The 115,773-nt window shown below is 46.9% G+C and overlaps 3 protein-coding genes across 8 annotated transcripts; 2 read left to right on the forward strand and 1 right to left on the reverse strand.

Moving 5' to 3' along the window:
* Positions 1–592: 592 nt before the first annotated feature.
* On the reverse strand, positions 593–18,908 carry clip3 (CAP-GLY domain containing linker protein 3). 3 transcript variants are annotated; one of them, XM_061680899.1, is made up of 15 exons: positions 18,519–18,908; positions 17,898–18,026; positions 11,593–11,978; positions 10,807–10,946; positions 8,588–8,681; positions 8,351–8,512; positions 8,159–8,277; positions 6,451–6,687; positions 4,726–4,861; positions 4,493–4,636; positions 3,900–4,031; positions 2,773–2,896; positions 2,632–2,702; positions 2,477–2,549; positions 593–2,385 (listed from the first exon to the last, which is right to left on the reverse strand). In XM_061680899.1, exons 3-15 carry the CDS (start codon positions 11,966–11,968, stop codon positions 2,331–2,333), a joined length of 1,863 nt encoding a protein of 620 aa, XP_061536883.1. In that variant the 5' UTR covers positions 11,969–11,978; positions 17,898–18,026; positions 18,519–18,908; the 3' UTR covers positions 593–2,330. The 3 variants fall into 3 exon arrangements, with proteins under 3 accessions (XP_061536883.1, XP_061536882.1, XP_061536884.1); XM_061680898.1 differs by having other exon boundaries at positions 11,593–11,981; positions 18,519–18,907; XM_061680900.1 differs by lacking the exons at positions 10,807–10,946; positions 11,593–11,978; positions 17,898–18,026; positions 18,519–18,908 and adding an exon at positions 9,325–9,582.
* Positions 18,415–51,990, forward strand: timm50 (translocase of inner mitochondrial membrane 50 homolog (S. cerevisiae)). 2 transcript variants are annotated; one of them, XM_061680901.1, is made up of 11 exons: positions 18,418–18,889; positions 20,044–20,206; positions 23,949–23,980; positions 30,276–30,297; positions 35,446–35,504; positions 35,581–35,700; positions 40,836–40,940; positions 43,679–43,777; positions 49,749–49,905; positions 51,187–51,293; positions 51,447–51,990. In XM_061680901.1, the coding sequence occupies exons 1-11, from the start codon at positions 18,698–18,700 to the stop codon at positions 51,543–51,545; spliced, it is 1,155 nt and encodes a 384-aa protein (XP_061536885.1). In that variant the 5' UTR covers positions 18,418–18,697; the 3' UTR covers positions 51,546–51,990. The 2 variants fall into 2 exon arrangements, with proteins under 2 accessions (XP_061536886.1, XP_061536885.1); XM_061680902.1 differs by lacking the exons at positions 23,949–23,980; positions 30,276–30,297 and having other exon boundaries at positions 18,415–18,889.
* A 6,816-nt stretch (positions 51,991–58,806) lies between these two features.
* On the forward strand, positions 58,807–108,319 carry dlc (deltaC). Of its 3 annotated transcripts, XM_061681042.1 has the most exons (10): positions 58,807–58,917; positions 59,682–59,930; positions 60,009–60,069; positions 60,893–61,150; positions 63,209–63,400; positions 63,477–63,646; positions 70,174–70,393; positions 101,608–102,277; positions 106,571–106,685; positions 107,743–107,826. In XM_061681042.1, exons 1-10 carry the CDS (start codon positions 58,870–58,872, stop codon positions 107,746–107,748), a joined length of 1,989 nt encoding a protein of 662 aa, XP_061537026.1. In that variant the 5' UTR covers positions 58,807–58,869; the 3' UTR covers positions 107,749–107,826. The 3 variants fall into 3 exon arrangements, with proteins under 3 accessions (XP_061537026.1, XP_061537024.1, XP_061537027.1); XM_061681040.1 differs by lacking the exon at positions 107,743–107,826 and having other exon boundaries at positions 106,571–107,736; XM_061681043.1 differs by lacking the exons at positions 58,807–58,917; positions 59,682–59,930; positions 60,009–60,069; positions 60,893–61,150; positions 106,571–106,685 and adding an exon at positions 61,199–62,809 and having other exon boundaries at positions 107,743–108,319.
* The last annotated feature ends 7,454 nt before the right edge of the window (positions 108,320–115,773 follow it).

A 115,773-nucleotide genomic window follows, 5' to 3' on the forward strand; every position in this document is an offset into this window, starting at 1 on the left:
ATCGCCGCGCACGCAGGAAACGCCAGTGCGGCAGTTCAAAGGTCAAACCGGCAGCAGAGAACAAAGCCTTCAGCGCACTCCTCTGACGCCCCGTAACGCATCATCCTCATGGCGAACGTGGCTGAAGATGCATTCAGGTCCAGCCGAGACACGTCGAAATTCGCAGTGCATGAAACGGGATCCGATCGTGTTGTCGGACTGCTTTTTATGTTCAGGGTGTCTCAGCTGACTTTTGGTTGAGCGAAGCGGGATACACCCTGCATCGCTCGCCAGCCAACCACAGACGCGCCAACCGCGTTGTCCCGCATGAAACACGTGTCGGCCTATACTCTCCGTCATGTTTTAACTTATTTTATTTAACGGTCTGCATAATGATAACTTTGGGAATGTTTGTAACTATTTAGCCAACTAAAGGTTCCTTTTGACTCAAATTCACTTGTTGCTCTTTTATTCTTGTTCCTGAAGGAAAACATTTCTGACATTGGTGTCTATCAAGCAAATAGGAGTCTTCTTCTTACTGTTGCATCATTAGGCACAATTGTCGCATCGTCCCGCACTACAGCGCTGAAATAACAAAAACAATGGCAGGTCATTAAAAAAAACAGTGAATCTTTTATTTTATAGAATATTGACAGAATTACAACAGCTGTTAATATCATTGGATGCATTTCCATGCTAATGCCAACATGAGAGGATGAGGAGATATGCACAATTACAGTACACAGCATGCAGTGAACACACACACACACACACACACACACACACACACACACACTGGATGGAAAGAACAAAACACACTGAAAAAAAAAACTAAGAACCAAAAGTCCACTTGGTGAGGTAATAAAACAATATATATATACACTGTTGTTGTTCTTGTTTTTAGCTTAGTGGGACAAAACCCGTCATTATTAACCACTTATGTGTTTAGTCATCATACAGGTCATTCACACTAGGAGTAATAATAATGACAGCACGCTAAATTAACAAGACAAATTTTGTTGTTGTTGTTGTTGTGAAACTAATGACTTTGTACCAAATACAGAAATGACACTAGATTTGTTTGTTTTTTTTTACTTGAAATGAAGTACTACATCAGTGGCCTTGTGGCCCTTCAACAGGAGAGTTGTGTACAAGATATATATTTTTATATATATATATACTGCATGTCTCACAATATAGAACTAACGACAAACTAGTGACTCACTGGTGGCACCTAGTGGCCCAAGCAGATGAAGCTGAAAGCTGTATAATGTTGAATTCCAAGCAGATCCATTATCAGCGAAGAGCAGCTTATTTGTGAAGTTCTTTCGGGACTTTTCTGATGGTCCAAATGAGCGTGAAACCGATGCTCAAATGGCATTTTCGATCTAATACTTCATTTAACACCATCTTACACGACTTCGTTAATAACGTTAATAAGGCTGCAGACTTCAGAAACATGCCGATTCTTTAAGATGACCTAAAGACGTCTACTGGAAGCTTCTCTTGACGAAAAGTTGCTATTATCCTGAGCAAAATATTGAAACTTCTTTCAAAGAAAGGAAGCAACGCAGAAACACTTTTGTAATTGTCATCATGCAGAAAGATTTTGGCTCGCTTAGCAGTTTTGGTCGACAGGTCGGTGAAAAACCAGATTTCAATCAAGTCTACAATAGTCTCGTCTAGTCTAACTGGTTCGTTCGAGATCAAGTCGCTCTTCATACTTCCATTCTGGACTTTAGTTATCCAATGGACGGACGGAGTCGCGTAGCTGCTAGCTTTAGCTACGGAGGTTGGGAGAACTGGGACGTTCTTGTTCTCTTACGAGCAACCGGCAAACAAAAATGATCCTGTAGCAAGGCTTCCTTCGCTTTTCACGTCGCAAAAGAAGCAACGGCGGTGGCGCTGTAAGCGAATGATTAACGCTGCAGCTTCATGAGATGGCCGAAAAAAACTAAACAACAACGGATGAACACAAAGCATCGATCTAAAAAAGAGTGGCTGCTTTTGTACATCCAACCCAACTCACTGGAGTATGTGGAGCAGTAAAATCAAAACAGGTAGCGGCCAAAAAAAAAAAACCAGCCAGCTAGGCGGTGAGATGCTAACTATAGAGGAGCTTGTGGGTGAGGGCGGTGGTGTGGGTTATGTTAGCAGGAACGCAGAACATTTGATCAACATTTCAACAAGGCACTAAAGATTTCCAACGGCTAAGAGAGAAGAACGCGAGAGTGTGAGGAAACACCCGAGAAGAAATGCGGGCCGAGAGCAGGGGACAGGAAGTTTCACCGGGTTTGACAACGACAGCGATAGGCAGCGAGAAGATTTGCTGGGAGAGGAGAAGGACGTGGTTAGGACTGCATCTCAGCCCGCAGCATCCACGGAAACCAACAGCAGAAGAGCAACCTGAAGCAGACCGAGACGAGGGAATAGGGTGACGTTCCCACAAGGTTCGGTACCTCAGGTTGTGACAAATGATCCTGCCGGCTGCTCTTACCTGGATATGGAGCTCTCGGAGGTCAGATCTTTAGGAGAACGAACTTTGTTGAAGTTACGCTTGGGCTGAGACACTGCACCAAAACACCAAACATGTCAATCAAATCGGATCCGAGACAAGGTGCAGCTGTCAGTCGGTTCTTCGGGGATACTCACTGGTGACCTGGTGGACTTTCTTCACCAGAGAGTTCTGCTCGTTCTGTGAGCTCTCTTTAGGTCCTCCAATCCTGCAAGAACAACACCAACCATAAAAAGCTGATGTGCGACTTCACTTCAGCAGACAGGAAGCCCCCTTACCTCTGGACCCGGGAGGGCGGGGCAAACACGCCGTACTTGGGGAGGCAGCTAAAGTAGCGGACCCCGAACACGGAGCCGTCGTGTTTGCCGGTGGGCTGGTCTAGTTCCACACCGAACCACAAACCTGCGGGAAGTAAATGTGGCAGGTAGCTTGTGGTATCCACTTTAGAGCATCCTTCATCAAAACCTCAGACGTGAAAAACCGAATCTCCCCAATACTACTCGAGTTCTATGAGAGCCTCTTGGGCCAGGATGACGCTGCTGAATTTTTGGTTGCGGTTTGACTGTGCTGCGATAGACACCGACGTATTTGCTTTAGCTAGGAAGCAGTCATGTTGTGAGGACAGATCCTTAAGAAAAGGGACTTCTTCTTCGAGTAATATTGACTTCAATAATATTTAGGTGGGTAAGTGTCCAAATGCTTAATAAGTCAAGAAGTGTGCAGTGGTTGTTCCAAGAATACCTTTCCAAGCGTCTCTTCTTGCCATGGGTGTGCGTTGCGGTTGTTGTCTTCCCCCCGCCTCGTCCGCACCTGCTCCAGAGAGCCTCTCGCCCACCTGTGCCTCGTTCAGCCTAATTACCCCCTCGCATTTCACCTCGCGGCTCCTTCTTTCTGGTCGCCGGTTCGTCGTACCTTGTCGTCGCGTTCCGGCAGTCCTCGTTTCCACGTCGTCGCAGACTCACAGTAAGACTAGATCGACCCTGTTCCGATGATCGACCTGGCCTTTTTGCCTCAGGTTTTCGGATACTGTCGCCTTTTTTGGATTGCCTGCCTGTGTACCGACCTCGCCCGTATATTAAACTTCTCTTTTTGAAACTGTCCATTTGTTTTGGAGTCGTGCATTTTTGGGTCCTCTCCACTGTTCCGTTCTTGACACTTGTATTCATTTGTAAGTGATGCCCAATGATTTTTAATAAACATGTACCGTCTCTAACTGACTACCACTGTTTTGTCTTATCCGAAGAAGATGGCCGTGTCTGACGTTTTCATTCTCTGATCGAATCAAATTGGAACTATTCCCCAACCACAAACATACTCAAGAGTCTCAGGAGTCATGAGTCCGTATGAGGCATGAAGGGCGCGAGACTTAGCATCCCTTCTCGTCTCCTCAACCCGGCAAGCTTACCTGGAGCAAAGTCTGTTTTTCCAAAGAAGCGCACGATGCCATTCTTCTGCCCGGCCACCAAGACTTGATCTCCAACCTCAACGTTCAGTCCTTCTGGATCCAGACTGACCACTGACGACTTCTTCTTAAGGGCTGTCAACACACAGCACGCCCAGTCAGCACTTGCTCTTCTCAGTGGACAGATCTCAAGTCTATAGATCCATCCATCCATTTTGCGTACCGCTTATCTGCGGTCCCTTCTCAAGGTTTCCTTTCTCTCCATATGGGGTTTTGAGTTTTTCCTTGCCCAATTGGGGACCTCATCAATCATTGCCAACTGTGACACCCTTAAGGGCGAAACAAATACACTTCACTTGTCTTATCCTGTTGAGGGTCACGGGGGAGCTGGAGTCTATCCCATCCGACTTTGGGCGAAAGGCGAACTACACTATGAATTGGTTGCAAGTCAATCACAGGATACAGACAAGGACAGACAACTATTCGCACTAACATTCACACGGTCACTGAGTGGCAACTGAACCCACTCTGGCAGGCGAGTGTACCACTCCACCATCAGTGAGCAGAACCGGAAGGACCCGAAACATTTGTCTTGCCTTTCTCCTTCTTTTCTTTCTCTCTCTTATTCTTCCCGGCAATGCGCGAGGCAAGGTCCAGGCGGGGGGTCCTGGGGGTGGAGGTGACGGAGGAGACGGGCTGCTCCGCCGACTTGGCGATCTTTGACACTGGAGCAAAGATCCCTGTAGAACAGAAGAGACAAGAACACTGAGACCTTCTGCATCGCTATTCTTCACGGCAGAGGTAAAGCAGCGTGGCGACTAAATGTTACCCAGTTTGGGCGGGCAGATGAAGTAACGAACGCCGCCGACGCTGCCGTCGTTCTTTCCCTCCGGCTCGTCCAGCTCCACGCCAACCCACTGCCCGCTGGCGAACTCTGTGGTACCGCAGAACCTCAGTGTCCCGGTCTGAAAGACAAATACGAGGATGCCTCTCAGAGATGCGACCGGATGGTTCTGTGGAGGCAGGTGATCCGGGATCAGAGTCCACGGAAGACAAGAACGCACAGCGGTGACGTTGTGACATAATGGGAGGCGGTCGAATGACGTTTTGTTGAGGTAGGCGAGGAGAGAGAATTGCAATAGCCAAGAAGTGAGGAGACATTATTACGCGTTTGTAATTAAGACAAATAGCATGTACAACATGTATATCCAGTAGTATTGGTGCGTTTGATATGTGCCTTTAAGGGGCGTGGCCGAAGTGGATGGGCAGCTGCGTCTCTCTCTGGTGCATGACACTACCTTAAGTGCGCCGGTTTTCTTCCACTTCACTCCAGGGCCCACATATCTGAAGCTCGCTTGTAACAAACATTTTGGCCCGCTACTCCGAGCAACCCAAAAAAAAAGACCAAGCGACAGCTCGTAAATCCACAAACTTATAAGTTGAGGCACTCGGAAGTTAAAGTCTTACTGTAATTTTGTGGAAAAAGCAGCAACGGATTACAGGTTTGAGTGTTCCTCAAAAAGCACGGTCTGATCCGATATGACTCCAAGGTAGGGCTGGGCGATTAAATGATCGCGACAAATTTCCGGTCGATCGCGGTGATCAGCTCTGCGCGTAATACCTCAATGAATCCGAGTCGACCGTTTTCCTGCTCCACTTCCGTTTGCAAGTTGTGCGAGTAAGCAGAAAGGCCGCCCCCGCCATAGCGAGACGCCCCGTCCGACTCGGCCGTCCTCCCGCGGAGCCAGTCGCTTCGTCGCCGGCCGGGTGATGGAGCGTGCGAAAAGCGTCAAATGCGCCTGTCACACTTCCGTGCTGCTACATACAGGCTAACGCCACATCGGTGCTATTGCTGTGCAAGTGCTGCTACGTACATGCAAATGCTACGTAGCGATACCAGTTCGGCCGCCGGACGCGAGCAAAGCAGCCATCACTTGCGTCCTCTGTCATGTTGTTTTCAAAAGTGGCCGTGATGAGTGTTGGGAGCGAGACATTTCATCAGAGTCTTCAGTCCTGATATTTTCAAGATTGGTAAATGCTTTGTGTATCGTGCAATATTTTAACTCGAAACCATGTCATCGGTATTATAATTCAAAATGACGCAAATTTGCGAGTAGTGATAATGTTAACACCGTATGTAGCATCATAATCGAAATCAAAATAATAACTTCCCTCCGGAGGGCAAAAAAAACCGTTTGCCTCCTTATTTTGGGTCTCATTCGAGACTGGAAACTCGTGCACCTTGTGCACCCCCCCCCAGTTTCTGTAATTTACTTACATATGTTAATCAATTGTTGAACGACCCTCTCGCTTCTTCCATTTTTAGTAAGATGCTTTAAAACAGGCAGTTTGAAGAAGCTTCAAGACAATATAAAAAAATTGTGACAATAATTGAGATTGGACCATATGAAGAAATAAATCGTGATCTTTCTCAGGCCGGGCCCGGCGCACATTTGTCTTGGTCTTTTTGAGTCTTTCAATTCATCATTTAATGGCGCCATCGAACAGTCGTTCAATGGAGCGCAAAACGCTGCACTGCGTACGTGCTCCTGACCTTCATGTCGTCCAGCACCACGCGGTCGCCCAGCTTCATGCCCAGCGAGGACAGCATCAGGTTCCCGGGAATGTTGTCGTAGTTGGGCAGCGTAGCTCTGGGAAGGTTGCAGCTCAGCGGTACGGCGTCCAGAAGCAGCCGCTTCAGCTCTTTGGCCACCATGGCCGCCTCGGCCTTGTCCAGGCTCATGTCCATCGGGTCGGGGACCACTTCGCCCGGGACTTGGCCGTTTTCATTCTGCAGAGAAGAAGACAATCGTGTCGTGCACTTTTGGATTTGCTCCGCATTGTGTTTTGCTCCGATGAAGTTTTCCCTCCTATTATCTGGAATTTTGTGTCTTGTCAGATCGTTATGTTTTTATTTCACCCTGGTCTCATCCATTTTGCTGCACCTTTATCAGCCAATCAGCTATCTCCATCCACTCGTGTCTTGTCCAGGTGGGCCTCGTTGTTCCGTCAGTCTGTTTGTTTGTTTTAAGTTCCCGGGTTTCATTGACTCAGTTTTGGATCATTGTCGTCCTGTCTTATTGCCCGTCGATTGTCGATTTCAAATTTTTTATTTATTTATTTATTTATTTATTTATTTTAAATTCAAGAATTCTTTGGGTTTAAAAAAATAAGTACAATTAATTTTCAATGCAATTCTAAATGAGATCAATTATCTGCAGATTTTTGCTATTTGCAGTCCGGCGCAATCCCTAACCCCCACAAATAGCGCGGTCCGCTTTTAACAGTGAATCCCGGCCTCTTTGCGGTTCGGCATTGGTGAACTGACCTACGCCCTTCATTTCCAAAGTATTATTTCGGCATCTTGTTGTGAAGAAACTACTGTTGAAGTGAGTTGAGGACTTTTATTTAGACATACAGTAAGTAGTGCTCTGCTTTGCTGCCATCTTGTGGCATCTATAGGCAATTCTAACTTTTTTAGGAGGGGTGTCGATTCCTCATGGATTTTCCCTACCCGAGGCAGGGTTCGGTCCCGATCCCCTGCACCTTGCTTTCCTTTCCGTTGCCGGATTCCGCTCGGGTCCACTTGACTTTTGCTTGAACTCCACCACGACGAAACTCGTTTTGTGAGAAAATAGCACGTTTTCATGGGAATGTTAGCGGCGGGCGGATCGATCCGAAAACGGAGAGTATCGATGCCAAGTCATGATCGTATCGGGTCGATGCCAGCGTAACGAGCTCGATACGGTAGTTTCAGTTTCGCTCCTGCGAAATGCGAAAAGGAGTGCCGTACTTGAAAAATAATTTGTTTTAAATGTTATATATTTGAGGTGAGGTGATCATTTCGAAAAATTGTGCAACGAAGGGGGGATTTTATTGAATTTTTGTATCGCAGTTTCTGAACAGTACCTGAGAAAAAGAATTTGTTTTCATTTGTTTTCCGGTGATCACACTTGTGCACATTGTTTATTTAATGGAAACAAATGACATGACAATGAATGGGGAAAACTTGTTTTGTTATTGTGAATTGCAGTCCTGGGTTGTAATTATTTTAATAATAAAAAGGAAACATAACAAAGCATTTATCGGTCAGGAAAATGTATTGAGATTGAGCATTTCGGTGATGCGTCTACCTTAATTATTGAAAGGTATCGATATCGGGATGGGCGATACTGGCACTTGGCATCGGATCGATACCAAAATACGCAGTATCGCGCACCGCTGGTGTTCGTTTGACAAGCAAGACAAGAAGAAGTTCTGACCCGGACGCTGGGGTTTGCGCCGTGCTCCAGCAGACACTTGACGGCACCCAGGCACAGGTTGGAGGCGGCGATGTGCAGAGCCGTCCCGTAGCGGAAGTCGCTGCACGTGGAGTTCAGAACTGCCACGCGACAAGATGGGAAAAGAGCGTCGCTCGACACCTCGCTTACCCTGATGTTCCGTAGCGTGCCTACCTCTGGGTTTGGCGGCCTTCAGCAGGACTCGGACCAGTTCCGGGACGTCAAAGTAGGCGGCGTAGTGCAGAGCGTTCATGTTCGTCCAGCGACTCCTCAAACTGACGTCTGCGCCCAGAGAAATCAGCCGGCTGCTCAGACGCAACGCCGCCGCCGGGTCGCCTGCGCGCGACCAAAACATCACAATCAGCGCCGCGGGACCTCAACACGGGCCGAGAGTCGGACAGAATGTCTCACCGACGCCGTGGGCGCCCGCCTTGCAGCTGTAGTGAAGAAGCGTCATGTCCGTCAAGCCGTCGCGGTCGTTCACGTGGCAACCGCGTTTGAGAATCTGACACACACACACACGCGCATTAAACATCATTCGCTCGCATCAAAGGTGTCAAATTCAAAGGCCGTGAAAGCAAATCATTCGTCGTCGTCGACTTGAATGATTCTCCCGAAAATCTGCACCAAAATCTCTAATCGTCACATGTAATCAATAATGACATTGAGGAATTGCAAGCACTTTTTGGGGTGGGCGGGGTCAAACCTTTAACAGTAACCCCGTTTAACGTTAAAGGACGCTGCAATCCAACGGCCTACCTCAGCGATATCGTTTGGATTTGACAAACATTTAGCGAGTCGATGTTCCCTAAAGCGGACGTTGCGTCGTACAATGAGACAACAAGAGGTCAAAACATCCATTTTACGCATCATTCACAGTATGTTTCTGCAATTGTTTGTCCTTGCGTCAAGTGCACTCAGCAGCGCCCTCTTTTGACCAGTCGCCACTGAACAGGCGATGAAACATTTCTGCTTAGCAACAGCGTGGATAAATGAGGAGTCCGTTTTGAAGTTCGAATTTTGGGAATGTACAATCAAACATCTTCACTGAGTTGGCGCCTACACGGGCGGTCGCCACGGTAACGCGCTCTCTAGCATTGTCCGTGTTTGTCTTTTTCGTTGGTCTTTGGAGACATTACGTGGCTTACTTGGACTGGGGAAGACTCGCGAAGCATTAAGGCGTCTACTCCGAACCTTCTTTCGCCAACTTTCATGAATCCACAAAGTTTTTTCTCTGCAAACGCTGCAAGGGAGCTCTTATGTTCATGCTGGTTTTGTCTCAGGATCTGTGCGATTCCTCCTTTTGAACTTTTGTTGCTAACGGGAGGTGGATGTTCCGCCATCGCTTCAACAAAGCTCCCGAAGCCCAACGTAGCAGGAGACGGCGAGAGGCCCGCCTGCTGCGAGTGTGCCGTCGCCAGTCACGCCTTCTGTCTCTGATTGGTTCTTTTTCCTTGGGTGTGCTGGTTTAAAAAAAAGAAATAAAAAATCAGGTACAAGATGGGGCCAGTGAGGGCAGATTTGTTTTTCAAAGATAATTGAAGCTGATTTTCTGAAAAGCGCCCGATGAAGCTCCACCGCTCAGAGACAGAAGGTGTGAGCAACGAGGTGCCGCGGCGCCCCCCCCCCCCAGCCCCGCAGCCTGGCGCTGACCTGTTTGCTTGGGCTTCAGGAGCTATGTTGACTCTTTTGGAAAGGAAACCTCTGGGAAAAAGGAAAAAAAACAAGAAACTGACAGCTGACCATAAGGCTGGAAAAGAGAAGCGGCACGAAGGAAAGCTGAGAGGTTTCCGAAGCGACGCCAACTGTTTGCTCAACGGGTACGTTTTTGAGTTTGAATTGATTGTACGTTCCCTTATATACATTTTCAAAGCGATGACATGGAATGTTATGGTCCACTACGAAGAAGTCATGCGTCGCACTTGCCAGTGCTTTCATTTGATCAAAGCAGGACAGCGTTCTCTGTGACTATTTTTCACAACTCCACCTGTAAAGAGTTGCTTACCTGATTCCCGATTTTGGTGCTCAAGTTCAAGCAACGGTGCCCTCTGGTGGCGTTTGTGCCAAGGAACCATTGGAGTGAGTTGAGCAGCTTCATTTAGACAAACGTAGTGCCTTTTTGCCATCTCGGGCTATTCGTGAAGCGAGGCTAAAAAGTGCAAACGACGTCATTTTTGCTTGAATGACAATTCAATTTCTTAAGGGCTAATTGACTGCCGTTCAACCTCACTTTTCTGTCAATTGATCGTCGCTTTATTTTCCACCTCAATTCATTTTCGACTCCGTTCACTTTAATGTCACGTCAACGCGGCGCCGCAGACAACTCGTGGTTCGTCTCATATCGCACCTTCCGTGGCCGGCGAATGCCGTCGAGGTTTGCGTCGTCTGTCTTCGTGGCCCGCTCCGTGCCGGCTTCGTGCCAGAGGTGGGGGCAAGTCATTGCCTTGCGAGTCACAAGTCCGTCTCGAGTCTTTGCACTCGAGTCCCGATTGCCGAGTCCGGTTTCAAAGTCTAGGACTTGCGACTCGAAGTCAAGGCTGCCAAGTCCCGAGTCAAGTCCCAAGTCCGGTTTCCGGGTCCGCCTGAACGACCGCACTCGATGCGCACGTACGCACGGCTGGCGTTCTCACCTCGTCGCCGATGACGTCCACCTTGTGCTGCACCTGGGGAACCCACTGACGCACGATGGCGAACAGCTCCGGGATGGTGGTCCGGGGGTCCGTGAGGATATCCGCACAGGCCGGATCATTGGGGTCGAAGAAGGTGAAGGCTGGAGAGATGCAAAGTCAGCGTTACGGAGACAAACTCACAGAGGGCGGGAAGGGGAAGCCGTGACGGAAGACACGGCGCGCTTCGGTAGGACGCCGGCACGTCACTTGGTTCGGCTGCCGTGACAATGTGGTTTGGAAACAAGGCGCCATGTCAGGCTGCAGACCTCTCTCATGCGGTCAACATTGCCAAACCGTGGCTGCAGAAAACAAAACAGACTCAATCGGAATTCGAAGCTCGTTTTCTGATGACATGTTTGACTTTGGCCCGCCCACATCTCGGCGGAAGACGACGACATTTCCCGACACCGTCGCCTGTTCCCGTCGGTCGGTTCGCAAGTAAGGCTGCGCCGATATTGAAAGTCCGGGTGTGTTTGTTCGACAACGATGAGTGAAAATAGTGCGGTTAGATACATCGAAGTAGGCTTGTTTTGTTCAAATCCATCGCCGAAGGCCGAGTTGGTTTTTTTCACGGTTCGAAACCGGTCCGAATACTACACGAGCAGCAATTTTACACGCTAAATCTATTTGTCAACGGGGGGGATCCGACGGAGGGCGCCGCCCTGCGCGATCGCACGCTCGATCACCCCCGCCGACACGAGCGCCGTCGTCGCAGCATTTTGTATCGGAGACGGTCGTCCGGCGTACCGTAGTCTTTGGGAAGCGGCGCCTGCGCGGAGGGGTGCACCACGGCTCGACGTCGGGTCTCGCGGACCGGACTCGGGAGCGCGGACACGGACGGCGTCTCGCCCTCGGCGGCGCCGTCGCCTTCTCGGCCCGCCGTCGCCTCCTGCCGCTCCCGACGTCGTCCTCCCTCCTCCTCCTCGTCACGCTCCTCGGTCTGCTGGTCCTCGTCTTCCGCCCTCTCCTCCTCCTCCTCGTCTTCCTCATCCCGCTCCTCCTCCTCCTCCTCCTCTTCCTCCGTCAGCTCCTCATCCTCCTCTCGCTGGACCCTGCCCTCCTCCTGTTCCTCGCGGTCGTGCCTCTCCTTCTCCTGCATCTCCAGGTTCTCCTCTTTTGTCATGACTGCGGGCCTGCTGCACAAACAAAAAGTGCCGCACTCATTTTCATTGTGGGCCACGTGGCGCTTCCGATTTCCCTCTAAGGGCCTCTGAAAAACTTTGAAACATACAGTCAACTCATATAAATACATACATATACATATAGATATACATATATATATACATATACATATATATATATATATATATATATATATACATATATATATATATATATATACATATACATATATATATATATATATACATATACATATATACATATATATATATATACATATACATATATATTTATACATATACATTTATACATATACATATATACGTATATATATATATGTATGTATGTATATATGTATGTATATGTACATATGTGTATATATATATATATATATATATATATATATATGTATATGTATATATGTATATGTATATGTATATATATATATATACATATATGTATATGTATATATATATATATATATATATATGTATATGTATATATATATATATATATATATGTATATATATATATATATACACATACATATATGTACATATATATATATATACATATACATATATATATATATACATATACATATATATATACATATACATATATATATATATACATATACATATATGTATATATATATATGTATATATATATATATATATATATATATATACATACATATACATATATATATATGTATATGTATGTGTATATATATATATATATATATATATATATATATATATATATATATATATACACATACATATACATATATATATATATATATATATATATATATATATATATATATATGTACATACATACACATGTATACATATATATATACATATACATATATACATATACATACATATATATACACACACACACACACACACACACAAAAATGAACCAGCGGAGCGGATCTGGCCCTTCGGGCCACGAGTTTGAAACTCGCACCGGCTCATGTGACGATTTCTTTTTGGGGATATTATCCAAGTATAATATAATATAAAGAGGTAAAAATAGAAGAAGAAGAATTGCTCAGTCATGTTTCATTGTGCATCAGACAGTAAGTCAAGGAACCACGACGCTCACGAGGGTGCAGCAGTGGACTGCTTGCTAACAACAGCGGCCAAAAGCCTTCCTCGCCAAACGCTCCCACAAACACGTCCGGATTGAAAGTCACCAGCGCACTTAGCAAATGGACGCCGTGATGAAATTGAAATGCGAGCGGCGGCCGCTCCCTTCCCGGCGCGGACGTGGCATCGTGTCCGTTTGAACACAATCCTGCTCCCGTTTTGCAAGAATGCAAGTTCTTGCTCCTGAAGACACGCTCTTATAATGCAATATCAAAATGCAAATGACAATCGAGTTATTCAAGACAAGATGAGCTTTTCCTCCCCTTCTGGGACTTGCTTTATACGCTTGCATACAGTACGTACCCCCTCACCGAGCCGCAGAGTTTTCTTTTTTAATTTCATTTTCCCCCCCCCATTTTCTTTTGTGTGGAACCAACTAGTTCATCCCCATGTTTTAAATTAAAAAAACATTTGGTTTTTTTTTAATGCAATTCTAATGGGTGTCAGTTATCTGCCGATTTTGGCCATTTGCGGAGCGGCCCGCTCCCTAACCTCCGCCAACGACGGGGGTCCGCCGCATCTCCATGTCACACACAGCCAAACGCAAACCGTTCATTTCCCAAGTATCAACTTTCACAGAAATGATGGAAAGGCCTTTAATACTTTTTTATTGACAGATAACGTGAAAAAAGCTCTTTTGTCCCCTTTGTCATAACATAGGCAAAGACGATCATGTTTCAATTTCACATTTGAAATCGTGTAACGACCTATGAAACTCCACGTCTGGGCTGGTGCGTATTTACCGCATGTTGTTGAAGAGAACGCTCACAGACTTTTCTCACGTCGGGTTGAGGCGAGGCGAGCTAGGCCAAATATTCGCCTCGGAAGCACATACCTCGGGTCAAACATTTCAGACGTGGACAAATGGCAGCTTTTGCAACGTACCGTATAAACCTTCAGCGTCTCTGCAAATGTGGGATTCCTGACACGTGCGCACCAGCCAATTGACTTGTCATCAGCGTGCGGATGTTAGAGGTGCGTTTTTTTCTGGCATCGACATGCTCATATTTTGTATTGTCCAATTCTGAAGAGTTCAATTGAAGACTGGAAGCATGTGAACAGTGGACAAGTGTCTGGCTTTTCATTGGTTATCGTTATGGTTTTTATAAATGACTGTAGTTTCAACGCATGGTCTAAGGAGGTTAATTTTTTGTTTTTATTGTTTGCAGAGTAGCAACATGTTGATGAATCACAGATACGACGACTTTAACACGAATGTGCGCGTGGGTGTCGTTTGTGAGTGCGGCCTGTTGTCCTTAGCGTCTTTGTGATCGCCTTCCTTTTTTTCCTTCATCCACAAAACAATGTGAAAATGATCGCACTCATGTTGCTCGTCGCCTTTTGGAAAAATGGTTGCGAGATGGGTGGGAAAAACGGCTCCGTTGTCAATGCTGACCGTGCTTTCTGTAAAATACCTCCTCTCGTCCGGCCCTACTTGGACCTGCACGGAGAGCGCGGGCAGAACAGAGCTACTACAAAAGCCTGCTAATCACTCACTGCTTTATCTCTGTGGCAGATGAATGAATAAAAACGTGTTGTGATAATAATTATTATTATGAATGAATGAATGGTGCATCGGCGCAGGTGAAAGGAGGCGTCGGAGATGTCGCTACAGTGCAAAGACACACAGCAGTGCTCTTCTTGTTTTTGTTTTGTCTGCCTCCTGAGCTACATGCTATCATGCTACAACAACACCCTTACCGTCCGTTGCAGCATGCATTCGCGTGTATGACCACATTCACTGCCATTGACGGCTTTAGAAGTCAAATATCCATTTTAACTGGGAAGGCTGGCAGTGAATGAGTTAAAAAAAAAAACAACAACAACAACAACAACAAACAAGTGCATTCACAAGCAAAAAACAAGCTCTGCTGACTTTGTCTCCTTGTGTTTGAGCGTCATACAACGGTATCTTTATGGGTCATTTTCATATAATTTGATCAACAACTGTAAAGACAAAAAATATTCAAAATTAGCCATTTTTTTTATGCCGCCTCGGTTTGATCTGGAGTCCTATTTTCAAAAAGTTAGTTATGCTTTCAAATTTGAAGCATTCATAGCAAAGGCAATCCTTATTGACAGAGGAACTGGTGGTGGCCCTTTGAAATACATTTCTTGCATAACGGTAAAGACATCAACAGCTTGATAAAAATGGTGTGAGAAATGTTGTACAAATGATCCCGACTACTCATTCAAGCCGTTACACTCTTGCCTTGATACAATCGTAATCACGGTAGAGACGTGCAATAGTTACCACGCTTTCACAAATAAAAAACAGCATTTATATTGCTGTCTGCTATTCCGTGAATGCAAAATGGCTGGCCCGCCGCAGATCCCTCTGGTGTGCTGCAACCACATCATGAGGCTCTCTGCAGTGAATTAACGCTAAAGACAGCGTGAGTAACGTGTCTAAGAGGAGCAAAAAGGGGAACGCTGCATTTGTGTTAGTTATCGTGGAAAAGGCAAATCAAGCAATAGGAGAAAAATCTATGCAGTCAAAAAGTCATCAGCAACGTCACAAAACAATCAAATGCGGATTTCGCGTTGGCATTCAAAGTTTGAAAAGTATTACTTTATTTTTTCTTCTTAGAAACAATGATGACCTTTTGATAGATAACAACTGCCAATCATTCAAATACTCATAACAGCCAAATCAATTTGAATTTCCAAACTGAAATTCAGTGTGCCATGTCTTTACAGTTCTTGATCAAATGATATGAAAATGAGTCTTATGTGCTTTAGTGTAACGCGCGCGCGACATGGGCCATCTGAACACAACTCGGTTTACGCAACACGAGCGCATGCGTCAGCAAGCGCGCAAATCTCATCAAATACGGAATCATAATCCAAAGAAATTCCCTTTTACGGCGCCCCTGCTCTTCTTAAATCATGCTCGCGTTCGACCGGCTACCACGGCAACCACCTTTTATTTGTTGGAACCTTTCCTTTTCTCTCCGGCAAATCCCCAACAAAATCCAGCCGACGACGTGCAAATTGCAAAGGGAGACAGAAGTTATGTGATTAATATGCGGCGCGTGCGGACGACATTAATATGTGGACCGCCGAGCACGTGCAAATGGGCTGCATCGCACGGACTCCTCCTTCTAATTTGGTCTCCAAATAAGTTCGCTGCAATGATGACAAATGCTGCAACGTGTGCGCACTTAAGCATGTATTTGTCTCGGGGCTGGGTGAAGCAGCATGCGGCTCATTGTCCATGGTTGTTTTCCTATGCTGTGTTCCAAGGCAACAACACTTTATTGTGCTCTGTTTATGATTGTGTTTACTCGGGCTGCGGCCATCGAATATTTTTGTCCGGCCCATCATCCCCGTCCATTATCGGAGCGATGGCATAAAACGATTTTGCCTAACACCAATACAAAGGCTGCGTGTCATTTCTATATTTGGAACTTCAGAGGTCCTAGCTCCTCTGTTTCCACGCTAGCTCCTCCCACCGCAAATTCCATCGAGGATCGAGGCGAGTGAGGCGGGAGGAACGTTCGGGGGGAAATAAGACCCGTCATCCTCGATGACAGCATTTCATGGAGACGTCCACTAAAGATGACATCACGTCATTGACGAGTGTCACAAATGAACCGTCCGCCTGGATAAATGATGACTATCGCCGCAAATGCCCACTTTATGCTTCACGTATCAAGCGGGATTACATTCAAGTCAAACAGAATCAACACTGTTACTCTTTACAACTTTGCAGACGCACAGACGATCGTGACCGCTCAATCCCAGTCGCAGTCTTCAATGACGCCGACGTGCACGTTTTTCGAATGTGCGCACAAGCTCGAATAGCCGGAGAAAAACTGTCCAAATTCGAACCGAACTGAGAGGTTTACGGGTGCTGGGATTGATTTTAGGGGGGCTTCGGCACCCCCCAAAATGGACTACAAACACAGACACGAAACATTCTTGAGTCCATGTATTGTGCTTTTACACTTATTCCAGGTTGTTATCTCTCAAATTGATGGGATCGATTTCAGGGACGCACGCTTCAGCGCCCCTAAAAACGGGCCGGCAAGGCCTACGCAGACCGCTCACACCCACCCAGAAGAAACGTGACATGAAATGACTTCTCTGACGGTGGCACCAAAGGCCAACGTCATCTTTGGGGATTCAAATCTCATTCGATATGGAAGCGGCCAGTGGCAATAGCTTGCCGATTGGGGTTTGCACTAAGTTCTTCTTTTCCACGTCAAATGAACAAAACATCATAGGTAGGCCTACGGATTACAGTACGAATTATGAATCAAGAATGCAAGGAACGTGGATTTAGAAATAAGTGCACATGATTCTGCTATGATCTTTGAACATGCGTACATTCGTACTCATACTGTGCACGTGAGGCTGTGGCGTCCCCCTCCTCCATCTCCTCTCAGCCTCCATTTTACATGTACACGACCACTCACACATGCACAAAACGTCGCATAAATCAAAGTGTGCGCTTCTAACGGCCGAGTTTGCCTTTCTGGAGGCGAACAAAACAACATCATCCAACGCGGCGCTTTGGAGGCCAACGTGCGCAGCAAAAGGAAAACGATCGTAAAGCAGAATACGAAATATTGTTTTGACCAAATGCTTTGTGAAGGTTGAGAGGGAAGAGAAACGCGAGGTTTTTGGGAATGATTATTTCAGGATGCTTTTGTGTTCCTCTTCGTCGTCGTGACCGCGCGCACACGACCAACGCGGACACGAGCGCTCCAAACGCGACCATCAATCGCAAAGTTAATTGTAGGAAAATAAGGATTGTTTTACCTGAAAACAAGCCACTTGCTGCTGAAAGGCGACGATCCGCTCTCCAGACCACACCGACGATGAAGATGAAGATGATGATGATGATGAAAAGGAGGAGGAGGAGGAGGAGGATGGCGGTGAATGGTGATGCTGTTGGTGATGTCTCTCTCTCTCAAAATATACTTTTATTTTATATGATGCAATACTTTTATGTTATGTTGGCAGGAATATAACGAGTGAAAAAAAAAAACTGTTCCTGCTGCTGACGCTTAGAGATTTATTCCGCGCACACGCACTCTCGTGATAACCGGAAGAACTACATTCATATAGTTTATGTATGTATGCATTTACGTAACATTAATCATCTGGTTTAAAGAAGACACCTCTTCTATACACATACACGTTAAATCAGGCTGTCAAGCAAGTAGGCAATCAAGGCACAGTTGATCTTAAATATCAATGTATTGCTGTAATATTATATGAATTAAATTTTAACTGTGCAACCTTTATATTGGTCTCTGTGAGACCAATATTGTTTAGTTTTTTTCTTCCCTAAACCAATATTAGGTCTTACAAGAACTTTGGGGATTTTGCCCTCAACCGACATGGTGGAGTTGCGTCGCATTCGAAGGTCAGACTCACTCTAATTTGTGATTGGCCAGTACAGACAGATCACGCCCACTTCGCCGTCCTTCGGAGGCCTTCTCCCTCGCTGAGAAGTTGTGACGCCTGCCACTCACGAGCTGCAACCAATCGGGTGGTTTTATCCTTTAGCTCGGAGTGGAAGACTTGAAGGCGCTCGCTGGTAACTGCCATCCAAGATGTCGGCTTCGTGTGCGTTCCCCATGTGTGTGCGAGCGAGCCGGGGCCTCCTCAGGCTCCGCAGCGGTGCGGTCGCCGCGGTGGACGGAGTACGTACACTGTCCACGGACAAACCGGTGGCCGGGCACGACGGTGCGACGGGGGGTCTGGCTCAGGCGATTCTCCAGGAGCGGCTCCAACAGCAGAGTCAGGTGAGGCGCCCAGGGTGCGCTCGATGTTGATAGCGAGTCAACATCGGGGGGTGGGAACGAGAGAATGCGGCTGATTTCAAGCGCGACGTTGTTAATCGAGACGTCCCGGTCTGTAAAACAAACCGTTCTACTAGCATGTCCAACTTGTCGTTAGCTTAATTTACTTCCAAAATAAGAATGCAGTCCACACCTCCGGACGATAAACGTCGTATCTAGAGAAGCCACAAGTGTACTATGTCTTCCCGTGTGTCCACCAACGTTTGAATGAAACTCCGACTGTTGGCTACTGTTAGCATGTTAGCACTGAATGAAACTCCCGACTGTTGGCTACTGTTAGCACGTTAGCACCGTCACTAACTGCAATTCGACAATTTCTGTAGGTTTAACCATGGTAAGAGCAAACACTTTGGGGAAATAAACGTTGTGTGTGTGCTTACTACGGATGGCAATTGGCATAAAGTTAGGATGCGTGTGCCATTTAAGTCCCTGTAAAATTACACGCACACACTTCTCTGCTCTGCTGGTGAGTTCAAACGTCATCTGATGTGTGGGAGGCCTCGCATGTGTTGTCTTGGCACCGAAGGTTTGTTTTGCGTGAAGGTTAAGAGCAGAGCCGCCGGTGTCCTCTTTCCTGCACTTTCGCCCACATATCTATCCTATTTTAATTCAAATGGATTTATGTAGCACCAAATCACAGCAAAAGTTGTCTCAGGGCACTTTACACATGGAGCAGGTCTAAGACCACACTCCTCACTTATGAAAAGACAAGACGGAACCCCACACGAGCAAGCACAAGGCAATGGCCACAACTGACTGACTAACCGTTAGCCATTTAACAGTCAGCCAACTTGACACTCTCATTCGCTGACTCCCTTGTCACTCACCAGGCCGGGCCCCACTTTTTAAAGCCACACACATTCAAAGTCACAGATACTAATTACACTGTCAAACGTGACAATGGTGACCCCAAGTCGACAATAGCAATATCTGCACCTCACATGCATATTTTGTATTGGCATCATGCATAATGCTTTTTTTTTTGTTTTTGTTTTCAACCAACTTATTATTTGATGCTAAATTCATGGATGTGTTATAAATGCCAAAGCTAAAATATTTTCAGTGAGTTTGTGCGCTTGTGATATGTTGCGTTGCAGGGCCAGCCTCCTGCAGAGGGCGTGGAAGCTGCGCGCGGCGGAGGCGAGCAGGCAGGCGGCGACAAGAAGCAGAAGGAGAACACTGCCTACGCCAAGAAGATGGTGCTCAGGTTGGCGGGCCTCATGGGCCTGGGCGGCGCCGTCAGCATCGTCTACATATTTGGTGAGCGCACACGTCGACCGCTTGTTCTCGTTTTTCCGGCCTTGTTCCCAATAGGCCGTAGTCTCCCATGTGCATAGGAGGGGAAAAAACGCACAGTTGCCCCGTCTCTGGCTGCGCATATTCTCCGGGCCTCTTGCGCACCAGATATGTGCTCTGGGTGGAGCAAGCCTAAAAAGTGGGCGTCGGCTGTCAGATTTGGCCTTCCGCTTCTTCTCCCATCGCGCACTTTTCTTTTGCGCTTTGGAGCCTGTAGTAAGTCTAGCTCGCTGGGAAGGTGAAACATCGAATTACACTTGAAATTTGGATGCGCTTACAATTTTATATACATTGACACAAAGACTCAGCTTTCCAGAGAAACCAATCTCCGAGGCCAGTGTTTCCCAACCAGGGGTACGTGGAAACGGGCTTGGACAGATGTCACGGAATACATGTACCGGCATTATGTATTCAGCATTAAAAAAAAAAAATTAAACTGTAGTCCAGTACAGTTGGGAAAATATATTATCAGATTACAGGTACATTTATTAAATAACATTATTTCGCAGGATTACATTCTTAATGCGGGGAGAGAAAGGCAAACTGTGATATGAGCACTATATGCACTATATATATATACACACACACACACACACACACACACACATATATATATATACACACACACACACATATATATATACATATACACACACACGCGCTTACCTCGCTTCTGCTTCCTCCTTCGCCGTTCGTGGTGCGTCCACTGTGGGGGCGATGCAGGAGTGGTGGTCGGAGTTCTTGACTGCAGTTCCATTCTCAATGAGAGTAGACTTTGAACTCCGTAAAAGTAGTTCTGCCTGTGTCGAGCAGCGACCTACGACTGTATCTGTATCAGAGCGCACTTTGTGTGTGAGAGTTAAGTGTTGCGATAAACCCGTATTTTAAGTAGGACTCCTGATATAGTGTTGTTTCGTTCACGAAAGTTTCGTTCAAAAGAACAAATCTTTTCAGTAAACGTCATGAGCTGAATTAATTTATGAAATTATTTCGTTCTTTGAGCTCCGCCGCCGTTAGCCAGGCCGCTCGGAGCGTAAACAGAAGCGTTCGAGCCGGCCGGAAACGGAAGCGTTCTGTGCAGTCTCGACGTGTCAATTGAGACGCGCAGCTGGTGCGGCGGAGAAGATCCGGTCAATTTTCAAAAATAAAACACATTGACACGCAAATTGCAATACAACAGAAATTATATAAATTGGTCATTCTTTCTCTGCGGCCCGGTAACAAATGCCTCGCGGACCGGCGGTTGGGGACGACTGCTCCAAAGAGTCCCTAAGCCCGTTGGCCTAACACAGCGATTGAACAAAAGATATTTTATTGATTTGATCCAAGATGCGCTGCGAGTTGTTTGTGTTTGTGTCTGTTGTGAATACAGTGGTTTATGTAAGATGGGCCATGATTGTGTACATGCCGGCTGCGTCTTTCTTTCTGTGTCGATGCATCTTTCTTTCGGTGTGACCACAGAAAGTGAATCAACCCGAATGGAATACCGTTCTGCTTATTTGGTCCTCTCCGTGTCATTTCTTTATAGGCAATTACAAACCCCTTTTGTGGGCAGGCGTCGTCTATTCTCTGATACTCATGGCAGGGCTCGGTTCACTGTATTAGATTTTTATATGATAGAGTGCTTTTCTTAAAAACAAAGAAATAAGTGATTTAAAAAAAAAAAACATTTATTATTGTTGTTGTTATTATTTTCTAAATGTATTTATTTATTTATTTTATTTTTTCTTGTGGGCTTGGAATGGATTCAGTTCATTTCAAGGGGGAAAGTTTATTTGACGTACGAGCTTGGTCACGGACCAAAATAAACTTGCAAATCAAGGTACCAGTGTATAAGTATTTCTTCTTGAGAAACAATGAACAAGAAGATGATTAAAGTTGACTTTTAGCTGCAGTCGTCATTCAGTCGGTAGAGTCGAGCGGCGGGCGACGCCGGCGTCTTGATTGGTTTTGTGGCCCTCCGCTTTCTGCTCCCACCAGCCCCTTTTGTGGGCGGAGCTCGCAGCTGTCACTCAGAGTGAGCAGCATTGAGAGTTTGACCGTAAGAGATTGTCACCGCTTCTCCCCTTAGTCAACAATGAAGACATTTGACTCATTCGTATTTGAAAGCGGATTGAAGGATTCCAGATGTGCCGCAGTGGCACGCTCATCTGCTGGATTTTGTCTTTGTCAACCCTGGCGAGCAACTTTTTTACAAACGCTAATAGTGTGACGTGCCGCGTTCGAAGGAAACGTTGTGAGGAATGTTCCAGTGTGATGAAGAGCATCAACAGTGAAGGTCTCCACCGACCGACACTCACTCATGGCCGCTTCTCTTTGTCCTCCCACATCCGCCTCGGATTAATTCTCTTGCACTTTTGACTTCTAAATGGAATATATTGAAGTGAATACCCGAACGACGACAGGCGGTTTCCAAAATGGAACTTCAAATGGGTCTATTTTGCTGTGGTAATTATTCTTGGGAATAGCAGAGCGTCATCTTGAAGCTGCTGGATGAATTTTACGCACGTTTGTAGCTTTTGTTGTTGTATCAGGTTTGAATCTTCCTGCCGGTGCAAACCCTTTGTCGTCGGGCCTTCTGTAAGCACTATTGTGCGTTTAGAGAGGCAGGAATGTGTCATGTAAGATTGGAAATTTGTTTAAAATGGCCTTTTTATTGGCACCTCCACAAGTAAAAGTCAGCTGATTTCAGCAAGTTCCAAGAAGCGAGCATAACTCATTTTCTGCTCGGGTGGCACATTGGTGAGGTTTGTGGCAGCAAAAACAATTAGAAAGGATATTACATGACTAGAATCCGGGTTGCAAATTTAGGATTTAAAAAAAAAAATATATATATATATATATTTTTTTACATTTATTTAGTAATCAATTAATCTGTCGCTTATCGATTAATCAGGTAAAATAAATAAATAACAAAATAAAATGCATATGTTTTTATTTTCCATCCCTTTCTTCAAAAACAGGACATTATCTCAAATTGACATTGCAGAAAAAGCACAGACAATGATTATGGTTCAAACCCTGGGTTGGTCCGTAAAATTGGCACAAATGATAAAAGTAAGTACTAAAAGTAAGAGCAGATTTTTGCAAATGTCTTATTTTGAAAAACACATCGATAATCAGTCTGCTTTCATGGATGACTACAGAAAGTTTATGCAGAATATTTGCTGTTGAGAGGCTGAAATTCTGAGGATTTGGACAGTTTTAAGCTAAACAAGGTCTCAAAACGATTAATCGATTATCAAAATGGTTGTCAATTGATTTGATGATCCAATAGTAATCGATTAATTGTTGCACCTCTGGTGCCAGGTAGGATTTATTTTCATCCCAATTTCTAAGAGAAAATAAATATTAAGTTTACATGCACTGTACTTTTTAATGTTAATACAAAACTGTGTTTTTGTTTTGTTTTGTACTCCATATAAGCAAGCGAGTTGCTTGAGATGCTTTATTGCTCAAAAATGTGAAGTGACATACCATCAACGGGCGCTCTTATTTGTGTATTTCGACTTCTTACTGAATCAAGCATTTAAATCAAAATTGAATTGAATTGCAAACCTAAAGAGTCTTAATCGAATCATGAGGTTCTTAACGATACGCAGCCCTACTTGTAATTTGTGAAATTTATCGTAAACCTCAAGAAGTCTACTTCGTGATCCAAAAAATGTTTTAGGTATTCACACTCCTTTTTCCCCTCCATTTTTAGGGACCAATTCAGTAGACGAACAAGGAAACCAGGTAGGGTTCACACACACTCACGTGCACACACACACACACACACACACACACTGAGACCCCTATCTCGCTGGCCTGCCGACTAGTTGGCGACCTGATGGTGACTCGAGTCTGGTTGCGGAGACGTCCCCGTGACGTCTCCTGGAGAATAGCCGGGTCGCCAAAGAGTCAAACGGAAATCGAACGGGGACTTTTTGGAGTCTCCTCTGTACGCTGACTATAGGGAAAAAGCTTTACGCAGCTTAATGTCACAAAACTGCAATCGATCGTCATCGACATTTATGCAGACGTCTCTACTTATGACCATGTCAACCTCTGAAAGTATTAGAACAATCACCCCAATGTTTTGAATTTTATAGATGTTATAAAGCGTTTTCCTATACACTCCACGTTGTCACAAAAGTGCAACGTCATCATCTCTGCCTATGCTGACTTCAATTTGGGAATATATCAGAACGATCGCCACAATGTTTCGGATTATATGGACGTCAAACGTGCTTCGGAACGTTCGGAAACATTGTTGGAGTGTGCCGTTCGGTACAAGCAGAAGTGACGTACCGACGTATCCCTGCCAATGGCAAGACCTCCGCACTGAACCTTTACCAACCTTGTTGTTTGACTCTGTACTTTCAAATAAATTGTTCAACTTTTCATCTGGACTAATCATTGAAGAATCACTCCGACCAGAATAAAAGAACCAGGTAATAGAGGTTCAAACAGTCGCCCGGCTGAACCCGAGACACAACCTTTCTTTGTTCTCCTTTGACCTCTAATAGTATATAGGCCTATATCAGCGACTTGGGGTAAATTGGTTGCGACGTTGTCCGGGGACGTCTGCGAGACGTCTTTCCGGTCGGTGAGAGCGCAAGCAATGTTTTGCTCTCCGGGTCCCGCGGTGGCCGCGATTGATCGGTCTCGGCAGTCTGGGGACGTCTCCGTCGGTGAGATGGGCCCTTAAGCGGGCACACTTCGTCAGTCTGCGGTGAAAGCCTTTCATGTCCGCGGGATCGTCTTCCTGCGCGACGGACACACTTCGCAGACGCCCGCCGCGCACGTAGCACACTTCTCTCACCTTTTGTCCCACGCCACGTGGCCCTGCAGGCTTTTGACAAGTTTGGCGTGAATCTACTTTTATTTCGGCATCTATTGTGTCTGGAACTGTGACTTTGAGGGGGGGGGGGCATCAAAGAACCCCATTATCCCGATGATCCCACTTCCACGCACTTCAAAGGGCACACTTCTCACACCCGCTGCAGCCTTTTGTTGGGCCGGACCGCATGGAGCAACTTCCTGCTTCACTTTGAAGCTTTCACTGTGGGAAACATCGCCACTCAGGTTTTATTATTCAGCATTCTAAAGGTTAATTTCCCGAACACACGCCGTGCTTCCTTTGACGTGAGCAGCCGGCACGCATCGCAACAAGCAGTATTGGTGCTTTTGTTCTTAAAGATTGAGATGTTGTCTCCCAAAAATAAGACGCGGTTCACATAATATTAGGAAAACACAAACAAATTTATCGGAAAATACAACTTAATTCTCGTAATGACTTTTTTTGCCCCAAAACACAAATGTATTCCTTAAAAAACATTTTTTGTTAAAAAATAAGGCTTTATGTTTCCCCGAGTATTGCCGAAGGGACTGGAGGCAGGAGAGTTGTAGAATGGCCACGTCGTGGATGAAAAGATTTGTTCATGCCGTCCGGGGCACCCGCTTTTATACAAAAATGTTTGTTAATTTACGGTCGCTTCTGTGTTCCTCAGGCTGCTCGCTTTCTGATTGGCTACAGGACTCTGCTTTCCCCACCCCCACACATGAAGATTTTTGTTCGTAAATATTGAACACGTTCAATATTTCAGATTGTCAGTCCCGACCCGTTTGGGGCTCTTTTATCGGGACAAATCCTCTCTTAATGCACCTCAAACCAAAGGATCATCTCATAAGACGTAAGACAAGTCTGGCAATTCGGTGTCCTTGATGGAGAAGAGGCAAAATCGGGACAAAAACAGCCGGATTGTTTTTGTGTGCTTCGGGCCTTAAATAAAACTGAAAACTTTTCTGAAATGATTTCAGCCCAAGTGCAGTTGTAATGGTTCCGCGAGGTGGAACTCCTCGTTGGCTCTAGAATGACGGCTTCCGCTGTTTGTCCTGGAGAGGGCAGCAGTGTGCACCAGGCTGTTCCTCGTCCTCCTTGTTCGCAAGCTTTTCACACTCGTGCCGAGTCCTCGATTGTTTCCTGTGCCTCACTTCAAAGTACAGGCACACTTCTTCCACCTTCATCCTCCCCCTCTTCTTCCACAGCTTCATCACTTGTTGGAAGCTTCTTCAGAGGCCTGTGAGGTTCCAACCCTGCACCCGACATGAACAGTGTACACCATTAAGACACTTTTGTTAACATTTTTACACAGTTTGCCTAGTCTCACAATAAATATTTTGTGAATGTTTAGCCTGGGCATGAGACGCAACAAGTCAAAATAAAAATGTAATGTGTATCAACGTTATCAAATCACTATGGATGCAGAAAACAGTGTAACAGTGTGATTTTTGGGGCCGATCAGCGAGTTGAAAAAAACGATAACCGATCACTGATCCCATCACAAGATTGAGGAATGTGTCTATTGAAATGACCTGTTCATTTACTGTATATACTTGTGTACTTAATTGCTAAAAAAAAATACATTTACAATGAATAATGTATCTTTGTTCCTCTATTTATGCCAGTGAGGCATAGTGATAGAACAAATGAATGGTCTTCTATTAGATGGGAGGAAGTAAATACAGTCATTAATGTATCCACTTTTGGTGACATTTTGGTTTGTTGGTATGCTGTGAGATTTTTCAATTGTAAAATATGTTCCTTGGCTCCATAAAGTTTGGAAATCACTGCTCTCGTCAGATCGTGTATTCTAATCAGTCAGGTCAAACCAACATTACAACGTGACAGAAATAATGGGTGCTCACTTACTGTAATTAGATCACTTTATTTTTAATTAAATGACTTCACCCACACCGAAACTTTAGAGCATGATTTGAAAGAACGGCGGCATGTTTACGTCCAACCGTTCGTGCTACCGCTAGCTTGCTAGGCTACATGACGTTTTGTTGCCTGCTTGGGAGCCGTATCGTGTCAAAAGTACGTGAACATACCTCAAGCGAGCCTTAAACCAACGTCCTCTCCTGGCCTGAGCACCGGTGACCACCAACACACATTTTCCCCCATTTTGTCCTTATAATACAGTCGACGCGATCCACTCTTGTTGTCGTGGCCACGGTAACGAGTGTATCCGGTCGCACTTGAGTTGGTGAGATAAAACCCAGTGATCGTAAAAAACGGGATGCGGTGCTATCGGAATAAAAGATTCTATTGCAGTAGTCTGATAGAGCAAATTTGTCTTGTAGTCTGATCCGGGCATTACGTGTTGTCTGTCTCAGACGTGTGTTGTCTGTTCCACACCGCAGACTTTTTTATTTTTTTATTTTTTTTTTTATAAAATAACTTTATTGGCCGTTAGCTATTTACAGTACTACGTCAAAAGACACGCGACAAGGCTAAAAATAAACTAGCTTTTGGATTCAAATATACTGTACATGATGGCAGAGTAAAGGTCTTTTGCGGAACTGATCAAAGACGTCATTGATCGGATGGGCGAATTATGACATTAAAGCCGATCAGCCAATCAGCATAAAATGCTCAATATCGACCGATACCGATCAGGCCGATAAAATCAGTGTAAAGTCTAAAGAAAACATAATTATTATTTTTATTATTATTAACAGCATGCAATGAAATAGCCACAAAAGAGAAAAAGCGAGATTGTAGAATTAGAATAACTAATGGCTGTTCTACTTTCACATTTGAAGGTCATCCACTCACAGCTTCCACAGCCAATCACTTACTCGCAGTGATTGGCGTCTTATCCCAGCATACAGGCCAGGAAAACAACCCTCTCAACAGCATCTTTGACTAATTAGGGAGGTAGCTGCATGGCTTAGATGCTGACATATAAAACTAATGTACTTCAAAAATTAATTAATCTAAACCTTTTCGCAAGTCAAGTACTGTTTGCATATACAAAATAGAAGGGAACATTATACTATTGAGAGAAACTCAAGTCGTAGACAGTCTTAGATTAACCTGACACTTTATTTTGAGCGCACATGCTCCTTTATCTTAACGGCGGATGGATATCTGAAAGGCAGCGCAGGTTGCGGTAAGGTCGCGTTATTTGGATTCCCACATGATTGGCTCCTGCATCGCGGCAAGGACAGGCTACACAGATGTGACGAGATCACCATCCCAAACATGTATTACATTTGTACCAAAGAAAAACAAAGAAGTTTGTTATAGTTAGGTTTAGGGCTAGGGTGGTGCTTAAGACGGTTAAGGTTCGGATTAGGGTGGGTTAGGGTTTGTGGGAAACATGTTAACGCTGCCACACTTAAGTCACATACAGTACTTCTTTTCTCGTCTGGAACCAGTAGGGCGTGTTCTACAAGGATACAACAGCCAATCATAGTGTCCTGGAGCCAGTAATATTGGAGCGGGTCGTGTCCAGCCTAGAAACTGTGTGGGAATCCTAATAATGGTATGAGGTCGATGCTTACGCCAGTGCAAATAAGAGTGAGGGGGCTTGGTGGCAAATTCTGCTTCAGATGTCACCCCGATGCAACTTTCCATTTATATATAAAAAATAAAAAAAGTCATTCGCATATGGTGCGGTGCTGAACTCTTCTCATCGAAGCACAACAAGTTTGAAAATACCATCTCAAAGCAAAATGCACTATTATGTGTAGGGATGTTCCGATGCAACTTTTTCACTTCCGATCTATTGCAGCCTTGAGTTTTGGCCGATACCGGTCCGATCGGATTTCAGCAATAATAATACATAATTCACCTATTTTGTAGTGTGGAATGTTAGAAAAGGCTTGATCAAGTGATATTACTCAAACAGAGATGAATAATCAGTAACAGTAGCTATGAGGAAAAAGTGAGCCATTTATTATTAACCAATGGGTTACATAAAGTAACTGCTGTGCATGTCTTGACCTCTGAGGGGCAGTGTCGTGCACGGAATGTGATCCACACTTGCGGTAACAAAGAAAGTAGAAATCATGATCGACGATTGTTGTTATAACTCTTCACATCATTGGAAAGATATATCCCAGAGAGTGATGTTACATTGTATGTTTGTGTTTTTACGTTTATGTACTGAAATTGATTATTTTGAGAGATATAAGTGCCGAGTTCGATACTAATTTTTATTAGCTCATCAATGGCGTGTTTCATTAATTGTGTTCTAGCTTTGACCTAGTGATTTTTGTGAACAAAAACAAAGAGAGAAACTACAGTGCATCCGTCAAGTATTCACAGCGTTGCACTTTTTCCTCATTTTGTTAGGTTACAGCCACATCCCAAAATGAAATAAAATAATTATTTTCCTCAAAATTCTACACATAACACCCCATAATGACGTGAAAAACGTTTTGGGGAAAATGTGCAAATATTTTAAAAATAAAAAACTAAGACATCACATACATACAGTCCCCTCCAAAAGTATTGGAACGTCAAAGGTCAGTTCCTTTGTTTTTGTTGTGTACTGAAGACATTTGGGTTTCAGATCAAAAGATGAATATGAGACAAAAGTTCAGAATTCCAGCTTTTATTTCATGTTATTTACACCTAGATATTTTAAACAACTCTGCACCTTTTATTTGAAGCCACCCACTTTTTCAAGTGAGCGAAAATATTGCAACATGTGACTGATGGGTGATCAATTTTCCCTCTTCTCTCAGCTTTAAAATGGTTTGCTTGTCTCCCATAGACAGCTCTCTGGTCTTCATGTTTGCTTAACAGCAAATGCAGTTTTCACAGGTGAAAGCCAAAAACAAGCACTATCTAATGTTTAAGCAATCAATCTAAAAGGCAAGACCTGAGCAACTAGAAACACCCATCAGAAATAAAATGAAACGCATGACAGTTTGTTGTACTTTTTCAGTTCACTAATGAGGTGAGAAGAGCGCTGTGATGCAAATGTCGTCACAGCTCATGTGTCGAGATGCAAAGTGTGGGTGCTGGTAGAAGACCGGGTGGGGGTTCGCGAAACACGGCAACCCCGCTCTCACCGAGGCTTCACGCCGAGGCTCCGGTGATCCCTCCCCCGCGGGGGAGAAAAAAAAAGTCAAAATACTTGAAAACACGTCTTTGGCACTGAAAGGGTTGTTACGATTTGGCACACTTGACACTTTTGATTGGCGAGAGTGGACATTTGTCTAATGGTTGTCTGTTTTTGGTGTCCTGCAGATTCCCGATGAGTTCGACAAAGGTGAGTGTGAAGTTACTCTTCTTTTGGTCTGATACGTTGTCGCAAGACACTGCAACTTGAACTTTCATCAAGTAGTTTAAAAAGTAGGAGTGTTGTCGTTACTCATGTGAATAGAGGTGCAACAGTTATCGATTACTCAACAACGAATCGGTTATCAAATCAACTATTTTGATGATCGATTAATCGTTTAGAGACATTGTTGAACTTAAAATTGTACAAATCCTCAAAATTTCACCCTCTCAAGCAGTAAATATACTCCGGTCTTATTTTATTCAATTAATCAAAAAAATAATTGACGGATGAATCGATTATTAAAATAATCGTGAGTTGCAGCCCTAAATGTGAAGTAATCATAATCACGGTTTTCCAAGGGATGTTGTGATGTAATTTTTCTTCTCCTTGTTAAATATCTGCTGCATGCGAGTGTTTTCAAGATTTTATTACATTTCAGTCTGCAGGAAATGCAAATAAGCGGCAGCAGATGCACATTATGAATGTTATTCGTGTGTGTGTGTGTGTGTGTGTGTGTGCGTGCGTGCGCTCTCCATCTTATTGCATGTTTTCATTGCCGTTTTTGGCAGCGGCACATGTGTTTGTGTTGCCGTTTGAATGATGGATGGCACCACAGAGCCTCAGTGGCTCTGCCAACTGCCGTTATGCGTGCGTGCGTGCGTATGTCTGTGATCCATATGCCCATGAGCCATCATTCACCCACCCCCCAAAGTGCCATCTGACCACCTGAAATACGCACGCGCTCACACACACACACACACACACACACACACACTTCCATAGTGACGCTGTGAGAGCTTCCTTCCGTCCATCAGACGCAAGAGGACAGCTAGCGACAGCCTCTTGAAGCAATGACACACCAACTAAAAGAGAAGTTTCACAGAAAGAATATTTGAGCCGGGTGAGTCGTGCTGATGTGCACTGCTTCCACTAACAACATGGGTACAAACAGAGAGGACCTAGCTTACAAAACAGCCACTTTTCCCACCCCTCTTATTGCTATTTTTTGCACAAAAAGCGACCAGTGACTATACTAGCACCAACCCCGAAAACGCTTATAAGCAGTTTATCTCTGCTTCGTCAATCATTTTTTGGGTAATTTATTTTTTTTCTTCATGCAATTATAATGGCCGTTAATTATCCACAGATTTTCAGTATATGTGACCTGGTCCCTATCCCCCGCCCCGCAATGTTTCTCAAACTTTTTACACCACTGCCAGCATTAAAGTACAATAGTTAAGTGTTCATCAATAACAAGGTTTTATTGCTAATATGTATATTTAATATTATTGTAAGCCATTGTAACATTGTGGTTTGAAGATACAGTGGGTACGCCATTTGTTAAAATAATTTAATTTTTCCCCCTCATGAATGTACACACAGCAGCCCATATTGACAGAAAAAAAACATAATTGTTGAAATTGTTTTGCTGATTTATTAAAGAAAAACTGAAATATCACACAGCCATAAGTATTCAGACCCTTTGCTGTGCCACTCATAGATTGAACTCTGGTGCTGTCCATTCCTTCTGATCATCCTTGAGATGGTTCTCCACCTTCATTGGACTCCAGCTGTGTTTGCTTATACTGATTGGACTTGATGAGGAAAGCCACACCCCTGTCTATATAAGACCTTACAGCTCACAGTGCATGTCAGAGGGATTGAGGATCAGGATGTCAAAGGAACTGCCTGAAGAGCTCAGAGACAGAATTGTGGCAAGGCACAGAGCTGGCCAAGGTTACAAAGGAGGCCACTGTGTTCCTAAGAACACCTAAGAACACAGTGGCCTCCGTAATCCTTAAACGGAAGACGTTTGGGACGACCAGAACCCTTCCTAGAGCCGGCCGTCCGGCCAAACGGAGCGATCGGGGGAGAAGAGCCTCGGTGAGAGAGGTCAAGAAAAACCCAAAGATCACTGCGGCCGAACTCCGGAGATGCGGTCGGGAGATGGGAGAAAGTTCTAGAAAGTCAGCCATCGCCGCAGCCCACCGCCCGTCGGGGCTCTATGGCAGAGTGGCCCGACGGAAGCCTCTCGTCGGTGCGAGACGCATGAAAGCCCGCATGGAGTTTGCTAAAAAAAAAAAAAAAAAACATCTGAAGGACTCCAAGAAGGTGAGATATAAGATTCTCTGGTCTGATGAGACCAAGACAAAACTTTTTGGCCATAATTTTAAGCGGCACGTGTGGAGAAAACCGGGCACCGCTCATCAGCTGTCCGATACGGTCCCAACAGTGAAGCACGGCGGTGGCAGCATCACGCCGTGGGGGTGTTTTTCAGCCGCAGGGACAGGGAGACCGGTTGCAATCGAAGGAAAGATGAATGCGGCCAAGTACGGGGATATCCTGGACGAAAACCTTCTCCAGAGCGCTCAGAACCTCAGACAGCTGAAATACCAAAGGAGTGGCTTCAGAACAACTCGGTGACTGTTTTTGAGTGGCCCAGCCAGAGCCCTGACTTGAACCCAATTTAACATCTCATCTCAATTTAGGCATCACATCTCTGGAAATACCTGCAAATGTCTGCCCACCAACATTCACCGTCCAACCTGACAGAACTGGAGAGTATCTGCGAGGAGGAACGGCAGAGGATCCCCAAATCCAGATGTTGCATCAATCCCAAAAAGACTCATGGGTGGGTGCGTCGACTAAATACTGAGCAAAGGGTCTGAATACTTCTAGCTGTGTGATAGTTCAGTTTTTCTTTTTTAATAAATCAGCAAAAATTTCAACAATTCCGTTTTTTCTGTCCGTATGGGGTGCTGTGTCTACATTAATGGGGGAAAATTCACTTCAATGATTTTAACAAATGGCTGCAATATAACAAAGACTGAAAATTTTCCGTACCCACTGTATGCTTATATATCCATCCGTCCATCATGCGTTTTCTGTTCTTAAATTCAAACACGGGCAGACGGACGTTCATCTACCGTTTGTCACGTGTAGTGCTAGTTTAATTTTCGATTTCCATTCATTCCAACCTCAGGGCTTTGAGCGGATGGCAAATGGATTGTTCCGTTTGCCTTAGTTTGCCTTAAACTCAACTATTTCTGCTCCAAGTTGGAGGCACGCCTCACACCACGTGCGGTATCATTACTTGGCATTTGTTCCAACTACTTGTTTGTTGTCCCATGTGTGTCAACGATGCATAAAAAAACACACAGATGTTGTGTAGACATTTAGATGTTTTGGCTCGTTGGGTTGCGTTTAGACGTGTGTTAACATGCGCTCCGAGTTTGTGTTTTATTTGTGCGTGGATGTGTTTACCTTATTGAGAGATTGCACTTAGAGGTAGTGTAGACATTTAAAGTACACGTTGAGATGTTTTTATCCGTTGGAAAGCGTTCACCGTATGCGTGTAGTGTGCGTGTATGTGTGTGTGTGTAGTGTGTATGTGCATGTGTGAGGGAGGGAGGAGGGAGGGTGTGCGTATAGTATGAGAATGTGTGTGAGATCTGAGTGAGTGTGTGTGTAGTGTGAGTCTGTGCGCGTGTGTGAATGCATGTGAGAGAATGTGTGTATAGTGTACACGCGCGTGTTTGCATCAACATGGCCGAGTTGTTGTTCTCTGTCAAAGCTCCAGAACATTCCCGCTGTGTGAGTTCACATGTCAACGTAAAAACAAGGAGGTGCACGCACGCAAGCCGCCGTTTGTCACCCAGGTAGAAAACAAGCCACGGACAAAAGCGGAGTGAGTAGGTGTTGTGCGGCAGATGCCGGGCCTACGTTGGGCGCCCGATAGCGTCCTTGCCCCCTTTGCACTCTTTCCACCGTGTCGTCATCCTTCCCTCCGCTGAGGTCCCCTTCGTCGTCACTTTATATCATCGCCACCTCCTCCCTCATTGCATCCTCTCTCCCTTCGTTCACCTCCTCTCTCTCCCGCTTCCTCACCTTGGCCCCTCCCTCCTTGCATTCCTCAGCCTTTCTTTTCTGTTTATCCTTCATCTTTTCCCTCCTAATTTTTCTCTGCCCACCGTCACGCTCCCCTTGGCTTATTTTGCTCTCTGTATTCTCCCTCCTTCATTTTGTCGGTCTCTCTCTCTCTCTCTCTCTCTCTCTCTCTCTCTCTCTCTCTCTCTCTCTCTCTCTCTCTCTCTCTCTCCTTCCCTCCCTCCCCCTCTCGAGAGATTGTAGTGGGGAAAAAAGGCAACGTTCAACCATTAAAACATGCACTGGCGCAAATGCGACAAGATGACATTTTTAATCGCACAAGCTGAAAAAAAGGTGGCATGTGCAACCAATTTGGCAGTCTCGAGCCCTGAGATGGAGAGCTTGTTGTGACGGGCCCAAAAACACAGTTTGGATTATGAAAGGAGGACCGTTGGCAGAAAGCAGATGAATGGAGAGAAAGCAGCCAAGAAGAGGAGGAGGCCTGTTTCTTCCTCTCCTCTCCTTTCTTCTCTTTCGACACTTGTTTTTCCTCAAAACGAGAGTCATTAAAAAGCAAAGCAATAAAAGTGTTTGGCATACGAATGAGTGAGTGCAAGGGCACACATTCTTACTTTGTGACTTACCCTCACACAAAGTAGTCGGCAGTGCAGCGGTCTAGTGTTTGACACATCTGGCGCACACTTCTTTTCCTGATGAATCTGTTCCATTAAGTCTGACTAAAACACATCCATGCATCCATCCATTTTCTATAACGCTTGCTCTCACCAGGTTTCACTAGGCTATGGTAGGGCCAAATCGTTGGTCGTGGATTGTGTCACACTAAAAGACACAATCGTACCCGATGAAATATATCTGGCCCGATCTGGGAAATTGCCCGCTATAGCAAATCGGGCCAATATCGGGGCTAAAGTCCTGTTGTCTGATCTCAGCATAAGATTAAAAAAAAAACAATAATAATAAAAGATTTTTTTTAATATGTTGCAAATCTGAAGAGCTGTTTAATACATGTGCTTAAAGGCATTTAAAGTTTAGTGTTGGAGTTTGTGTCATTCAAAAGTTTGACAATATTTTCCTTTTTACAGCAAATGAATATCTGCTCCAAATAATCGGTTATTGACCTTGACTACTAATAATCGGTTTCCGTCCTGAAAAAAACCCATTGTTTCATCCTTAACAAAGAACAAACAGATTTTGCCTCAATTTGAGATATTTCCTCTTGGTTAGGTTGACAGATGTTGTCTCTTTCAGAACCTCCAGTGGTCCAGCAACTGAAGAGAACTGTTAAGTACTTCCAGGACTACAGACAGGTGAGTGGACTGCAGCTCTCCAACTTGGACCCGCATGATCCCAAAGATCCTCAGATCTTGTGTTTGATGCTGTCAGATGATCATCGAGCCCACCAGTCCCAAACTGTTGCCAGACCCAGTGAAGGAGCCTTACTACCAACCTCCGTACACACTGGTCCTGGAGCTCACAGATGTCCTGCTGCACCCTGAGTGGTCGGTACGTTTGCACAAACATTTCCTGTCAGATCCTGTCCAGATAGGTGCCGCCCCATCTGATCCTCTCCCATTTGGTCTGTTCTAGTCTGGTTTGGTTCCTCTCTCGTCCAGTTTCATCCTGTCCAATACGGCCCTGTTTGGTCTGGTCTTGTATTCCCCTCTCTGGTCCTTTGTGGTTAGGTGTTATCCTGTCCGGTCAGGCCTATCTTGGAAAGGTTTGGTTCATCTCTGATCCAGTCTTGTCGTGTCCTGTACCGGCCTGTTTGATTTGGTCCGGTCCTGTCTCGTCTTGTCCTATACGGTCCTGTTTGATATGGTCTGGTACTTCCCAGTCCGGTCCTATCCAAATAGGTGTCGTCGTGTCTGGTCCTGTCCTGTCGTATCAATTCTGGTCCAATCCGATCCTCTCCTCTCTGGTCCTATCTTGTACAGTGGGGTCTCGGCTGAGCCAGTACTTTTCGATCCAGTCTGGTCATGTCCGGTCCTCTCTGGTATGACCTGGTCAAATGTGGTCTGGTCATGTCCTGGTCTGGTCCTCTTTGGCATGGTGTGTTATGTTTTTCTACTGTCCTGTTCGGTCCAGTCTGGTTAAGCCCATTCAGATTTGGTCTGGTCTAGTGTGGGCCTCTCCTCTCTGGTCTAAAAAAATCACATTTAATCCAAAAGTGAAGCGCTGTGAATACTTTGCAGAAAGTATTCACAGCGTTTCACTTTTTCCACTCAAGTCTTTAGCTCGGCACACCTATCGTTGTGGGCAGTTTGGATCGCTTCCCCCCCCCCTCGTTCGGCTGTTAGGTCAAGCAGAATGGAAAATCTGTATCCTTATTTGCCGTAACAGTTTTACTGTGTCACAGTGGAGTTTTTAAGCTTCCGCGGTGGTATTATAATTGAGGTTTATTGAGAATCAGACTTGATCAGTCGAATTGAACAAAGTTTCTAGAAGGGAAAGAGAAACAAAGATGAAAGACAAAGCACTAATTGTAAACAGGGTGAGAGAAGTAAATCATTAAATTATCTCCAACAATGAAACATTAATATGAGTGTTGCATGGGGCTGTAGTGCTACACCCTGTGAGGGAAGGACAGGACAGTGAGCCAAGGGGGTGGGGGCAGGGCTGCCAGGCACTACTGCCTAACAGCCAAACCCCCCCTACCCACGACCCACCGTGCCCCAGAGATGGGTGTATGTGGTCCATTCAAACATAGGGAGTGTGTGTGATGCATTTAAAATCCGGGGGGGGGGCAAGCAGGGCGGACAGGCAGGGTGCACGGACCGGGAAACAGCACAGATGTGCTGAAACACAAGTTTTGGCACTTTGGAGTTTTGATGCGCTGCTTGATTGTCAGGTCCACATTGGAGGTGAAAACTCTCTGGTCCATTCCGGTCTGGTCCTATCCTGTCCTGTCCTGGTCTGGTCCTCTATGGTTTGGGGTGTTGTGTTCCTGCACTGTTTGGTCCAGTCTTGTCCCATCCAGTTCAGTCGAATCTGGTCCCATCAGATTTGGTTTGGTCCTATTTTAGGAAGAAACCGTTTTGTTTGTGTTTGTTTTTGTAGACGGGTAACAAGTGTGTCATCTCACCACCTGTCTGCTGGGACCCCACCCAACCCCCTTGTACATACAGACACACACACACACACACACACACACACGCTTGAAGCTGTCGTTATGTTTCTACACCAGACGCACAAACTTAAAAGTAAAAGTCAATCCGAATCAGAATCATCTTGATTTGCCAAGTATGTCCAACAAACACACAAGGAATTTGTCTCCGGTAGTTGAAGCCGCTCTAGCACGACAACAGACAGTCAATTGAAAAAGAACACTTTTGAGACATAAAGACATTGACAAAAAACAGTCACTGAGCAATAAAGGGTTAATGTTCACTTAAATATTTTTTTAATTGTATTCCACCAGGGTGTATGGATCAAATACATTTCTGTGAAAAAGTATTGGCCCCCTTCTCAAATTCTTATATTTTTGCATAGTTTCCCCACTTTGTTTAAGATCATCAAACAAATGTAAATATCAGACAAATATAACCCAAGTGAACTTAAAATGCTGTTTTTAAATGGTGATTTCATTTAGAAGGAAAATAACTATTCAAAGATATTTGGCCCTGTGTGAAAAAGTAATGCCCCCCCCCCCCCCCCCCCCCCCCCATGTCAAATGATGAATTAATTCTAGCTAATCACAATTTTTGGTTAATTTTCACTGATCACACCCAAGCTTGATTATCTCCAGACCTGTTCAATCAAGAACCCGCTTAAACACGATCTGTCCTGACAAAATCAAGTCGGACAAAAGATCTAAAAAAGCTGCAAAAAATGACACGATCCAAACAAATTTAAGAACAGTCGAGAAATAAAGTAATTGACATCTATCAGCCTGGAAAAGGTTACAAAAGCCATTTGTAAAGCTTTAGGATTCCAGTGAACCATAGGGAGAGCCCATTATACTCAAGTGGAGAAAACGTGGAACAGTGGTGAATCTTCCCAGGAGTGACCGTCTTATAAAGATAATCCAAGAGAACAAGAGTGACTCATCCAGGAGTCCACAAAGGAACTCAGGACAACTTGTAAAGAACTGCAGGCCTCCCTTGCCACACTTACGCTCAGTGTTCATTACACAACAATAAGGAAGAGACTGGGCAAAAATGGCATCCATGGCAGAGTTGGCAAAAAGAACTGCTGACCAAAAAGAACATAAAGGCTTGTCTTACTTTTGCGAAAAAAACATCTGAATGTTTCCCAAGATTTTGGGGAGAATATTATATGGACTGGCGAGATGAAAGTTGAGGTTTTTGGAATGTGTGTGTGTCTCTCGTTACATCTTGCGTAACCACCACTAACAGTCAAACATGGTGGTGGTAAGCAAAGCAAAACAAATGTATTTATATAGCGCATTTCATACACAAGGTAACTCAAGGTGCTTTACATGATTAAAAGCATTTAAAAACAAAGGGGAAAAGAAAAAAAAGTGGTAGTGTGATGTTCTTGGGCTGCTTCTCCTTCAGGACCTGGACAACTTGGTGTGATTGATGGAACCATGAATTCTGCTCTTTAACAGAAAATCCCGAAGGAGAATGTTCAGCCATCAGTTTGACCTCAAGCTGAATCTCAAGCTTGGCTTCTGCAGCAGCATAATGATCCAAAACATATTAGCAAGTCAACTTATGAATGGCTGAACAACATAGAATAAAATAAAATAAATAAATAGATGTTTTGGAGTGGACACGTCAAAGTCTGGAATTGCGAAGGCCGTTCATGTTCGCAAGCTACATTTTTGCTGAATTCAAACAATTGTGCAAGGAAGAGTGGGCCAAAGTATCTCCACAGGGATGTGAATGACTCATTGCCATTTCGAGAAAACGCTTGATTTCAGTTGTTGTTGCTGAGGATAATCCAACCAGTTCTTAGGTTGAGAAGGCCATTATTTTTTCACACAGGGCCAGGTAAATTTATTTATTTATTTCCTTATTGAAATCACCATTTAAAAACAGCATTTTAAGTTCACTTGGGTTATATTTGTTTGATGTTCTAAGAATTTGAGAAGGGGGCCAATACGTTTTCACGGCACTGTATTTTGAAATTGGTTGTCTTTTGTGCTACACTTACTGTAAATATAGTATAGCAGAAACAATTGGAGGATGCCCGGTGTGGTCTGACACACATTATACTAGGTAGGGATGTCCCGATCCAAGCTTTTCACTTCCGATCCAATATGGCAGCCTTGAATTTTGGCCCATACCGATATCGGTACGATCCCATTTCAGCAATAATCATACATACTTTACCTATTTTGAAGTAGGGAATGTTAGAAAAGGCTTGATCAAGTGAGATTACTGAAACAGAGAACAGTAATCAGCAACAGTAGGTATGAGGAAAAACTGACCCATTTATTATTTACCAATGGGTTACATCAATTAACTTTGAAAATAAGAAAAACTACCGTTGAATAAAATAAGCTACATTAGGAAATCCTTTTCAAATAACTTCTCTAAAACCAATAACAAAAATAGATATTTAAATTGTAAATAACCACTGCTTAACTTAAACATAAGAAAACCAAATAAAATCATCTAAATTAATATTTAATACAAATTATACTTTTAAAGTGCAAATTAACAAAGTTCATTTTCTTTCTCCACATGTGCGGCAATACTGCTGCAATTGGGGTTTAGTTTTCTTGACAATCGCTGTTCCTGCTGTGCACGTTTTGGCCTCTGAAGGGCAGTGTGATACACGCTATATGATACTCACTCGTCGTAACAAAGAAAGTAGAACTCACGATCGATTATTGTTATTATAACTCGTTTTTCACAGAAATTGAAGAATATATGCCAGAGAGTGTTGTATTGCCTGTTTGAATGTGTTATACAGCGTTTGTGTACCAATACTCATTATTATTGTCATCATGCAAGTTCGACGCTTACCGTTAACTAGCTGGCTGAGTAGAAGCAGATGTTCCCAGCCAGCCAGTGAGGATTTACGTATTATACGACACAGAGACCCGCGCAAAATAGACCACGGCCACGATGCGGCGAGGGATTCTGGTTCAAGTAAGCCATTTCAAACTAAAAAGAAGCATTTTGGCAAAATATTTTTCCAGAGGGAAAAGCGATTGCTGAAACACACCAAAAAACAACTGCAACCAAGACTTAACCAAGAGGCTGTAGATAATTTTCAAATCATCAAATTTGATTTTTCATTTGTAGGACAACGACACGTCTTCATTTTGGATTAATACAAGGCGTAACAATTTGAATGTGATTCGTGAGTCAGTGCGAATAGCAATTGGGGATTTAGACGGTGATTCCAAGCTCTACTACAGTAGTTACAGTATTTATTTCACCAATTATAGACATGCTAACTCTTGGAGCTGGCTGCTGATTGCTCGCACCAACAACTCGCTCGCACTGACGGTAAACACGTTAGCAGTTTTGAAACTGGGACATTTTAAAACTGCGGTATACCTTGAAACCGTTAACCGGCCCATGTCTACACTATACCTATATTTAAACGTGCACCGCACCACGACCAACTAGAATTCTGAATCTCACCTTGGACTTGTTCTTCTCGTTAAACAATTTAGTCGACACCTAAAGTGATCACGTTTGCTTCATCTGCGCCTCCAGCTGGCAACCGGGTGGCGCTTCAAGAAACGTCCCGGCATCGATTACCTGTTCCAGCAGCTGGCGCCGCTCTACGAGATCATCATCTTCACCGCAGAGACCGGCATGGTGAGAAGCATGCGCGCACAGACACACACACACACACACACACACACACACACTTACTTTCCCAAAACAAGGCATCGCTGTCATGCAGATGATAAAGATGATCACTTGTAAACCATTGTTGGAGAAGAACAGCTGTTAAGGTGGTAGGGAGGGGCTACACCAGTGATCACTAACGTGGGCCATTGTGATTTCCTAGGAATGTCGTGGAAGTGATCATTTGAAAATGTAAGCACTTTATATAACTTTTACAGAAATAACGTGTTGCATATTGATGTTGATCTGTTTCTGACTTTGTTCAATTATTATTGATCGTTATTGTGCAAAATCATTACCATTCATCTGCGTCTTCACATAGATGAATATCACAAATTATTAATCACTAGGGCCAGACCGATTCATCGGTCGGCCAACTTTATTGCCCAATTTTAGCCCTTTTCAAAATCATAATAATCGGCCGGAGTTTGGCCAATTAAACGCCAACATATTCTTACTTTCTCATGAAACAGTAAATGCTGTAAGGTGTTGGAGTCACACAGAAGTATGTCCTATCGCTATTTGTCCACTAGATGGAGGGCTGACTCCATTCAATTCAATGCGCATCTGAGACAATGACTTTTTTGCCCCAGTTCTCTCGTGGCCACCGCCACTATTTACAACAACGGCTGGTTAGCGTGTTGCGTAAGTGCTGCCGAAGCTCCTGAGCATGATATTGCTTTTACATAAAGCAAAATCTTCTGCTCTCCTACGACCACTCTCAGGAACAGGTGGGGATGGAGAACCATATATAACACATGCTCTTAAATTCACCGCATATAACAACCAGAAGGGCAACCAGGAGGTTTTGGGGAAGTTTCAGAATTTGCGTGCGGGCACACACTTTTCTTGAGACGATTCTGTGTTGACAGGAAACTTTAAAAACAAATAAATAGTTCGGCTCAAATCCATTTAAGTTGAACTCTCTCTCTCTCTCCTTACATCATATATTTAATATACAACTCTGTCAAAGATGACATCTTTTGACATCTGAGAACGTCGTCTCTGGTTTTGATTTTGAAGTCATCACTTCATGGCAAAGAAAATAATGGAGTAGAAGAAATGTGATTTCATGTTAAAGGGAATCTTGCATAATTTTTTGCCAGTCAGTCTTTATGTTGCTTATATACTGCATACATTTATGACCTAAATCTAAAGAGGAATTCATCAGTTAATTATTTTTGCATGTTTTTGTACTTGAAATCTTCTTTGTTGTAAAGTTAAACAAATAAGGACAAAGTATTGTAAAACAGTCAAATGTTCTGCCTGTCATTCATATCTTTGTTTTTTTAATCGTTAAGGGACCAAATAAATAAGTTATTGTGTTCATATTGTCTTAATTAATCTGGCGATGAAGTGGTTATCAGAAATATTTTTGGGCCATATATCAGAATGGGAATCTGCCTCAAAAAATCTGGATCAGTTGGGCCCTATTAATGAGCTTTAGTTAAAGAAAATGTTTGCAAATTTCTTATTTGAGAAGCATGTTATCAATCTGGAATTATTTCACTTTAATCAGGACTCAAGCAGGAAGTCCCGCTTTAAAAAATTCCTTGTGTTTTCGGACATACTTGGCAAATAAAGGTGATTCTGATTTAAAGAAGGTCACGGACGTGCTGGTCACCAGTTGGAAGAAGAGCAAAATCATGCATGGACAATGCGGGTAATCGCGTCTGACGTGGTGCGAATTATTTTGTTAACGTCGCCTCTTCACATGCTAAATGTGCGCTGAGGCGTCGTGGAGGGGTCTGACGGCACTTTGACATGCATAAAGGGTCGTCACCTTGATGCCGAGTCTGTTTGTGTGTGGCCCTTTTGTCCCACAACACACACAATAGCAGGCTTCTGCAGACGGCCTGCGTTTATATTTAACATTTAAATTATACACACTCTTAAAAACAGTTTAGGTTAATTTTAACCAAATTATTGTGTGTCCCCCACAAAACAAATGGGCTATTCATTTGAGGCCACCTTTTGGGTTGAATGAATCACCCAGCCATTTGGGTCAAAAAAACACCAAAAATGTGGTTATTTGATAACTCAACAATTAATTTGACCCAACAATTTGGTTACTTTCAGAAAATCTGCCCAAGATATTTGACCCAACACACGCAACCTAGGAATTAGGTTAACATATCAGCCGTATGACCCAACAAATGGTTACTTTGACCCAACAATTTGGTTACTCTAAAAAAAAAAAAATTCCATCCATTTTCCGTACCACTTATCCTCACGCAGGTCGCGGGTGTGCTGGAGCCTATCCCAGCTATCTGTGGGCGAGAGGTGGGTACACCCTGAACTGGTCGCCAGCCAATCGCAGGGCACATAGAAACATACAACCATTCGCACCTATGGGCAATTTAGAGTTTTCAATTATCCTACCATGCATGTTTTTGGGATGTGGGAGAAAACCGGAGTACCCGGAGAAAGCCCACTCAGGCATGGGGAGAACATGCAAAGTCCACACAGGCGAGGCCGGATTTGAACCCGCAACCTCAGAACTGTGTAGGCAGATGTGCTAACGAGTCGGTCACCGTTCCACCTCTCAGAAAAATAACCCAGAAATTTGCTTGCGTAACTTTTCTACGGGTACTGCGGCTAACATTTAAATTCCACCCGGAACGGCCGGTTTGGAAGCCTCCAGTCACGTGCCAGTTTGGAAGTCTGCCGCTTACAAATGAAGTGGTGTCTTTTGTGTGTCCCAGACGGCGTACCCTTTGATTGACGGCATCGACCCGCAGGGTTTCGTCCTCTATCGTCTCTTCAGAGACGCCACGCGCTACATGGATGGACATCACGTCAAGGTGTGTGCGTGTGTTAACTACAAGCAACTGTCAATGACCATTCTATCACTGGTCATACTTAGTAACTACCCAATGCTATTAGTGGAGTTTCATTTCGACAAAAGTATTTATCATTTTGATGCCACGGAACTATGTTCAAGTGAGTTGAGGATTTTCATTTTTGGCAAAAAGTAGTGGTTTGGCATCAGCTTGGTGCCAAGGAACTAGGTTGAAGTGAGATGAGGAGTTTCATTTTGACAAAAGTATTGCTTCGGTGTTATTTTCGTGCCAAGGAACTGTCAAAATGGGTACTTTGGAGCCAAGGACTGCAGTGGAACCACCCCCCAACCCCCCTTTCTCTTCGTAGCCTCTCTTTGACCCTGGCCTTCCCCCCTCCTTTCTCCCGTCACTCTTCCTCCGTCCCGCTAATCCCTTGTCCCCCCCGTCGGCCGGCCGCTCCCCGTCCCCCCCCGTCGGCCGGCCGCTCCAACTGTCATGTGCGAGCGTGGCGGAGCGTCCGGTTAACCTACTTCTCCCGCGTCCCGTCTCCAGAACTCGCATCGGCGTCAACAACGCCTCCTGGCGAGCGAGCCGCGTTCCGTATACCGACAGAATCAGAAAATCCGCAATAATGTTGATCGCTGTTTGCCAGTGTAAAAGCAGATGCTTGCAAATGTCTTATTTTGAAAAAAGATCCTCAGTCTTCTTTAATGGAGGACGACAGAAATCGGAGAATATTTACTGAGGGGCTGAAATTCTGAGGATTTTTAAGCTAAACAAGGTCTCTAAACAATTAATCGATTATCATAATAGTTGAATAATTTGATAATCGATGACTTGTCGATTCATCAATTAATTGTTGCATGTCTGATATAAAAGTACGTACAGGACTCGCGCGTCAGTGGACCGGGACACAAACCGATGCGCAGCTGTCGTTTCCACGAGATGGCGCCCTCAGCAGGCCGTCTTCAACGCGGGACGCTGGTTACACAACGAGCGATCCTCGCTCCCGTCAGTGTGAAACCTGCGCGGCATCCTGCTATTGTTTGCGGGCCGCGTCCTGGATCCGATGTCTTATTGTTGGATGAGGAATGACGAGGGTGAGGATGAAGAGGAGCACAACAGTCGGATTAGCAGTCTTCCTCCTCGCGCACGCAAACGGGCTTCTGCCGCTTCCGCTCAAAGCCCAGTGCTCAGCGATTGTTGCAAGGACAACCAAAGCAATTCTAATACCCTAAATCATTTTAATGACGCCTTATCTCATCTCCACAAGGCGTAAAACAATAAGAAACATGCAGCGCAAGCACGCACACTCACACGCACATTTTCATTGTGTTTACTAAAAGTCACGCCAGCTAAAGCAACGTGAGCTCACATATAACAAGGTGTTAATATTTGTCTTTGGTGTTTTCTCTCCATGCAGTTGCACGACGTCATGCCATGTCGTAAAAGGCGCCTCGCGCTCAGCCGCGGCGTGACACGTGCTACACGAGCTCATGTCGGCGCTCCCGAATCGGTCCGGGTACCGCCGTCCGCGACATGACGAAGCGTCGTCAGTACGTGATCTCCCGGTGCGTACGGTAAATGATTGACAAGTTGCTGCTTGCTGACGTCATTATGAACACGAGCCTCAATGGTTACGTTGCACTAGCACAAAGTACAAATACTTCATGACTCTACTTGAAAGGGGAGTTAGGAGTTTAAAAAAAACAGAAAACACTTTTTTGTCATATTTGTTAGAACTGTCTGTACAAACCTGACAGTAGTACAAGAGAAAAATGAGATGGGGAGAAAAATCAGCCCTCTCGACCCCATTAGGAAAGAACCAAAGACAGAAGGAAGGCATAATGGATGACTCACGTCCATATCATGCCAAAGAACTACTGTAATTTCTCGTGTATAATGGGCACCCATTATAATGCGCACCCCCAAAGTTGATCTCAAAATTCTGGAAAACCCTTCTACCTATGTATAATGCATGAGTTTACTTCTACCCATATGATCAAAACATGAAGTATTATCTGTTAGTTTTTTCAAATAATTATGAACTTAAGCACTTTATTTGAACACATAATACCTTACTTTTATTTAGTAAATGAGAAAACACACAGTTGTGCTCATATGTTTGATTACCCAGACAGAATTTGTAAGAAGTGTACAATTCTGTAAAGAAAAACATGAAGGACCAGGCAAAACACGTTTAATTTTATTTTAATGGGATTCAAATTAAACTGTCAAGCATTTCAGAAAATCATTATCATTAAACAAAACATAAGAATAAAGAAATGAATGATGGTTGTTGTTCAGTCATCAGTCGTATTTTAAAAAACAATATTTCACAAATTCTGCCAGGGTATGTAAACGTATGAGCACAACTACATATATGCAGTCATATGTACCACACTTTTTTCATAACCTCTAGATGGTGGTGGCATACTGGAATGAAAGTTTGCAGTTTTTTCATACCCTCTAGATGGCAGCATACATTTATATAATATGAAAGGTTTTTTTCAATTTCCCCTATACTCAGCGCTATTGACTTTTAACAGTTTTTTGGGGGGGTGAAATGTGCATTGTACATGAGAAATTACAGTACTTTTGTCAAAATGAAACTCCGAAGCTCACATCAACATAGTTACTTGGCACCAACGTGATGCCAAAGCACTACTTTTGTGAAAATGGAACTCCTCAACTCACTTCAACATAGTTGTTTGTCACCAAAGCGCCACATTCCAATTGAAATGGAGACGTTTGACAAATTGAAGCCATTCTTCCACGTCACAACGTTTCAAACAGTTCCAACTTACAACTGCTCATCTTATTCAGAACATCCTGAAACATTCAAATGTTCACAATAAAACTAGACTAATTAAAAGGGAGTGGAATAAAATTTGTAGAGTAAAAACACCATGGTTTGGCATTGCCTTGCTGAAATAAGCAGGGGCGTCCATGAAAAAGACGTTGCTTGGGTGGCAGCATATGTTTCTCCAAAACCCGTATGTACCTTTCAGCATGAATGGTGCCTTCACAGATGTGTAAGTGACCCATGCCATTGGGACTAACACAGCCCCATACCGTCACAGATGCTGGCTTCTGAACTTTGCGTCCATAACACTCCGGATGGTTCTTTTCCTCTTTGGCCCGGAGGACACGACGTCCACAATTTCCAAAAACAATTTGAAATGCGGACTCGTCGGACCACAGAACACTTTTCCACATTGCATCGGTCCATCTTAGATGAGCTCTGGCCCAGGGTGTTGTTGATAAATGGCTTTTGCTTTGCATAGTAGAGTTTCAAGTTGTACTTACGGATGTAGCGCCGAACTGTATTTACTGAAGTGGTCCTGTCCTGAGCCCGTGCGGTGTTATCCTTTACACATTGATGTCGGTTTTTGACGCAGTGCCGCCCGAGGGATCGAAGGTCACGGGCATTCAAAGTTAATTTTCGGCCTTGCCACTTCCATGCAGTGATTTCTCCAGATTCTCTGAACCTTTTGATGATGATATGGACCGTAGGTGATTAAATTCCTTGCAATTGTACGTTGAGGAACATTGGAATTGGGGTTGTAGATAGCTAATATAGCCATCCATCTTGTAGACCGCATATCCTCATTACCCTGGATTGGTTGCCAGCCAATCACAGTAGCTAATTATTATTTATTTTTTTTGTGCATCACTTCACATGAGGGCTATTTGATGTTAAAACTTCATTTTTCTTTTTCATTTTTGTACTTGAAAATTAAGTAGTTGAATCAGTATTTTTTTCTTTGAGCTGAATCTTTTTGTAGGAGGTACTTTTGTCACCTCCCGTCAACTCGGACCACAAATCATGCGCCAAGTACCGAGACTGCCTGCAGGTTCGCCAGGAAGCAAACATTAGCGGCTCATCTTTGTGTGTGCGTGCGCGTGTGTGTGTGTGTGTGCGCGCGTGTGTGTGTGTGTGTGTGTGCGCGCGCGCCCTCAGCTGGTGGAAAACCCCTGACTGCAAAAGTGTGTTTACTTGAAAAACTCTGTTGGCAGCGAACGGCGGAGGCCAATGAACTGAAACTGCTTTCCTGTTTTTGTCCATGTTGGTCTTAATCGAAAGCATGACGACGCTCGGCGGCGGCATCTCGCACCTTCGTTAACATTTAGTTTTTTACCAAAAGCTGGCATGCACGTAAAGCTCTTGAACATCTTTAAAGAGAGCCCACACATGAAGTTCCTGCTCTTCTAGTGTAGTGCCAAGGTTGACCTGTGAGAGGTGGCGCAGTGCCACAGGGTATCCAGAAAGAAGTAGAATAGAAGAATTGAATAATAGAAGAATAGAGGAAGAGGAAGAATAGAAAAAGAATAGCTTAGACGAAGAAGACAAAGACAAAGAAAAGCAAGTTCTAAAAGGACTAGTGGGTGTGGTGGTGGTGATTTTTCAGCGACCTTCCTGATAGGTGATATATCAGCGAGCCTCCTGATTGGCTATCATTCTGTTTCAGGTAACAATTACCGAGTCAGCGGCTCAGCCCAGCCGGGTGGTGATTTGTGGCTTTGTGGAGGCAAATATTGAACAGGTTTCACGTTGTGGATTTGTGAGAGGAGCGGCGAGTGAAAATGTCTGAACGCAGCCCACACCACGAGATCCTCACTCCGGATTTCGTCTTCACGCGCATCCGACGATCGGGCCTTTGCTGACTTTGACGGAAGGGAGGGAAAATGGCGTTACGGGAACGTGTAGAAGCGCACTCGAGAGAGTTGTGGGAGTAGCGATAGCGTCCCGTTGTTTCACATCGCACCCACCGCCATCGGGGTGAAGCATCGTCCGATGTCCCGGGCGAGCGCCGGGATGCTTTTGGAGGACCTGCGTTTGCTGGTAGCTGGGCACTTTTTATTCATCCCTTAAGAAGATGATTGAGTGACGTGTCAGCACACACGTGCGCACACGCACACACACAGCAGTATTGTGGGGACGGGGGCTGGGCACCAGATGAGCCTGGTGACCAGACAACGTGCAGCGTCCCTGTCCATCTGCCACGCGCGCACACGCACTAGCTGGGAGAGAAAGTGTGTGCTTTATTGAAGAGACTTTTTGGGGATCGTTAAGATAATCAAGTTCCTTATTTGATGCGGTTGTAAAAAGGTCAACAACACCCGACACATGCTGTGCAGAATATTCCTCTGAAGGTGTGTTGTTCCGGGTATTTGTGTGTAAGTGCGTGTATTTGAGTATTATTGCATTTCTGTGCGTCTTGGTGGGTGTGCTAATATGTGTGTGTGTTAATGTCATTCATTTAGCAGTGTCATAAATGTATCAATAATTGTACAACTACAGCCATCAGAAAGGTTTGAGAATGCTAGCGCCCGCATTTCAAACACACACACGCACGACCAGGTATAATCAGGTCGCACGACCATGTCCGATCAGCCCTTCGCTATCTCTGATTGGTTTAGAGTGAGTGATAGGTTTCATGTGTGTCTGCTTTCAAAGTCGCAGAGATTTTTTTTCTTCCTCAAATGGCTGCACGTATGGGTGCCCAGTCTTTTTTTTTTTCTTTTTTAGCCGCACCGTTTAGAAATTAGGGCACACGTCCGACCAAATTGGTCACAGCCCAGAGCCCTGTAGTAGCGTCGCGGACCCCTGTCATTTTTTACTACCGTACCCGTTTGTGACCCACCCACCATGGGTCTGCGACCCACCGCCAAATGAGAATCGCTGCTTTCGGGGTATCAGATTACAGGGGCTGAATACCAATGCACACCACACTTTTCAGATTTGTATTTGCTTAAATTTTCAAAATCATATATAATTTTCGTTCCACTTTACAATTATGTGATACTTTGTGTTGGTCGATCCAATAAAATCTCAACAAAATACATTCAGGTTTGTGATTGTAAGGTCACAAAATATGAAAAAGTTCAAGGGGTAGGAATATGTTTTCAAGCCACTGTGCTTTTGTCTTAACTCACCTGAAATTCTAGAGCACATTAACTACTAATCTGCGTGTGTGCGCGTTGTCAGGATGTGTCGTGTCTGAACCGCGACAGCAGCAAGGTGATCGTGGTGGACTGCAAGCGCGAAGCGTTCAGTCTGCAGCCGTTCAACGGGATGGCGCTCAAGAAGTGGGACGGAAACTCGGACGACCGCACGCTCTATGACCTCGCCAACTTCCTAAAGAGTAAGAACGCGCATCACGACCGCACTAGAGGCTGACATTTTTCCGGGTTTCCCACCGGGTCCCGCGGGAGTAAATTTCACAAATAATAAATGTGATAGGGCAGGAGCGGGAATGAAAGTCACCAGGAGCGGATGGGAGTGGAAACCCGCCTCCTCCTGGTGACTTTCAAGATGTTAATACCTCAAAATCAATGTATATTATATATATATTTACACACACACATATATATATATATATATATATATACATATATATGTGTATATATGTATATGTATGTATATGTGTATATATATATATATATGTATATATATATATGTGTGTGTATATATATGTATATGTATATATATATATATATATGTATATGTATATATATATGTATATGTATATGTGTATATGTATATATATATGTATATGTATATGTATATATATATATATATATATATATGTATATGTATATGTATATACATATGTATATGTATATACGTAGCTCAGCTCAAATTAACCTGATTGTGCTGGAAAGATGCGGATAAAGGGATCTGTCAGATAACGACACAACCCCATGTATTCTGTTGGTGGTGGTGCATAGCAACTTCCCGGATTCTTGTTGTCCAACAATTTTACGTTGTTCTTTTGGTTTGAACTCAAAGGTGCTGATGACTCCATACATATGGTGGTAGTTAAAAGTTGTTTCATGATCGTGACAGTCGGCACCCGGGGATTCACCTATTCGCAGATGTATGTTTTGTTTTTTTGTTTTTTTTGTGGGCGGGGGTGGGAACCAACCCTGAAAACTCTGATTGATGGTTCATCTTCATGATTTTTTTGCCTTTTAGAAAATAAATAAATATTTTATGCCATATAGTGGCTGTCAATTATCCGCAGAATTTTGATATTTGCAGTATCCACTTTACTATGGCGACTAAGACAGAGGTATGAGCCATGTCCAGCAATTTTTTATTTTTATTTTTAAAGAAGGAGGGGTAATTCTGTCAAATTTGGTCGGGTTTGGTTTGGGAGAGAGCGGGACCCGTGTCAGCCTCTAGTCCACGATGATGACGATGACAATGACGATTATGACGACAACGATCATGATGCCGATGACAACGATCATAATGATGCCGACGATGACAACGATCATAACGGTTATGACTGATGACAATGGTGATGATGACGGCAATGATGACAATGACAACGATCATAACGATGATAATGACGACGGCGACGACGATGTCAATGTCGTGGCACGTGACGTGAGCGGTCGTCCTCATGCTCCTCCGGCAGCCATCGCGCTGAGCGGCGTGGACGACGTGCGCTCGGTGTTGGAGAACTACGCGGCCGAGGACGACCCCGTCGACGCCTTCAAACGCAGGCAGGCCCAGCTGGCACAGGTGGGCGCCGTCCGGCATCGCTCACGGGCGACGGGCACCGGTCCACGAGGGCCGACAAGCCTTGTTGAAGTCGCCAGTCAATGTCGGGGATCTTATTGACATAAAAGCACTCACGCTCTGTGTGTGTGTGTGTGTGTGCGTGTGCGTGTGCAGGAGGAAGAGCAGCGGGTGGGTGAGTGGTCGCAGCAAAAGAACTCTGGTTTGTCTCTGGGCTCCATCGCATCGCGCTTTTGGCGCTCCAAGCAGCAGTGAGCGAGCCAAGAAATGCTGCTTTTCTTGGGGTGACGAGAGCTTTTGCTGGCCCCTCCCCCTCAGAGGAACAGAGCTTCTGATTGGACAAAGGAGAGAAAGGGAGACGGGCTGGCTGTCGCTCTTTAAGATCTGACCCGAGATCTACCGAACTACATCAATGCCGTCCGTCACGGCGACCGCAACAAAGATGGTGGCCGAGTGTGGCTGACGATGTCGTCGCGAGAGGGCGCCGCAGTTGTCTATCATGTGACCACTTCCTGTCATCGCCCTTTTTGTTGTTGTTTTCTATTTATTAACTTAAGTTTCCACGCCAGCTTGACTTTGCGTCTTTGTGCTCTTCAAGGTCTTCCTGTCTTGTTCTTCTCTTGCTTGCGGTCGCTTGTTGCAGATCATGTGATGTGGACGTACGACGACTTCTTCAATTAAAGAAAAAAACAAGCTCCTACTCTTCTTTTATTTTCTTTCTCGAGTTGAAACTCCGTGTCCAAATTCGGTCAATTTCAAGCAGAAACCTAATTTAGTCAGTTTTGGTCAAAACCTCATATCCAAATCAATTTTGACTAAAAACCTCTCACGGCCAAATTTGGTGACGCTGTTTATTTGGTTTACTGCAAAACTGACATGGGATAATAAAATAATAAAATTCAATTTAGCATATTTAAACCAAACCATATAATACCAAAAGTGCACTAACATGGAATGTGAAATAGCATAGTCCTAGTCACATGACTTGGACTGGAGTCCTCAATTGGATGACTTCCGACTCGACTTGAGAACATGTTAAAAGACTTGCAACTCCACTTGGACTTGGACAGCAGTGACTCGTGACTTGACTTGGACCTGGACCTGGACTTGGACTTGGACCTGGACCTGGACCTGAACCCTTTGACCTGAAAAGAGCAAGCAGTGAAAAAGCACATCTCCGTAGCGTTCTCTCGCTCCAACTGCCTCCTCCGCGGCACAACGCCGAAGGTGCGAATGATTGCGCATTAGAGCAAAGTATCTGCGATTCCAAGAAGCGTAACAATAAGCCAAAGAAAGAAATGCATTGCATGCTGGTAAGCGCGCCGCTCGACGTCCGCATGAGCAGCTAGCTTTGTGCAAATGTTTCCAGGGCGGGCCGGCATCTTGTTCATTACAGTCTCATTTAGTCGCTGTAGCGTTCTCCGTATTTCTTTTTGTCTGCACTTTATGTAGCAATTGATCAGCACCGAGGGCGCATCTACGCGACACGAAAGTAAATTTTTCCTGTCCTTTTCTTCGCCTCTTTTTGATGTAATATTTTTACATAGTGCCCTCTAGTGTTCTGAATCGCATACCACAGTTGGATAAAATTGCGCCTTTATGACAAGGTGACAAACTTGTTCCTCTTTTTTTTTAAGTAATGCCATGTGTTTTTGATACAAGAAATGCCAAGTTTCAACTGAAATCTGTTGATATTTGTTTGAAATTGCCTCACTAGAAATGTTTGTCGACAAGAAAATGCAGTTTCCTGCTCTACGCACAATGGGAATTTAAGACAAATACTGTTGATTAGCTGGAAGAGGGAACCAAGTTGGTCTTTCATTCCGAAGTCAAATGTCTCATTTTCTCTTGTGTATTCATAATTGCTCTTTAACCAAGCAAGAATGTATTTTGTCCTTAGGCTTGATTATTCCGATAGAAAACTCGATGACTTCTTGCACCACGAGTGGATGCACATTCTTCTTTGTGACAGGTCTGTTTAATGTCCCTTTAGAAAGAAAGTGAGGGAAGCAGTCATAGCATAGCATTTTCCGAGAAGAAGTGAAAATGTATTCTCGGTTTTGAAGGGGCAATAAACTCGCCCCCCCCCCCCCCCCCTTGACGATTGGCTTTGAAGGAGCAAAAATTGTGATCAGCCCTCAAGTTTTCTTACAAAGCTTCAATGCACTTTTCAAATTTGTTTTGAGAAATAAATGAAAGGGATTTGAAAATATATTCAATATATAAATGCAGTCCACAATATTCCTTCGTTCGGCTTCTCCTCACGCGGGAGCCTAACCCAGCTAACTTCGGGCGAGAGGCGGCGTACACCCCGAACCGGTCGCCAGCCAATCGCAGGGCACATAGAAACAAACAACCGTTCGCGCGCGCGCATCCACACCTAATTTTGGTGCTAAAATGACTCAAAAGCACTTGACACGAAGTGTAGGACTTGGGACTTGACTCGGGACTTGAGACTTATTTGTGACTTGCAAAGTAAAGGACTTGTTCCCACCTCTGGAAATCCGCATCAATGTGAGGGTCATTGTAAGCCATCTCGCGAGGACTACTTTTCTTCTTGCTCTTAATGGCGCTGCATGTCGTGCAGTCGAGCTCAGCGCTGCCCCGGTGTGTTGTGGCGCAACGCGGTACTGCGCCGAAGTACCTGTCCATTTGGACTTGCCTGCAGGGGAAGCGTGTTCGGTTTTCATAACCTCCTGGCGGGAAGCAGGATGCTGAATCCTGGCCAGGAATCTTGTGGGAACGAAATCATGCATCCTGCTTGGTCTTGAGCCTGTAATGTTTTTTTTTTTTTTACTTGCCGCCACAACCGCAATGCTTGGACGGCGCCCTCGGAATTCTGCTTGCGGTTCTTTAACAGGCCTGTAAAGTTTCGTGTGAATACTCGTTAAGGCCTCCAAAAGTGGTTGCAGAGACTAAATGAGTCCAACGCACGATGTTGAACAACTTTGATCATCTTGCGCTTCTTCTGCTCGTAAAATGATGACGTCACGTCTTCGTTTTCTGCTTTGACCGACGTTGAATTAGATCACGTTAAATTTGATTATTCATCCCAAAAGGATCAGAAATCAATTGTCACGAGAGCAAAACTCTAATTGTATGTGTTTTTTATGATTATTGTTTGGTTTTTAACTCAGCGTGAGACCGCACCGATTTATTGTCTTCATTGTCTTGTGTTTGATTTGTATATTATGTCCAGCAGTTTGTGTGCATCAGTGGTTGTTGTTTTAAGTGCTCTTTAGATCAAGTTGAGTTAAGAAGAAACACGACCAAGTACACCGGGGAAAAAAAAGCAGTAGCGTTCAAACAAATGTAAATATCTAAAAAGTGATGATGCCACATGTCGGTATTATGTGCCAATTAAATTTTAAAAAATATAATAATATTTGTAAGGAAAGAGTGGAAAACAGAAAGTGGAATAGGATTTACAAACAGTCTGACAGACACAAATATGTGCAAAATATCTGTTTAGGGTGCAAAATAGTTGTTTTGCAAGTTGAAACTTGAAAGGAATTAACCATATTTAAATCAGGAAATGGAAGTGTTCGTGTTGTGCTCAAGACCACACAATGCGACACCAAGACAAGATCGAGACTTTTGGAGTGGAAACCGAGACGAGACCGAAACTTTTGGAGTGGAAACCGAGACGAGAACGAGATTTTTGGAGTGGAAACCGAGACGGACCGAGACTTTTGGAGTCAAAAACCGAGACGTGACCGAGACTTTTGGAGTCAAAAACCGAGACGAGACCGAGACCATCAAAATCGCTTTGAAAAACCACGAGCTTGAACAGTGAAAGAGCATTGTCTGTTTTCTTTTAATTATCTTTGAAATACGGTGTCTACAATGCAAACCTTGACCATTTTCTTCCACTAAATTCAACTACAAATTAATCCAAAAAAGAAATGCGAGCTACAGCTCGTTTACGAGCGTTGCTAATTGTCCAAACGGTGATTTAAAAAAAATTGCTGACATAGTTGATTTTGCAAACGCGCGTAATGGTGTTAAATGCAGCCAATTGAAGTGGAATTATCATCTCTTTCCAGAAAGACAAAATGAGACTCGCTGGCGTTCCTTTTAGTGAACGTTAGCTTACCTGTGTTTTGTTTTCTTTCGAGATGCCAGCTAAAGTTTGACCTTGAAGAGCGCAGAATTGTTTTCTTTTTCTTTTGCATGTTGTTTTACATATGAAGTCTTAGTGGTTGAGGAAGCCAAATCGAGTTATCGTCGAGTTAGCGAACATCTCCCGTTCTACGTTCTTCTCGCTCGGTTTCGTATTTGCGGGCTGGCGTCGCCATCATTACACACGAATCGAAGCTATTTGTTGTTTTGTCAAGTCCTTTCCGTACGATCGCACGAATGAAGCGGAAGGTGGAAGAATAGCACATTAGTGTTGGTCCCGACCGGTCCGGATGGAAAATCCAGAATCTGGCCGGTCCCAGACAAGACCAAGACCTACCAAATGTGGTCTGGCTCGAGTGTTGCAACACGAGTGAACATTTAGACAATGAGTGTCGAGAAAGTGGGCGGTGCATTTCGGACTCCTATCTCATTGTCACGCTGCGAAATAAAAAGACAATGCGGCGTCACAGCGAGTGAGAAGCATTTTGCCTCGTTGATTCGGTACTCAAGAAAATAAACGGCTTTATCTTCCATTAACAACCGTCAACTCCACCGCAGAACAGCATACTCGCCATTCCGCACCCACGCAGTCACACGTTTGCGCCTTTTTTTGTTTGTTTTTACATTTAAAAAAAAAAACATGTTTTGGGGGGAAGGGAACCACCCCCAAAAACGCTTATTGGCGCTTTATCCCTGCTATTTCAAGAATATTTGGGGTTTGAATTGCAATGGGCCTCAATTATTTGCAGAGCTTCCCAGTCGACGGTCCGGCGCGGTCCGGTCCCCCACGAATAGCGCGCCTCCGCCATACAGCGGTTGCCGATCGTCGTTGATCTCATAACAGAAATCCGAAATCGGCCCGGCCGAGAGCCCAAAATCTGCCGATAATTGATGCGCGATATTGAAAATAAAAGGTGACCATAATTTGAAATCTTGAATAAGTGGGGATGAACCACCAAAAAGCGTTTTGGGGTTGGTACCCCCCCCCCCCATCATCTTTCTTTTTCAAAGAAAGATGAAAAAAAAAAATCCATGGATGGGTGAATCTGTGGCTACAGAACCGCGAGTATATTCCACTTTTGTTTTGTGTGATTTTCCTGCAATTGCACGTGAGCACGCGTGTAACTTCATGACAGGCGTGAGCGTGAACGCGGGAACGCTTTTCTGACCGACGACCATTTGTCGGCCCCCCGCGCCCTCTCGGCGCGCTGACGGCAAACTGCGGCCGCTGAAAAGTAACGCCTCCGCATTTTCACACGTAGCATTTTGTTGAAGGGTTTTGAAATATTCTCTTGGGACTCAGCTAGACTACAAAAGTAGATAATATTGCATACATTTGACGGCTGAGGCTGTGAACAACTGTCATTTTTTGGAGCCGATGACAACGCAATGAAAGGCGAGTTGAAAAAAAGGTGAATAAGCGAATTGGCGACAAACGATTACAGTGCGAACATTTGATGACGTTGAACAGTAGTTGAGTTGCTTGCCGTCTTTTTTCAACTTGACATAAAGCAAGTAGAGCGGAGTCGCGCGTATTCGTGGTTTTGGCGACACAAACAGGAATTTTTGCTTTGGCGTTTTAGCTAAACGGCCGTTGACGCGCTGACTTTGATGATGATGAAGATGACGTAACGCTGCACTCGCTGTTGTCAATGGCCGCTATTCCATTTCCACTGAGCCAAGTTTGTAACATTTGATGAAGAAACTGTTAGGTTTTTTTTTCACAGATCAGAAATATGAACACAAATGTCACAAAAATGTAATTAAGAAAATCGGTTTTAAAAAACAACAACAACTTTGCATTAAAACCTGAACCTGAGTTAGCGAAACGGTGGCCATTTTCCTCTTCAGCCATGCAAAATTGTCCTCAATCATTTAAAAACGTAGACAACTTCCCCCCCCCCCCAAAATTGTTGCTTGTCACATCTTCCAAATATCTGTTGGTTTGTTTCTTTCGTTGTCGGTTTGAAATTGATGACAGTGTCGTCATGTGTGATTTGATTTGCATTCAATTTAGTTTCGTTTCATGTTTATTTATCCATCCCTCCATTTTCCTTCACCGCTTCTCCTCACGCGGGTCGCGGGCGTGCTGGCGCCTATCCCAGCCATCGTCGGGCGAGAGGCGGGGTACGCCCTGAACCGGTCGCCAGCCAAGCCAATTTGAAAGACTGCAGATGCAAACTACGACAATAATCGGACATATTGACAACCAAAGTCCATTAATATGCGCTGCCCCTTTTTAAATATTTTGAATATGAGTTATTTTCACCTTCATCCCATTTTACAGCCACATTTTAATACAGTAAAATTAAGTTTCCATTCAAAATGAAATATTTGCATTGATTATGTAAATAGGAAATGCTCACATCAAATTTAAAAAAAATGTTCAGTGTTTTACGAGAAAGATGAGAACAATTGGATAAGCTTCGTCAGATGATTGACAGGTGAGATGAAGAAAATATTTGTACTTTTGAACACATTTCTTACATCCGTTTGTTGGTCTCGTTGACGCGCATGCGCGTGCAGGTGTCCGTGTTCGCGCCTCAAGTTAACGACTCGTCACGCGTTGTCACACCGCAGCAGACGTTCCCACGACACCCCCCCCCCGCCCCCGCCCCCGCCCCCGCCCCCACACACACCTCAAAGCGACACGAGGCCTTCGCACCCGCCCTGCAGCCCGATTGCCTTTTTTTCACACGACGCGCCCGCGCCATTTGGGCACGCGCGGAACAAAAGGTGTGTGAGTGAGGGCGGGGGTCGTGCGGGGGGCGCGTGGCGCGCACGGGTGCCGGGGTGGCCGTAATGGGGGCGGGGGGGATCCATAAGCAGATGTCCGTTCCAAATCGGAGTGCGCGCGCGACCTCGGGCCCTAAAATCGAGCTCCGTGTAACCCTGTGCGCATGCGTGGGCGCGCGTGTCGCGTTTTTCGCGTATTGCGTCCACGCAGCGTGGCTCGTGCGCGGTGGGCGTGTCTTGCAGCGTGTGAGCCGCGTGCCGTCCTCATTAAGGAGAACACAAGAAAGGCGCTGCTCGGCCGTGACGTCACAACGGCTAGGAGATGACGTCATGACGTCGACCGCGAGTTTAGCACGCGGGCATGGGCAGAAACCTCGCGATGACGGTCGTGCGCGCGCATGCGGTATCGATCGCTGTTCCCGAACGGTCACGTGTCGAGCTGGGTTCTCGCGAACGTGACGTCACATCCGGCCGGCGATCGATCAACGCCGACGAGTTCGAGTGGCAAATATTCGCCCGCAGTTGAGGAGCCGAGCTTTCTTCCAGTGGCGGTGACCCCGCCCCTTCGGCCCCTGAGCCCCGCCCTCCGGGCCCCGCCCCCTTTCCTGCGCCTATAAACGGAGCGGTGGCGGGCTCGCGTTCAGTCAAGTCAAGCTGCCTCGCCGCGGTGCTCGTGCTCGTGACTTTTTGGACTTTTGGCTTTTTGCCCCTCGGAGGCGTCATGCACGCGCGCTGCCTGCTGCTCGCCCTCCTGCTGCGAGCGACCACCGTCAGTAAACGTTTCGCTTTTTCCAAATCTTTCTTTTCCGTCAGTAAACGTTTCGCTTTTTCCAGATCTTTCTTTTCCAACTCGGCTCCTTCGGTCTTTGCGCTGCGCCGCAAATGACAAACGTGTTGAAGGAACTCGTATTAAATGGTTGCTTTGTGTCGGCGGGCATTTGAATGACGCGCAGGTGAGCACGCAGGACTTCATTTGGTCGTCCGGTGTCCACGCGACGGCGCTCGGGCGCTCTTACGCACGAGACGCGAGCGACCTTTCGAGTTTCTACAGTGTGGGGGGGGGGAAAGTGCTTACATTTCGGTTGCTCGTGATTCCAAAGTGCTAAACTGACGTCATTTCCTCTAAAATAATGACAAAATCTGTTTGAAACAAGTGCAACGGATGGACGAGTTGCAATTCAAATTTCGTCTTGATTCTTTTTTTGGAACACGAATTCGTCATGCATTCACTAACTCTGTTCCAAAAAAAGAAGAAGTATACATCTTTGTGTTCATCAGTGAGTTCATCAGCAGAGAAGAAAACGCAAAAGTTCAACGTCCTGACGTGTTTCCCCCCCCGTTCGCTCTCTTCATCGTTGCTCTTATTATGACGACGATGATGATTATTCATTTTCCGTACCGCTCATTCATCGCAAAACATGGCCAGAGCGTCTTTTCGCGCTGTTTATATTTCCCGCCTGCTGGTTTTTGGTTGTTGTCTCTTTGTTTTCTGAGTTTTGTCTTTGCTTTGCCGTCTTAACGGCGAACGCGCAGACGGAGTCGTCGGGCGCGTTCGAGCTGAAGATCGAGTCGTTGACGGGCACGAGTGCGCGCGCGCTCTGCGGGCCGCCGTCGCGCGCGTGCCACCTCTTCTTCCGCGTGTGCCTCAAGCACGCGCAGGACGTCATCGACCCCGAGCCGCCGTGCACGTACGGGACCGCGCTCACCGAGATCCCGGCCGCCGACCCGGACTCCGTCGCCGGGAGCGCGCCCGTCAGGGTGCCCTTCCACTTCAAGTGGCCGGTTCGTGGTCGCCCCCGAGCCGCCCCCGCCCCCCACCTTTCTCCGCCAATGTAAACGTTGCCTCGTGTCCTCCTCCAGGGAACCTTCTCTCTGATCCTGGAGGCCTGGTCCGCCGAGTCGTCCGGACTGGACTCCGCAGGTACGAGCCCGCTAGCTGCGCTGACTCGGCTCGCCCGCCGGGGGGCGCCCTCGCGCCGAGCACTTGCCGACGCCTGCATTTTTGCTTTTGCTTGTCAAGCCCTCCGCCGTCATTCGCTCCCCCCCCCCCCCCCCCCAAAAAAAAGTGAGTTGAGGAGCTTCATTGAAACCGGCCGAGTCCTCGGTCCCCATCTTGTGGCCTCCATTTGTTCAAAGCTTTTTGGAGCTAAAACAAGAGTCGAAGTGGGGGAAAAACTTCAAACTCGTAGGTCTTCCTTGCCAAATGCAAGAAAGCAAAACTTGAAACATTTCGTTCACGGGCGCAACTTCAAATTGCTGTTTTTTTTTTTTTTAATTATAAAGTGAGGCGATCTATTTTTCCTGATTTCACAAAACCCTCAGACCGCTCGGGAGCCCCCTCGTGGCCCCAAGCAGCCGCTCGATTGGCTGACGAGCACGTTTAGTTTTCTTTTATTGGCCGTCCCCCCGTGGTTCAAGCGAGCCCCGCGGTCGGCCGGGAATTTAAATGACGTAATCGCACATCGCGTGCCACGAGATTAAAGACTCGATGAAGCTCCTCCCCTTGCCACAAGATGGCGGCAAAGCGATATTTTGCGAGTAGACGTGGCTTTGGCTTGAACACAAAACAAATTCAGCTTGTCCCCCCCCGAAATTGAGGAAGGCGGAACAGCAAATCTGCAAAGTGCGAGTGTTCCCGGCATGCGCTCCCCGGTTTTTGGGGTCCCCACGCAGCCGCTGAGTTCGCGCGTGCTGAGGTCAAAGTTGACTTTTGGGCTGCTAATTGGGTGTCTGCGCCCCCACAGAGAACCAGAACAACCTGATCAGCCGCCAGGCGACGCGGCGGCAACTGCGCGTGGGCGAGGATTGGTCGCAGGACGTCCACTTCGGCGAGCGCGGCAGCGTGCGTTACTCGTACCGCGCGGTGTGCGACCAGCACTATCACGGCGACGCCTGCGCCGCGTACTGCCGCCCCAGAAACGACACCTTCGGACACTACAGCTGCCAGCGAGACGGGCGACGCCGGTGCCTGGACGGGTGGGCGGGCGACTACTGCGCGCAGCGTGAGTACGCCCACCTCGCCGCGAAAAACAGCGACTTTTTCACATTTTGACAGACCTTACGATCACAAAGTATTTCGTTGAGATTTTACGCACAGAGTAGCTCATCGTCGTCAAAGTGACCCGCTTTCGGAAAAGCATAAATGTGGAAAGTTTTATTCAGCGCCTGTACTGCGATACCCCGAATGCAACCCAGTGCGATCGGTCGCCTAATTGGGAAATATTTCGCACCTTTTCGCAAAAACTTTCTTTTTCTTTTGTTTTGATCTTTTCCAATCCCAAATGTTTCTTGGTGGGTGATCCCTGCTTATTCAATCATTTTTGGGGGGTTAAAAAAAAAAGCAATTGGAATCAAGTCAAGTTGATTTGTTTCACAAAAGAGTCTCGAGGGGCTTCACAGGCCCGCAGTTGGCCCAGATCGAGGCCGATTTCGGCTATTCGCTTTCCGGCGCGGTCCGCGGCCCCCTCGGGGGTCCGCTGTACCGTCCGCCTTCGTGTATTTGTAATTTCGCTATAACTACGCGTGTCCCGCGAAGGCCTCGGCGGTTGCGCTCAAGAACACGAGGGAACGACGGCGTCACGAAGACCGAGGAGCCTCCACCGCGGATCGGCGATCGAGTTGCGGAGAAGTGTAAGAAAACTGCGCCGAGCCCGCCTGGAGTGACCGAGCGAGCGAGCGAGCGCCGGTCAGAGAGATTCAAGTCGCGCGGGCCGCAGGGAAGCCGCTCGCGCTCGACGGACGGAAGGAAGGAAGGAAGGAAGGCGGGCGGCGCTCAACGCAGTTGGGCGATCCTGGAAGGAAAAGGACTCGAGGCCGGGAAGGAGATCGAGCGACGCGCGTCGATGCTTTCCATCAAAGAATATTCGCGCGTCAGAACGGCCCGGTCGAAGTCCAGACCCGAATCCCGCCGAGCGACCGATCTGACCGACTCGGCCAAAGGTGGCGCCGTAGAGCATCGGAAAGAAACGCACACCGCATTTTTGCCGTTTTGCTCGGCTGAAAATTCGGCCTCATTTGTGTTCCGTGCGACTTTGCGTCGCTGCGTCACATCAAATCTCAACAGAAAACAAATATGGAGAAGGTGAAGGGGGGAGACGACTTTCTGGAGGCGCTGCCCCTTGGCGCCCTCGCCCCCTCCCTGTCCCACCTTCTCTTCCTTTCCTTTCCCGCCTCTGCCTCTTTTTCTACCTTTCCCTCCTTTTTGCCAACGTTCCTCGCCGACGCTTGTTTTTGTCCACGAGCCATGAAATTGTCAAGTCAAGCATTCCCGCGCGCGTGCGACGGCCCCTTTTGTTCCGGGCCCGACGATGCCCCCCCAGCGGGCCAGGACACGCGCGGCGCTTAACGTGCGCCGCCGGCCGTGAAAAGAGACGGCATGTGTCGCTTTTGTTCGGGCGGGCCAGCTGCTCGGCTTCACACTTAAGTAGCGCGTGTGCGTGCGGACTTGTTTGTGCATGTCGCGGTGGCGTGTAATTGGGTTGGTGTGTGTGTGTGTGTGTGTGTGCGAGAGTGTGTTGCTTTGGAAAATGCTAACTAGCAAATGGACCGCGGCTTATCGACACCATCGGAGCGCCCGAAGCGCTTTACAAAGCCTCACATTCGCCCGCTTGAAGACAGCGACGGGCGGCGCTGCAGAAACGGAGGCAGCTGTCCAATTAGGGGTCAGTGTCTCGCCCGAGGACGCGTCGCCACGCGGACAGTCAGAGCCGGGATTCGAACCGGTTACCCTTCGGTGACTGGTCGACCCGCTCGACCCACTGGGCCACGGCTGCCCCCTGTGTGTGTGTGTGTGCGCGCATGTCTTGTGCACTAGTGTGTATGGGTGTGCTTGTATTTGTGCAGTTGTGTGTACTCGCGTGCGTGCGTGCTTGTGTGGTGTGTGCGTGTATACCGCCATGTGTTTGTACACGTGTGTCTCTGTGTTCTTGTGTGTGTGTCCCAGCAGTGTTTGGGATGTCGTCGTCGTCGTTGTCGTCGTCGTCGTTGTTGTCGTTGTCATCGTCGCCTCGGGCGCCATCCGCCCCCGCTGACTTCCTGCTGCGTTTCCTTCCATCCCTCAGCCGTCTGCGCTTCGGGCTGCAGCGCCGAGCACGGCTTCTGCGAGGCGCCCGGCGAGTGCGCGTGTCGGCAGGGCTGGCGGGGCGAGCGCTGCGACCGGTGCGCGCGACACCCCGGATGCGTGCACGGAACCTGCCGGCAGCCGTGGCAGTGCGACTGCGAGGAGGGTTGGGGCGGACTCTACTGCGACCAGGGTGAGTGGAAATCCCGGCGCGTCGGCCGCCCGGCGCGGGGCGCCCCCGACTGACGGCCTTTTTTTGGCACCCTCAGACCTTAACTACTGCACCAACCACAAGCCGTGCCAGAACGGGGCTTCGTGCACCAACACGGGCCAGGGCAGCTACACCTGCGCCTGCAGGCCGGGATTCAGCGGAAACGACTGCGAGCGGGAGAACGACCTGTGCGACAGCGCCCCCTGCAGAAACGGAGGCAGCTGTAAGGTGAGCGCGGCCCACGGCCCTCCATCGCCTCGATTGCGCTTAATCTCATCAGGGAGCCCGCTTCGGGCGAGAGGCCGGGTACGTCCCGGACTGATCTCCAGTCGACGGCGGGGCACATGTAGAGAACCGACGCGGCGGTTGGCGCTCCGGTCGTGGCGTCAAGTAGGATTGCAAAAGTGTGCGACTCTTCAGATTTTCTGCCTGCGTGGGGCGACGTCGCCCTTGGCGTGCGGTTAGGTGCATTTGACAGTTTGACAGTCAAAGAGGAGAAGAATACTTGCATTTAAGCGCGCAAGCTAGTTTTGAGTGCCTTCGCTGTCCCTGTTGCTGGAAAGCTGGGACCCGTCAGAATTTGTGACCCCATGGGGCGAATTCACCCATGGTTTGCGTTTGACAGCAAAAGAAAAGAAGAATACAACGAGGTTAATGCAGACATGCAGGCTCCTGGGGTCACAAATTCGCAGATTTTTGCAAACCTACTTAATGCCGTGACGCTAGAAGACGCCGACTCTTTCAAGTACCGTCTCAAAAGAGACCAGACAGGGTGCCGCAGAGATCAATAATCCGATTGACCTCACCCGATCGGACTTGGCCCGATCACCGGCCGGCCGGTCGGCTTGCCGGTCAGCCCGCCGGTAAGCCGCCGCGAGATCTCCCTGAGGACGATCTATTATCCGCACCACCAGGAAAGCTACGTCGCACAGACGTAAGGAAACTAGAAGTCTTCGACGACGACTGCCTCTGGCGTGTCCTTCGCTGCCGTCGCCTTGACCATTTCCCGTCAGCAACTTTGTCCTCCTTCGTCGCTTCCGGTGGTTTGGTGACGCCGCCCGCTGAACCCCTGGCAAACTCATCCGTGAGGTCGTGCCGACGATCCACCTGCAACCCGGCGTACGCGTGCGGGCGGGCAGCTGAAGATGTGGGCGACCGCGCTCAAGGGAGACCCGCAAGGTGTCATCGGCCCCCCAAGTGGTCAGCCTCCACTGCCGCAACAGGAAACGGATGACCGTCGCCTGTGACATGGCGCAAGATCAGCGGGCTTGGACGGCTTCCGTGCGGTACGCCGTCCAGGTCTACGAAGACGCCGGCTCGACCCAGACCGGGTGAACAGCGTTTCGACAACAACTCCGGACAAACAAACAATGGGCTAGTCGCCACTTCATGTCAGGGCGCATACAGTGGATATAAAAAGTCTATATATAGAAAATGAGACCAACCTTTAATTTGACCTATAGAACTCTGTTGTACAACCCTAACTCCAATGAAGTTGGGACGTTGTGATAGAACAGAATACAATGATTTGCAAATCATGTTCGACCTATATTTAGTTGAATACACTACAAAGATATTTTATGTTCAAACTGAATAATTGTATTGTTTTTAGCAAATAATCATGAACTTGGAATTTTATGGCTGCAACACGTTCCCAAAAAGCTGGGACAGGCTCATGTTTACCACTGTGTTACATCACCTTTTCTTTTCACAACATTCAATCAACGTTTGGGAACTGAGGACACGAATTGTTGAAGCGTCGAAGGTGGAATTCTTTCCCTTTCTTGCTTGATGTACAGCTTCAGCTGTTCAACAGTCCGGGGTCTCCATTTTCAATGGGAGACAGGTCTGGACTGCAGACAGGCCAGTCTTTTACGACGAAGCCACGCTGTTGTAACACGTGCAAAATGTGGTTTGGCATTGTCTTGCTGAAATAAGCAGCGGGGTCCGTGAAAAAGACGTCGCTTGGATGGCAGCATATGTTTCTCCAACACCTGAATGTACCTTTCAGCATGAATGGTGCCTTCACAGATTCGTATGTTACCCACGCCATTGGCACTAACACAGCCCCATACCGTCACAGATGCTGGCTTTTGAACTTTGCGTCCATAACAGTCCGGGTGGTTCATTTCCTCTTTGGCCCGGAGGGCACAACGCCCACAATTTCCAAAAGCAATTTGAAATGCGGACTCGTCGGACCACAGAACACTTTTCCACTTTGCGACGGTCCATCTTAGATGAGCTCGGGCCCGGAAAAGCCGGCGGCGTTTCTGGGTGTTGTTGATAAATGGCTTTTGCTTTGCATAGTAGAGTTTCAAGCTGCACTTACGGATGTAGCGCCGAACTGTATTTACTGACATTGGTTTTCTGAAGTGTTCCTGAGCCCACGCGGTGATATCCTTTACACATTGATGTGGGTTTTTGATGCAGCGCCGCCCGAGGGATCGTAGGTCAAGGGCATTCGATGTCGGTTTTCGGCCTTGCCGCTTCCATGCGGTGATTTCTCCAGATTCTCTGAACCTTTTGATGATGTTATGGACCGTAGATGATGAAATTTCTAAATTCCTTGAAATTGTACGTTGAGGAACATCGTCCTTAAACGGTTGGACTATTTTCTCAGGCACTTGTTCGCAAAGAGGTGAACCTCGCCCAATCTTTGCTTGTGAATCAATTCAGGGAAGCAATCATGGCACCCGCCGGTTCACCTGCGGGATGTTGGATGAGCATTCCTCAACTTTCTCACTCTTTTTTGCCACCCGTCCCAACGTGTTGCAGCCATCAAATTCGAAGTTCATGATTATTTGCTAAAAACAATCCAGTTGATCAGTTTGAACATGAAATATTTTGTCTTTGCCGTGTATTCAATTCAATATAAGTTGAACATGATTTCCAAATCACTGCACTCTGTCTGTATTTATGTTTAACACAACGTCCCACCTTGATTGGAATTGGGGTTGCACAAACCTGTACTGCTAAACTGAAAATAAAAAAAGAAATCTTTTTGAGAGGCGAAGTAGAAATAAACATACGACAGAATATGATAGCACAAGTGTGCACACCTGCTCGTGAGCGGGGCCGCGGCTGTGTTGAACTCATGCTGGATGCGAGTCAACGTGCAGAGTATGCATGCTGTCCATGCACGTATGGTAGCAGAAGCCTGAAGGTTGCTATTTGGAAACGCTCATAATTCCCTGCACCTTCACTCAGGCCGCAGTTCCAGCTGAAAAAAAAGAAACATCCCCAGAGCTTGAAAGTTCAGTCTTGTTTTCATCGGACACTCACAAAATGGCGAAATGTGTTTTGGTCCGACAGAACCGAGGTTGAACATTTTGTCCATCATTCCAAAAGATATGTTCGGCGCAAACCGGCGAACCGCACGGTGGTGGCAGCATCACGAACTGCGTCTCAGTCGAGGTGGAGCGAATTATGAACAGTTCTATAGAGCAGGCAGTGTCAGTACAAAACCTTCAGGCTTCTGCTGGAAAGCGAAAACCTGTCGGGAAAAGCCTACTAGAAGATCTGAACTTGATTTCGGGATCAGAGGCCATTTAAAAGGTGGCAGAATTTTGCATCCACTCCTTCCCGACTCACTCATCACCAGAACAGGATTTTACTGGACTTTTTAGCCCACTATGTAGCCCGTTTATAAGAAAATGCCTCAAATGAAATTGGAAAAAAATGGGTTTAGCATGAGGAAAAAGTTTCTAGATTTTTAGTGGCCACTCGAGAAAACGTATATGGAATTTTGAAGCGCATTCAAAAATGCAATGTTTGACTTATTTGGACTCTCTGCATCACAGAACAATCGCCAGCACAGCCGATTCTTCGAGCAGACATTTTTAGAAAGGTTCAAATCAAAACAGGTTCTGACAGACATTCCGGAAGCTAATCGCGGGAGGCTCGTTGCCGCGAGGGGTCCCCGATGTCAAGTAAATCTTCGATGGAGGGGTTGATGGAATGTCTCCACGGGGTGGGGTGGGGCTGCCCAGTCTCCTGCTCCCAAAAAAAAAAGTTTTATATATATATATATATAGCAAATAAATAATGCATTTATTTAGACTGTCTGTGCGAGCCGCAACCGGTCCGCAGCCTGGCGGTTGGGGGCCGCCGCTTTAATTTACCCAGATGGTTTAATCTGTGTCCAAAAGAATTTCAGTTTGCATTGCGGACTGCAAAATTCATGTCAGAGTTTATCAGGGACAGATTGCTCGTGAAGTGTATCACGGACTCCATTCAAGGCGGCAGGCAGCATTACAGGTGCATGTCAATAAATTAGAATGCATATTTTCAAATGTATTGAGATGTAGCTGGATGTGACAGCTGCTGATGAGTGGATGTTTGAACAACACAATTTACTGGTAAAAGTCAATTACTGGCAGGGCCATCCGAGACCCTAATTCTCAAAAATGTCACATAGTCAAGTTTTAAGAAGAAAACATTATTTCTAAGTTGTGTAGCAGCCTGGAATTTATTTTTTTATTGGGGGGGGGCTTGTGTGGTGTGGGAAGTATAAAATATGGTATATTAACCAAGGTATGTTTCATTTTGAGAATCAGTACCTCCAAATCTGAGACCGTGGTCCTCAGTCGGAAAAGGGCGGCGTGCCCTCTCCGGGTCGGGGACGAGGTCCCGCCCCGAGTGGAGGAGTTCGAGCATCTCGGGGTCTCGTTCACGAGCGGGGGAAGAACGGAACGGGAGATCGACAGGCGGATCGGCGCGACGTCTGCGGCGATGCGGACTTTGTATCGGTCCGTTGTGGTGAAGAAGGAGCGAAGCTCTCAATTTACCGGCGGATCTCCGTTCCTCCCCTCACCTGCGGTCACGAGCTGCGGGTCGTGACCGATACGAGCGGCCGAAATGAGTTTCCTCCGCAGGGCGTCCGGGCTCTCCCTTAGAGAGAGGGCGAGAAGCTCGGTCATCCGGGAGGATCTCAGAGTAGAGCCGCCGCTCCTCCGCATCGAGAGGAGCCAGATGAGGCGGCCCGGGGCGTCTGATTGGGATGCCACCCGGACGCCTCCCCGGTGAGGTGTTCCGGGCACGTCCCGCCGGGAGGAGACCCCGGTGGGACGACCCGGGAGACGCCGGAGAGACTACGCCTCTGGATTTTTCCAGCAGTCCTGATTGTCCGTTGCGGCTTGACGGGCCTCCATCCTGGTGGTCTGGCGCCAGTAGTTCAAGGTAAGACCCCAGGCCAGAGCAGCGAGACGGTTGACCCAGTGTCCACTAGGGTCCTGAGAGTCACTTGTAATCACGGGTGACAGTGTCACCCTCCGTCTGAGCTTAAAAACACTTTGGAGGGGGGCAGTAGCGTGCGATGCGCGCTGGTTCCCCGCACCGATGACATCCCCCCATAGACCGCCGGGCGGTCCTCCATCCCCCGCGCTGTCGTAATCGTCGGGGTGCGCCGGTGGCTCGGCAGCCACGCCGTCACCACCTTCACGCTCGCTCTCGTCAACCTTCATTCGGCGGCCTCGGTGTCCCCGACCGGAGGTGTCTTTCTTTTCGGCCAGAATGCGTCAGACGCGCTCGCCTTCGCTCGTCATGCAGGCGAATGCGATCCCTGAGCCAAGGACGAACGCTTGCAGGGCCAATTCCTCTTGAGCCACGGCGTGGAAAGCGCTGCATCCTTCCCGTTCATCAAGTTGGAGATCTGCAGCGTATGCGCCCAAGCCCTCGTCTCTTTTTCCTCGGCGCTCACACAGCTCCTCCCCTGCGTAGTCAGCGTGCCTGCGACGACCGAAACGCTGCTGGAGGTCTAACCCCTAACCCTAACCCAATCGAGCCGCTCTTGCCGTCGGAGGTCCGTGAGGCTCTGTCGAGCTCTGGCTTCCAGGGCAAGGGCGACTTGGGCTGCCGCCCGGCCATTAAGCTGCTCTTGACCTGGACGAGACAAGTCTCCAGAGGTCCTTTTTCGTTATAGCACGGCAACAGCTCGGTTGTTCCCGTGGTCGCGGCAGCCCGATCGTCGCGTTTGGGACAACGGGGTGCCGGGAGGGCCCGTACTGCAATTATCCACGCGGCTCCCGACGGTGGGGGCGAGGCACGCTCGTCGCCTCTTCGCGCCCCCCCCCCCCCGCCTCGTGCCACGATCAGTCTCCAGGCGACTCTCTTGTGGCCGCTCCCAAAGGCGGGCCGAGCTCGCGTCATGACCCTTCTACTTGCGGCCGAGGGTCGCCCGTTCCCGGCCGCAGGGAGTGCACGCAGAGTAATAACGTCATTAAATGGGGGGTAAAGCATCCAATTCATTGTGCTGCTCCTTCTGGTGTGCCCGTCTATCATACAGTCGTTCAGTCAAACGAAGAATAGACTTCTTCTTCTACTGTACTAATACTACTCAGTAAGATGGTGTAATATTCTTCATATTTTGTTGCGACTAAAGAATATATGCCCGAGTATTGTTATATTGTCTTTCTACCTGTGTTGTTCCCCCATATGTGTTCAAATTATCCATTGCTTAAAGGGTTCTAAAATTGCGACAATGGATGCTAATGTTAGCACGTCAATGGTATTTTCCATTGACGTTAGCATAAAGTTAAACCCTCAAACGCCGTTGCTTGTTTTAAATACCAAAAGTGGAAAGTTTTTGACTAAACTTCAGCTGGGAGTGGCATTACCAGCTTGAATCGTCTCTTTGATGAACTGTTCACGACTCGCCAAACTGACGCTGATTGTGAAGTGAGTTTCGTTGATGCCACCAACTTTGTGCTCGCTTGCGTGCGTGTGCGTTAAGAATGTTTTGGCCGCTTTGCTTTCAGAATGTGGCGGACGGCCACGTGTGCGTGTGTCCTCGGGGCTTCTCCGGGCCCGACTGCGGGACCGGCGCCGTCCTGACGTGCGCCGACGAGCCGTGCTTCAACCGCGGCGTGTGCGTGACGGCCGCGGGCGGCGGGTACACGTGCCGATGCCCGTCCGGGTACGCCGGCTCCAACTGCGAGATGAAGGACAACCGATGCAGCGGCGACCCCTGCGCCAACGGTAACCGGCGTGACACCGAGCGAGTGTTGTTGTTCTTGTTGTCGGGCTGCCAAACAAGAAGCAGGCGGACGGAAAAATCAGGAGTCGACACGTCTTATCGGCGTCCATCGGAACGCGCACGTGCACGCGCGTGTGCGCGCGTAATCTCCGTCACATACCATTGCCGTGGAAACAGTCCTGCTCACCGCGATCGGTCGGGTGGGGGAAGGACGGCGGGAATGTAGAGTTGGCAGACATTCCCGTCAGGGCACGCACACACAAACGACGTACGGCTCGCCACTCGGCGTGCACGGCGGGTTCGCGCTATGCCGCCGTTGCCGACGGATCGGCCCGAATAGCCAAAATCCGCCGATAATTGACGCCCATTTGAATTGCATTCAAGACAAAATTTTGGGGACGGAAACTGGATGGATGGATAATTCTGCAATAAGCGGAGATAAACACCACTAAGTGGTTTTGGGGTTGCTTCTCCCCAAAAAAAAGGAAAACAAATCCACGAATCGGTGAATCCGCGCGTACCGATCCCGAGTCTGCGGGTCTCCACTGTGTATATTAATGGTAGACAGAGGTGGGTAGAGTAGCCAAATATTGTACTCGAGTAAGTACAGTTACTTTCGAATAATAGGACTCAAGTAAAAGTCAAAAGTAGTCATCCAAAAATTTACTTGAGTAAGAGTAGGAAACTACTCAATGAAAAAACTACTCAAGAGTAACTTGTAACTTCTGTTTTTTTTTTCTTCAATCAGAGCATGACCATCAAATAAACCATAACAATCAAAAAAAAAATAATAATAATAATATATATATATATGATACATTGGGCGCTACAGAAACATGATTTGCTTTGTTCACTTAAATGACTTCACAAAGAGGCTGTTTGCTGACCAGACTTAGTGATTGCGTGTGCGTGTGTGTGTGCGACACCATAGGAATAGTGCTAATGTTGCCACATCCCCTGCCAAAACAACAATAGAAACATCTGCAACTTACCACACGGTGTTTTCTCAAGTTAGAAGTGGGCTGGAATATCCAAGTTTGGGCAGTCACAGTTGAAAAGCTGCATGATGAAGCTGTTGTTTTTTGCAGTCTGTAAAAGAATCAGTCGCACGGCTGTTTCCGTCCATCCATTTTCTGAGCCGCTTCTCCTCACGCGGGTCGCGGGAGTGCCGGAGCCTATCCCAGGTATCGTCGGGCAGGAGGCGGGGTACACCCCGAACGGGTGGCCAGCCAATCGCAGGGCACATACAAACAAACAACCATTGGCACTCACATTCACACCTAGGGATAATTCAGAGTCTTCAATCAACCTACCGTGCATGTTCTTGGGATGCGGGAGGAAAGCGGAGTGCCCGGAGAAAAGCCACGCGGGCACGGGGAGAACACGCAAACTCCACACAGGCGGGGCCGGGGATTGAACCCCGGTCCTCAGAACTGCGAGGCTGACGCTCTAACCGGTCGCTCACCGTGCCGTTGCCGTTTGTTCCCCCAAAATGAGTCATTTTGATTGGCTCGCGAAGGCTACGTGCGCGGTCATGTGACTGCCTTGTGTCGTCTGATTGGTGAATTGGAGTCAAATGACACGAGTGATCCCGTTTGATTGCCGCAACGGCGCCCTATGCGAAAGTCGAAAATGGAGTCTAAAAATAGACGCGCACACGCAAGAATGAATAAATAAAAGTAGCGAACGGCATGTCGATCATCGTAACGGAGTAAAAGTATCGATCCTTCTTCACATAAATGCTCAAGTAAAAGTACGGTGCATTTAAAGTACTCCTGACAAGTACAGTTGTTGGAAAATGTTACTTGAGTAAATGTAGCGCGTTACTACCCACCTCTAATGATAGATAATTATGAATAATAATGATAACAAAAATAATAATAGATCATGAAAAACAATGAAGTGGTGGCACGTCAATGCGAATGAATGACTGAATTTTATTTGGGTCTGCATTATAAATCATGAGTCAAACATACGCCAAAAGAATGAATAGCTGAGCGAAAAGGTTTATGGCTTACAACTGCAGAAGCCTTGTTTTTGTCCTCTTCAAGTCCGACAAATACTGTCATTTGTCGTGTATAATACACATTTCTTGTCCTAAATATTTCAACAAAAGTCAATAGAGCATATTATACATGGGTATAAGGAATTTTAGTTTTTCAATTCACATTGTATAAAAGGAGTACTTTCATTCCAATATGATATGTAATGTGCAATGTTCCAAATGGACATAAAATAGAAAGTTTTCGCCGCTCACCCAGAATCATGCTTTAGCCATCGCGTCCGTTCGACGGCATCAGATTTAGCGTCTTTGCTAGACGGCGGATTTCTTTCTCGTAGCGAGCGGCGCTTCGCCGACCACGTCCTCCAAGTTGAAACATGTCGAGGAAAAGGGGGCAAGCGCCTCTGCAGCTTTGAAGAGGAACCTGATGACTGTTGCCATCAGAAGGCAATCGTCAAGTAGTTCGACATAAACAAAGCTATTGTGAGATTGTGGAGGAATTGCAAAGAAAAGCTCGTGGCGGGTACGACTGCACGATTTCTACAGTTCTAACAGTTCTATTCCGATGTTACGGTATACGTGCCGCGTCATTGACCACCGGCTTTGTTTTTGCAAATGTGAGAACTCGAGATGAAATGCTCAGTGAGGAAGTGACACCGACGTCAGCGCATGCACACGAGCAGAACATTTCTTTGAAAAACCTCATCAAATACGGATAATACTTCATGTTTTGAGCATATGGATAGCAGCAAATCGATGGTGCGCATTATACATGAGCAGAAGGGAATTCCTGATTTCGGGGGGCTGCGGATTATACTCGAGAGCATATTCCACATGAGAAATGATGGTAATACCTGATCAGTATAACACATACTTGCTATATACCTGAACATGCTACATATACACATGCCTATACAAACATACGCATCTATACACTACCGATACGCACATGCGTACCGTATGTACCTGCATCTCAACCCAATAACATTCAGTATCTTCCGTATTTTTACGAACCATAAGGCGCACTTAAAAGTCTTAAATTTTCTCCAAAATGGACGGGGCGCCTTATAACGCGGCGCGCCTTATGTGTGCACAGACTTTCAAAATCTGGAAATGTTGTTGTGTGACTTCGCTGAGCGCTCCGCTTGATTGACTGGGAGCGTTTCCTGCCGACACGCTGCTTATATAGAGGAAGCCGGATGTGACTGAGGACAGCATGCGGACGTTAAAGGGGGGAGGGTGCGCGTGAAAGAGGACGCTAAAGGCACGCCCCCAGTAGGTATATATTGGCTAAGGACCCCCGAAAATGGCACCTACGAAAAGACAGGCTTACGAAGCACAGTTGAAACTGCATTTACGCGGAGGAACATTGGAATCGAGCAGCCGTGAGAAAATTCAAGATCTACAAATCCACGGTTCGCAAGTGGATGCCTGGGCTAAGGGATCTGCTTTGACTGTTGTCCGAGCTTCCGCGAAAGCCGGCATCGTTGCCGAACACCCCCCCCCCCCCCCCCCCCCCCCCCGCTGACGAGACCGACTCTGACAATGACGAGAGGGAACCCGGCGTGTTTGATGGCGAAATTGCCCAGCTGTTCATTTCGGACACAGAACATGAGGACTTTGATGGATTTGCGGATGAGGATTGATCAAAAAATAACGTGAGTACATTGTTAAATACTTCAATAAAGTACAACCGAACTCAATTTTGCTCCCGGTGACTTTTTAAAAACATATGCTAGCAGCGTATGCATGTGGTAAATACAGAAATAGACCCCGTAACTGAGACTGCGCCTTTGAATACCTTATGGTTGTGAAAATACGGTATATGCATTACTTATGGCTTCTACAAAAACAGAAACAATAAATCTTATAATAGTCTATGGCGGCACAGTGGGCGACTGGTTAGAGCGTCAGCCTCACAGTTGCGAGGACCGGGGTTCAATCCCCGGCCCCGCCTGTGTGGAGTTTGCGTGTTCTCCCCGTGCCTGCGTGGGTTTTCTCCGGGCACTCCGGTTTCCTCCCGCATCCCAAGAACATGCATTCATTGGAGACTCTCAATTGCCCGTAGGCGTGACTGTGAGTGCGAATGGTTGCTTGTTTGTATGTGCCCTGCGATGGGCTGGCGACCAGTTCAGGGTGTATGTACCCCGCCTCCTGCCCGATGATAGCTGGGATTAGGCTCCAGCACGCCCGTGACCCGCGTGAGGAGAAGCGGCTCAGAAAATGGATGGATGGATAATAGTCTATGCTTCTCAAAAAAGTCATTTTAGATTTTTTTTTTTCCAAATGGACAACACTTTCACTCTGGTGCACTATTATGATTATTCCACATTTTCATTCATAACACTGAAATGCACCTACTTGTTAGCGCGCTACGGAAATTTGGTTGTTTAAAATTGCCTCTCACGCTCAGGTTGTGGCCACCCTCTCTGTCCTCCAACATTTTGCGAAGATTTCCTGGAAGGACGTTGTGGCTGGCTTGATACAAAATGTGTGCTATTTTGCAGTCAACCTGATCTTTGAACTTCATCTAAGAAACAAAGCGTTGGCGTAAAACTCATTTCTGTTGCGGGCCACATCGTCGTTTCGGTCTCCCTCGGAGGGCCGTAATGACTGTGAACCCATAGAAATGCATAATCCCCTCATAAAATTACATATACACTAAAAATTGATGGATAACAAGTTTTGAAATCAGAAGGCAGAAGTAATAAGTTGTTAGCTCAACTATTGCGTTTATTTTAAAAGGGGGATTTGTAACAAAAAAAAAGGCTTGTAATATCTCAAAGGTATTAAAGGTGAGGACAATTTTGGTACTTTATGAATGAATGAATAGTTAATTTTTCAGTCATTCTTGAGCAAAAAATATGAAGTCGAGGGGGGAAGTGTCTTCTTTTCCTTCGGGCTTGTCCCATTCGGGGTCGCCCCAGCGCGTCACCCTTTCCCATGTCGGCCTATCTCCCGCATCCTCCTCTCGAGAACCAACGGCCCTCCTGTCTTCCCTCACGACATCCATCCACCTTCTCTTTGCTCTTCCTCTCGCGCTCTTGCCTGGCCGCTCCATCCTCGTCATCCTTCTACCAATAGACTCCCTATTTCTCCTCTGGACGTGTCCAAACCATCCAAGTCTGCTCTCTCTCGAACTTTGTCTCCAAAACGTGGAACCTCAGCCGTCCCTCTGATGAGCTCATTTCTAATTGTATCCAACCCGGTCACTCCGAGCGCGAACCTCAACATCTTCATTTCCGCCACGTCCGGCTCTGCTTCCTGTCGTCTCTTCAGTGCCACCGTCTCTAATCCGTCCATCGTGGCCGGCCTCACCACTGTCTTCTAAACCTTGCACTCTTCTGTCACATAACACACCTGACGCCTTCCTCCACCCGTTCCAACCCGCTCGGACCCGTTTCTTCACTTCCTGACCACACTCGCCATTGCTCTGGACTCTTGACCCCAAGTATTTCAAGTCCTACACCCTCACTATCTCTTCTCCCTGTAGCCTCACTCTTCCCCCACCAGCCCTCTCATTCATGCACATATATTCTGTTTTACTTCGGCTAATCTTCATTCCTCGGCTTTCCAGTGCATGCCTCCATCTTTCTATCTGTTCCTCCACCTGCTCCCTGCTTTCACTGCAGATCACAATGTCATCTGCAAACATCATCGTCCACGGGGATTCCAGTCTAACCTCATCTGTCAACCTATCCATCACCGCTGCAAACAGGAAGGGGCTCAGGGCCGATCCCTGATGCAGTCCCACGTCCACCTTAAATTCGTCTGTCACACCCTACCGCACACCTCACCGCTGTTCTGCTGCCCTCGTACATGTCCTGTATTATTCTCACATACTTCTCTGCCACTCCAGACTTCCGCATGCAGTACCACAGTTCCTCTCTGGGTACTCTGTCATAGGCTTTCTCTAGATCTACAAAGACACAATGTAGCTCCTTCTGACCTTCTCTGTACTTTTCCTTCAACATCCTCAAGGCAAATAATGCATCTGCGGAACTCTTTCTAGGCATGAAACCATACTGTTGCTCGCAAATACTCACTTCTGTCCTGAGTCTAGCCTCCCCTACTCTTTCCCATAACTTCATCCCTCTCTAGTTCCCACAGCTCTGCACATCACCTTTGTTCTTAAAAATGGGCATCAGCACACTTTTCCTCCATTCCTCAGGCATCTTCTCACGCGCTAGAATTCTATTGAACAAGCTGGTCAAAAACTCCACAGCCACCTCTCCTAGATGCTTCCATACCTCCACAGGAATGTCATCAGGACCAACTGCCTTTCCATTTTTCATCCTCTTTAATGTCTTTCTAACTCACTTCCTGGTCCACCACACTTGCCTCTTCTACTCTCCCTTCTCTCTCATTTTCCTCATTCATCAACTCCTCAAAGTATTCTTTCCATCTCGCTAGCACACTGCTGGCACCAGTCAACATATTTCCATCTCTATCCTTAATCACCCTAACCTGCTGCACATCCTTCCCATCTCTATCCCTCTGTCTGGCCAGCCTGTATAGATCCTTTTCTCCTTCATTCGTGTCCAACCTGGCATACATGTCATCATATGCCTCTTGTTTGGCCTTTGCCGCCTCTACCTTTGCCCCACGTCACATCTCAATGTATTCCTTTCGCCTCTCCTCGGTCCTCGCAGTGTCCCACTTCTTCTTAGCTAACCTTTTTCCTTGTATGATTTCCTGTACTGTGAGGGTCCACCACCAAGTCTCCTTCTCTCCTTTCCCGCCAGAAGATACACCAAGTACTCTCCTGCCTGCCTCTCTGATCACCTCGGCTGCAGCGGTCCAGTCTTCTGGAAGCTCTTCCGTCCACCGAGAGGCTGTCTCACCTCTTCCCGAAAAGCTGCACAACACTCGTCCTTTCTCAGCTTCCACCACATGGTTCTCTGCTCTGCCTTTGTCTTAAGGCAAATAATGTAATCTTCCTCCCCACCACCAGTCATCTTACCCACCAGCGTCCTATGCTGTCTAGCCACACTCTCCCCCTACCTTACAGTCGGTAACCTCCTTCAGATTACATCGTCTGCGCAAGATGTGATCCACCTCCGTGCTTCTACCTCCGCTCTTGTAGGTCACCCTGTGTTCCTGTCTCTTCTGGAAAAAAATTTCACTCCAGCCATTTGCATCCTTTTTGCAAAGTCTACCACCATCTGTTCCTCCAAGCTCCTTTCCTGGATGCCGTACTTACCCATCACTTCTTCATCACCCCTATTACCTTCACCAATATGTCCATTACAATCTGCACCAATCACAACTCTCACTCTGTCTGGGATGCTCAGAACTACCGTATTTTCACGACCATACGGCGCATCATATTAAAAGGCGCAGTCTCAGTTACGGGGTCTATTTCTGTATTAAACACATACATAAGGCGCACCGTATTATTGGGCGCCGGCATGGTAAAACATGCCCTCGCTTAAAACATACGGTTGCATGCATGCACGCTAAAACAATGTTTTTAAAAAGGCAGCGGGAGCAAAACTGAGTTCGGTTGTACTTTATTGAAGTATTTAACAATGTACTCACGTTATTTTTTGATCAATCCTCATCCACAAAGCCATCAAAGTCCTCATGTTCTGTATCCGAAATGAACAGCTGGGCAAGTTCTCCATCAAACACGCCGGGTTCCCGCTCGTCATGTCGGAGTCGGTCTCGTTGCCGTGCGGCTCCTCAGAAATGATGCCGGCTTTTACGAAAGCTCGAACAACAGTGGAAGGGGACACGTTAGCCCAAGCATCCGCAATCGATTCACATATGGTGGAGTAACTCGCCCGGCGCCGCCTCCTCGTCTTAGTAAATCTGTGTTCGCCATCTGTCATCCATGGCTCCCACGCCGCTCGCAACTTCACTTTGAACGCCCTGTTTACACCGATGTCGAGCGTTTGGAGTTCTTTCGTCAGGCCTCCCGGAATGATGGCGAGCTCCGAGTTATTGCACTCAGTCGAATGGTGACTGTAGAGACGCTTCTCCCGGCTGTTATTTGCTCCTTAATCCATTGCTCGAGTTGGTCTTCCAACTTCCAACAAGGTGGCCACCTCACCTTGTTTCCGGGTTTTGTTTTTCTTTTTTATTCGCGGAGACTCGGCTTCATCTTCTTGACTTTGCGAAGCTCGTTTTGCTGCTTCCTCCCCTTGCAAATCACGGATTCGTTGATCTTGAATTCTCTCGCGGCTGCTCGATTCCCATGTTCCTCCGCGTAACTGATAGCTTGCAGTTCAAACTGTGCTTCGTATGCGTGTCTCTTCGTAGGTGCCATTTTCGGGTTCCTTCGCCGAACCGATGCACATACCGGAACTATATACCTACTGGGGGCGTTTCTTTAGCATCCTCTGTCACGCGCACCCTTCCCCCTTTAACGTCCGCATGCTGTCCTCAGTCACGTCCGCCTTTCCCCTATATAAGCAGCGTGTCGGCAGGAAACGCTCCCAGTCAGTCAAGAGGAGCGTTCATCAAAGTCACACAACAACATTTAGAGATTTTGGAACTCGGTGCACACATAAGGCGCGCCGCATTATAAGGAGAAAATTTAAGACTTTTAAGTGCGCCTTATGGTCGTGAAAATACGGAAGATACGAATGTTCTTGGGTTCAGATGCAGGTACATACGGTACGCATGTGCGTATCGGTAGTGTATAGATGCGTATGTTTGTATAGGCATACGTATATGTAGCATGTTCAGGTATATACCAAGTATGTATCTGGTCAGGTATTACCGTCATTTCTCATGTAGAATATGCTCTCGAGTATAATCCGCAGCCTCTAAATCGACCCCCCCGAAATAAGGAATTCCCTTCTACTCATGTATAATGCGCACCATCGATTTGCTGCTATCCATATGCTCAAAACATGAAGTATTATCCATATTTGATGAGGTTTTTCAAAGAAATGTTCTGCTCGTGTGCATGCGCTGACGTCGGTGTCACTTCCTCACTGAGCATTTCATCTCGAGTTCTCACATTTGCAAAAACAAAGCCGGTGGTCAATGACGCGGCACGTATACCGTAACATCGGAATAGAACTGTTAGAACTGTAGAAATCGTGCTTTTAAAATAACCCCGACTCCATTTCTCTTCCCATCTACACCATGGTCAAATAATATGAACCCTGCCCCTGAACTTCTAGCCTTACCGCCTTTCCACCTGGTCTCCGGGACACACAATATATCAACCTTTCTCCTAATCATCATGTCAACCAACTCCCGAGATTTTCCTGTCATGATTCTGTAAAAAGTCTGTTAAAAACACACAACATTTGTCTCCGGTAGTTGGACCCATTATAGTATGACAACAAATAGCCACTATGAAAGAATAGGAATTTAGGACATAAAAACACAAGTACGGAGCACCACTGAGCAATGAGAGGGTACCAGTCACGCGGTACTGCTGATACATGTCGGATGATGATGTCTAGCCTTACATAAAATCCCGATTGTGCATGATAGTTTGGACCTGACATATTGAATATGAGGTTTTCAGCTCAAGTTGTGGTCAATGATTACCCCTAAAAATGTATTCTCATAAACTCTTTCTATCTTAACCCAATCCATCATTACCTCAGGCAATGTTTCCAGATTTGTATTCATTTTTTTGAAAATCATTTATTAGTTTTTTGTTGTTTAATGCTAATTTATTTGCCTCAAACTACAACCTCAGCTTCTCCAACTCTCCAGAAACAACCCCGAGAAGCTGCTGAAGGTTCTACCCAGTGCAGAAAATATATTGTAGCATCATCAGCAAAAACAACAACATTAAAAATACTGGAGACATTGCGTATATCATTGATGCACATAATGAATAATTTAGGTCCTAGAATTGACCCTTGCGGTACACCGCATGTAATGTCTGGAAGGGGGGGCTTAGATACACCTAACTGTACAAACGTCTATTTTCAATGTAGCTTTTTAACAAGTTCGACCCTATTCCCCTCATCCCGCGCCACTCTAGTTTGTGGAGTACAATCACATGGTCTATTGAAGTGGTTCTCAACTGTTGTTGCCCTGGGACTCGCATTTCCCTATTGTTGCAAAGTCACAAGGCACATTTATAGGCGTTAAGGACGACAGCGATTGTTTAAAATTGCCTCTGAAAAGACGTACGTTATATTACAGTTCTTTACGCTGTTTCAAATGAGTTTGACGTACTGACGAAAGCATACTACTAGCCATGACATCTGTTAGCCAGAGGCTGAGCTGCACTCTATTTGTTTGCAGAGTGAACTGTAGTACTAGAACGTAAGGCTAATCCGCTTCCTGTTGTTTACCAACACCGTGCGCAGAATTATTAGGCAAGTATTTTGACCGTGTCATCGCGTTTAGGTGTATTTCCTCGCTCCCAGCTGGAGAAACCTGAATGCTTAATTGAATGCAGCATAGCAGGTGCTGGGTATTTGTATAATGAGTCTGGGTGTGGCCTAAGGAGAGCGACACTCTATATAAAGGAGTGAGTAATTAGGAACCGTTCAACGTTTTGTTGCGAATCGTCAACAGGGTCACACAAAATGTGTTGACAGAAAAAGATGCAAATGAACTGTCAAGGATTTGAGAAGACTCAAGCGTGAAGCTATCATCGAGTTCTGTCATATTTCAGGACGGCAAGCTCCCTGAAACACCTCCAAGTACGAGGTGTTCAGAGACAGGGCCAAGGTAAGGTACAAGACACAGAAGCTGAAGCATCTAGACCGGACCGAGAAAGATCTGAAGACAGATTTCTCCAAGGTTTTACGGAGCGATGAAATGAAAGTGACTCTTGACGGACCAGCTGGCGGGATCGCTAACGGGCACGGCGCTCAGACGCCAGAAAAGCGGAGGTGGGAATACTGCCGCGGGCCGCTACTATCAAAGATGAGCCGCTCGAAGACTGGCTCAGAATGAACTCCCGAACATTCTGTCAGTTTTTAGGGGACACTTTCTTCAGGCAGCGGCGCAGGAAGACGTCTGCATCTTTCAACAAGGCAATGGTTTTTATGCAGGAGCACGCTCCATCGCGCGCATCCGAGCACTCGTGTGCGTGGCCGGCCGGCGAAGGCTCGAAAGACGAAAACCCGGCGACGCGGCCCCCTTCCTCTCCTGAGCTGAACTTCTTCAACGGGAGATATAGAGTCAAGGAAAACAGTCCGCCTGCGGGAGGTTGTGGTTTCCGCTGCGCTACAAATCAACAGAATCCACGGCGAGAAGGCTGATCGACACCGTTACTGAAAGGAAGGGTGGCGATATTTACACTTTCGATCCGTTTCGTTGTTTGTTTGTAACTGTCGCTTAAACAAAAAGTGAGATGTGTAGTAATTCTGCACAGCAATTGTTGCCTCATAATTGTCCACATATTGATATTCTCCTAAGAAAGCCTAAACCTCACTTTGACTTTCTTAAACGTTCTTGTTTGAGCTTTATTGACTTTTTGGATGAACCTGAAGCGCTGTGATACAAATAATCCTCAAAAATGAGACTTGCCTCATAATTCTGCAAACGGTGTAAAATAGGAACTTGAGAATACAACTTGAGAATTTTTTTTTTTTTTTAAACTAGCTGTCCACGACCAACACAAAATGGCAGTTGAGAATCACTGATCCTTTGTATGGAAAGCATTTTTGAGATCTGGAAACTCAGCCAGCGCATCCTCGTGCTCCTCACTTGCACTCGTCAATGCTAATCCGGTCGACCCGTTTACTGCAAAACAAAGTGACGCCGCGTGAGCGCCGTGTGTTTATTAACGAAGCTGTCCAACCCAGCGACAAATATTTGTGACAACTCCCAAAGTGATGATGCAGGCCTATCATTTGTGGAAAGATGATCTTCGCTTTGGCCACTTTCAACGGGGCGGGGAAGCCGCCGCACGTCGGAGACGAGTCGCACGTGGTGTCAAAGCGTCCGCGTGGCTCATCCACGCCAACGGTGGCCCGACCGCCGGCCGATGCCGCGCCACGAACGGCGACGCTTCTCTGTTTGCCAGTCGATAGGGAAACAAACGCAAATAATTCACACGCCCCCAAAACGTTTGTCTCGTTGAATACTTTCAACTGTCAATGTCATTTCATTTGAAACTTAAAACACTGACGATTTGAGCTGGTTAAAAATCCAGTCCAAGCTCAATGTACTTTCTTGACACCCGTCACCGCTTTCCGTGGCGTTTTGCCGCATCTGCGAGGGTTACACAAAGAGCGCAAAAAACACGGATAGGTGAGTCGTTCAGCAAGTGGCTTGGGGCAGCTTCCGCGGCGAGAAAATGCAAATAGGTGAGTTTGTGCGAAAAGGCCGACGTTCGCAGCGTGTTCACGCAAAGAATGGACTGGTGCTTGAAGTGCACACATTCAGCTTTCATTCGAGGGTGCACTGGACCCGAACGCGCGGATTCACTTGTCCGTGGATTTTATTGATTGATTGATTTGTTTCCATTTTCTTTTTTGGGGGGTGAAATAAAGCTAAAAACGTTTAGTGGCAGTTCATCCATTCTTATTCAAGAATTTTGGGGGTTTGAAACAAGAAAAACTCATGTTTTTGTTTTCAATTTCCATCCATCAATTCTCCACGGATATTCGCTATCCGCGGTCTGGCCCGGAAGCAGGGACGACAGCAGTTTGTATCTGTGCAATCTCCGACTTTTGAAGGGACTAAAAGTATGAAAAATCATAAATCCAAGTTTTACTAATATTTGCGAGCAAATTCTTTGCAGTCAATCCACAACATGCCGAACGTCACGTGACCAAACCCAGAAAACAGGTTCGCGGGCTTCCTGTGTATGTTTCAATGCTAACAAAAACAACCCGAAAAAACGCAGAGACGAGCAAAGGTGCTCACCAGCAACGACTATTTTGGTTGCGTTTTCACGCCGGACAAGAAAACCTTGTTGAAGCAGTTCGCCGCCAGGCCCGTCGGGAGCAATTTCGGGTTTAGCGTCTCTCACGGGGACAGCGGGAGCCGAGATCTGATCCTACCGGGCGTCTGTGACTCAGCTGGTAGAGCGGGTCAACCGGTGACCGAAGGGTTGGCGGTTTAAGTCCCGGCTCCAACTTTCCCTGCGCGAGACCCCTAAATTGCTCCCAGCGGGCGGGGCGGTCCCTGCTAAAAACAGTATTTGTCGCCGGTCTTGCCGGTGTCACCAGCTTTCTGCCGTTGCCCGCCGCTAGCTGGCGACACCGCTAGATCGGTACGAAAACACAACAAAAACAGACCATATGCTGGTTATGATGGTCAGCACCTTGCTGGTCTATGCTGTTTTTTGTTGTTGTTTTTTTTTGCAGGGCAGCTAATCAACGGGTTGATGACAGGACGGTTTCAATCTGAACTGAAAAAAAAAAAAAATCCTTCTGGCTGGTGTCTTTGGACAGGAGTGAAATACAGTATATGTATGCATTGTTCATTGCAAAATCATTTTTTTGTTTTGTTTATTCATATCATGGCTGCAAATAACCATTTTTGTCATAAATTAAACTGACTATGATGTTTTCCCACAAATTGATTATGATTCAGGGACTGGTTGTGTCAGAAAATCTGTGAAAATGTTGCAAATTTTTTCCCAAAGTAGAAGCAGATGTTTGTAAATGTCCTACTTTGATTAAACACAAAGATAATCGGTCTGTTTTCATGGAGGACTATTTACTGAAATTTCGAGGTTATAGACAATTTTCAGTTAAACAAAGTCTCTAAACGATTACTGTAATTTCTTGTGTATAATACACCCCCCCCCCCCCCCAAAGTTGACAAAACCTTTCTACCTATGTATAATGCATTTTTACAATGCATGATTTTGCTTGTACCCATAGGCTCAAAACATGAAATATGATCTGTATTTTGTTACTTTTCTTAAAGCATTATTTTGAAGTTTAGTAATTTATTTGATCAGAATCAGAATCCTCTTTATTTGCCAAGTATGTCCAAAAAACACAGAAGGAATTTGTCTCCGGTAATTGGAGCCGCTCTTGTACGACAACAGACGGTCAATTGACAGAGAACGCTTTGGAGACAGAAAGACATTGACAAAAAAAGCAATGAAGGGTTGCTCGTTATCTGGTCATGCTGGTACATTTGTTTTTGGACAATTGTGCAAAAGATGCAGAGTCCTCTAGCACTCAGAGCAGTTGGAAAGACTAATATTGCAATAGTCCGGTGCAATGACCGTTGTGCAAAGGGCGCCGAGACTTCAAGTGAGTAGTGCGATAATCTGGGACAATGTCGATTGTGCAAATGTTGCAGATACTCCTCAGTCAGTGTGCAAGTGGTGCAGATGCGACTCTGGCACGAGTGGCCAGTATTGGTCAACGACACGTAATACTTTGATTTACTTGCTCTTATTTTGAAATTCACAGCCCTCATTTATTTAGTAAAGTGTAAAACACACACAGTCGTGCTCATGTTTGATTACCCGGGCAGAATTTGTAAGATGGGTACAATTCTTGAAAGAAAACACGAAGGACCAGTCGAAACACATTGAATTTTATTTTAATGAGATTCAAATTAAACGGTCAAGTATTTCAGAAAAGCATTATCATTCAACAAAACACAACCATAAAGAAATTAATGATGGTTTTTGTTCAGTCATCAGTCGTATTTAAAAAAAAATTAAATAACTAAAAATAAAAATGTCACAAATTCTGCCAGGGTATGTAAACAACTGTACATATATGCACTCGTACGTACCGGTCATATTGGAACGAAAGTGTACGCTACACCTTTTTTATAACCACTAGGTGGCGGTGGCATATTAGAATGAAAGCGGGCCCAGGTCCCAATATTTTGGGAGCCGACTGTAGACAAACAATGCAGATGCTGCATAAAGAAACATCGGACCGGTTGCCGGTCAACGTTCGGGCCGCACAAAACGTTTCAGAGACGTCGGTGCCGAACTGATGTCGGTCTTGTTTGTCTGCTTGTGGTTCAAGCGCTCTATAAATAAAGTTGAGTTGAGTTGACAAAAGTCCACTTTTGTCAAAAGGACTTCCAGCTAAAGTTAAGAAAAGAGCGAGCCAGCTAATCAGGAAGTGACGGCGCCACCGCGGCCCAAAACAAGAAGGAGAAATGGGACCATTATCTCCCCTCGAGCGCGTTCATCTTCTTATCTTCATCTTCAAAACTTTCCAGGCCGATAAACAACGAACAAGAAATGCCGCTCTTGCGACATCCGCAGCACAAACATGGACGCCAGCCAACATTGTATTTATGAGCGCGCGCCAACAGACGCGTCGAGTGGATGTGGGCGCCTTTTCTCGTAAACGCGCGCCACTTCTTGAAATCCCCTTTGCACACTTTTATTGATGTCAGGACTTGTTTCGATTTGATGGTTTTTAGATTTGATTTATTACCGGTTAGACTGGTTAGCACATCCGCCTCACAGTTCAGAGGTCGCGGGTTGAAATCCGGGCTCGGGCCTCCCTGTGTGGAGTTTGCACGTTCCAGAAAGGTGCACGCTAGGTTCAATTGTCCGTAGGTGTGAATGTGTTTGTTTATATGCGCCAGCCAGTTCGGGGCGTACCCCGCCGCCCGTCCAAAAGTCCGCTGGGAGAGGCGCCGGCGCACCTTGAGGCACTGGTGTCAAACTGGTGGCCTCGGGGGCCAGATGTGGCCCGCCGCATCATTTTCCGTGGCCCGCAAAAGTGTGTCGATTTCATGCTTGCTAAGTTAACAAAGGTGCAAATTGTCTTCACTTAACAACATTAAGATAAAGAAAGCCTTGTTTGTTACCAATCCCTAATACTGTCGTTGACAAGCATTTTTCTAATGGCTTCTGATTTCAAAAATAGTTCATCAATTTGTTGCATATGTGTAATTTTATGAGGCGATAATTAATTTACCGGTATGGGTTCACACGCGTAACGGCCCTCCGAGGGAAACCATAACTACGATGCGGCCCACGACAAAATGGAGTTTTTTTAAAACGACCCGAGTGGGGATAAGCAAGTACGGGAAATGGATGGATGGATATGACTTTGTCTTTTTCCAATTTCGAGTCTTCGATGAAGTAACATGTTTTGGAATGTGACACGCGAACAATGGCGGCCGGCCAGCGCAGGGCGCTAGGGCGGCGCTCTGCCGCTCACCTTGAGTAAGACAAAAATGAAGTCATGAAAATGAAATAGATTTTTAAAAAACTGTCCAAATGTATTTCTTTTTAGTTTGAGATAGTATATTTACGAATTAATTAGTGATGAGTACAAATGTTTTGTTATCTCTGTCGCCTCATTTTATGACGTAACTCCCGGTTTGGGCGCCCGACTCGTCAGCCTTTGACTCTCGTTAGTAAGTTTGACATGCGGCGCGCGGTCGCTCCTCCTGCGCTACAAACATTTTCAATTCCGCCGTCGCATCTGGCTATTCCTGATTGGCTTGTTGAACTGCCTTCATGCAGATTTGATTGGATTGCATTCTCTGTTGACCTGTGCGTCAATCGAGGGTCGGCTATTGGCTGTGTGTGCGCGTCGGTTCGCGCGTGCGTGTCGGGCGGCGCCCTCTCCCGTCACGTCGCAACTTCTCTTGTTGAAGGTCCTACATTTGAAATCTTTCCAAAACTGTGAGTCCACCTCACGAGGCTTGCGTCCCAGAACGTTCCGTTGGCTCGTTGTTGCGGTTGGTCAGGTTTCGGTGTGTCGGCGCTCGCTCGCAATGGAGCTTTTTTGCTCACGTCGCAGAATGTGATTTCCGTCGAATTGATCAGCCCCGCAACGTTTACGACAATTATCTGGGTATTATCGATGGATTACTCCTATCTGTCTGTACAATGTCTTCATCTAGAGATATCAGTGTGACTTTTGTGTGTGAAGTATATAAGGAATATCCTGTATGTATTTTTAACCTTTTTTTTGGTTTTTTTTTTACTTCAACTAACTACATTTGAAGAGATATCCTAGCTTTCTGCCACTTAACTGTCAAAACCAGAGGCGGGAAGTCACAAAGTCGTTACTGTACCGAAGTAGACTTTTCAGGGGTGTTTACTTTACTTGAGTGTTTATTTTTCTGACGACTTTTTACTTTTACTCCTTACTTTTGAAACACAAATATCTACTTTCTACTCCTTACGTTTCAAAAAGGAAATGGTCACTTTTAATACCGTCTAACGTTAGCGACGTCAAAAGCAGAACGCCGAAAAACCGGAGTTCGGCGAGTGGAGCGCATTGATCAGACGTCATGGATACTTTTGAGCCGTGCGCCTACGGTGACGCAAAGCTAACGGGGCTAATTGTCGCCACGTTCCATGCGTGTGGACGGCACGGTCGGAAAAACCAAAATAAGAAGAATAGATGAAGAATAAATTGTGCTGCGTAGGCGTCGGGCAATCACTCCGAAGTGGGAATAACCTTTCAAAAATATCCAAATATTTATTTCAAAAGTTGCCGCAATGCTTTGGGTTTTTGAGAAAGCTAGCTTGTCGAAGTCTAGCTCGCTGGCAATAATTATGCCACGTTTGAGCCGACACACAATTTATTTTGCCCGCTGCCAGAAGTCCAAATAAATGCTGGCCTTTCCATTCGAGCCGACCGGTTTTTATTGTGGCTTGTTTTGCCCGTTTGAACGCATGCCAATCACCTGGAGAGATACCAAAATTATTATTGGGTTGAAAAATGTCAGTTTACTTCCAATTCCAATGACGACGTTCTAAGTTCTAAATTCTAAGTTCATGATTATTTGCTCAAAACAATCACGTCGATCAGTTTGAACATGAAATATCTTGTCTTTGTAGTGGATTCGATGAAATATAGGTTGAACATGATTTGCAAATGATTGTCTGCTGTTTTTATTCGTGTTTAACACGACGTCCCAACTTGGTTTGGAATTGGGGTCTATGATGTGCACTTTTGTACTTTGACTTCAGGAAAGGACTGGCTTTTGTACGTTGACTTTGAGCAGACTTGTTTTTTTGGACGACTGTCACTACTTTTACTGAAGTAGCGAATAGCAGCACATGGGACAAACTCTGGTCAACCTCGGCGGACGGTGCAAAAAGAGTACGTCTCGCTGAACCGTTAGCGTACTCGCCTCGCAAGAATGCAAATGTCATTATTTTTCCTGTTTTGGCTCCATCAGACACTTGCACTGGGGGGGGAAAATAAGTCATTTGAATGTACTTAATTCGAACGTGTGCGTCGGTTGCACATGATTAATACTGTGTGCGGTAACTGATGTATGTTATTGTATTATTTTCCAGGAAAAGAGGTGAAAATTAAAAATCTCTCTTTACCACATTTGAATGATGTTTTTAACTGATTTCCATGATCAAATTAAGGACTTTTTCCATGTGTACGAGGTGAGCTTCAAAATGTGTCAGGGAGGGTCGCACTTTTTTTCATAACGTGAATGTCACGTAAGGAGTTAGCTCATGTTTGGTATCTGTAAAACGTGTATGTCTATATTAGGGGTGGATCGGCTTCGGGTCGGGCACGCGGCGCTCGTGTTTTTTTGTCCCGTGCCTCGACTCCCACTCGAGTAGTCGACGAGGCCGGGCGGACGCGCCGCTTGCCTCGTGCTCCTCCGGCGACGCAGCTGCCAACCGTCTTGCAGCGCCTCATTCGCTACACGAGCGGGATTCAAAATCCGTACGGCTCTCCCCCGCGCCGCACATTTCCTCGCTTGTTCGTGCACTATCGGTCGTGCGAAGTTCGGCTACGCCCGCCGGGACCCGAAAGAGACTGGCGACCGACACCGGAAACGAGATTAGCACTCCGACGCGAGATCTCTGGTGCATAAAACGGACTTCTAACGTGTTCATTTTATGCACCGGCGATCTTGTGTTGAAGAAATTACAACTTGCTGGGAATCGCAATGTTCTCGCAAACATGTCAGTCGCCACATCAGACTGATTTCAAAACTCGAGCTTTATTTAGGACAGTAAAGATTAGATCTGTGTTTTCCAGTGTGTCGTCAATCTTTGCCAACTGTGGGCATGTGAAGCCCTTGGAGACTCTTTTGTGATTAAGGGAGAAACAAATAAACTTGACTTCATCAGCGTTTTACGACCTTTGTTGAGCCAACGCAACTGTTTGACATTTGAAAATGTCAAACAGTTCACCACCAAACAAAAATATCACAAAAAGCATGAATACTAAAAATAATGATCAAATGTACTTGGCGTGAAATCTGGGCTTGTTTAGTTGAACCCAGCTGATATATTGGCAAGAAGCAATGACTTGCTGCTGGCATAGATAGATAGATGAGCAAAAGATAGAGTTCTCATTCATAAAAAGTTGTTCAAATAATAATAATACTAAATATACAAGACATAATTGATTTTCTTAAAAGTCAACGTAATACCCGACCGAACTGAACTGAAAACCATCACCGCAAAATCAAGATAGGAACCGCAGCGTGACTGTCGATTTTGTCCCTCTCCAATAGAGATTACAAATCCTTCTGTGGCCCGCCCGGGCGGGCGGTCTCTCCTTGGAGCTCGGGTTCTCTGCCGGAGGCCTGGGAGCTTGAGGGTTCTGCGCAGGATCTTATCTTTTCCCAGTATTGCGCTCTTCCGGATGGAGCTAGATGTCGGATGTTGTTCCCGGCATCTGCCGGAGCCCGCCTCCCAGTGCCCCGATCGCGACAGGCACCGCTATTTCCTTCACCATCCGCATTTGCTCTCGTTCTTCCTTCAGTCCTTGGCATTTGTCCTGCTTTTCATGTGACTTTTTCCAGATGTTGCGTTCACTCGGGATTGCTCCATCCATCACCACCGCTGTCTTCTGATCTTTCTCCACCGCCACTAGTTTGTGGGCGAGAAAACAATATTTTCTATACATGGTGTGTAGGTGGCGGCACGGCGGCCGACTGGTTAGAGCGTCAGCCTCGCAGTTGCGAGGACCGGGGTTCAATCCCCGCGGGGCCCCGCCTGTGTGGAGTTTGCACGTTCTCCCCGTGCCTGCGTGGCTTTTCTCCGGGCACTCCGATTTCCTCCCGCATCCCAAAAACACGCATTCATTGCAGACTCTAAATTGCCCGTAGGCGTGCATGTGAGTGCGAATGGTTGTTTGTTTCTATGTGCCCTGCGATGGGCTGGCAACCAGTTGAGGGTGTACCCCGCCTCCTGCCCGAAGATAGCTGGGATAGGCTCCGGCACGCCCGCGACCCGCGTGAGGAGAAGCGGCTCAGAAAACGGACGGATGGATGGATGGTGTGTAGGTGTGTAACGATTCATTCATTAGATCGATGTATCGACTTTTATTGATGAAGACATCGGCCTGACTGGTGGATAGCGGATGAGAAGGCGACGAGTGAGAAATTATTCATATGGCTGTGTGTGAGAGAGAGAGACTCGCCTCGATGCACGTTGAAGCCTATCAAGCTCGCTAGCTTAGCTTAGCTCGCTAGCCACTGAGATACGCTTTTTTGATCAACGCATGACTCGGCAAAGATCAAGTGGGAGTGTAAAGTCTTGCGAATGTGATTGTGTGAAAATTTGAAAGCATTGCTAAATGCGCCTGCGGCTGTCAAAGAAATATTTGTAGCTTTTGAAAGAACGACAGCGGCGTACAAGGAGGGGGGAGCTTTGTGGGACCAAAGAGGCCCCACCGTAGCCACCGTAGACTGAAGGGTGGCCACATGGCCAACCCCCACGTGTGTCATTAATAATCCTGCAAATATTTTTCAGTCGAATTACGACCAGTTGTTATCGTCCTTAATCTCCTTTTCCTTCGGGCTTGTCCCTTTCGGGGTCGCCCCAGCTCGTCACCCTTTCCCATGTCGGCCTATCTCCCGCATCCTCCTCTCGAGAACCAACGGCCCTCATGTCTTCCCTCACGACATCCATCCACCTTCTCTTTGCTCTTCCTCTCGCGCTCTTGCCTGGCAGCTCCATCCTCGTCATCCTTCTACCAATAGACTCCCTATTTCTCCTCTGGACGTGCCCAAACCATCCAAGTCTGCTCTCTCTCTAACTTTGTCTCCAAAACGTGGAACCTCAGCTGTCCCTCTGATGAGCTCATTTCTAATTGTATCCAACCCGGTCACTCCGAGCGCGAACCTCAACATCTTCATTTCCGCCACGTCCGGCTCTGCTTCCTGTCGTCTCTTCAGTGCCACCGTCTCTAATCCGTCCATCGTGGCCGGCCTCACCACTGTCTTCTAAACTTTGCCCTTCATCCTCGCAGAGACTCTTCTGTCACATAACACACCTGACGCCTTCCTCCACCCGTTCCAACCCGCTCGGACCCGTTTCTTCACTTCCTGACCACACTCCCCATTGCTCTGGACGGTTGACCCGAAGTATTTCAAGTCCTGCACCCTCACTATCTCTTCTCCCTGTAGCCTCACTCTTCCCCCACCACCCCTCTCATTCATGCACATATATTCTGTTTTACCTCGGCTAATCTTCATTCCTCTGCTTTCTAGTGCATGCCTCCATCTTTCTCCATGTTCTCCCTGCTTTCAGTGCAGATCACAATGTCATCTGCAAACATAAAGGTCCACGGGGATTCCAGTCTAACCTCATTTGTCAGCCTATCCATCACCACTGCAAACAGGAAGGGGCTCAGGGCCGATCCCTGATGCAGTCCCACCTCCACCTTAAATTCGTCTGTCACACCTACCGCACACCTCACCGCTGTTCTGCTGCCCTCGTACATGTCCTGTATTATTCTCACATACTTCTCTGCCACTCCAGACTTCCGCATGCAGTACCACAGTTCCTCTCTGGGTACTCTGTCATAAGCTTTCTCTAGACCTACAAAGACGCAATGTAGCTCCTTCTGACCTTCTCTGTACTTTCCCATCAACATCCTCAAGGCAAATAATGCATCTGTGGTCCTCTTTCCAGGCATGAAACCATACCGTTGCTCGCAAATACTCACTTCTGTTCTCAGTCTAGCCTCCGCTACTCTTTCCCACAACTTCATTGTGTGGCTCGTCCACTTTATTCCTCTCTAGTTCCCACAGCTCTGCACATCACCTTTGTTCTTAAAAATGGGCACCAGCATACTTTTCCTCCAGTCCTTACGCATCTTCTCACGCGCTAGAATTCTTCTGAACAAGCTGGTCAAAAACTCCACAGCCGCCTCTCCTAGATGCTTCAGACCTCCCCAAGAATGTCATCAGGACCAACTGCCTTTCCATTTTTCATCCTCTTTAATGTCTTTCTAACTCACTTCCTGGTCCACCACACTTGCCTCTTCTACTCTCTCATTTTCCTCATTCATCAACTCCTCAAAGTATTCTTTCCATCTCGCTAGCACACTGCTGGCACCACTCCACACATTTCCATTTCTCTTCTTAATCACCCTAACCTGCTGCACATCCTTCCCATCTCTATCCCTCTGTCTGGCCAGCCTGTATAGATCCTTTTCTCCTTCTTTCGTGTCCAACCTGGCATACATGTCCTCATATGCCTCGTTTGGCCTTTGCCCCACGTCGCATCTCAATGTATTCCTTTCTCCTCTCCTCGGTCCTCTCGGTCTCCCACTTCTTCTGAGCGAACCTTTTTCCTTGTATGATTTCCTGTACTGTGAGGTTCCACCACCAAGTCTCCTTCTCTCCTTTCCCGCCAGAAGATACACCAAGTACTCTCCTGCCTGCCTCTCTGATCACCTCGGCTGCAGCGGTCCAGTCTTCTGGAAGCTCCTCCGTCCACCGAGAGCCTGTCTCACCTCTTCCCGAAAAGCTGCACAACACTCGTCCTTTCTCAGCTTCCACCACATGGTTCTCTTCTCTGCCTTTGTCTTCCTAATCTTCCTCTCCACCACCAGAGTCATCCTCTTCGCTGTCTAGCCACACTCTCCCCTCCCACTACCTTACAGTCGGTAACGTCCTTCAGACTACATCGTCTGCGCAAGATGTAATCCACCTGCGTGCTTCTACCGCCGCTCTTGTAGGTCACCCTATGTTCCTCCCTCTTCTGGAAAAAAGTGTTCATTACAGCCATTTGCGTCCTTGTTGCAAAGTCTACCACCATCTGTCCCTCCAAGCTCCTTTCCTGGATGCCGTACTTACCCACGACTTCTTCATCACCCCCGTTTCCTTCCCCAACATGTCCATTACAATCTCCACCAATCACGACTCTCTCTCTGTCTGGGATCCTCAGAACTACTTCGTCTAGCTCCTTCCAGAATTTCTCTTTCACCTCTAGGTCCCACCCTACCTGTGGGGCATAGCCACGAATCACATTACACACAACACCCTCAATTTCAAGTTTCAGCCTCATCACTCGATCTGAAACTCTTTGCACCTCCAAGACATTCTTAGCCAACTCTTCTTTTAAAATAACCCCGACTCCATTTCTCTTCCCATCTCCACCATGGTCAAATCATTTCAACCCTGCCCCTAAACGTCGAGCCTTACTGCCTTTCCACCTGGTCTCCTGGACACACAATATATCAACCTTTCTCCTAATCATCATGTCAACCAACTCCAGAGCTTTTCCTGTCATAGTCCCAACATTCAGCTTTTCCTGTCATAGTCCCAACATTCAAAGTCCCCACATTCAGTTCTAAGCTCTGTGCTTTCCTCTTCTCTTTCTGCCGAAGAACCCGCTTTCCACCTCTTCTTCTTCGACTTCGACCCACAGTAGCTGAATTTCCACCGGCGCCGGACGTTGTTAACCCGGGTCATGACCGATCCGGTATGGAATCCTTTGGATGAACGCTCATATTTGTTTGGCAAAGTTTTAAGCCGGATGCCCTTCCTGACGCAATTCTCTGGGCTTGGGACCGACCTACAGTTTGCACTGGCTTGTGCGGAAATTTGCGGAAAGCTGTTCAGCGCTTGAGGGCTTTCCAGGTACCCGCCCGGGGCTTGAAGAAAGATTCTGTAAGATCCTGTTCTTCATATCAGCCAGGTGCCTCATCAGCAAAAGAAAAAGACAGATCTATGAAGGTGTCGGACAAGTACCGCAGGTAGCGCTTAAAGGCTTTCAAGGCTTTGTTGTTGATTTCTACATATGGATAGGAGGCGACCTGCAAGTCGTTCCTCGGTGCTTTGTAAGGGGGAGCAACTTCATGCTGGAAGCGAGAGTCAAATCACGTAACTTTGGGCAAGCCGTTTCGCTCATGGGAGCTTTGCCCTCTGACCTTTCTTCAGAAGAACATACTTGATAGGAATTTTTAGTAGTGATGCCCGTTAACAACTCAGGGAAAAAATGACACCACCGTTATCGGTCCGATACCGAAAAAAACCGGACCGATAACATGAGCGTCGCTGTTTGCATCGGCTCGGGCCAGTCGTCGCTATTTTCACTCCAATTATTCGCCTAACACAACAAAAATGGTCCAGATCTGCAGGAAATTAGCATACGATCGCCAGCTCTGGCTGAAATGACGCGCGTCCGGTGACTTTGAGCTCGTAAGTACGACGCTCGCGCCCCTTCGGAGAGCGACGGACTCGCCTAGCGGCTCGAGCCGACGCGGGAGCGAGCCGGCCGCGTGCGGCAGCGCGGTTGTCGCGGTGGGCTAACGGCTAAGGTGACCAGCGCTAGCTAGCCCTCGCGGAACACCGCTCCTCTTCCTTTGCAACGTTGGCTCACTGGATAGTCAGTTCGATCATCTGCAAATGGAATTAACACCAAAACACACAACGGCCGTCACGCTATACTTGCGCTGTCCTCACGACGGCGCCGGCTGTCTGTGAAGCTAGACCGCCGGCCGTCTAATAAGGAAAGCTCCGTACGCAAGGGCTTCTCTTCTTGCTCTCACGGAGGTCTCTTGCGTTGATGCGAATCAGATCAGATCAGAGCTCGCCCGAAGACGAACGTTTCCCGAGGCAGAAATGTTTAGCGCACAATTCAACGCGACATGAGCCGTTCGTTCGCTTGTACTGTGACGAGTCGACGAGCCGCTCGACTTCTCCCGACGTCGAAGATCGTCGGTGAGCGGGAAGTTGCTCTTACGTTGCTGGCTAACCAAACGATCCTTAAAGAGAAGATGTCTCACTCTGACAATTTCACCCCAAACGTTTTAACAGTTTGCACTGTGGAACAAACATTTTTATCAGCAAACGTAACATATTAACCTCATGAAAGATGACGTGACAATGGTATTGGTTGCACCGTAACAAAATCTCAATGAGATTCGACTTGATTATTCTTGAATTTGTCCTTGTATGATTTCCTGTACTAGCATTCTTTTATTCTTCTTATTATAATACATTGCATGTTGAATACATATATGATATCAGTATAATACTGTTTTAATTTTATTTTCTATGAATACAAAGGAGCGGCACGGCGGTTGACTGGTTAGCACATCTGCTTCACAGTTGTGAGGACCGGGGTTCAATCCCCGGCCCCCCCTGCCTGGAGTTCGCACGTTGTGCCCGTGCCTGCGTGGCTTTTCTCCGGGCGCTCCGCTTTCCTCCCGCATCCCAAAAACATGCGTGCTAGCTTGATGGAAGACTCTAAATTGCACCGTAGGTGTGAATGTGAGTGCGGATGGTTGTTTGTTTGTACGTGCCCTGCGATTGGACGGCGACCGGTTCAGGGTGGAAACATTTCTTATGGAAATAAATAAACTTTTCCATGATAGTCACATTTTTTGGAAAGGGTGTATATATTTATACACACGTATGTGCGTGCGTTTCTCATAATGTCAACTGGGAGGCATCAGCTCGTCTGGCGGTTTTGTTCCCAAAACTTTGCAAAAGTTAAACACTTTGGCACTTTGAATGCACTGAAGAAAATCTCCTCTTTTTTTTTTTTCCCCCCTCAAGCGGCCGCAAACAAATCTGGAAACCATCAGCTGATTTGCTGATTTGCTGATTCGGATCCATGTAAGATGGCGTAGCGGCCCGTCGGCTTGACTGAGCGGCGAGCGGTCACGGGTGACGTCGGCCGAGGCGGGCGTCAGCTTTCCGCGATACGGCCGCGTTTAGATGACATCATAGATCTTGATCACTTTTACGTCCATGTTTTTTTATCCAATTACATTTGAAACATTACATTCTTCTTCTAAATAGTTCGGCAATTAGTGAAGTTCGATACTTTTACTTGGATTAGTTTGACTTTGGTTATTTGGATTAGTTTTAGTATTATTTGTCCCTTTTGAATGTCTTTATTTATTCAAATATATTTGATGACATGCTTCTTTAAATAGGATTAGTTTTTTGATTATTTGGATTAAAAACGTTTTTAAATTCGTTTTTCAAAACGAATTTCTTTATTTGAATAAATTTGTTGACACGCATCTTCTAAACAGGTGATGCCTTAATGAGTTTAACTTTTAATAAAATATTTTAATGAATGTTATTTTATTTCCTTTTAAAGAAATACATTTGTTTACATTTATTCATTCATGCATTTTCAATATAGTTTTGTTCACTTATTTCTTGAATTTATGGTACTTTATACTGTACTGTATATTGTACTCTATTGACTTTCATTAGGTAATTAATTCATTCCTATAAATGAACCCCCGGAAATGGAAAAAGTTCGCAAATAATTCAGGCCCGTTACAATTACCATTAAAAAAATAATAATAATAATAATAAAATAAGCGGGATCGGATAAAACAAAAACAAAAACGTGAATAAGCGGGTGTTTCTGCGAAAAAAACGGGACTAGGTTTTAAAATAAAAAAGTAACATGAAGAAGATCAGTTCAAAATTCCCGATGTGGGTGGGTGGTCAACAGCAGGGCGTCGTCGTCGTCGTCGTCGTCGCGGTGGTGGTTAGCGAGACGACCGTCCTGCATACCAATCGGTCGTTCCCTCGTCTCGCGGCCAAACAACTGGTTACCGTCGAACGAGGCCACCTTTGGGGGAGAGATGTCCGACATCGACGGCTTCTTTTACGCTTCTTTCAAACCAGAATTGCGGACCTTGTTGTCCTCAAAGGCAGGTCCCTACTTCTTGAGATGCAAATGAACCGCTGATTCTGGACCTGAAGAAGCCGCACGCCGATGCTGCGCCATGCGCCTGTGCAGTGTATAGGCTGGAGCGGAAAGGACAGATGTTTTGTGTTTTTAAATCTTTACGTTTTTTGGGGTTTTTTTTTTTTTCAAACTGAGGTACGAAGCTAAAGTCTTTCTGAAGGCTGACGTGCTTAAGTCATACATTTGAAAGGTGTTTTTGAAGGATGAGGCACTAGGCCAATGTGTTTTTTGTTTGGTAGATATTATTATAAAGCAGATTTCGTATTTGTACGGTACAAATTCCAGTTGTAAATAAAATATCTGCTCTGTTTTGTATTATAACAAAAAGGGGATGGGGGCCAGGGGGGGGAATGAATGTATGAACTACAGTGTACGAAACGTCAAAAACAAAACAACAACAACAACAACTACCCAGCTGCCTGTCTGTCCCAATGAAGAAGGGAGACAATAAATGCACCCAAACTTGATTGCACGGGCTGCAATCAAGTTTGCTCGCCTTATTTCGTTAAACACTGAACGTCTATCGGAGAGAGTGAAGCGTATTCTTTCCGGACGAAGCGTGTTTGTAAGGAAGGTCCTTAAGCCAGTGTGTCTTTTCTTCTTCCGCTGTGCCAGAAAGCAATTGCTACGATACGAAAGATCCTTGCGCACGATTCGTCAGACGTTCCCAGAATAATTGCCAAAGGTTCGGGTTTCAGCTGTAGTTGAAGGGTTTCAGACGTGATTTCAAAATGTCTCTCCGGTATCGCTGAACAAAACTAGTGTGGCCGAGAGTGTTTTCTGACAAGCGACCTTTCTTATCGCAGGGCGGGTGTTGCGCCATCTTGCTTTAGAAACGCAAAGTCGGCGCCTTAAATTGAGCGAAAGAGTGCTTTGCATCGCGAAAGCGTTTCTGAACCTTCTCCGACCCTTCCCGTTGTTGAACAGTGATGATGATGATGATGATGATGATGATGCCCAATTCCTCCTCTCGTCTGGATTTTATTGACGCGGACTTAACCGAATCAATTCGCATCAAATCGGCATCGATACGCGAGACGAAGGTCTCCGAATTTGGATCAAATCGAAGGCCTTCATCAAGATGGGAGTGAGCAAAAGCCTCCTCGTGATGCAGGTGCCTTCTCACATAATCCCTTATCTGTAAATACCTGAAGATTATGTTTCTTGGATCTGCCTCAATTGCCTCAAAGTGGTGAATAGCGGTTTGAAATGTTGAGTCTAAGTTTGTTTGCTTGAAAGACGGGTTTCCTGCAAGTGGAGTATGATCCGATTTGTTTGAAAATACTGTCGGGATAGGATTACGGATGATTACATTGTCATTTTTTCCTATCGGCAGAGGAAAGGTTGACGTGTTTTTTTTTGGTCCAAATCCAGCCGCGGGACACATTTCACACTTTTACCGAACCGATAAATCGTCAATCGGATGCGCGAGGTCCGGCAGTATGCCAAAAAGTCCGCGAACGCCAATACTCCTTTTTTAGGCTTGCGAAAGTGGAATTTGGTAATGCCGTAAGACTGGAACGATGATAGTTGAACTCTTTGAAACAAAGATTTGGGTTTTGAAATAAATGGAGAATTTGGAGAGGAAAAAAACAAAACAAATCCTACCGAGTAGCGAAATAGGAAGCGTGTGCCAGGAATGTATGTCGGACTGCAGTTTAGATCCGAAAGGCGGGAAGTTGACCTTATATGGAGCGGTGTAACATTTTGTTATCTGAAATCCTGGATATGTGAATTGATCCTGGGCTACGCTGAAGATTGTTTTGGTGCCAGGAGGAGTTGATTATGTCTCCAAGCAAAGGTTCGCCCTTATTTACGTCTAGCAGATATCCAGAGAAGCAACCCGCTAGATTTGGTTGACGAAAGGGAGCACGCGTGGTAGTTTCTGCTCCAGTGATATACAGCAACACGTTACCTGCGTACAACAACATTTTCCTCGATGTTTTCTCCAATTCAAAGCCAAAAATCAAACGCGTCGTATCGGATGATTTCAGTGATGCTTTCAGCGAGTGGCTCAATCGCCAGATCTCAAATCACAGGAGAAAGTTCCTCGAGATCGATTCATACGCGGAGATCATATTTGCTGTGTAAGAACACCAGAGCAGGGTCGGCATAAAGCAATTTTCTCATCGAAATAAAATCGTCGCCAAGCTTGCGCCTGTGTCGAATTTTGAAAGACGGCCATCCCGTTTGGTCAAATGCCTTCCCGGCATCTTCTATTTGCGAAATCCTCACCTGGTCTATTTTGGAACAAATGATTTTAAACTGTCATCTGCACTGACAAAATGAGTTTCTCCTGTGTGTGTGTGTGTGTGTGTGTGTATATGTATGTATGTATATATATATACATATATATGGGTGCACCAGACGTGTCAGAAACGGGTTTAATCTATTCGATATAATTTGAGTACATTTCACAGCAAGGTTTAATAAAGAAATAGGTCAATAAGAGCCCTTTAGCATCCTTAGCCTTTTTACGTATGACTGGAATAACTGCCTTTATTCTTTCTCATTGAAGCGATTGCATTTTTGGCATACCTCACCTTCCTCTAAGTGAGGGAACATACACTTATTTCAAATTCTGTCTGTCTCGTTTTTGGAAATGTCCAAGTTTTGATAGCACTGGAAATATCGACCGTTAATGTCTGTAGGATCAGCGACGACCTGACCGCGAGCGGATTTCATTTGACATATTGTGCGCTCATTTTCTTCTCGCTCAAAGCCGGAGCGTTTTGTTTCCCCCATGGAACTTGTAATAGTTCCGTTTTGTGCGATACGACGCTTTCCAGATTTTTTCAGACTTTATATCATTACGTTCACACTTGAGTGAGATTGTTTTATCTAATTCATTGGATGGAGCTTTGGCATTCTCCTTACTTTTTTTCTGTCTAGTTCTTCAAGTTTGGCTTCATTTCTTCATTTGTCGAATGAAATAACTCTGCCTACTAAGTCAGCTTTGTAGGCCTCCTTGCAAATGTTGATCTTGGAACCCTGGCACACCAGGTTCCAGATCCTGCGTACCAAGTATGGTTTTCAACGCTAACGTGTTTCTCCAAGTAGTTTTGACGATTCAAGTAATAAGCGGGCAACACGGTGGACGACCGGTCAGAGCGTCTGCCTCGCAGTTATGAGGATTGGCTGGCAACCAATTCGGGGCGTACCCCGCCTCCCGCCCCACGATAGCCGGGATAGGCTCCGGCACGCCCGCGACCCTCGTGAGGAGAAGCGGCTCGGAAAACGGATGGATGGAATTGATAAGTAACCGGGACGACCTGCTAAGCTAACCATTTTTGGGAAGGCTAGCTTGCTAAGTTCACATGTTTTGAAGGCTTTGTATTGATGATCAGTCAGATGCTTATTTTGGAAGTATGATGTGTTTCGCTTGCATTTATTTGTATCACAGGTTTGCTTTTTACACCTGATATGCGAAGATAACGTGTTTATTTTTGGCTCAGTCGGTAGAGGGGGGGGGGTCATCGAGTGACTCCCTTTTGAATCCCGGCTCCCGCTGTCCGCTGTCGAAGTGCCCTCGGGCAAGACCCTGAACCTTAAATTGCCTCCGGGTTGGCATTGTAAATGAAAAACCGATCTCGATTGCCTTACCTGGTCACCAAAGAATAAACAATTGTGTGTATTTGCAAGCTAATGTGCTAAATTCATATATCCTGAGGTAACATGCTAAGCTAAAAGGGTTTGAAGCTATTTTGTAAAGCGAATGTGCTAAACTGACTTTTAAACGTGTTTGTAAGGATAACTAGTGAAGCTTGAATGCGTTTTGAAAGCTAATGTGACAAGATCATGTTTTCAATGTGTTTTTGAGCCGGCGCGGTGGGCGACCGGTTAGCACGTCTGCCTCCCAGTTCTGAGGAGCGGGGTTCGATCCCCGGCCCCGCCTCTGTGGAGTTTGCGTGTTCTCCCCGCGCCCGTGTGGCTTTTCTCCGGGTCCTCCGGTTTCCTCCCGCATCCCCAAAACGTGCCCGCTAGCTTGATTGAAGACTCTAAATTGCCCGTAGGTGTGAACGTGAGTGCCAATGGTTGTTTGTCTCTATGTGTGTGCCCTGCGATTGGCTGGTGAGCCCCGCCACTCGCCCGAAAATCGCTGGGATAGGCTCCGGCACGCCCGCGCCCCCGCGTGAGGAGAAGCGGTAAAGAAAATGGATGAATGTATTTTTGAAGGATGATAACACGTTTTTACAGGGTGTTTAAAGTTATGTGTTTTGAATTCATTTATAAGGCTAACGTGTTACACGAATGTGCTTTGAAGGTGGAATTGTTAAATTGTTGTTTTGAAAGTTGATTTGAAGGCTCACGTCCTGAAATAATGTTTTTGAGGTGTTTTTGAAGGATAATATGCCAAGCTAATTTTGAAAGGCTGATGTGGTTTTGACGGTCGGACGGCATGCTAAGATCAGTTGTTTTTTTGTGCGTTGTGTTCCGTTCAGGCGGCGAGTGCGTGGACTCGGGGGGCGCGGTTTGCCGCTGTCGTGCGGGCTTCGCGGGCCCTCGCTGCGAGACCAATGTGGACGACTGCGCCAGCGGCCCGTGCCGCAACGCCGGCACTTGCGCGGACGGAGTGGCCGACTTCAAGTGCACGTGCACGCTGGGCTTTGCGGGCAAGGACTGCTCGTTGCGCGCCAGCCCCTGCGACCGCTTCCCGTGCCACAACGGCGGCCACTGCTTCGCCCACTTCTCCGGGCCCGTGTGCCAGTGCCCGCCGGGATTCATGGGGGCGCGCTGCGAGTACGGCGTCGAGCCCGAGTCGGCCGCGCCGTCTGCGCGGCCTCCCCGGGACCCCTTCCCCGCCGCGCTGGCTGCCGCCTGTGTGTTGGGCACGGTGACGTTGAGCCTCCTGGTGGCCGCCGCCGTCTTCGTCCTGCGGCAGCTGCGGCGGGGCAACGAGTTGGCGGCCATGTCGACGTCCGTCAAGAACGACCTGGAGGCCGTCAACAACCGCCCGGCGGCCAAGGAGAGCTTCCTCCTGCCCGGGGGACACGTCAAAATGTCCAATAAGGACGCGGCGCTGGGTGGGGGCGGAGCCGGCCGCGGGGCTATCTTCAAAAACAAAATGGCGACCGACTGCAACCTGGCCAAGGAGCAACACAAGTTTGACAGGTAACAAATACTTTGAGATTTGATTTTAGCTCCCAAAAATATAAACATCCTCATCGCTGTATTCTTGAGAAAATAGGATTTCACATCTTGAAACATGCATCCCTTTTCTGCCACGCTTCTCCTCACGCGGGTCGCGGGCGTGCCGGAGCCTATCGCAGCTATCATCGGGCGGGAGGCGGGGCACGCCCTCAACCGGTCGCCAGCCAATCGCAGGGCGCAGACAAACAACCGACCGTTCGCACTCACAGCCACACCTACGGGCGATTTAGAGTCGTCAATGAACCGACCGTGCTTGTTTTTGGGATGCGGGAGGAAAGCGGAGCGCCCGGAGAAAAGCCACGCAGGCGCGGGGAGAACACGCAAACTCCACACGGGCGGGGCCCCGCGGGGATCGAACCGCGGTCCTCACAACTGTGAGGCAGATGTGCAAACCGGTTTTCTAACGTGCCGCCCCAAAAAAACAACAACAACAAAAAACGTTTTGGGTTTTTTGTCAAAACCAAATAAGAATTGATTTGTCAAAAAATTCATTCGCATAAGATTACAAGATTTTATTGACTTTTTTCTAAAGAATATGAATTTTTGGTTAAATGAATAAATAATCAACACTTTTGAAACCTTGGTCTGGCGGCACGGCGACCGACCGGTTAGAGCGTCTGCCTCACAGTTGCGAGGTTGCGGGTTCAAATCCGACCCCGCCCGTGTGGCGTTTGCGTGTTCTGCCCGTGCCTGCGTGGCTTTTCTCCGGGCGCTCCGCTTTCCTCCCGCATCCCAAAAACATGCATGAGTTGGAGACTCTCAATTGCCCGTAGGTGTGAATGTGAGTGCGGATGGTTGTTTGTCCGTATGTGCCCTGCGATTGGCTGGCGACCGGTTCAGGGCGGACCCCGCCTCCTCCCCGATGACGGCCGGGATAGGCTCCGGCACGCCCGTGACCCGCGTGAGGAGAAGCGGCTCAGAAAATGGATGGATGGAAACCTTGGTCTTTCAAAGGTATGACTTTTTAATAGGACGGAAATATTATTCATATTGAATTTACTCATGCGGTAGACTTTGAGTCTATTCTTTGAGTATTTTAAAGAAAATCATTAATTTGTAAAAAAATTTTTTTAAAAAAAAATAAATAAATAAAAAGTTCTCAAAAAAAACAAAAAATCTCTTTTTTTGGTCCAAACATTTCTCACCATTTTCTCTTTCTAAAGAGTACGATCAATACTATTTATAATATATTGAAAAAACAAAACTATATGAAATAATTTCCCTCAGAAATATTACTTTCATCAAAGCAAAAATTGGATTGAAGAAATATGTCTAAATATTTTACATTTTTTTTGTTTTGAAGATTACAACTTGTTTTAATCATTTAAAAATGACATTTTAGCACTAAAATGTATGACCTTTTTTGGGGGAATAAATTGTAAAAATATAATTCAACAACTTTACTCTTACCAGTGTGCTTTTTTCCCCAAAATATTTTTCCAGAAAAATGTTTTTCTTGTGAAGCTGTGACTTTTAAAAATAAATATAAAACATAAAATATAAAAAATAAAACATTTTATTTGGAAGTAGTATTTTTTTTGATTGAAAAAAACCTTTTTTCTTCCATCCATCCATCCATCCATTTTCTTCCACTTATCGGAGGTCGGGTCCCGAGGGCAGCAGACTTCCCTCTCCCCAGCCACTTCATCCAGCTCTTCGGGGGCATACAGAGGTGTTCCCGGGCCAGCGTGTCCTCGGTCGTTCCTGGGGTCTCCTCCCAGTGGGACGTGCCCAATACACCTGACCAGATGCCCCGGCCACCTCATCTGCCTCCTCTCGATGCGGAGGAGCAGCGGCTCTACTCCGAGCTTCTCCCTCTATCTCGAAGGGAGGAAACTCATTTCGGCCTCTTGTATCCGGGATCTCGTTCTTTCGGTCACGACCCACAGCTCACAGGGTAGGCACGTAGGTCAACCGCTAAATGGAAAATCCCGAGACAGACGGATACAAAGTCCGCATCGCCGCAGACGCCGCACCGATCCGCCTGTCGATCTCCCGTTCCGTTCTTCGCTCGCTCGTGAACGAGACCCCGAGATACTGGAACTCCTCCGCTCGGGGCAGGATCTCATCCCCGACCCGGAGGGGGCACGCCGCCTTTTTCCGATCGAGGACCACGGTCTCGGATTCGGAGGTGCCGATTCTCATCCCGGCCGCTTCGCACTCGGCTGCGAAGCGCTCCGGTGAGAGTCGGAGATCGCGGCTTGATGAAGCCAACAGAACCGCATCAGCTGCAAAAAGCAGAGACGCAATAGTGAGGCCACCAAACCGGACCCCCTCTACGCCTCGGCTGCGCTTTGAAATTCTGTCCATAAAAGTTACGAACAGAATCGGTGACAAAGGGCAGCCTTGGCGGAGTCCGACCCTAATCGGGAACGAGTCCGACTTACTGCCGGATATGCGGACCGAACTCTGACACCGGTCCTACAAGGACCGAACAGCCCGTATCAGGGGGTTCGGTACCCCGTGCCCCCGAAGCACTCCCCACTGGACCCCCCGCGGGACACGGTCGAACGCCTTCTCCAAGCCCACAAAACACACGTACACTGGTTGGGCGAACTCCCACGCACCCTCGAGTATCCTGCCGAGGGTGTAGAGCTGGTCTACTGTTCCACGGCCAGGACGAAAACCACACTGTTCCTCCTGAAAACGAGATTTGATTTCCCGACGGACCCTCCTCTCCGGCACCCCTGAATAGACCTTTACCGGGGAGGCTGAGGAGTGTGATGGAGTGTGATCCCCCTGCAGTTGGAACACACCCTCCGGTCCCCCCTTCTGGACCACCACCCCAGTCTGCCAATCCAGAGGCACTGTCCCCGATGTCCACGTGAGGTTGCAGAGGCGTGTCAACCGGGACAGTCCCACAACATCCAGAGCCTTTAGGAACTCCGGGCGAATCTCATCCACCCTCGGGGCCCTGCCACCGAGGAGCTTTGTAACCACCTCGGTTTACCTCGACCCCAGAGATAGGAGAGCCCGCCTCAGAGAACCCAGACTCCGCTTCCTCATGGGAAGGCGTGTCGGTGGAATTGAGGTCCTTGAAATGTTTGGCCCACCCACTCGTGACCTCCCAAGTCGAGGGCAGCAGCATCCCATCCCCAGTATACGCAGTGTTGACAGTGACACCGACCACCTTACGGCCACAACTCCGGTTGGCCGCCTCAACGGTGGAGGCGCTGAAGATGGTCCACTCGGACCCCTGTCTCCCCCAGGATGTTGGCGAAGTTCTGCCGGAGGTGGGAGTTGAAGCTCCTTCTGACAGAGGACTCTACCAGACATTCCCAGCAGACCCTCACAATACGTTTGAATCTGCCAGGCCAGACCTGCATCTTCTACCACCGTCGGAGCCAAAACTCCACCAGGCGGCGATCGGTCGACACCTCCACCCCTCTCTTCACCCGAGTGTCCGAGACATGTGGCTGCGGCCTCGGGTGTCCTGGTGCCAAGTGCACATGTGGACACCCTTATGTTTGAACATGGTGTTCGATATGGACAATCCGTGAGGAGCACAGAAGTCCAATAACAGAACACAGCCTGGGTTCAGATTCTTCCCAATCACACCCCTCCAGGTCTCACTGTCATTGCCCACGTGAGCATTGAAGTCCGCCAGCAGAACGAGAGAGTCCCCAGCGGGAGCGCTCTCCAGCACCCCGTCTAAGGACTCCTAAAAGGCGGGTACTCTGAACCGCTGTTCGGCTCATAGGCCCAAACAACAGTCAGGACCCCGTCCCCCCACCCGAAGGCGGAGGGAGGTTACCCTCTCGTCCACCGGGGTGAACCCCAACGTACTGGCGCCGAGCCGGGGGCCAGTCAGCGCGCCCACACCCGCTGAGGGTAACTCCAGATTGGAAAAGAGTCCAACCCCTCTTGTAAGACCGGTACCGGAGTCCAAGCTGTGCGTTGTCGTCAGCCCGACAATGTCCAGTCGGAATTTCTCGACCTCACACGCCGGTTCGGGCTCCTTCCCTGCCAGTGAGGTGACCTTCCACGCCCCGAGAGCCACTTTCTGTCGCCGGAGATCGGACCGCCGAGGTCGCCCGCTCCCGCTTCACCCGACCCCCTAGGCCCCTCCCACAGGTGCTCAGCCCAAGAGAACTTTTTTTTTTTCTTGAAAAAATAAAACTTAACCCTCGTAAGATGGGACTGCACAAATACATTCGCAAAATAATTGACAGCGGTCCATTGGTAAAATCTTGTGGTTTTGAAAGGAGTCGGCGTCGTGAGGTCAAACTCTTTGTGTGTCCGTCTTTCCGTTAGACTGAAGTGCGACTCGTCCACGCCAGCTCGTTCGGTGAGTTCGGTTCAAGATGTCCGCTATCAACCCGTCTTCGCCGTCCCCGAGCGGCTGGAACGCTGCGTCTTCGCCACTGAGGTACGCGCACGCTCGCACACAAACGGAACGACTCGTAATGGGATTGTTTGGAGGTAGAAAGAGAAAAAAGTCACATTTGGGGTGAACCAAAAAAAGTCTCCTCATGAAAAGCGAGTTATAGCGGGTCGAGGACACTTTTCTTCGCGCTTGTAGTTTTGAAGAAAAAGGAGATGTCGAAAAAAAAAAAGGTCGAGTCATCGTTTTGGAGCAATCCAGTAAAGCCGCTCAATATCGCCATTCGCGATTGGCGGTCCCGCTACATCAGTGATTCGACCTGTTACGCAATTTCTCTGGAAGAGCTCTTTGCATGATATTGTTGTGTTATCCGTGGCTCTTGCTGTCTCTCAATATGTTCTACGTGTTGGAATGGGTTTGCAATGTTTTAAAAGTGCGTCGAAAAAAAGAAATGCTATCAAAACGTGGCTAGGGTGTCTTTAATATTTCGTATTGTGGATTTGCACGGGTCTGGAATGTAACGGCGGCGATGGAGGTGAGCCTTGCTGGAATGGGTTTTGCTCTTTCTTCTTTTCTCTCAAGAACGACCGTACAAATGTTTTTGGTTAAATATGAAGTCATCGTTTTAGATTTCTTTGTAAAAATCACGGGGTGGCGCGGCGGGCGACCGGTTAGCACATCTGCCTCCCCGTTCTGAGGACCGGGGTTCGATCCCCCGGCCCCGCCCGTGTGGACTTTGCACTCCGCTTTCCTCCCACATCCCAAAAACACGCGTGCTAGGTTGATTGACAACTCTAAATTGCCCGTAGGCGTGAATGGTTGTTTGTTTGTGTGTGCCCTGCGATTGGATGGCGACCGGTTCAGGGCGGACCCCGCCGCCCGCCCGAAGACGCTGGGATAGGCGCCAGGACGCCAGCGACCCGCCGAACGGAAAATGGATGGATGGATGTAAAATCATGAAAAGAGCTGATTTTTTTTTTTTCAAGATGAAAGTTGCATATTTTGTTGAGGAAAGTTTGAACTTTGCACACACATGCACACGCACGCACGCACTCACGCACACGCATGATGTCACCATTTTTTCTCTTTTTTTCCTCTGCAGGTTTGATCTCCAGTCTCCGGAGTTTTCCGCGACTGAAATCAACTTTATTTCTTTTCTCTTTTTTTTTTCCCATTTTCAAATGTTTTTATTTATGGCTGCTGCTCAGCAGACACAAAAAGGGGATGTGTTGTTTTTTTTTTTTCAAATATATTTTCTCCCTGGAAAGAGAAAAAGCAGCAGAGGAAGAAAGCAAAGATGGACTGTTTGGCATCATTTGCACTTTTTTTCATCACCGTATTTGGCCGACGACGGGAACGTGCGCGAACGAGGGAGACGCCTTCGACTTCATCGTCGGTCGCCGGCGACCAGTCGGACGAACGATCACGCGAACGGACAACCAAGTGCCCGAGTGTTTGGGACTGCTTTCGTTCCACTTTGCCTTCATCATCTTCATCGTCTCTCGTCGTCATCATCTTCGTCGTATTTTGATACCCAAAAAATGTGCGTCGTGTCTTTTTGTGTGTGTTAATTTAAGACCATACAAATGTGTACAGTTTTATTTAATTTGTACATAAACGTCTTCATATTTTTATATTTAACAAACGCGATCAAGAAATATATTTTCCTAAATAAATGACCAAATCAAACTTGGCTCCACTTTGTGCGTGCGTGTGCGTGTGCGTGCGTGTGTGTGTGTGTGTGTGTGTGTGTTTGCATTTTTGACTTTGACTTCCTGTTGAAAAGTTTTCCAACATTTGAAAAGTTGCACTTCTTCCTCCCCGCGTGGCCATTTTGGTAAACAGCGCGTCCGTCGAGCGCCGCGTTCCTTTGAAGGCTTCGCGTGTGTGCGGGTACGTGGGCGTGTGCGCGTGCGTGTGTGTACAAGAACTCAAGTTGTGACTTCCTGGAGTTGGCGGGTCACGTGACCATTTTGGGTCAACAGCTGGTCAACGGACGCCGACGTTCCTGGAATTGTACTGCGTGTGTGTTTGCGTGTGCAGCCGCGTGTTTGTGTCTCTGTATTTGTGCATAAACTTAAGTTGTTTACTTTGGGCGTAACGAAGGGCGCATGACCATTTTTGGTAAAAATAAATAAATAAATAAATAAATCTTGGTTTGTGCGCGTGTGTGTGTGTGTGTGTGTTACATTCCACTTGAATCTTCATTTGTGTGTGTGTGTGTGTGCGTGTGCGTGTTTCATTTATTGTACATGTTTGTACTTCCTGCAGGTAAATGGTCACAGGACTATTTTAGGTCAACGGGACATGATTTAATTGTGTGTTAATCGTGTGTTTGTTCGAAAGCTCTTCCCACGTGAACTTTTCTTTCGTTTTACTTTCTCTTCTCATTGTTCCTCATGAGCAGCGTGTGAGAACGGGAAGGTTGCGGTTGGGAACGACGACGTGATGGACGTTTCACGCGTGAAGAGGAGGAAGTGCACATAAAAGGAGAACACACACACACACCTGTCGTCACTTCGTCACCCTCTGTGACCTTTGACCTCCAGCCAAACCTTTCCCAGCTCATCTACTGACAGTCAACTGCGTGCGTGTGTGCGTTTTATGTATGTGATTTATGATTATGTTACTTGTTGTGTGTGTGCGCGTGTGACAGATGTTTGTGAAAGTTGAACGTGTGTGTGAGAGTGCTTATGTGTTTTAAATGCGTGTGCTTATGCGTGTGTTGGGAAAAGTTAAAGTGCCCAAAAATCTAAGTTCAACGCACCGCAGAAAAGATTCTCGCTCGTGAGCCGAACGGTAAACGAACGGCTGGCGAAAGTGGCGAAGTGTGTGAAAGCGGGCTAGAAAATGCTCGAGAACGGAGACGTTTTCGGAGCTTCCGGATGCCGCGGGCGTGTCGCCGGCTGCTGTGAAAATCCCGCCTCCGGCTGTCAATCAAATACTTCTTCTAAGGCGGACGCCTGCGAGGGAGGAGCCTAACACAGAGTCATTCTGCCGCGTGGTTTCTGTGGAAATTCGACATTTGTTTTCGTTAAGATTCAGATTTGTCCATCCATTTTCCTGCGCTTATCCGAGGTCGGGCAGCAGCCTCAGCAGGGGCGCCCAGACTTCCCTCTCCCCGGCCGCTTCCTCCAGCTCTTCCCGAGGCGTTCCCGGGCAAGCCGAAGGACGTAGTCTCTCCGGCGTGTCCCGGGTCGTCCCCGGGGTCTCCCGGCGGTGGGACGTTTCCCGGAACGCCTCACCGGGGAGGCGTCCGAATCGGATGCCCCGGCCACCTCATCTGGCTCCTCTCGATGCGGAGGAGCAGCGGCTCTACTCTGAGCACTTCCCGGATCACCGAGCTTCTGCGGAGGAAACTCATTTTGGCCGCTCGTATCCGGGATCTCGTTCTTCGGGTCACCCACAGCTCGTGACCATAGGACCATAGGAGACGGACCGGTAAATCGAGAGCTTCGCCTTTCGGCTGAGCTCCTTCTTCACCGCAACGGACCGATTCAAAGTCTGACCCTCCTCTCCGGCACCCCTGAATAGACCTTACCAGGGAGGCTGAGGAGTGTGATCCCCCTGTAGATGGAACACACCTCCGGCCCCCCTTTTTAAAAACGGGGACCGCCACCCCAGAGGCACTGTCCCCGATGTCCACGCGATGTCGCAGAGACGTGTCGACCGGGACAGCCCCACCACATCCAGAGCCTTCAGGAACTCCGGGCGAATCTCATCCACCCTCGGGGCCCTGCCACCGAGGAGCTTTGTAACCACCTCGGTGACCTCGACCCCAGAGATAGGAGAGAGCCCGCCTCAGAGAACCCAGGCCAAAAAGGCCCGATAGGACTCCTTCTTCAGCTCGACGGCATCCCTCACCGCCGGTGTCCACCAACGCTTTCGGGATTGCCGCCACGACAGGCACCGACCGCCTTACGGCCACGGCTCCGGTCGGCCGCCTCGGCAATGGAGATTCAGATTTGTTTCCGTTGAAATTCAGTTTTGTTTCTGTGGAAATGCTCATTTGTTTGCGCGGAAAAATCAGATTCGGCGGGCCGTCGGCGGTCCAAGATGGGCAACGGGGGGGTCTGACCGTGGCCGAGCCGCCGCCGCTAAACAAAATCGTCTTTCTTATTGTTGATGAAACAATCTGAAAATGACGCTGTTGTTGTTGTTGTTGTTGTTTGTTCATGTGACCAAAACAAGAACAAGATAGAAAAACACACCAGAGTCTCGACTTTGCTTTCGCTCGTCGGTTTCCTTCGCGCTCTTCATCTTCTTCTTCTCGCGTCTGCCTCCCGTTGACCTTTGACCTCCGTCTCGGCGGGAAGGACGGTCGCGAGGGCAAAGCGCCGCCGACGTGATGACAAAAACAGAACACGCGCAGCACCTGTCACACGCGCGCACGCACATTTCAAAACCTTTTTCTGAGAAAAGAAAGTCGTATGGTTGCGACATTTTAAATAGGCCATAAATTTGAATCTTTTCTTGAACAAAAAAAAACAAAGAAACTGTATTGTACTCAAAAACTTTTGTTTTTCTTTGAAAAAAGGAAATCAAATTTGCGTAGAGCAAAGTTGTTGTTCTGATCTTGCGCGCGCGCGCGTGCGTGCGTGCGTGTTGCGACGTTTGCTGGCCGCCGGTCACGAGCATCTGCTTCCTGTTTCCTGCTGCCCCAAATACTGATGTTGGGTCACGTGACAGGAAGTACAATCCCACAATCTCGGTTGGTTGGGGGGCGGGGGGGGGGGGATGACCTCCGAGTGACAAATGTTTGACTTCCTGTCTGACCTTTGACCTCTTTCCTCCCACTTTCTCCTCGCAGGATACTGAGAGGTCGTTTGATTAGGGACGGCATCTCGACACAACTGGCATGTGTGACCCCCCCCCGCCCACCCTCCACAAAAAAAAAAAAGAGCTTTTGTTGTGATGATATCATGACGCTTTTGGGGTTCTTTTTTTTTTTTTTTAAACTAGGTCATCATCTAATTAGCAGCTGGAGAAACAACGAGCGTGTTCTAAAAATAGCCTCTCCGCTTTCTGGAGATAAAATTGGCGGCCGGCGGTGGCGGGCCGAGCCGATCTGCTGATTGGATGCAGATGGCGCGCCTCACTTCCTGTTTTGTCTGCGTTCCAACAACAACAAAAAAGAACAAAGGAAAGCAAAGCAGAAAGGTAGGCGCCAAGATTCTAAAAAAAAAAAAAAAAAAGAAAAGACTTTTTTCCCACATTTGATTACAATTTTCTTTTCTAGCGCCTAAGATTATGACTTTAATCCGCCCAAAAATCAGACTTTCATTTAAAAATGATTAAGGCTTTTTCTAAAGCAAAACAAAAAATAAACCACAATTTATGGCATTTTTGTCAAGAAATAGGGAGTGTAGATGGCCAGTCGGAGAAGACCAACTCGCAAAGTTGACAAACAGAATAAAAGCTGAAAGAAAGACGAAAGTTCTCCTTTGTTCTCTTTGGCTTTTCCCGCTCCATCTAGCACAACAAATCTCAAATAACAAGATCAACTCAGAAAGTGACTGCTAGCATGTAGCATTAGCCTGACGAACACGCTTTGTTCCCACGTCGGTGGAAACGGCGTCACGACGGAGGCACCGATGTAACGAGCGCATTGAAATTCGGTTCCCGCTCGGCGTCGTCGTGCGCTTTCGCCGTACATTGAACGGACCAGAAAACGCCTCCACCGGCGCCCCCTTTTGTCCTCGCGCTCGCGCTCGCTGCTTTTTTTCCAGTTTGCTGTTGGCGCGACGACGGCGCCCTCTGGCGTCCGCCGGCGGCAGCGCTCGTCCCACAAAGTCCACTCCAGCGACCTTTGGTGGGTCTCGCACTTTTATTTCATTCATTGTCGTTTGTTGCTGCTTTTCTCACAAACCAACTCGTCGTCGTTGTCATTTTCATATTGAAATGATTTCATCTTTATGATAATAAAGTTGGTTCTCATCACAGATGTTGAGCGGAATCATTTCTGCTCTCCCAAAACAAACTCACACACGCGGGCGGCTTGTTGTCGCCCTTGCGGACACAACGTGCACAACTACTAGAACATTCATTCATTCTTTCATTGAGGAATAATAATAATAATTCCGGTATAACGATAAAGTGTCATGAGTCGAATCTTGAGTCCTGTCCAGGAAGTAGACGGAGCACGTTCTCGCCAGGCAAAGACGCCACGACATCCATCGGCGCAACTCCATTCCTACCATTCTACCTACCGTTCAGCGTGGAGCTCCAACCAACATTGTAGATATCCACAACCTGTTCGGGACGAGTCGTCGTTCCGTTTGGAATAGTCGGAATATTCATCGACGATATCTCCGACGTCGTCGCCAAAACTTGAATGTTTCAAAGCGAAGTTTAACGACCAAGAACGAACACGAGTTTCAATAGTCAGACAATAGTCAGTTCATTCAAGATGTCGGAAAAGTTGGCGACTCGTCGAAACGACACATGGAGATATCTGGAATTCGGTTTAGCCTCGTCAAAAAGGAACATTCGAATATCCGTAATTTCATTCTTCCGATCCACAGCGAGCCAGGGGCGCTATCGGGGGGGGGGAGGCCGGGGGGCCGCGGCCTCCGCCGTGAATTTGTCGGCCGCCCCGCTCGCCAGTCACTCGCACACACCCTCGCGCCAGTCCGCTCGGGACTTTTTGAAGTCCGCCGCGGTGGTTTCGAGCGGCCATCTTAGGTCCTCCGGGTCTAATTGTGGACGTGCTTCAAAGACTAACTCGTCGCGGCCGAATTTCAACCCGCTCCGCTCGCCGTCTTGCGGAAATGCCGGCGGCGGGCGGGCCGCGAAGCGCCGAAACAAGTCGACCCCGCGAGGTCACGTGTTCACAACTTGACACTCGTGAGAAAAAGGGAAAGGCGCCCCCTACTGGCAAAACGAACAAACACGCAATAACTGCGGACATTTCTGGAGTGCCTCCCAATAACAGCTTTCGTTCTTCTTCTTGTTTTGATTTGACTGCCACTGAAGAAAAGACAACTTCTGTCTTGTTTGGAGTCACATGTACTGCATGCCATTTAGAATCATATCCCAAATAAACACGCTCAACAAAACACGTCACTCCGTACGTATGCGTGTGTGCGTAACTGTGTATTTTGGAGAAGTAAAGATAAAGCTCTCCGTTGAACCTGTTTGACCTGAAGTAACCTCGGACAACATTGGATATTAATAGCCGCGTGCAATGCGAGACGACAACAAGGACGGGCAAAATACAAGCCCGATTCCGATGAAGTTGGGACGTTGTGTTAAACGTAAATCACAACAGATGCAGTCATGTTCAACCTATATTTCATTGAATACACGACAAAGACAAGATATTTCATGGTCAAACTGATCAACTCGATTGTTTTTAGCGTTAATTTGGAATGTTATGGCTGCAACGCGTTCCCAAAAAGCTGGGACAGCCTCATGTTTACCGCTGTGTTGCATCACCTTTTCTTTTATAAACAACATTCAATAAACCTTTGGGAACTGAGGACACTCCTTGTTGAATCTCTGTAGGTGGAATCCTTTCCCTTTCTCGCTCGATGTACAGCTTCAACTGTTCAACAGTCCGGGGTCTCCGTTTTCAATGGGAGACAGGTCCGGACCGCAGGCAGGCCAGCCTGGTACCCGCACTCTTTTACGACGAAGCCGCGCTGTTGTAACACGTGCAGAATGTGGTTCGGAATTGTCTTGCTGAAATAAGCAGGGGCGTCCATGAAAAAGACATTGCTTGGATGGCAGCGTGTATGTAACCTGTATGTACCTTTCAGCATTAATGGCGCCTTCACAGATGCGTAAGTTCCCCACGCCGTTGGCACTAACACAGCCGCATACCGTCACAGATGCCGGCTTTTGAACTTTGCGTCCATAACGGTCCGGATGGTTCTTTTCCCCTTTGGCCCGGAGGACACGACGTCCACAATTTCCAAAAACAATTTGAAATGCGGACTCGTCGGATCACAGAACACTTTTCCACTTTGCGTCGGTCCATCTTCGATGAGCTCGGGCCCGGAGAAGCCGGCGGCGTTTCTGGGTGTTGTTGATAAATGGCTTTTGCGTTGTTTCCGGAGTTTCAAGTTGCACTTCTGTATTTACTGACATTGGTTTTCTGAAGTGTTCCTGAGCCCACGCGGTGATATCCTTTACACATTGATGTCGGTTTTGATCCAGCGTCGCCCGAGGGATCGTAGGTCACGGGCATTCGATGTCGGTTTTCGGCCTCGCCGCTTCCGTGCGGAGATTTCTGCAGATTCTCTGACCCTTTTGATGATATTGTGGACCGTAGATGATGAAATCCCTCAATTCCTCGCAGTTGTACGTTGAGGAACATTGCCTTTAAACCGTTGGGACTATTTTCCCACGCACTTGGTGACAAAGAGGTGAACCTCGACCCCACCTTTGCTCGTGAACGACTGAGCAATTCAGGGAAGCAATCATGGCAGCCGCCTGTTCCCAATTGGTCGGTTTCACCTGCGGGGTGTTCCAAACACGTGTTTGATGAGCATCGCTCCACTTTCTCACTCTTTTTCGCCACCCGTCCCAACGTGCTGCAGCCATCCAATTCCAAGTTGACGATTATTTGCTCAAAACAATCCCAGTTGATCAGTTTGAACATGAACTATTAAATATCTTTGTAGTGTATTCAATTAAATACAGGTTGAACATGATTTGCAAACGGCGGCACGGTGGAGACCGGTTAGCACATCTGCCTCCCAGTTCTGAGGAGCGGGGTTCGATTCCCGGCCCCGCTTTTCTCGGGCACTCCGCTTTCCTCCCGCATCCCAAAAACACGCGTGCCAGGTTGATTAAGGACTCTAAATTGCCCGTAGGTGTGAATGTGTGCGCGAATGCTTGTTTGTTTCCACGTGCCCTGCGATTGGCTGGCGACCGGTTCGGGGCGTACCCCGCCTCTCGCCCGAAGATGGCCGGGATAGGCTCCGGCGCGCCCGCGATCCGCGTGAGGAGAGGCGGAACGGAAGATGAACGAATGATTTGTAAATCATTGTATTGTTTTTATTATGTTTGACACAACGTCCCAACTTGATCGGAATCGGGGTCGCCTGATTGCGTCTTGCGTCTGTATCGTAAAAGCGGTTACCAGGAGCTGATTCGCGTGTATGCCGGTCGAAGTCCTCTGTCCGTT

This window comes from Phycodurus eques, chromosome 7, assembly GCF_024500275.1.
Source record: "Phycodurus eques isolate BA_2022a chromosome 7, UOR_Pequ_1.1, whole genome shotgun sequence".
NCBI classification, from domain to species: domain Eukaryota; kingdom Metazoa; phylum Chordata; class Actinopteri; order Syngnathiformes; family Syngnathidae; genus Phycodurus; species Phycodurus eques.

What these genes read in the sequence shown, in the direction of transcription:
- clip3 (XM_061680899.1), bottom strand. Translation starts at nt 11,968, where the DNA reads ATGACAAAAGAGGAGAACCTGGAGATGCAGGAGAAGGAGAGGCACGAC. An exon ending in GAAAGAAAAGAAGGAGAAAG is followed by an intron (nt 4,032 to 4,492) that starts GCAAGACAAATG and finishes GTGTGTTGACAG; the next exon opens with CCCTTAAGAAGAAGTCGTCA. An exon ending in GAAAGTCCACCAGGTCACCA is followed by an intron (nt 2,550 to 2,631) that starts GTGAGTATCCCC and finishes GTTTTGGTGCAG; the next exon opens with TGTCTCAGCCCAAGCGTAAC.
- timm50 (XM_061680901.1), top strand. Translation starts at nt 18,698, where the DNA reads ATGTCGGCTTCGTGTGCGTTCCCCATGTGTGTGCGAGCGAGCCGGGGC. An exon ending in TAGACGAACAAGGAAACCAG is followed by an intron (nt 23,981 to 30,275) that starts GTAGGGTTCACA and finishes GGTGTCCTGCAG; the next exon opens with ATTCCCGATGAGTTCGACAA. An exon ending in CCTCGCCAACTTCCTAAAGA is followed by an intron (nt 49,906 to 51,186) that starts GTAAGAACGCGC and finishes CTCCTCCGGCAG; the next exon opens with CCATCGCGCTGAGCGGCGTG.
- dlc (XM_061681040.1), top strand. Translation starts at nt 58,870, where the DNA reads ATGCACGCGCGCTGCCTGCTGCTCGCCCTCCTGCTGCGAGCGACCACC. An exon ending in GGGCGACTACTGCGCGCAGC is followed by an intron (nt 61,151 to 63,208) that starts GTGAGTACGCCC and finishes TCCATCCCTCAG; the next exon opens with CCGTCTGCGCTTCGGGCTGC. An exon ending in CGGCGACCCCTGCGCCAACG is followed by an intron (nt 70,394 to 101,607) that starts GTAACCGGCGTG and finishes TGTTCCGTTCAG; the next exon opens with GCGGCGAGTGCGTGGACTCG.